The sequence below is a fragment of the Trachurus trachurus genome (assembly GCF_905171665.1).
Source record: "Trachurus trachurus genome assembly, chromosome: 14".
Lineage (NCBI taxonomy): Eukaryota > Metazoa > Chordata > Actinopteri > Carangiformes > Carangidae > Trachurus > Trachurus trachurus.
In genome coordinates, this window is record NC_139903.1 from 10,056,683 (window position 1) to 10,181,888 (window position 125,206).

General features: G+C 42.6%; 5 protein-coding genes across 10 annotated transcripts; all 5 read left to right on the forward strand.

Annotated features, from left to right (window-relative positions):
- The first annotated feature begins 19 nt into the window (after positions 1 to 19).
- dhx33 (DEAH (Asp-Glu-Ala-His) box polypeptide 33) lies at positions 20 to 8,472 on the forward strand. Its single transcript, XM_083986182.1, has 12 exons — positions 20 to 355; positions 854 to 1,014; positions 1,907 to 2,134; positions 2,345 to 2,515; positions 2,793 to 2,978; positions 3,525 to 3,636; positions 4,028 to 4,187; positions 4,320 to 4,408; positions 4,498 to 4,625; positions 4,778 to 4,981; positions 5,066 to 5,152; positions 6,725 to 8,472. The coding sequence occupies exons 1-12, from the start codon at positions 145 to 147 to the stop codon at positions 7,031 to 7,033; spliced, it is 2,046 nt and encodes a 681-aa protein (XP_083842308.1). The 5' UTR covers positions 20 to 144; the 3' UTR covers positions 7,034 to 8,472.
- A 7,634-nt stretch (positions 8,473 to 16,106) lies between these two features.
- Positions 16,107 to 18,198, forward strand: c1qbp (complement component 1, q subcomponent binding protein). The gene is made up of 6 exons (XM_083986070.1): positions 16,107 to 16,477; positions 17,003 to 17,153; positions 17,240 to 17,333; positions 17,485 to 17,580; positions 17,675 to 17,800; positions 17,943 to 18,198. The coding sequence occupies exons 1-6, from the start codon at positions 16,225 to 16,227 to the stop codon at positions 18,090 to 18,092; spliced, it is 870 nt and encodes a 289-aa protein (XP_083842196.1). The 5' UTR covers positions 16,107 to 16,224; the 3' UTR covers positions 18,093 to 18,198.
- Positions 18,199 to 19,687: 1,489 nt separating this feature from the next.
- Positions 19,688 to 36,124, forward strand: mlxipl (MLX interacting protein like). 2 transcript variants are annotated; one of them, XM_083986868.1, is made up of 17 exons: positions 19,688 to 20,177; positions 21,651 to 21,757; positions 21,936 to 22,018; positions 22,171 to 22,260; positions 22,679 to 22,720; positions 25,588 to 25,762; positions 26,825 to 26,905; positions 29,648 to 29,799; positions 29,925 to 30,543; positions 30,647 to 30,720; positions 31,499 to 31,751; positions 32,775 to 32,890; positions 33,082 to 33,204; positions 33,395 to 33,522; positions 33,994 to 34,117; positions 35,369 to 35,498; positions 35,611 to 36,124. In XM_083986868.1, the coding sequence occupies exons 1-17, from the start codon at positions 19,822 to 19,824 to the stop codon at positions 35,778 to 35,780; spliced, it is 2,823 nt and encodes a 940-aa protein (XP_083842994.1). In that variant the 5' UTR covers positions 19,688 to 19,821; the 3' UTR covers positions 35,781 to 36,124. The 2 variants fall into 2 exon arrangements, with proteins under 2 accessions (XP_083842994.1, XP_083842995.1); XM_083986869.1 differs by having other exon boundaries at positions 25,594 to 25,762.
- Positions 36,125 to 37,536: 1,412 nt separating this feature from the next.
- On the forward strand, positions 37,537 to 108,471 carry srrm3 (serine/arginine repetitive matrix 3). 5 transcript variants are annotated; one of them, XR_014595918.1, is made up of 15 exons: positions 37,537 to 37,721; positions 75,060 to 75,385; positions 85,019 to 85,120; positions 91,748 to 91,849; positions 92,395 to 92,475; positions 93,004 to 93,072; positions 96,018 to 96,053; positions 96,316 to 96,366; positions 96,965 to 97,072; positions 97,908 to 98,070; positions 105,083 to 105,387; positions 105,525 to 105,776; positions 105,884 to 106,009; positions 106,969 to 107,096; positions 107,869 to 107,927. XR_014595918.1 is itself a non-coding variant. In XM_083986380.1 (14 exons), exons 2-14 carry the CDS (start codon positions 75,072 to 75,074, stop codon positions 108,116 to 108,118), a joined length of 1,959 nt encoding a protein of 652 aa, XP_083842506.1. In that variant the 5' UTR covers positions 37,537 to 37,721; positions 75,060 to 75,071; the 3' UTR covers positions 108,119 to 108,471. The 5 variants fall into 5 exon arrangements, 4 of the variants coding, with proteins under 4 accessions (XP_083842506.1, XP_083842504.1, XP_083842503.1 ...); XM_083986380.1 differs by lacking the exon at positions 106,969 to 107,096 and having other exon boundaries at positions 107,869 to 108,471; XM_083986378.1 differs by having other exon boundaries at positions 106,969 to 108,000.
- A 5,620-nt stretch (positions 108,472 to 114,091) lies between these two features.
- Positions 114,092 to 117,562, forward strand: hspb1 (heat shock protein, alpha-crystallin-related, 1). The gene is made up of 3 exons (XM_083986872.1): positions 114,092 to 114,682; positions 116,258 to 116,321; positions 116,907 to 117,562. Exons 1-3 carry the CDS (start codon positions 114,250 to 114,252, stop codon positions 117,061 to 117,063), a joined length of 654 nt encoding a protein of 217 aa, XP_083842998.1. The 5' UTR covers positions 114,092 to 114,249; the 3' UTR covers positions 117,064 to 117,562.
- The last annotated feature ends 7,644 nt before the right edge of the window (positions 117,563 to 125,206 follow it).

The following is a 125,206-nucleotide window of genomic DNA, read 5'->3' on the forward strand; positions in this document are numbered from 1 at the left end:
GCAGAGAGAGCAAAACATCCGCAGTGACGCTTGCGTGTCTTGTCAGTGAGCACGAAGAAAACTTTTTTCTTTCTTTTCGTCTTTAAACGGACTGTGCAGAAAGAGTCGCGGCGGTTTTGCTATCACGGCCACTTTTTCTAGAACATGCCCCACGACCCCGACCCTCCTCCGGCTAAAAAATTCAAGCCGGGGTCAGTTTTTTTCCGTCTCGATAAGAATAAACCTGGAATGCTGCTGCCTAGAAAGGGAAATGCAACCACACCGATAGAAGTCCAGAGGAAACAGCTTCCCATCTACCAGGCCAAACCCCAGCTGCTGAACCAACTGAGACAGCTGCACAATGCCATTCTGATAGGTAAAGTGTCCACAGCTACTGGTAGCCACTGCTGCTACATCGTTAGCCGCTGCTATGCAACTCAAGTTAAAGGGAAGATCCGCTAAAAAACTTCATTTATTTTGTCAGTGCTAGTATTGCCACATCCATTTCCGTTTATAATTTTAAATAATGTAATAATTCACTCTGATAAACACCTGTATACCAAAATTAAGTTCATGTGTTCCACTTTTACATTTCTGCAGCTGTCAGACTCCACAACAAGAGCTGTTCTCAGCAAAAAACAAAAATTAAATCCAATATGTTCTTATATATTTTTTCATTTTAATCATAATCTATTACAAATACTTTTTACTGCTATAGTTATGTGCTATTTATTATCATTCTGTGCTGTACATTTGCATGCCGCAACCCTGTAAATGTCCCCATTGTGGGACAATTAAAGGATCATCTTACCTTATCTTATTTCATGGCGTTGCTTTATGTCTAACTTGGCCCATTCTCTCTGTGATGCACCAGGTGAGACTGGCTCTGGGAAGACCACTCAGATCCCACAGTATCTGTATGAGGCCGGCATCGGACGACAGGGCATCATCGCCATCACTCAGCCCCGCAGGGTCGCTGCCATCTCACTGGCAGGGAGGGTGGCAGAGGAGAAGAGGACTCAGCTTGGCAAGCTGGTGAGGACAGGAGATACATTTCCTATATGACTGCTTAGTCTGTGCCTTTTAAACACTGGCTCAATAAACAGCACAGTAAATTGTGCTCTCTGAGTAATCTTTAAGACCAGAGCAGCACTATATGTAAGTATTATAGTGCTTTCTTGTCTCAGAGACCACTTATGCCACCTCACAGTTCTTCACACACACATAACCCCCCATACACACATTTATACACTGATGGAACAGCCATCAGAGGCAATCAAGGGTTTGGTAACATAACAGAGACATTTTGACATATAATAATAATAATAACTTTAAAATCACAAGTTTACAAAGTGCTTCACAAAACAATATAGAAGAGTCACAAAGTCACAAATACCATAAAACCATAAGAGGTGGGCCGCCCAAGTGATACAGCAACACACTGACCTACTATGACCCACTCTACCTTGGTTAAAAAAAAAAAATAGATAGATTATTATATAAGATTGACTTATAGTTATTACATTTACACATTAATTTTTACCTACATATTCATTGTGCATTTCTGTCTCCATAATGTATCTGTCATACACACATTCAAACACTGATGTTAACAGTTATGGGTTCAGTATTCTGCCCAAGGATGCTTCAACATGTGGACTGGAGGAGCCAGGGATTGAACCACTAAACAATCTGCTCCACTCTCTGAACAGCCACTACATAATATATCCATAACAACATAACCATTACCATATGTATGCTGTTTAATGTTGTAATTACTTCTTTACTACAGCACATAATAATTAACAATAACATTTCCTGGTTGCTTTCATCAGCCTGTTACATGCGTCGATGGATGTATATGTGAATGTAAGTATATCAGTCTCACTGAGCTGTAGATAGTAATTAACTGAAACTTCCTACACAGGTCGGTTACACAGTGCGTTTCGAGGATGTCACCTCCCCTGAGACAAAGCTGAAGTTCATGACAGACGGCATGCTGCTGCGCGAGGCCATCGGAGATCCGTTACTGCTGCGCTACACCGTGGTGGTGCTGGACGAGGCTCATGAGCGCACCGTGCACACCGATGTCTTGTTCGGTGTGGTTAAAACCGCTCAACGCAGGCGCCGAGAACTTAATAAGATTCCACTGAAGGTAGGAGGACAGTTGCGGCTGCTCTGGCTTCAATAAGGTATTAAACACTCATAGTAAACACTGAGCTAATCCTTTCACTGCCTGTAAGATGAAAAAGCTTGCTCTACATTCATTCCTGTAAGCTCATTTTCTGTGTCTACTGTGTTGATCTGCTCAAACATGAGTTTTTATGAGTTTTTTTCTTGTTTGTTTGTTTTTGTAACCCTGCAGATCATAGTGATGTCAGCCACGATGGATGTAGATTTGTTCTCTGAATACTTCAACAAGTCACCTGTACTGTACCTGGAGGGGAGGCAGCATCCCATTCAGATCTACTACACCAAGCAGCCCCAGTCAGACTACCTGCAGGCTGCACTCGTGTCCATCTTCCAGATCCACCAGGTAGTCTTCAATATTTACTTTGATTTCAGCAAAACAGCAACATTTGTTGTAGCTGGTTGGTGACGTCTTACTTCTGCTAATATAATGTATCTTTATGATTGAATTAATATCATATTTGATCCTTTAATCACTCATAAATTGTACTTTCAAAACAATTTCATTGAATATTATAAGGAAGACGAACCTATGAGTAATCGGCTTCGAGGGTGCATGCTCATTGACTGTGATGATTCTTTGTGACACCAGAGTACAGCAGTGTTTTGTTGTGTGCACGTAGGAGGCACCTCCGTCCCATGATATCTTAGTCTTCATGACGGGTCAGGAGGAAATCGAGGCTCTGGCGAGGACGTGTCGGGACATCGCCAAGCATTTGCCTGACGGCTGTAGTCCCATGGTAGTTATCCCTTTGTACGCGTCGCTGCCCCCAGCACAGCAGCTCAGGGTCTTCCAGCCGACTCCGAAGGTAAATGCACACATGACACAACAGTGACACATGAAAAATACAGACCGGGCAGAAAGAAAGGGCAAGGCAAGTTTATTTGTATAGGGCTTTACATGGCATCATAACAACATCCTCTGCCCTTAGACCCTCACAACTAATGAGGAATGAGGAAAACAGGCAGATGTGCAATAGATGTTGTGTACGGACAAGAAAACGGTTTACAACATATATGGGAAAACATGGAAACAGAGTTGTTCAGTCAACAAGAGCTGGTAAAGGCAGCTTATGGTGGGCAGACTGGGCCATATATAGGGAGAGCAGGCCAGCTTAATGGGAATACTGGTTGGCAGACTGGTTCATAAGCAGGGAGGGCAGGCCGGCTTAGAAGCAGAGGGGATGGAGGTGATGCAGTCGGCGGCTGGTGCAGAGGGGATGGAGCTCCGGATAGAGATATGTGGAAACTTTAAAGCTCCTTTAATAAGCCACATACATGTCTTTCTTGTCATTGCAAAGCTCTATTATATTTCACACTCACTCACAATATCTGTCCTCTGTGTCTTTGTGTAGGGCAGTAGGAAGGTTATCCTGTCAACCAACATTGCTGAGACATCAGTGACAATCTCTGGGATCAAATATGTCATAGACACAGGGATGGTGAAGGCCAAACGTTTCAATCCTGGTAAGAAGATTCAGTCTAAACACACACACACACACACACACACACACACACACACACACACACACACACACACACACACACACACACACACACACACAAATCAATATTATCAGGTCAATATTTAGAAGTAGTAAATAGATTAATTTGTGTTACTTTACCACATTACATGGTGGTTAAATATAGTCTTCTTGTACCTCACTGTTCCCATTTATTTGACTTAACACTATTTGTGACCTAGTGTTGAGAAATTGATCCCCTTCTTACTCTAACAAAGTAAAAGTAAACAATCACATTCACCAAACTATAACAGCAACAACAAGCTGATAACAACACAAATAGTATGTTTTTTGTTTTTTTTTCCCCCTTAAATTTTGCGTTGTGTGACTTTCAGACAGCGGTTTGGAGGTGCTGGCGGTGCAGCGGGTTTCTAAAGCGCAGGCGTGGCAGCGAGCGGGCCGGGCCGGCAGGGAGGATTCTGGATCCTGCTACCGTCTGTACACCGAGCAGGAGTTTGACAACTTCATCCCCATGACTGTGCCTGAGATCCAGAGGTAGGAGGCCGGGTTTTAAACATCTCAGTACAGTGTTTGCTGCTGTACAATGTTCTTTCCTGCACGTTGATATATTTAGGTCAGTGTGATTGATTGGCCTGTTTGTCTATTGCTTTTGTGTGTGCACTGCAGGTGTAACTTGGCGGGCGTGATGCTACAGTTAATGGCTCTAGGGATTCCAGATGTTATGAATTTTGATTTCATGTCCAAGCCCTCTCCAGGTAAGACGCTCCCGATCATGAATCACTGTGCTCCTCTGGTGATCCAGGAGGGTCGGTAGGTCATCGTCAGCTGTTTTTGTTTATCCCAGAGGCCGTTCGCTCCGCTGTGGAGCATTTAGAGCTGCTGGGAGCCGTGGAGAAGAAGGAGGGGCTGGTTTCCCTCACCGCTCTGGGAAAGAAGATGGCGAGCTTCCCTCTGGAGCCAAGATACGCCAAGGTGAAGAGCGCTCTGCTCAGATATTCTTGTATATGAGTTAAAGACGATGGGAAGTGACATCCTGTAGCCTGCAGCTCCACATAGGTCACATGCTTATAACCCAGACAGAATTTGGTTTTAACACCTTCCGCCTTGTGTACTACATCTCGCAGACGATCCTGTTGTCCCCGGATTACTCCTGTTCTGAGGAGATTCTGACCATCGTGTCTCTGCTGTCGGTGGACACCGTGCTGTACAACCCTCCGGCCCGGCGCGACGAGGTGCTCGCAGCACGCAAGAAATTCTCCTCCAGTGAAGGAGACCACATGACGCTTCTTAACATCTACAGAGCGTTCAAGAAAGTCAGTGGTAATAAGGTGAGTGTATCTGGGTGAGCAGCCAACGAAGGAACACGCGATTGCTGAGCTGCTGTATGAACCTGTGTGTGTCTGCTGTTACAGGAGTGGTGTCGAGAAAACTTTGTCAACAGCAGGAACATGGGTCTGGTCAAAGATGTCCTAGCACAACTCAAAGAAATCTGCCTTAAGGTAGACATCCGTACATCTCCACCACATCTTACCGTTTTGTGTGTATGTGAATGTTCTGTATAGGGCTGAGTGATGTCACCTGACACTAATTATCACATCGCGACTGCATATTATGGCCGTGTATTGACAAGAATTAGGCAATATGATACATATCTTGAAGAAGGGAGGCGATATATTATATTGCAATATATTGGGAAACTGTAAACAGGATGATATGTTGCTTTTTTCCCATTTATTTTTAGTGAAAGTCTGTAAGGACAGGGTTAGAGTTACTTACAAATGTTGTAAGCACAAACGAATACAGTTTATTTTTATGCATTCAGTGAAATGATCCAAATCATCAAAGTGAATTGTTGGAGCTCTGACAAGGAAGAATGTGATAGTGGTGATTATCTCTGGTTCTGCTGCATTGATTTTCATACTTTTACCTTGAAAAAATACATCATGAGTCCAAAAGTGCAAAAGGAGTGTGATGCTGAATCAGTGGAATCTATAGGCTGGTGTAGTTAATTAGTTACATTTATTTGTCCCATAGGAAATTTGTCTTGGACATACAGTACATGCAGGCTGCTACATAGTATATACGTACAATGGTGCATGGACAAGATATTATTGCATGTACAGTTAAAGTGCATCATAATACAGTGTCTACGAATGTTAATACAAAAACCACAATCAATACAATCACAGTACACTATACCCAGCGTCGATACTGCTTTGAGTTCAGGAGACCCACCGAAAGTTGGATGAAGGAGTTCCTGTATATATATTGAGGTAGCGTTTTTTATTCTTAACCGGAACTCTATAGCGTCCTCTGGATGGGAGCAGCTCGTATTCACTGTGTAGGACATGCGAGGGGTCGGTGGTGATTTTCTTAGCCTGTCTGATAATGATTTTATCAAAAAGCATCTGGAGGGTGGGGTATTCTTTCACCCCCATTACCAATTCATTGCAAAATGAACCAGTCTGCTTATTTGAGATCTTAACTTAACTGATAAATTACCAAACCAAGCAGAAATTCCATAACGTAACATGTTCTCTGTAACAGCACGGTAGAATACCATCAATCCCAGGAACACCGTCACTTGACTCAGCTGCCATTCACATTAGTTTCCTCACAGGCTGTACGTGACATATTCATGTTTTACTGCTTAAGTGTTACTCGAGTGCAGCCACACTGTCTCTCTCTCTCACACACACACACACAGACACACCTCTGGACTGACCACCAATCCCTAAAACGATGTGGCCGCTGTTTCCTGACAGTATTTACATACAGCTTAGTTTCTTCCCTATACCATGTTGACTGAGGCTAAAGTGTGTCGACATGACCTGACATGACGTCTTCTCTCCGTGTATCAGCTCTTTGTCATCTGCACCCCGATGTTTGAGTTGGACGAGACACACAGTCGTTAATGACGTCACTGAGATCCAACAGTGCTGGCCTGACCAATAAAATGAATCCTCAGCAAACACTAACGGCTCACTGTTTGTGTACTTTGGTCTAAAGTGGCAGCAGTAGAGACATCAGCCCAGTGGAGATTATTAATATCCCGTTTCTTTTGTCACCAGCTGAATTTGAAGCTGGAGTCATGTGGGGCAGAGACGGGGAACGTTCGCCGCTGCCTCGCCCACGGGATGTTCGTCAACGCTGCGGAGCTCCAACCCGACGGCAGCTACTTAGCTCTGGACACACACCAGCCCGTTGCCATCCACCCCTCCTCTGTCCTTTTCCAGGGCAAGCCGGCGTACGTGATCTTCAACGAGCTGCTGCACACCTCCCGCTGCTACATGAGAGACCTCTGTCTGGTGGATGCCGACTGGCTGCTGGATGCAGCTCCAGAGTACTTTGGCCGCAAACTCCACCTTACCAAGAGCTAACGGACAGAGACACGGGACGCCTTCCTCCGCTCACACACTGACAATAATACTGGAATCATGGATTCTCTTTGCAAAGCCGGATTTGGATAAAGACACTTGATGCAAATCAGAAGAAAACATTTTCTTTGCAGTTAACTCCTCTGGAATTTACTACCTCTCAGATGACAAGCATCTGGCACGTGTCACTGCAGCAGAAATCTGCATTCTGAGGCCTCACAACATTGACCTCCTCCAGACTGGAATTTTAGATTTTATAAACTGTTTCTTCAGCCTGATATTTCATCTTGTCATTTGGGCCACATGTGTAACACCTAAAAAGGAGATTTTCTCTTCTTCAGTTCTGTCAATGTTTGCATGCATTTTAACAGCCTCACTGCAGCACCGTGCTTTAAAGAAGCCGTGTCCTGGTCTGATATGATTTATCTGTTCCTTTTGCCTTGAAAATCAAATTCATTTCACAAACTATTGAACTTAACGGTAATTATTGCCATGAAGTTAATTGAGAAAGCTCATCTAGAGGGATAAAGTAAGAAGTACTTTATTAATCCCTTAGAGGGGAAATTGAATGGCACCTTCACACAAAGACAGCCAACATATTAGTTGTTCTTTTCAGTGTTATTTTGAATAACACAGAATTACAAAATGTTAGCTTCTCAGAGGCTAAGAAAATATTTTCTTCTAAAACTTTCCCAAGATGTAGTTTCGGGTTTATACAAACTATTCCAAGAGGGTTTTTATACATGAGGCCAGTAGCTTTGTCTTAATTTATGAGGTTATGTAATAATAAGAAAAAATGAAAAAATACCAAAGTTAGAGTTAAAATAAGAGATTTTCATGTGTCACAGTGAAATGGTTTTACTACATGCAGCACTTGTCTTGCTAGTGAGTGCATGACCTTTTTTCCCCACATTTACTGTTTCACCACTTTTCCAAATACATGCACGTCAGGAGAAGCAGCATGCCTTATTCTCCAGGTTCTACTTTGTTGTTGTTGTTGTGTTGCACAGATCCTCAATCAGACCCTGCACAGATGAACCACAGGTGTATGATGACAACAAATGTATGCAATGCATGGAGATTACAGTTAACGATCTGATCACTCAGGTCATTCAAACTTTGCAGAATGTAAATCCCAGCAGGTGAGGGATAGGATGGATGCTCCTCTTGTCTTTTTTTTTATATACTGGACTCAGGATTGTATAATAAATACCGTAATCTGAAAATAAATGACATTAACTATTTATAGTTTAACAAACTGTCAAACACCAAATCTAGTTTTCCTGTAGAGAATCATCAGACAATCATACAGGTTGTATGTTCAGTGATTGAATCTCTTACAGGTCATACCGCCCATGAGGTTTATGATTAATTTTACATTCACAGAGGTAAAGGACACTGTTTAAGACCTGCATGTTCTGTTATGAACTTCATGAGATCAAATGCACGCCTGTGATAAGTTTATGATGATCATATTGTACATGATTTCTTTTAGTCTTACATAACCACCGTTGTTACTATTTCTAATAAAAAAGATATCAACTCACTGTCATAAATCTACATGTGGGGAGTAAATATTCAAAGACACGTGGGATGTTTCCATCACTTGGTTGTGACAGTAATAATCCCAAAGATGTGATAATGTCTGTCCAAGAGCTGGAAGTCTTTATAAGTCTTAAATAGTTATATCTTCCGACAGCAATCACTTACATAGAGTGTTTGGACCGAAACACGGGTCTGTCAGTCACTCTGCTCTGCTCTGAGCCGAGGAGAAAAGTTTTCTTGTATCCTACAATTTTTATCCAATGAGGAGAGAGAACGGCATGAAGGGCTGTGTGTGCAGCCAAGGGATGAGCGTGAATGTGGTGACGTAGGGACGAGGACCAATAGATCCATGACAAGGGCGGGGGCTGCTAACTCCATCGGCTGACAAGAAGTTATACCAGTTCGATCTGGTGCAAGTTCACGGGTCGGAAGTTACGAGTGGCCGTTATAGTGACTTTCACAGGCAACAGGTCGGAGAAACGCGAGTTGCGGGTTGCCTGGAACTCTACAAAGTCGTAAGTCGTGACTTGAAGCTGTAACTTACGGTTTCAAAAGCCTGCCTGGAACGCAGCATTAGCCAAAACGACCGGATCGCTTACTTCTGCTTTAACTCAAACATCTATCTGGACATTTGTGTCTTGCTATTGTATTCACACTTATCAAAAGCCTGAAATAATGACAAGATTTACAGATAGGTGATGAATGTTTTATTTCTTGTTTTGTTGTTTCATGTAGTGATATAAACCGGCTCTTAGTGCAGTAGATCAGGGGATTCATGTGGTGTTGCTTGAATGTGTTATACTGTCTGTGCTAGTAACAAAAACAAAATACTGTTCTGTAAAGTTGTGTGCCACGTATTTGCAGCTTTTCACTTTGAAGTAAGTGAAAATAGGGGAGGAAATGTTTATCTAGAAAGTGCCTTAGTCATTACTCAAGACAGCAGATAGGTGGTGCATAGATTTAAAGAAAAACACACACACAAAAAAAAAAACTAATTCCAGGCTCTGATTTGGACAGGGTACAATACAAACACAAAGGAAATACAATGATTATCTATTTTATGCTAAATTCTGTATATGTGAAGCTTTTTTAAGAGAAGTTTAACTTGATTTAAAGGTTTAATATCCATCTACGGTTGTTATGACTCTCGATGAAATGGCTGTCGACCACCAGGTATTTAGCATTTCCTTTTTTTTAATTGTCATTTGTAGATTTCCTTTTTTTCAAGTCCAATAAATATTGTTTTATTTTATGATATTGTATTTGTTATTTATATGGGAATTAAATATATTATTATATTATTATAATTATAATATTATAATATATTATTATATTATTATATATTGCCATGGCTTATCATTTTAATTTACTAGGCTACTTACTACCTTCAATTCCGTGAGAAGTTTCATCACAGAATGCTGCATGAGCAGGGCTTACTAAAATTCCTGCTCATTTTCTAATTAATTCATAGTCAAAGCAGCTGGTGGGGGATGCTTGGAGGTGGTAATGTTCTGGAGCAGGTGTGAATGTTCAGGAGTGGGTGTGGTTTTTAGGATGATAAGAGTAGGCTATAATAGGTTAGCCAGACAGTATTGTGTGACTGGTGAAATGTGTGAATGTGTGAAGTTCACACATTCACACATTTCACCAGTCACACAATACTGACAATACTAGGGAAATTCCTAAAATATAAAGTGTTCACACTGTGAACACTTTATATTTTAGGAATTTCCCTACCACTCCGAATTCCTGCAGGTAATCTACAAGCTAATATGATTTAAATTATAGCCTAGATAATACTTTGTTTCACATTAATTTTTTCCATTTCAAAAGGACAGATCCTTGATAGGAGTGTGCTGGATGTGTTTTCATCCAAAAAAATGGATAATGTGATGTGGAAAAGCTCTTTTTCCTTTTTTTTTCTTTCTTTCTTTTTTCTTTCTTTTTTTTTTTTTTTTGCTTCTCCAGCTCTGAGTTCTTCATAGTTGCTCTTCAGCGGGGGCGGGGTCGTCATATCACGTCGTCTCTCTCAAGTTTGACCATCTTCCAGTGACGACGCTCTGGCCAATCAGTGGAAGGCAGTCTGGAACCAAGGCTGAGGCGTTACCCTCAGAGCGATAGATATATCTATCGCTCTGGTTACCCTATGGGCGTTACCTGGGCGTTACCAAAGAAGTAGCAGGTCGGCTACCGGTAGGAGGGGCTGGAGGAAAAGAGGATAAAACCGGGTAGAGCCGTGCTGTACCGCACTGAGCTAGTGGAAACGCACCATGAGGAGATCCCCAGGACCAGGATGAAGGAGGAGAACCAGGATCCGGATTTGTTTGGGCAGACTGGGACTACAGGGGAGGAGCAGGACGCGGTCCACCAGGACAACGAGCCCTCCGGTCCGTCCGGTTCCGGTCCACAGGTCTGTGTTTCTGTTTTTAGCGGGAGCGAGTCAAGAGATTAAGCTAACAGCGGTTAGCTGTTGTATATTTTGTGGTTCACCAAAAAGTCTACAACCCAACCTGCCTACTTTATTTCCTGCTGTAGCGCTGTTACATCACTTTATTAAGTTTTAATATTTTTTCATGCGAGAAAGTAAGCTAACTGTTAAACTTCTTGAGTCAAGTAACTTCTTGAGTCAAGTAAGTTAACGGTAACAGAGTTATAACGGGGGAAACGGTAACTTTTTGAGCCCTAATTCCCATCACTTACTATATCAACTCAAAGACTGACATGTTTTGCTTCAAGTATACTGGAATAATTCTGCCTGTAAGATTTGTATTCATGAAGAATTTAAAAAGGAAAACAAAACAGCAGCATCAACAAGCTGTGTGATGACGATTATGACGATACTATGTCCATAGACCAGAGCGTAATTTAGGGGCAGCGCCCGGCATTTCGTGTTTGATGGAGCGTAGACTAACTAACAATCAATTTTAATGTTTTATTTTTTGTTTCTTTTGTAGCACTATATCTCATAATTATTTTGACACCCTCCTTGAAACCGACTGTTCACGCTATCTTGAAAAAATTACAATTAATGAATCTACCGGTATGCTCCTTTAGTGTTGTCTGTAAATAGCCTGTTAATAGCCAACTTTTTGTTAGTTAGTTTGTTAAGCCAGTTAGGCTGAACTTTTCAATGGAGGGATCCCGGGCGCTGCCCCTAAATTACCCAGAATGCCTCAGTCATTCTCAGATGCCGCTCTGGTCTATCCATCCATCATTGATTGATTGACTCTCTCTCTGTTCCTGTCTGTTGCCATAAAACAGGATCACACCAAGGAAAAACCACACAGCTGTAATGGGCATCTGATTGCTCACCGCCGGCGCCGCCAATGTGGACAGACGCCATACAGGTGCGAGCAGTGCGACACATCGTGCACTGACTTGTCTGGACTGAAAATTCACCAGCGGATCCACACCAGAGAGAAGCCATACAGCTGCGAGCAGTGTGGGAAGGCGTTCAGTAACTCCGGACACTTAAAGGTCCACCGGCGCATCCACACCGGAGAGAGGCCGTACAGCTGCGAGCAGTGTGGGAAGGCGTTCACTACCTCTGGAAATTTAACGGCCCACCGGCGCATCCACACCAGAGAGAAGCCGCACAGCTGTGAGCAGTGTGGGAAGGCGTTCGCTACCTCCAAAGGGTTAACGGTCCACCAACGCGTCCACACCTGAGAGAAACCGTGTGTGGGCAGTGTGGGAAGGCCATCAGCCATTCCAACAACCTGAAGAAACACGGGACGGTCCGGTCCTACACCTGAGCAACTTACGATTATTTTTAGAGAGGGTCCGATCAGGTTTTTTGGGCCCGATACTGATCACCGATTTTTTTTTAAACTCTTTTTTTCCCCCATTAATTCATCCACTCATGCAAAAATACTCTGGTAAAAGTAGAAGTACTGATTCAACTCCTTTACTCAAGTAGTAAGAAAGTACAGGCTCTTTAATGTAAAAGGGGGCTTCTTTGCTCTGGGCCCCCCAGACTCTAGGACCGGCCCTGCTACCCATAACGTTTTTTTCAGTCAGGAGTCTTCATATTCCTGCTCTGTCTGCATATTGTTGGACTTTCCTTCAGTAGAGGATTTTGATGAGCAGACACTCAGTACAGCATCTTACTGGGAGTGACACTGAGTCACACACCTAAGGGAAAAAAGATTGTTTTCTATCGCTTATTTGCGCATCTATATGTCAATAAGGTTGAAACTAGGCTATTTTGTTTAATTTTGGAATCCAGCCATGGGATTCGGTCCGTGGTCCGTCGGTTCTCTCTACTCACGCACAAAATAGACCAGACGCCGAAACAATTGCGTCTATGTGTCTCACACATACACACACACATACACCGTTGTTGTGACGGAGAACTTTAATCCCAGCAAGCTATTGGGCTTCATCGTGATGCAGCTGTCTATGCTGCCAGTCACACACGCAGAGTGAGAGAGCATGCTTTACATGACTATATACACATGCAATTGTGATACACGTGGAAGCGGCAGGGAAACCCTGCTGTACAAGTTTCCAAATGTCATCTATGATCAAAACCGGCTTACGTTTTTGACGTTCGGAAAAAGGTGGATAATGCGATCGGATCTGTGATTTTAACCTTTGATTGAATTTCCCGATCGATCGTTTTTTATCATATCGGCCCGATCCGATCAGTTGCCGATCGATCGGCACCATCTCTAATTATTTTTTCATCATCTAAATGATTAATCGATTAGTTGTTTAGTCAATAAAATGTAAAAAATGTTGAAAAATGTCAATCAGTGTTTCTCAAACCACCAGATGTCCTCAAATGTCTTGTTTTGTCCACAAACCAAAGAGAGACTCCGTTTATTGTCATAAAGGAACAAAGAAACCAGAAATATTCACATTTAAGAAGCTGAAATCAGAGAATTTTGACTTTTTTTCTCTATGAACTCTTAAAACTGATTATTGATTAAAAGCTTAGAATGAGTTGTTTACAAATACATTGGTGGCGGTGCACCCACCAGAGCGGACAAACTTGGCTCAAACTTTCACCTACATTTCAACATCTCCCTCTGTCAAAGCTCAGTGCAGAGGTGATTCAAAGAGTCCATTATCATCCCGGTTCCCAAGACCAGGAACAGCTCTTGTCTCAATGATGACAGACCCATTGCCTCGACATCTGCAGCCATGAAATCTGTACGAGCCATTCTTTGTTTTGTGTTTTGTGCAAGTACTTTACTTTGACCACAAGGGTGCAGTATACCTTTTCATTGTATTTGCTTAACACCCAGCAGCTGCCCAGCTGCCTGAAATGAAGGGTGATTAGTTTGAGTTGGGTGGGTTCACACAGTTCTTACCGACAGCCGGAGGAAAGCCAGTGATCTTTGTTTTTATCCACAACTAATGTTTTGTTAATAACCTTTCTTGTTACAATAAATGGGAACATCACCCAATGAGACCAACTTTGCAGAACTGTATTTTTTTCTTCTGGAATCGAGTACCGTACTTTAAATTACACGTTCTACACATTCTAGCCCATGTCCTTATGTTTTGTTACAAATATTGTTTTGTTTTATGATATTGTATTTATTATTTATATGGGAATTAAATATATTGCCATGGCTTATCATTTTAATTTACTACGTACTACCTTCAATTCCGTGAGAAGTTTCATCACAGAATGCTGCATGAGCAAGGCTTTCTAAAGAATTTCCTGCTCATTTTCTAATTAATTCATAGTCAAAGCAGCTGGTGGGGGATGCTTGGAGGTGGTAATGTTCTGGAGCAGGTGTGAATGTTCAGAGTGTAGGGTGTGGTGGTAAATTGGGGGCTGGATGCATACCTTTTAGGATGATAATCACAGAGTATAATAGGTTAGCCCAGGGATGCAAACAGCGCGCCGAAAAGCGAAACTCGCTTTTTTCATGACCAATTAGGTGACTTGTGTGAATCGTTCAGATCCGAAGAGTTTTTGTTTTTGGGAGGGGGGGGGGTCTCAGCTGGGGTCAGTAAAATGTTTTTCTAACAGGCTGACGGTGACAATCACGTGAAACTGAGGCGAACTCATTCATGGTCTCTGATTATACTGATAACAGCCTACCTCCAATGTAGACGCGCAACATGCGCGCTCATTAAAGCGGCGCGTAGCCGCGTGCAGTCGGTGCGAGGCGACGCCGTTTTTTCCCCGTGCATGTCCGTGGAGCTGTGCACCGCAGACATGCACGGTTCCCTACGTTGCTGTGTCAGACAGATGTTTCCACGGGTTTCAGAGGTGCAGGAAGCCCTAAGTGGAAAGACGTCGCCTCCGCGATGTAGAATGTGTTCAATTCAAAAAGTGAAACTAACACATATAGACCTATATGTCCATTACACACTGAATGAAATATCACATGTCTTCATTTATTCAGTTTGTTTTAATAGTAATAATTATGACTAACATTCAGTGAAGACCTAAAAATCAGCATCTCCAAAATGGAAATATTGCAAAGGAATTCCCCCCCCCCCCCCCCCCCCCCCCCCCGGGAAATTCCTCTCTTTTTTGGTCCTGACCCGTTTGCATCCCTGTTAAAATGTAGTACTGAAATATTTGGGATGTTACTCAAAACATGAGGCAGAGTTCAAGTCAGTTTTACCCATAGACTGTAAAAAAAAAAAAAAGGTTTTACCCAAATGCGAAAATACAATGCTTGGAATTGTTTTCTGTGTATGAGATGAAAATCTCATGATTGTAGGTTCTAGTTTCAAATTAAAATTTGTATAAATTACATATTGGACAACATGTCCACGAGCATCTGACTCTGAGCATGTAGCAAGGTCAACCATACAGTAGATGCAATGATGTACAGTGATGACTTACATGATGGAGAACAGCTCCATCTTCTGGCCGCAGGACGATGGTACCTAAATGATGCAACTGACTCCCCTTGTACAGACTCCCGACAAGTTTCCCCAGGGATGTAACCCTCCACCCTCAATGTACAGTTCAGTCCAGACATGATATTATGTCCTGGATGTGATGGTGCAGCAGATTTTCGATAGCAGGTCGTTGTTTTAATGGGACTAATCTAATTTAGTCCTCCATATCCATCCATTCATCTCTTTTGTACAGATGCTGTATTCACTCACACACATGTAGGGATTTTGAAGTTGTTTTTTCATGGGCAAACACACAAGCTTTAACGTTATTGTGTATTCAATCATACACTCACTCACTCATTCACTCACACACACGTAGGGATTTTGGAGTTGTTTTTTCATGGGCAAACACACAAGCTTTAACCTTGCAGACAGTACTGAGGTCAAAGCACAATTTCGCTTATTGAACTCCTGAAACAAGCCGCAGGGGGGCGCTACCGGTCAATCCAGAACATAAAATATATAATGTAAAAATAAATATATTTCTTTGTATTTATAATATAATATTCACAAAACGTTTAAATCATATGTTTCTTAAGAATTCTATTACATTAAAACAATGTAATCTATTAAAACAATATTCATATTTTCCTTTTTTCACTGTTGAAGTACCATTTCCGGTGCAGAGGTCGTAGTTACGTAGGTCAATGTGTCCTTCCACACGTGTGTTTCTGTGATCTTCCAGCAGCAGGAGGAACAGGGAGCCAGCCGGTGTTTGTGAACGGTCAAGATAACTTAGGTCTATCGTCACACGTCTTAATATTATTTTCACTATGCTAAAGTCTGTGGTCCGTGCGGTGGGAGCCGCTGTCCGTATTTCCTCAGCCACCACCTCCACAGCCCGAGCCCTGCCGCTCAGCTGCCCGACTCTGCGCTCACCATGTTCGGCCACGACCCGGCCCTTCACCCGGTCTCTGTGGATGCTGAACAGCAACGGAGCCTCGTCGGGATACAGGCCCAAGCTGTTCAGCTCGAAGGTGCTGCAGCCCACGGTGTCTTGTGGATGTGGAGGACTGCACACAGAAGGTAAAGTTTGATTGAGGAGACGAGAGACTGCCTTATTTAAGCTTAGCCACCTAGCTAGCTACTTAGCATGAGGCAAGATTGCATGGCACAAGCTGGAGAGCTTTAAGAAACAACCTTACCCTGAAATTAAACATTAAGTTACTGAACATAACCACTGTTTGACCTTAAGCTACATTTTACCATTAAATCCAATTTAACTGTGCCTATTTTAAGGTAAGCTAGTAATGTTAGCATCTTGTAACATGTAACAGTAAACATTCACCTTGACAGTCATTGGCCATAACATGTGGTGTAGGAAAACCAGTTAATCATCATCCTGTGTGCAAGATGCAGGTCGGTTTCAGACTCAGACAGCTTTATTAATCTCACCAGGGGCAATTGGTTTCAGCAGCTTGCATACTGGCACAGTACAAAAACACAGTACACACAATAAATAGATAGGGAATAAGGTAGAGTAAATAAAATCTGCACGTCAATGAGAGCTCAGCAGCCTCATATGTACTCTGTGTGTTATACTTTAAACAGGTGACAAAGCGTTTGGTGATTTTCTGAATGATGAAATCAAAGAAGAGAAGAAGATCCAGAAAACTAAAACCCTTCCTAAGATGTCAGGAGGATGGGAGCTGGAGATGAACGGCACAGAGGCGAAACTCTCAAGAACTGTTGCTGGGGAAAAGTAAGTGTTGTTGTAACACCATTGTCTAATGATTGCTAGAAAAAATAGTAAATTAATAAGCTTGTGGTGTGTCCTCTTTTGTACAGAATCTCTGTCACATTCAACGTCAACAACAGCGTCCCTCCTAACTTTGAAGAAGAGGCAGAACAGAGCCAACAGAAGCCAGCAGCAGAGGAAGAGGTGAGCCACAACACACCTGTTAGAAACCTGACTGTTTAAGACATGTATGTGTAGAGATTAACTGACGTATATTCACCGAATTCACAGTCATGTTAAATTTAACATTCAGGTTTGAATGGTAAAATAACTATATTTCTGTTTCTGTGTACAGCCAGAAATTGTGTCAACGCCCAACTTTGTTGTTGAAGTAACGAAACAGGCTTCAAAACATTCCCTGGTGTTTGACTGCCATTTCCCAGAGGATGAGGTAAAGTTTTGACTAAATCCATTCAAACATAAACGGATGGGTGACGGGTCTGATGTTCTGAAGTTTTTAATAAAAGCTGGATTTGCATTTGTAGATGAGTCACGGTGAAGGAGAAGATGAGAGCGACATTTTTGCCATCCGTGAGGTCAGTTTCCAGCCTGAGGGAGACACGGACTGGAAGGAGACCAGCTACACACTCAACACAGACTCTCTGGACTGGGTATGAAAAATAACCAACAAGTCGTGTCAAGTCAATTTTATTTCTAGGGCACATTTAAAAACAACATGTGTTGACCAAAGTGCTAAAATCCTTTCATTAGGGATAATCACTGATTACTAAATCATTGCCATGTTGTGTTCAGGCCCTGTATGACCACTTGATGGACTTCCTGGCTGACCGTGGGGTCGACAACACCTTCGCTGATGAACTGATGGAGCTGAGCACTGCCATTGAGCATCAAGAGTACATCAAATTCCTGGAAGACCTCCAAGGCTTTGTCAAATGTAACTAATGTTAGATAGTACACATCCTGACACGGCTGGAGATGTGATGATACAGTAAGAGTAAAGCAAACGAAAGCACTGAACGATCGATTTGTTCGGCGCTCTAAAGAGACTGATGGTGGTGTCTGTGACGGTGAGCCTGGTTGCCAGCAACTGTCAACAAGACTTGGCTGCAAATGTGTTTCCTTTGGTAAAATGTGACTTTATTTTTCTGTAACTTAAACAAAATAGTTTAAATTAAATATGTAAAGGCCATAAATAATGTAGATCATGATAATGTTCAGAATGCTCATTATAAAAACAATATGGTCCAGTCAATATTTGTCAATGTTAAGTTTCCCTCAAACCAATAATAGGGTAAATTGATGGAGATATGGATTCAAAACAAAACGGTTTACAAAATCACTCCTCACTTAAATGACAGCTTCTGGCCATCCTGCTCTGAGTTTGACGTCTAGTCTTGTTGAGGGAGCTCATGTTGACCAATATTCAGTTGACTGACCACAACACATGAAGTCTGTATTTGAATGGCATATATCGGTGTATGTTCAGAGAATGGAAGTTCTATGTCCATTAAAACAGTTTGATATAAATGAATGAATATGTTTTGTTAAAAGTAAATCAGATCATGTTTTACTAAGCTGTTTTGTAGAGTTGGGAAAATTTCGAGAAACGGCTCACCTATGGATTTTTACACATTTTGAACTCTGGTATTCAAGTATAGAGATCTTTAATTTACTAAAATCAAATTTTAAAAGTACATTTAGCTCACCTGTGAAAGCTCTCAAGCAGTGTGTCTCTCGTCTCTCTTCATGTGTCTTAGGCAGGCCTGTTCAGGACTATTTTATGCAGTATCAGGCACTATGCCCTGAAAATAATGCCATCAATATTTTGTTTAATATTTGATTCATCTATAATTTCCTGCTAAATGTAATGAACAGCCAACCTTTTGCCTTTAAAACAATTCCAATCCTCTTCAGGACTGTTTCAGGTACTTTGCAGGTAGGTTGTATGAGGCGTCCAGGAGAAGTTGCCACAGTTCTTTTATTAATGCAGGTTGTCAATTGATGTGATCCCAGACTGACTCCATGATGGTGACAACAAGGCTCTGTTGGGCCGGTCCATCTGTTGCTGAAGCCCTTGTTCTTGTTTTAAGTCCCAGATACTTATGCACAGTACTTTAGGCTATGTCTTTTTAAAGTATACTGTATATCCTAATATTCTATGCACACACGTTTAAACTGGTTTTTTTGTGAGCTAAATCTATTCAAAAAAGTAACTTCAGTTCTGAAATGAATATGGTGGACTATATTGACCCATAATATTGTAAGTCTGAAGTGTTTCAGTACTTAGGGAAAATGTAATTACTTTGCTAAACTATCAATTAGAATATTTAATTGGAAATTCAACTAACTTATCTTGATGGAATAGTTTGGATAAAAGTCCATGTGCATTGTTTTCATATCATATTTTTCCTACTAGGATTGGTCTATTAATAATTAGCGTCCTCAGCCAGTTGACATAATGATAGTAGCTATTACACAACAGTGCGCACCACATATTGTGTTGAGTGTGGAGGAGGCAGTGTGTCTCAGCAGCTGCCAGATGTGAGCAGACAGCGGCTTGGCTGAAGAAACACTGGACCATCTGAAGAAAGCAGGGGAGGAGTCATCCGAGGAGAGAGTTCACCGTGTGCCGCTGCTGGAGGATAAAGTCAATACTGAATGAAAACGCAGCATGGCGGGGAAAGGGGGAGTTTGTCCAGCGGGGCAGAGCCGGCTCCACCAGGACTCCTCGGACTCGGACTCTGAACCGGAGGCAGAGCCCGCTCGGACGGCCTGCGGCGCCGAACCGTTCGCCGGCTGTTTCCCCGGCAAACAGGTGATCCACAGCGGACACTTCATGGTGTCGTCGCCCCACAGCGACTCGGTGCAGCGCAGGAGGAAAAGCGGCGGCTCTCTGAGGAGATATGACTTTGACACGGTGAACAGGACCTGGTGCCAGACTTACCGGTACGGGCCGTTCAGCTCCGGAAGCCTGAGCATCGACCCCACTCTGACCCGCCTGTTTGAGTGTATGTCCCTGGCCTACAGGTGGGTCCTGTCACACACAGTTTAAAAACCACCTCTGCTCACTTTAGCTGCTTTTTAATGTGACTTCTGGTTACTCCTTTCACTTGTAGGAATGAACCTGCACATTGGGTGAAACTCACAGCAACAAACTAATTTAACAAACCAGCCTGAAACCTATAATTGATAAGATGTAGCCTACTTTCCCCTGCTGTGATCCTCCCCTGTACACTACACACGCAGTTACACGTGTTTTTTGAGAGCCACACAAGTGTTTACTCAGAGAGCTCCATGTTAAACTATCAGGCAATCTTTCAGCAGATTTCCCTTTTAAAAGTATTGAGGTGAAGTTAAGGTTTGGTGAATGAGCGGATGGGTTGAAAGGAGTGTTTTTGCAGAGTCTTGTGCAACAGCTTGGAAAGTCTTCACTGAAAACTGGACTTTGATTCCAGTTGGCTGCACTGGACAGATTACAGTGTAACTCAGGTAGAGGAGAGAGGATCCTGAGATGATGCCCCAGATTTTTATGAAAAAAGTTAAGATTTTAACCTCTGTTATAATCTATTATTACACATTGTAAGTGGAAATATACAACATCTCAATTTACATTTACTTTTATTGTTTTTAAATTGGTGTTTGACATTAGAATAGTCCCAGTTTCTTTTATCTTTTTGACACATTTCTGGAGCAAACCCTGCAAAGGAAGAAAAATATCAGTTCTGCTTTACCAACTTGTTTGTCATCAACCTTTGCCCTGACTGATATTTTCCCGACATGGCTCTCTGTGCCAATTTTTTTGTTATTTTACTTTTTATAGTTTTGTGATAGTTGCGCAATAAATCCCGAGGCAAGGATGTTTACCAGTGAAGTCAGACCTCCACATTCTACATTAAGGACATAACAACATTAAATTTATAGATTTTATCTGAATCATGTGAAAATAACTTAAAAAAAATAATAATTTAAAAGCTTTACATGCACGACATAAACACTTTTATGTAGACCAGGTAGAAAATATTTGTGCAAACAGCGATTTGTGATTAACCAGACATGCGTTAATTAGTTTGTCTCCTGACAAGGTTTTGTCAATGATATGCTGTCGCTGCTGTTTTTGAGTGTGTGACATGCAGCAACATCACTCCATTAAAACCATGTTGAAAGTGATTCCCTCTGGCTTCCTAGCAACTCCCCAAACACTTCACATTGTGAGGCCTCTTCTCAGCACTCAGCACGCCCAGGGACACTGGAAAAAAGCGCAAACAGGCCGTCAAAGTATAAGCTGATTGGGCACAATCATTCAAAATCAGGACAGGTTTCCAGCAAAGGTGGCAGTCAGGCCACTAATTGTTTTTTCCACTGTGTCTTTTTTTTCTTCTTGAGAGTATCTTGTCACTTCTGCATGCCTGTCCCTTTATTTAAAGTCACACATTGTCCATAAAGAAATCAAATATATGTAGATTTCTCTACAAAACCATGCCTGCCTTTTCTGTTTTGCAGTGGTAAGATAGTCTCACCAAAGTGGAAGTCTTTTAAGGGTCTACGGCTGCTGTGGAGGGATAAGATCCGTCTGAACAATGCAATCTGGAGAGCATGGTTCATTCAGTGTGAGTCTCCGCTCTACATCTGCTCCTACTCACATCTCTCCACTCATGATGAAAAAAGACATGAGTGGATAATGCAGCAGCAGCAACTGGAAAAACATAACAGACAAATCATAACTGCATTCATAAAGACATGCAGCAAGCATAAAGCTTTGTTTCGCTCTGTGTCTCCTGTGTTTAGATGTGGAGAAGAGGAAGAGCTCAGTGTGCGGGTTCGTCACCCCGCTGGAGGGCTCGGAGGCTGATGCGCATCGAAAGCCTGAAGTGAGTCATTTGTGCTGTAGGAGAATTAATTTTTAATCAAAGCGGTGCACATTTATTCAAATTTACCTGACACATTATTGTTTATGTTGCTGAGTTCAAGCAGATGTGTGCGATTTGTCTCATGCTTGTTATTTTCTGCTTGGTGTAAACAGGCGATTGTATTAGAGGGCAGCTACTGGAAGAGAAGAATTGAGGTTGTGATCAAGGAGTATCACAAGTGGAGGATTTACTACAAGAAGAGGGTGAGAACTCAGATTTTACACAATGCAAAATGTCATTTTTTTGGTATATTTTTCACCTTTGCCAGATGATATATCCTAATGACTTTGGAGTATAATGTCTCAGCAACTGTTTTCGGTTGGTTGCTGTAAAATGTGGCCCAGATTGGGTCCGAACATTCTTGTGCTCCTGAGGATAAACCGTAAAATCACTGTGCTGATTTCCACCATCATCATAAGATTCTGAATCTATAATCATTATAACAATTAGTTTATGTTAAAAAACCAGCAACACCATCATCCACAGTTGAATGTTGTGTTTCATACTACAGTAGTTATCAAATGATAGCATGAACATGGTTAACAGCACTGCTGCTATTATGACTCGTAGTCGTGTTGATTTTCAGATGAATTTCACATTTTCTTTTCTTTTTCTTTCCAGCTTCAGAAAAAGAAAGATGATATTCTATCAATGCTACAAGAGGTAAGAAAAAGACAAGTCCCTCTTTAACAGCCTTAACGGTGTCTATCTTTCTATATATGAATTGAAAACACACTAATGAAGACAAGTATTGATTTTGACTTTTGGAGCCTGGAGTTGACTGACTGACCCAGCCTTCAGTGTATGTGTGTGTGTGTGTGCGTGTTGGTGACCTGCTAGCATTGTTTACTCCTGAATGCATTTCAATATCATCATTGTTTTCCAAGTGACTATTTTTAGTGCCTTGATTTAGCCTCCCCTGGTTAACGAGAGAGGGACAGAGAGGAAACAACTTGGTCTGACATTTTTCGGCAACTGACGCATTTTGGTTGCCAGTGGCGACATCACCTCTAACTCCTCTCCAGGCTTTATCTTTATTCAAGTGAAATAGCTGCAGAATTTAATGTCATTTAATCAAATCTGACCTACTTTGTGCGTCGAGCGTGACGTCACGGAGGCAGAAACAAACAAAAGATCAGGAGCAAAAGAGGAGAAAGGCAGAAAGAGAAGGTGGGACTCTGGGGAAGCACCTCATTCATGATAGTATTCACAGAATGTGAAATGTGGCCTTGCAAGTCAGGGCCAGCCTACTATTCCTCATGCCACCTCTGTCATCAGCTTTAACCTGTTTTTATTCAGCTTTTCTGTGTCACTGCAAGCCCTCGTTTTCACAGGTCAAAATGAAGACCACCGGAATGATAAGACTGTGTCCGATTGGCCGTCTGTTGCTCAGGTTGTTTATTGTATTGTGCGGCACTTGAAAGGGCACATATCAGCACATAGCTGACAGGTCAAAGATCACTAAACCAGCTTTTTATGCTCAATGTTCCTAAAGTCTTATCTCGCCTCTGACTTAACAGTTTATTGTGGCTGAGGAAAAAAACACCTCACTACCAGGTTGTTATTGTACTGTTTGTTTATGTCATATAACGGTTTCCAGCTCTCAAGGCCTCATTTAGAATTTAACTGGCTTTATTATTTGAGCATTTTCCCTTATTTTCAAGAAATATTTAACAGTCTGATTAGGGCAGCTTCATCAACTTACTCCAGGCATCAAATTTTCACAAGTGTGTTTGTGTGCAAATCTATCACATACTGTCAGCCCTCGTAAAACCCAGGAGTGAAACTAAGTTGCCAGGCTCCTGATCAAGTCATAAATAAAGGCCTGAGCAGGAAACTGTGCTCCAGCAGGGGGGTGTGGACTGAGCAACCAATGAGCACAGTAGCCAGGCCACCAGTGGCCTGTCGGTTGATTGGTCGATTGATCCAGACTGAAATATCCCAACAACAACTGTTGGAGATGTTGTCAAGGTGTTTCGTGTAGAAATTCATGGTTCCCAGGGGATGAACACTGGTGGTTCCCTGAGTTTTCATCTGGTACCATCAGCCAGTCAGTAATTATATTCACACACAAACACAGAGGCCACTGTATAAGGTGCAGCTGTGCGATCATTTGCAATTGATTATAAAAGCTGCAGCATAAATTGGGCTCTTGGGTCTTCAGTCTTCAGTTTTTTGTGATATTGGGTGAAATGTGTGAAGTGGCCAGTGCTTTAAAGACAAACAGTATAATCTTTATTGGTGTTAGTTCCCAATTCCCATATGTTTCTTTTAGGTCTAGGTGTTATATTAACACAGTGCAATGGTCAACAGAAAAATGCTCTTCTGTATTAACAGTAATTAAAAGTCAACCAATCAGAAGAGAGACTCAGAGACTCCTCTCGTAGCTCGAGACACTACATAGAGATGCTTGTTGGTATTTTAAACTATGAATAAATTGTTTTGAGGATCAGAACACAACATAAAATTTAATTATTTAAGAATGAAAAAGTTCAAATATGGGACCTTTAATTTCATCTTGTCACTATCATCTCATCTCATCTTATCTCACATTGCAACACTGAAGCATTCAAGGTTAAATTTAATGCAGTGTGCCATCTAGTTGCAGGAAAGCCCTCAAAAAATGTAAATGATGCCTATCGGAAATGAGAAATTTGTAGGCACTCGTGGTTGTTTTGGTTGGTTGGTCGGTTGCTCTGGGTTGTCAGTGGCCCCAGGTCTTTCTGTTTCCCTGCACGTGAATGTGACTGCCAGAATTAGGTCAGGGACAAAAGGCTGCTGCTCTTATTGAAATGATGAGACATCAAAATAACGAAGTGAACAAAGCCGACATAATGATAACCTGTAAGGGGCTAGTGTTTTTGAACAATATGTCAAAGTGCTTTTTCATCATGCACTCTAACCACACACAAACACATACACACATATGCATATGCACACAACAATCTTACCTCATTTTACTTGTACTCACTTATATTCTCCGTCAAAAAAAAAACAAATCAAGAGGTAAATAAATAAATTACAAAGGGGCATGTCGTGAGCTTAGACGTAATCAAAACAGTTTCCGGCGCGGTCTGGGCTTCCCTATAAATGTGGCTTCACACTTAGAAGTGGAGGAGCAAAGAAAGAAGATCAGGGTGAAGTAAAGCATCTCAGACGGAGAGAAAGGACCAAGGCTAGAGCTTCATTTTCTGTGTTCTGAGTTTTTTTCCCCCCTTTCAAGGTTTCAAGGAGGAAAGGACACTTGGAAAACTTTGGCATTGTGTTGAGTTGTATTTTCATTTTGCTCAAGACTAAGAAGTTATTGAGTATCTTAGCGTGTCATGCAGCATTTAGTTGCTACAGACCTAAGTTCTGGATGTATACATGTAGGGAAACCAGCTGCCATCCATGCATCACTTTCCATCCAGGCCTCTTCAGCGCTGTTTGTAGGGAGCCCTCTAATGGATACATCAAGGATTGACTCAGTTTGTTGTTTTTAGAGAAGTTGGTCCTGTGAAGTGTTTTGATCTGTGGCTGCTTCGCTCAAGGGTCAGTCGTGCCAGGCCAAGCTGGAGAAATGGTCCAATCAGATGTACCAGCAGCCTGAAGCTGCACCGGTGGAGGCCCACATGTTTGACCTGGACTGCCTTCTGTCTGACATCTCTGACACTCTGTTCACCATGACTCAGAAGCCATGTCCCTGGGCCAGTGACCGGCACAACAGTGAGTAGTCTGCACTTTGAAGTCTGCAGATTGACTTTCAGATGCACAGCTCAAAATCAACTGAGCAAAAAAAAAAAAAATACAGGTCAAAAAGGCAAAAGGTGGTTGAGAGTAAGGATAAACAATTGGTCGTCTGTGGGCTTCATGATATGATTAGGGCATGTCTTAATTTATTATGTGGATGCATCATTTGGCTGAAGCTTAATCCCTATCTCCATACTCTATCTATAATCCCATTTTTATACTATGATTAGATATGCGTCTGATCTGATACAGCATAAGACAGATGAGTCTTATATCTATGGATTTGATGTATAATCTAGTATAATGAGATGTAAAATCCAGTGTTTGGATATATGTCATATTCAATGTTTTAAAGCTCCTGAAAACCAGTTTTACAAATTTCATTGTCACACCATAAACTTTTGAATTAAGTTTTTTCATCTCTGTATTTTGAGTTTCTCTTAAATCAAGTCTCATCAAATCGAACCCAAACAGTTTTAAAGATCTAACACAAATGCATTTTATTTTCATAGCAATGACTTTGACGTTTTTGCCTAAATTGTGACTATGAATCAAGAAATGGTTCATGTGGAATATACCTCCATAATACCAGAGGTTTACACAGTTGTTTGTATATAATTCATGGTAAACTATGCTAACCAGCTCTTAGCTGCCTGTAAACATACAATGGCACGAAAAGTTAAGTGGAATCACCTGCATTTATGTATAAATCTATCTGAGCAAACTTAATTTACAGTCACTGAACAAGCAGTGGACCTTTTTGTCTAACTCCCAGCAAGAAACAGAATCATCATACGTGTATATTGTAAAATGTTGAAATATTCCTTTAATCTCATAGTGAAAGTCTTTTTTCACTGCCACATTTTCATCACTTGGTGTAACTGGTGGTCACATGGGTTGGACAGTCAGCCAAAGGAACCTAGCCTACAAATAAGGAAATTCCCAAGGACGAAAGGCACACACACACACTCACACACACACTGACAAATGCACTCACGTTTTTCTTTATTGTGCACTCTTCCTTCTTTTCCTCCTCAGCGTACACTAGCAACGCTGATATAATCCAGCCAGGCCTGACTCCACTGCAGCCCAACCTCGATGATTTCATGGATATACCAGGTACTCTCTTCTTGTCTGTCTGTCTGTCTTCTACACATATTGTCAGAATGGCAGCAGATCAATATTTCCTATTGGTTTTGTTGCTTTTTCATCTGGTATCAGCTAATCTTTGTTTGCCATAGTTAATTATTCAATAACACTGTGATACGCGTGTGCTTGGGTCAGTGTAGAAATTATGGCAGATAGAAAATGTCTGAACTCAAGGACGTCTCAAGGTTTGTGCCTTGGTGTAAAATTCACAATTCTTGGCACTTATCCTCACAGACTCTCTTCCCGCTCAGACACAGCAACAAATATTAAAAGAAAGAATAATGATAAAATAAATTACACTTCATTACTATACTATACACTGTATGTGTTCCTGATGGGTATTGCATCAAACAAGGCACTCCTAGATCTAGTGCTGTGTTTGCAATTTATTATTTGGTCCTCAGAGGTTAGAGGGGGGTCAAAGGCAGGTTTGAGCTGGGAGAAAAGGGAAGTGGAAGAGGATGTGTTTAAACATGAGCCCTGGCTCTGAAACCAGTGGATAAAACAAAATGATGGGCTGGGAGATGGTAGAATTTCCTTCTTCAACACTAACTCTGGAGGCTCTCTGCTTGAGTCCTGAAACATGTGGACTTTTCAAGTGAGGATTATTAATTCAAGCGGCTGTAATCAGGTTTTTTACCATGATGCATGAAATGACGATATGAAATATGAAAGTGGTCGCTTACAGTGACAGCGACAGTGACTGAATTCAGGGTTCATTTAATGTTTCGGTGAAGAACAGTTAATCTAATCGAGTCCTAAAGACCCACTCGGAAAAAGTTTTATTTTGGCGCAGCATAATTCACTGTGACTCCTGAATCCTCATAAAAGATAATACTCGTTGATACATCCTTTGGAGTGTGAGAGGCAGTGGAATATTTTTCTGCCTCAGGCTGCTCATCTCGAGTGCAAACAGCTAGCCCGCAGCCAGACACAGACAGCAGACAAGCCTCGCACTGGAGGGAGCAAGCAGGTTGGAGTTTAGTTCCTCGCTCAGGGGCATAATGACTGTGGTTGTTTTGGCCTGTGTGTTACTTTCAGTGAAGCAATCCAGCAGCCCTCTGGCTACAAGTCAGCCTTTGTAACACACAAACAACCTGCTGCCCACTGTTGTAATATGTGTGTGCGTGTGTAGCTCCAGGACACAGCATTGGCAGTGTCCTGAGGGATCAGCTGTCTGCCTCTCGTTTGGTCACAAGGTCCGGGGAGCTGGTGTGTGTCTGTCAGAGTCACACTGCCATGCATCAAATGTATTCAGAGTCTTCCTCAGCGCTCCAGATCACAGATCACTCGTCTGAGGCAGCGCGCCGTGCCGTGCTGTGCCAGTAGTTTCTCCTTACTGAGATGAAAACACATACACGACCCTGGTATGTATTCGCAAGTTGTGCAACACATTGTGCTGTGTTGTTTATGTAACGCTTGTCTCGTGCCGGATTCTGAATACGTGTTAATGATTGGTGCTCGGCTCCACAAAGATCAAAACCTGGTTCGAACTGAGTAACGTCAGATGTAGAGAAACTGTTTTGAATCACAGTCGGCAGCCGGCCACAGACACATTTCATTGTCACACCATAAACTTTTGAGTTATGTTTTTTCATCTCTGTATTTTTTTTGTGTCTTAAATCAAGTCTCATCAAATCAAACCCAAACTGTTTGAAGATCTAAAACAAATGCATTTTATTTTCATAGCAATGACTTTAATTCTTGCCTATTAAGTCGTGACTATTCATCAAGAAATGGTTCATGTGGAAAAAGAGTTATTTCTTTTCTTGCCTAGATAATCAGTGCTACTCTAGTTGTCTATTAAATATGAGATTACAGGCAGGAGAGGATATCACGAATAAAATTCCCACAATACCAGAGGTTTACATAGTCCAGCTGTTTGTATATAATTCATGGTAAGCTACGCTAACCAGCTGTTAGCTGTAAACATACAATGGCACAAAAAGTGGAATCACCTGCATTTATGTATACATTTTTTGAGCAAACCTAATTCATTTTAATACAGTCAACACTGAACAAATATTAAAGCAGTGAACCTTTTCGTCTAAGTTTTAGCAAGAAACTCTTATTATTTTTGCTGTATGTTGCTAAGTTGTTTAGCTGTTTAGTGCTTTGAATTTCTAAAATGACGTCATGAGTGTGAGATCGAACTGCAGACCGACTGTAATGATTACAGAACATAAACAGCTATAGTTTCTGTACAGTTTCATTATATATAGTATATACTATATTATATACATTTCATTACAGTGAAAATAGGTTGTTCTCATTTTTGCTGGGAATCCCCTCAAGGACCTCAGAGAGCCCCAGGCCCCTCTTTGAGAACCACTGCAATAAATTACATGATGTCAGAGCCCAGTAAAAATAGCCTCAGTAAATGAGCAATGTGTTTATATTATGATTTAATCACAGTTTCAAAACTGTTTTTTGTTTTTGTTTGAAGATTTAAGTTTATACTAATAGAGTGATATGAAAATATAAACTGGTTACATGAATGAATGTATGAATGAATGATGTAGATTTTCCAGTATTTTTGTGGACTGAGATGATGTCACTTCTATAGATAGGAACATTACACATCAGGATTCCTCCTTTACAGACCCTGATGGAGTTTGAGACTTTTAATCATCTCTTTCCTTCCAGCTGCGTCAGTGCTGTGAGTTCCTTTATAACTGACACTTTGATTAACAGCACGTGTGCTTTTCTCAGATGTCTTTATGAACTACAGGGCCCAGCCCTCTGAGCAGACTGGTTTCGCTGACTGTGGCTATTTTGAGAGCTCATCCAGCACAGCGTTCGCTCCAGCTCCCTCCCCCGTCATAACGGCTCCTCAGCTCCTGATCGACAGCCAGCTGGCTCAGGTACTGCTGCTGTTAACAGCTCCTCCTGCTCGCGAGACGCATCGCTGCGGAAGAATTTCATTAGCGACTAATTGCACAGATTTTTAATCAGTGGCCTAAAAATAGACTGAAACTTTCTTTTCCAGCCTAATCTGTCGTCTGACAGTTTACCCCAGCCCTCCTCATCCAACGCCCAGCCTGACCCGACCAGGCCCGGTGAGGACTGCAGCGAATACCACACAACCAGCATCATATCAGGAGCCATGCCGTACGGACATCAGTCGTTCCCAGATCCACCTGTTTCCTTGGCGTTCACCACCAGCATCGAGCAGCCGCCCTCCGCAAGTGTTCCTTTCCTGTACCCGCTGCCGTGCCACAAGTTTGGCTACTACACAACCACCAATGTGACCTCGTCTGTCATCACCCACACCGCCTCCACCGCAGGGGCCCAGGGCTCTGCTGCGCACCAAGCCTCCCACGCCTTCCCTCACACAGGGGACACATACTCCCAGATTCCCTTCCACTCTCTCAGTTACCCAGCCGCCGTGTCCGACCCGGTTCAGGCAGCGCTGCCCTCTGTCACCGCGTCTCACTGCTTCTCAGTCCCGGAGCAGGTGGCTGTCACAGGAGTCAGAGGGAAGCACAAGCAAAAGACAGGAGGGGTGAGGACAGTTAGTGCCTCTGTAGCTCTGCCTGGCCCCCACTCACCTGCCCCCACACCCACTAGCTGCCTCGCTAAGCTGCTCTCCTCCGGCGCTCGGGAACGTGAGTTCTCCCCTTGTTCTGTCTTTTAACATCAGTTACTAATCAGAGATGAGTGGAGTCGTGCTTCTGTCAGAATACGACTATTTGTTTTCTGTGGTTTCAGGGAAGCCGGCGCTGGGATTTGATACCACTCTAGGGACCGCCAAAGGTCAGAGGTCAACATCGCCCAGCTCTGCGGTGAGTCCGTCCGTTAGTATCACAACAAGTTCTGAAACAGTGACTGGCTCAGCGCAGCATCTAAACCCAACCCATTGGCATTTGCATCATACAGTATCGTCTTCTCTGTGTCGCACTCACTCTTACTATTGAAATCTATTGCTATTGAAATTTTAGGCAATTAAATGATGAAAAAGTGATGAACCTGCTGAGACACATTTGTTATTCAGTGTTTTTTAAACTTCAACAGTCACAATTGAAATTGAGGCACAAGTGTCAGATTCAGTTCCCCTGGCAACACCTGGGTGGGGTGGTGTAGATATGGATTTACAGCAAATTTCTCAATTCGCTGTATCTAACAGGGATGTACATCATCGTGAGGTTTGAATAAGGTCAGAAGACAAAAAAAAAAGATTTAAATGGGGGAAAATGATTTTGCAGCATTTTTCATTTTAAGTTTGCAGTAGGACCTGTGGGATCCTTGGTTAAGACCATCTAAATTAAAGACCAGGTTTAAAAAACTTTGGTTCACTGTAATTTCAGCTTTACTGTAATTGCTAAAGATAATCATAAAAGCTTGTTTACTAAAGCTGAAAACTTGATTTTCTGTGCTCCAGTGGCCTCTGCTGTTCAACTAACCTGACTTGAAGTAAAGAAATTAACAGTGATGAAGTGTTCTCAAGGTTTTCTGACAGTTCTGTTAGACTCACTTATTGAATTTAATGATTTTCCAAGGAAAAGAGTTAAAACCAAACTAAAAATGTCTAAATGCTTTTTGTTGCTGTGTTTTGTTAAACAGTCAGGGAGCAGTGCACATGTTGGAGGAGCTTCATCACAACAGCAGCAGCAGCAGCATGGAGCTGGCTGGCCTGCAGGGATCCCAGTGTTGACACCTCTGCACAGCGGACCCCACGCCAGCACCTCCAGAGGTTTGGCGGTGTCGACCATACTCGCCCATGGCTCCACACCCACCGGCACAACTCTCCTCATTCCAAAGACTGAGAAACTATCTCCCGTGCAGCTCTATGGCACAGACAGGAGCACCCTAACTGGTAATGATAATCGTTTTATATGTAACTGGTTGTGCTACACACTTTTGCAAATGCATCTAATCAAGAAATACACTGGAGGACATTTCAGGGATGTTGGCAAGTTAAAAATGTTTCATGTATGTAGTGCACCATGCTGATACTGCAGCATACACTCTGTTGAGCCTCAGAGGGCATCTTCTAGTCGCTATATGTAAATTAATAGTTCAGCAAAAACTGACAACACCAACAAGAGAAGTGAACAAGTGTTTAATAGTCACACTCATAAAAAATAAAATATATTTGTGCAACACAACCTCAACAGTTAAGTTATTATTCATTTTAAAGTTTATTAGTCTACAGGCATAACATAGAAACTAGTAATTAGGACCAAGCTTGTGGTTTGTTATTATCTACTGCATTTGGAAGACTGAAATGGCAAGTTATCAGAGAAGTCAAAAATAAAATAATACAGTAATTCATTCAAATGTAGTGAAGTGTAGAGGAGAGATAGGTAACACATGCAGATCAATAACTGACTGTTGCTGTCGCTGAGACCAAAATAAAATTGGAAAATTTATGGTCAATAGAAAAATAAAAAGCTTTTTTTCCCTGCTCTTACCGACTGATTGCAGGTTTAAAGAACATTAAATAGCTGTTTGTTTCTCTTTGGCTTGTCTTATTATTTTCTACTTTTTGTGACTTCCGAAGCTCCATACTTATCAAACAGCACACAGCCACACAGCATGGTGTCTGAGTGAAAATGGGAACATCATTCAACACATAGGGGGGTTGGATTTTATTTTGTTTTTTTATTCTCATCAGTTCTGTCTGGATCTAACGAAAAAAAAAAAAAAAAAAAAGGAAAAACTTAAGGTATTCAAAACCATAGTAAACAGACATGGCTGATGACGTTATTCAAATCACATCCTGGAGAGATTTTGAAGTACATGTAAATTATTTGTGTATAAAGATGTGAAGATCTGGATGCCATGTAGTTTACCTGGAAATGTTTTAAGTAAATGTTATTATCTTTGTTTGTCTCAGTGAATTTTCCAGAACATCCTGGTCGAACGTCACCACCCAACCCTTTAGACAAAATCTCCAACCCCGAGTCCCCACAGTCGGGCTTCTCAGGACATGGAAAAATAGAATCAAGTAAGGTAGGACATACTGTCTCATTCAGTCTGGTGAAACAGAACAATGTGGCACTTTTCTTTTTATAAATATACATACAGTATATCAAGTTTGAGTTGTTGAGAGCTGGATATGTGAAAAGTCTAGAAAAGTCAATGTTGGCCCATCGGGTCACTCTCAGTGCGATGAACACATTACTGAGCCGTGTTATCTGCAGCAAACAGAGACCAGGAGGATAACTCACATCTCAGCCGAGCAGAAGAGACGTTTCAACATCAAACTGGGATTTGACACTTTACATAACCTTGTGACAACACTCAGCTCTCAGCCAAGCATAAAGGTACTGTGACAAGATGTGCAGCTGCTTCACTGATAGATGTGACAGAAGGTTGAGGCAGTTTAACTGGAAGTACAGAGGAAAAAAAACCTTTAATAATTATTGTTATTATTATTGTTTTTATTATAATAGAAATGTATATAATAGTTGTGGTGTGGGGCTGATGTTGTGATTCCTCTGTCTGCTGGCACAGATCAGCAAAGCCACCACACTGCAGAAGACGGCTGAGTACATCAGTAAGATGCAGCAGGAGAGAGCTCAGCTCCACGAGGAGGCTCAGAGACTCAGAGAGGAAATCCAGGTCCTCAACTCTGCCATCAAGTGAGACCTTGAGCCAGTGTGTGTGTGTGTGTGTGTGTGTGTGTGTGTGTGTGTGTGTGTTGGTGAACACTGTGTATTCAATACAGAGAAATGTTTTCACCAGAGGATAAATACGTTATCTGCAGTGTGCATCAAGTTGTCTACAATTACCCGTTAACAGTTTGTAGTTGTTAAATATTGCAGACAGCTGCATGCATAAGCATTTTATTATGCATTATAAATTGGTGAAATCCTTATTACTGATCACAAAATGTGATTATGAAATTCAAAAGATGTCCTCTATTTTCCATCAGTGGTGAATCTGTCACCATACGCACAGATCCGTGTTGGTGGTAATAACTTTTCATCTGATTGCAGTTTGTAAACCGAAGTACAGCGGTGCTACAGTCTGTCTAATAATTGATTGTAATGTGTATGCTGTCAGTTCTAGTAGTGGGCACTGTTGTTGACTCAGTGTGTCTGTCCATGCAGTGCGTGCCAGCAGCAGCTACCGGCCACCGGCGTGCCCATCACGCGGCAACGCTTCGACCACATGAGGCAGAAGTTCAGAGAGTACGTTCAGGCTCAAACTCTGCAGAACTGGAAATTCTGGATCGTATCCTTATGAATGTAGATCTGCCAGAGGTTAATTAGAACATCACACTGCCACAGACATGACTTTAGAAAACTTACTTTATATTTAAAAAAAAGAAGCCTGGATTATAATTAAGTGTTGTGCACTAAATGTACCCATCTATTCATGTGTGGGCTTCTCATGTGTCATTACAGTATTTGGCTCCAGTGTCATTTGGCTTCTTCAGACTTTGGAGGAATTTCAAATTATGTTTCATTCCCAAAACCTTTCTCTTTGAATCCAAATGAGCTAATTACGCCAAGCATTATGCCAGTCTGGACAGATAGTGATAAGGATAATGTTTTTAAAGTGTAGCAGGAAAAACATCCTCTGAAATTCAGTCTTTGGTCCAGCACATATGGTAAATGGCCAAACAGGGGTTTTGTAAAGCTTTAAGTTTAACACTGGAGTTTTAATTCAGAAGAAGTACATAATCAATCTCTGGCCTGTCAGTGTAAGCAGACAGAGAAAACAAATGTCTGTGTGTTGTATTGAAAAAAATGTGTATGCAAATTTATCACATAACTCTTCCATTGATGATCACCTAATCTGCTGTCCTTATTTTGCAGGCGAGATAAGAAGATTAACGATTTTTATCATACTTGTGTGTTGCACAAAAAACACCTCCAGGGTGTTCCATCTCCATGAATGTTGAGGTATTTTCAGTGGTTGCTCTAGAGACTGCACTTTTATCTTTATCTGCTCTGATAGTATTCCAAATTAAAACACAGGTTTCCCATGAGGATATTTTCTCTTTACATAGATTGAAGACAGCAGTGTTTACTGGGTGTGTCCTCTAATACTTCTTATTGTGCTGTTACTGTCAAGAAATAAAACAACAAAACCAAAACAGACACTATATTTATTCCAATAACAAGCACAGCGTGTGCATCCAGAGCCCCATCTTTCATAATTCCCATGTGCCATAGAGCTCTATTGTCAAATACACATTAGCTGGCCACATTCTTGCATCTGTTCCTTTATTGCCATGAATATGGGATTGTTGTTGACATGCATTTGGTCTGAATTACTGAGCTGTTTTTAATAGGTTTTAAGAATTAATGTGTGCAGTAGGAGCCAATGAATTCTATCTGGGTGTGAAGTCCAAAATTATTGATATATAGACTTATATTTATCTTTTAAACACTATAAAACACTTTGCTGGAGAAAATTCAGGAACTCATGTGCTATTATTTTCAATGAGTCAGATGTCTTTCCTTAACTCAGTGTCAGTTCAGTATCATCATCGAGCCGCTGTTTGAGTCCTATAATGGGATGGTGTCCACTGCCAGTGTGGAGGACCTGTGTCGATCCACTCTGTCCTGGCTGGACCAGCACTGCTCCCTGCCTGCCCTTAGACCTAGTGAGTCCCATGTATTTTTTTTTTTTTTTACAGGGAAGTATCCACAGTTTGACTATCATGCCATATATGTGATTATCTGTAACTTCGGTTTGTCTTTTCTTTGTCCCCTCAGTGGTTCTGCGTTCACTCCGTCTCCTCAGTACCACCACAGCCATTCTGACTGACCCCAGTCTGCTGCCGGAGCAGGCCACCCTCGCAGTCACGCAGGGCGACCACCACGCTGCTGCCGCCCTGGACAACTCCTTACAGCCTGTCACCCGGGACAATATGCACCCCATGTGACCCTGAAGAACTCAAGACTCAAAGGGACTGAACTGAAACCCAACACAATGCGCAGGAGAGCACAAGTCATAGGGAGCCCAGAGTGATTAAAACCTTTTCAAGACTCAACACTAAGCCAGAAGACTGTTAATAATCATATTCCAATAAAACTCACCAGCTGCGAAGAGAATGTATCCCAGTACACCCCAAAATGACTTCTAATTAAGTTTTAACACAGCTAAAATATACATTTGTGATTGTTTCTCAGACTCTGATTTTTTTTTTTTTTTTTTTGGCACAACAGTGGTTCAGATGGGTGTAAGGAGATGTAAGTTACTGTGACTGTGATAAATGGCTTCATTTTGTTGAAATAATTTGTTAACATCAGTCGACAGCTGCATTTATTCTCAATTACGTTGACATCTCAGGTTATCTTTTCTGTGTAGCACTGCTCTCCATTATTGACCTTTACTCAGAGTTTATATGCCCTCCTCCTACAACTCCATTCATCCTCAGCTCTATGGGATGCCACACACCACTGCAAGTATTAAGGGAGAATAAGAAATATGATTATTGTATTATTTTAAGAACATTAAATTCAAGGGTTCTCATAGTGGACTCTGTAGACCACCACAGGCTCATTATACTGATACCACCCACTGATTGCATGAGAATTAAGGATGGCAGCTTAGAGCCATGTGCCATTTTGTTCCAGGAATGTAATCAAGAAGCATTTTATTTGATTCCTCAGGACCATAAGTTCACCAAACCTAGAATTATGTGAACATTTACAATTCAATGGACTGAATATAAAAACCCACATGAAAGCACAGCTTAGCACAGTTTAAAGAACATTACTCCTCAGCGAACTGGTATAAAGCAGACATTTTGACTTGATGTTTTACCAATAGCTTTGTGTAACACACCCAGACCCTAAAACTGAAGCAGCTGATGGACCTAATCATTAGTCAGCTAAATTGTTTACACCTGTGCTTCTCTTACAGGCAATGCATTTTTGAGGATAGAAATAATTGCATTTTGTATTATTATAGTGCCAAATTTGCAACATAAGTTATCTAATTTTACAGAGTAGGTCTACCCTCTCTTTAAGAGTATTTACAGACCCAACAGCTTCCACCAAGAGCAAGCAAACATGGAAACAACAGTGGCGAGGAAACACTTCCTTTTTAAGGCACAAACCTCAGGCAGAACCAGTCATAGGGAGCTTAAACCGGTGCGGTTGGCAAGGCAAGGCAATTTTATTTGTATAGCTCTTTTTTTTTTTACAGACAGTATGTCTCAAAGGGATTTACATAGCATCATAACAACATCCTCTGCCCTTTAGACCCTATTATCGAGTGAGGGAAAAACTCCCAAGAAAACCCTTTCAACAGGGAAATTGGACAAACCTCAGGTTGGAGAAGAAAAGAGAGGAAGAGATGTAGTCTTTAATAGAGAGAGATAAGAAAGTGAACTGACCTATTGTAGCCTACACACACACACACACACACACTCAAGCAACGCTACCACACTAGGTGGCGCTCCTCCTGTGTGATCCATCGTGACTCCCCCTCTCACTGCTGCAGCTCTGTGCCGCGGCGGTGGCTCCTCCGCCCCGGCAGGAGGCGCTGTGCCGCGGGCGGCGCCGGAGAAGCGCAGTGTGTGTGAGGGTTTTTTTTTTGTTCCCAGAGCTGAGCTGAGCTGCTCGGTGCGCTGTCCACTTCAGCACCACAAGCCGAGCAGACAGAGGCAGAGAGCAGCAGCAGCAGCAGCAGCAGCAGCAGATACAGCAGCAGCAGGGTTTAAGCTAACACCGAAGAGACGCAGCTCAACATCAGCACCAACCAGCAGCAGCAGCAGCAGCATCGACACCAGACCAGAAACCCAAACACCAGAAAACACCGAGCACTAACCTGGCCTGAAACGCCCCACACCGACGGAGCAGAGGACCACACGATAAAGGTAAGAGTTCCCGAAGAAGCTCAAATAGGATCAAGTTGGCGGATGATAATAATATCGGGCATCACGGGAGAGAAACCAGCTCCACTTCCCTTCCTGGTTCATAAATATTGCATGGCTGCGTTAAGTCGGTGTTTACCTCTTGTTTGTCATAAAGAGAGGACAGTTGAGCCGGCGGGGGACGGGGATGGGGATGTGTGTTTTTTTTTTTTGCTGGGCAGCCAGATCCGCTCGCTTTGCAGATGGTGGGGCTTTTATAAGTCGTGCGTGTCCGTGTCCGTGGCTGCTGTCTGTATATACCCGCGACCAGCTGCTGCTCTTTCTTTATTTATTTGCCCCCTCACCTTCTCCCTCCCTCCCTCCCTGCCTCCCTCCCTCGTGTTATAGCTATAGCCGTGCTACTAGGGGCATTTAACAGCACCACCGACACCGTGTGGACGACGTTGGTGTTTTTGTGAACTGGAGGAAGAAGGGCGTATCATCGTGTTGTTAAACCACCGCCTCCACCCAGTTTACACACCGAGGTCATTTGCGGAATAAACCCGGTGTTTGGTGCTGAAACACGGGGCAGTGGGCAACACGAGAGGCTGCATGAGTCTGGTTAGAAGTGTAGGCTACAACACTTTATTATGAGTTATTGTAAACAAACAAAGACTGGAGAGTTGTGTGCTCCTCCTGTACTGTTGTGTGTTATTGTGAAGTCGATCCTAAAATTGCATTATAGCTGTTTTTATTGACTTTACAAGACACTTTATCTGTGGGGAAGTCGATCCCAGTGTTGTTTATAGCAGAGGCAGCTGATGACTGACTGACTGACTGACTGACTTGTGCATCCTCTCCTCCAAGTGCTGGTCCAGATCTGATCAGTCTTGACTTGTTCACTGATGAACAAAACTGAGCACGGAGGAAATGAGGCTGAGTCAGCTTGCCCATTATTTGAGTTTCTGATTTATTTATTTATTTATTTTTAGGGATTGCAGCAATCAAGTGGATTAATAGGGTTAGACAAGCAGATGTTTTTTTTGTATTGTTTGCTTGCTTGTTTTCTTTTGTCATTTGAAGATATTTTATAGATAAAACATAATTTGCTCATCAATTAATAATTCAAATATCTGTCATTTGCAGCCCTAGATTAATTTGTTTGTTAAAAACGAAGTCATAAAGATGTTGATCACATTTTAATGATTCACAGTAAGCTCTGTTTTCTCGCCCTCTATTGTGTTTTCAGGTTGTGCAAAATTCAACACAAAGCATCAGCAAAATATAATGTTGTATTTGAATCTCACAGAAATAATAATGCAGAGGGAGTACAAATTAAACACACTAGATATTATTGTACACATTATTCCCTATAGATAAATAGTTGTAGTGCTTAATTGACTCTCAATGCACTGAATGTTTTGTCGATTCACAACACTGTAAACAAAATATAATTGAATTTGGACAGAAAGATCTTACTGGACATCTGCCTTTTCTGTGATGATTTATAAATTAAATGATTCACCGACTAACAGATAAGATAAACAGCAGATTAATTGAGAGTGGGAATGTTTGGCCTCAGCTCTAGTTTATGACAAAAACCTCTCACCGTGCTGCTTCAGATTATTCGATGACAGGCAGGCAGCTGTGTGACAAAATTCAGATGTTCATTGAAATGCCTGCTGCAGTCCACACGCATGCCGACAAAGCAAATGACTGCTTGGCTCCGTTCTTATGAACTCCCTTGCATGCGAATCAGTAATCAGAGCTCAGTTTGTGACAAGCCGCTCGGGTTAAAAAGGAAAACGTCAGCAGCAGGAGCAGCAAGAGCTGGGTGAGTGACAGGGACGGTGACGGTGCAGCTGACCAGAGACTCAGCTTCATCCACCAGGGACCCACAGGCACAGGCACAGGCACAGTGGCTGTCTGGCCAAAAAAACTCAAATACTGAGTGTATCTTGGGAGAGCAGTCTTCCATTTTGTCTGGTTGCGCCGCCGTTGGCGAGATAGGCCCAGGTGAGGTAAGAGGCTGATAGAGGGATTAGCTTGTATTAGGATGTGGCTGCTCATAGAGGTGTGAGAGAAACGTCAGTCACTCTCTCCCTATCTTCCTCTGCCGTCTGTCTCTCTCCACAAAGCATCTGTCTCCTGCCTCTTTCTACATTCACATTGTTCCAAGATGAGCAGTGATACCCCCCCCCCCCCCTCCACCCCTCCTCCCGCCCCTCCACTCTGCCGCATCTCAGTGGTTCTCCTCGCCGTCCCTCCTCGCCACATGCAGCCACCATCAGTGCATGCCTCCCTGCGCTCTCCTCTCATTCTGCTGCTGGCAGACACGCACCGCTCCTCCTCCTGTCCTACTTCCTCCTTCCTCTGCTTCTTCTTCTTCGGCTCTCCTGAAGGGGCGAAGCTGCTGTTGGCCCAGAGACAGGATGGGATGGGGTGGGGGTATGGAGAGGGCGGTTGAATGGGTGGCACGGGGAGGATGGAAAAGGTCAGAGTTCTTATCAGGCTCAAGTATTTCAGGCAAGTACCATGTGTTAAAATAAACACACAAATTGCGGCAGTGTGTTGGAGCGCAGCAGGAAGCTTCTCTGCTGCTCATTCAAAGAAATCCAAACCAAATAGACTTGGATTCTCAAGAAACATGAAAATCAGGCTGGTACTCTCTGATTCTCCTTGAAGCTGCTCTTCTGCTGGCAGGGTGAGGGCCACGGTGGAGCTGCTGGGCTGTACGGTATCTCTGCAAGGGGTAATTACATTATACCTTATTTACAGAGCCTGGCAGTCTGTCTTCCTGTCTCACGTCCAAATGCACTATGGGAGTATTTCCAGCTCGGGAGTGACGTTTTCCTGCTGTGTCATTTTAGTGAGGTGACAGAGAAGCATCCAGAAGTTGGGTTTTATTTTGAAAGCGAACTCATCAGGGGGGTTTAAAGCTCTTTGAGACATTTCAATGCTAATAAGAAGTTTAAATGTGTTAAATTCTGTTTTATTCCCATCACCGCAATTTCTTAGCTGTCTGTCTATATTTCTCATTATTTAGTCACAGTGTGCTCATGATGGAAATTATCTCTTACAGATGGGCAAACAAAGCTGATAGTGTGTTTATCACAATGAGAATTCTTCTGCTATGATCCTTCCTTAGTTGAACAAAGACAACATGAACAAATAGAGATGTACTGTAGTAGAAAATCTAATGAAACTGACTACATGCAGGAAGTCATGTAGTCAAGCTGTAAAAATCTGTGGATTCTGAGATTATTAAATTTATTCCAACCACAAGTAGATCCACAGTTTAATGGATATTTTTTATAAATCTTTTATTTTATTGCCTCTAGCTTAGATTCACTGTGTTTTAAGTGCCAGAACAATAGTCAGGTGGCTATAAATAATTTAAACAGGTTTTGGCTGCTGTGTCATTCTTCCTGTTCATATGAGCCTTAAAAAGACACCTTCAAATCTGTGTAAAATGAATTTAAATGTTCATCCAAAGGCTGAGTTAGATAAATCATGTGGTGTTATGGTTTTATTTGAAAAAAGAAAAGAAAAGACAGAAAAAAACAGTTATTATAATGGAGTTGAAATAATCTAAGTGGTTTATGAGGGTTCATCTGCAGTTTCTGCTCCTCTCCTATATGACCCTGCTGGAGATTTCCTGTTCCTATAACCTCCAGCCATCTTGTACTTGAAGAATTATTAGCAGCTGCTGTGAGACCCTGGTCTGATACAGATCAATACTCCACCGGCTGCGGTCCTTGAGAAGCTGTTATGAGCTCTGTGCTGCTGCTATTGTTGCTGTTGTTGTGGTGTGGTGTGTTGTGTGTCCTGCAGTGGCCTGCTCCCCGGCACAACGCAGAACCATCCCATCTTCCATTAAGGTTACCTGAGATGAATTCTCCCCGTAAATGCATCCACAACAAATATTGGAGCGGGCCCGTGCCACTGTAGAGTATGAGTCATTTTGATAACCAAATCACACTGAATTTCCTTTATGGGGATAAAGATGCTAAGATTAGCATAAGAATGTATTTCTAGAGCCAGCCCTCCTCTCACATCCCGCTCGAAAATATACTCGACATTCAGAGGTGATTAAGTTTTTCTTTTCGATAGTTTGGATTTGAAATCTATACGTACGTAATGTAACTTTACATTCAAGGTCAGCCTCCCATCGTGGAAGGTATTTAAGCAACTTGGAAGATCAAGAGGATGCCTGCTTCATCTCCGGATCAAAGGGAGCTTAGCCCCAGATTCATCCTCATCAAGAGGCAGAAAAACATTAGATAAAATTTTGATCAAGCAGTAAGAACTGAATAATTCAATCTCACTTTTCTTTTCTTTTTTTCCCCCATCGTTTGGGGGATGTTTCTAATGAACTTTGTCCTTTAGACGCTGATAACAGTTAAATAACAGAATGTTTTATTCATTAGTTTCTTCAGATCTATTATTGCCAAATAAAATATTTGCCTTATTATCCATTAATATCAGCACATTCTTCTCTGCCAGACAGACGACGGTGCTTTCTATCAGACCCATGCATGTGAGCGTTGCTGCTGCATGTGTGTGAGATGTGTGATATAACAGCCATATGAGACTGCATTATTGAAGTCAATACAGTCATGAGAAACGGCCAAGCTCTTTTTGAGTCAGGCCGTTTGAAGCCGTCACCCAGTTACTGCTCAAAGGGCACGGTTTGACTGCTTGTTAGCCATCTTTGGGCTCAGTGTGTGTGTGTGTGTGTGTGTGTGTGTGTGTGTGTGTGTGTGGTACTGTCCCCCTAGGGATCCCCTTCCTCTATCCCACTGACTTCAGAGCTGCTTTGAAGTTCCTCCTCAGGAGAGGAGAGGTGAAGGCGAGGGGAGGGGGGAGAGAGGAGAGAGAGAAGGGGGGGGGGGGGGGGGGGAGACAAAGGGAGGAGGTGGGGGAGGGAGGGAGAGCAGTGAAAATGCTTCATTTTTATTCCTGCACTCTCTCCGCTCATCGCTGAGCTTTCTTCCCCTCGTAATTTGAGAATGATGTCATAGTCTGCATAATGCTTTTTGTATGACAAACTGTGGCTGTGTCGTCGAGGTGAGCAGGAAGTCACAGGACGGAGAGAGAGAGAGAGAGAGAGAGAGAGAGAGAGAGAGAGAGAGAGAGAGAGAGAGAGTGGTCGAGCGCTGTGTTAGGAATTTATAGCATATTAGGGTGGTCATGTCGCTGCTCTCGGTCAGCTGATGAATAATGGAGGGGATCAGTGTCTAGTTCCATCAGGTGATCCTGGTGTAGTTTTCAGGAGGGCTCTGTGTGTTTACGGGTGTGTGTGTTTGTGTGTGTGTGTGTGTGTGTGTGGGTGGGTGGATGTGAGGGTGAGAAGAATGGAGAAAGGCGCAGTGAGAGCAGCTGCTGCACCCAACACACCCTCAACACAAAACCATCTGCCGTGCTGACTCCAGAGAAATAACACACACACATCCTCCCTTGCTTTCTCTTTAGCAAACACACACAACATATACAGACAGAGAAGAAAACACTACTACATCATCTATTTGTCTTATTTTTTTTAATTTGTCTATCCTCAGTTATTACAATGCATCTTTTAGTTAAGTTTACATTTATTATCAACATCATTAAAGTACATAATGGTGCAGTGTGGAAAGAATCTGAAATGCAATTATTTCTTCTTCTTCCTTCTTTTTCAGATTTTGACAGAAAATAATGTATGAAACATTTATTTTACATTTATTATCAATATCATTATATTACATATATAGTGCAAAATGAATGTTTCATACATTATTTTCTGTCAAAATTTGAAAAAAGAAGGAAGTAGAAGAAGAAATGATTGCATTTCAGATTCTTTCCACTGCAGTACAATGTGAGAACAACAGCTCATATATTAAAAACAAAAGTATTGTGGCAAAGGAAAGAAGAAATATGAGCAAATAACCTCCAAGGTGTGAAAGCCATAGAAACAAATGACTGGATGTTTACACAGGTAGATGAACCTGCTCAGCATTTCTGTCTGACATACGTTGTACGTTGCCTTATTTGCAGCAGCTGCAGGTTTGTCGGCCAGGAGTCTTGCTTTTTAATCATGCGTTGTCTTTTCCAACCAACCGATGTCCATTGGTTAGGTGAATGCCCTCCACCTATAGCTTGTAAAGGAAACTGATGGCTGCTGTTCCCTCTGCCAGTGGAAGTGGAGCATCATCTCTGTGGTGATGATGGTCTTGTGGGAACTTCAGTAGGCGTTTCAAGGTCAGCTCCACTCACCTCTGGGTGATGGGACAGGCCACTGCTTCGCCTCGTGCTGTTGCTCTGAGCCTCACCCCTGGTACCTGACATAACAGAGCCGGCTGCTGTGATGTCACCTGGCTGCTGGCCCTGTTTGCTTCCAGCCTGCAGGATTTCAGCTATAGCTCACACACATGACCCGCCTGTGGCTCCGCTGCCGCCACCACCACCACCTGTACCGCTGTTCCCTACCTCACTGCTGCTTCTCAGCCAGAGAGGATGTGCTGCAAAGCTCCAGGTTCTGGTCGTCATAGAGTTGGCTCCTCTGCAGCAGCGGTGCAGGTTCCAGGGAGCGGGAAGAGTATTGAACGTGTCCCAGATAAAGGAAGCTCAGCCTCGCTCGGGGCATCCTGCGCATATCACTAACATACGACTTACTGTGCTGCTGTTGGGTTGCAGCTCAGATTTTCTTGCTCTCCCATGATCTCCAGATCATCTGAGATAATAAGGTCTTTCGATCTTTGTGGCTTTGGACCTGCTGTTACCTATTCAAATCATGTCCTGCCTGGCCTGGCTGCAATAATCCATCAGTCTCTCTGTGTTTCAGTCGACTGATGGCCTCGGTGTTTTGGACAGACAGGTCAGCTGAGTCTCTCAGCTTGAACATTCGACTTGTAGCCCGGGTTAATGGATTTCAAAGGAAGATCCGATGTGTTTTCGTTCCCAAACAGTGTAGTGATGGAATGTTTTTCATTAGCCGAACTTGAGCTCCCCTTCATGGAGAGATTTAAACACTTAGCATAGACTTTATTGATGATGGTGTGTTATTGCGCGTCGCCACGCAGCGAAGACAGGTGTTTGTTGCACAGGAAATGATTGTTGGTGTTTCTTAGCACTTCTCAGAAAGCCTACTAAATCACACTGCGGCGACAGATACTGTAGATAAAGCAGAAGAATGAGTGGGATAAATGATCCTCTCAGCAGCCCATCCACAGCTGTCATAATCCTGAGTGGGTGAGGTGGTGGAGAGGATCAGGCAAAGATAAGACGGTGACTCAGGGAGTAGCTCTCACATGAAGAAATAAGACACAAACTCGCTAACGACTCGTTTGGTGAATTACTCGCCGCCGGTCTTTCGGCCATTAAAAACCATGTTTACGAGGGTAAACCAATATAATCCCCTGCTAGCCCCAGCTTGCACTTTTCATGGTCTGTGTAAGTCATGCTGAATATTTGTGACATTTATTTGGATCACACACGGCCTTTTAAATAAACACAATTTTAATTGCTTCGGATAACTGCTTTATCACTGTTTGCGTGAAATAAGTGACAACCGTTCACAGCGAGTGGAACCAGCAGATGACTAAATGTCATCAGTGCTGAGCTGCACTGCGTGGCAGAATCCCATCTATTTACCCCAGGGAGATGGGAAAAAGGCCAAGGACGCAGAGGCATAAAAGCAGGAAAAGGTGATGCTGCGAGCAAAAACTGTGCTGAGAAGATGAATGCTGGCTCTGACCTTTTCCATCTTTTCTTTGCAGACCATGCTGGGAATTCATATCAGCTCTGCCTGCTGCAGTCCTCGCAACGTCTTCTGCTATTTAGAGCAGGCCGGAGCTGAAATAACAGTTTGTTCTCTTTATAGGAAGCTTTGGAGCTCATGTACTGGTGCATTGACCGAAGTGTAAAATCTATACCTGTGCTTTGGTTTTGAATTATGCCGTTATTTCAGTCTTTGTGTCGTACAATGAGACTGATGTGTGTTGAGATCAGCCCATTGGCTCGCTGCTCCCTGTCAGAGGGACTCATACAGCTGTTATGGGGGAGGGGTGAATCAATCATTCTCTTTCTCCCTCTGATTATGTAAAAGTGTGTCAGTGCATGTGGTAGCTGATGAATGTCTCTCTCTCTCAGGCTCTGTGTAGTCAGACTTATGAGTAAATGGCTCCTGTAAATAATAAATAACCAGTTTAATAGAAAGAGCAGAGAAGGAGTGTGTGTATTATTCAAAGCTACTTCTCCAGCAGCTTGAGTTTTACTTTGCCCGTTAATTGCTGTCGTAACTCGGCCACTTGACACCACCTGGACACTATTTTTTTTTTTTTTTTACACAAACAGGCTTTTAGGAAGAACAGATGATGCTCAGAGTCAGTCGAACTGAAACACATACACACACACACACACACACAGCAGGGTGTGAATTTGTTCTGTATCTGCCCAACTGTTCACTTCACAAAAAAAACACACACGTTGTTTTATTTTTTATTTCCATCAAGGAATTCTTAATATATCCTCTAAGAATTAACCAGAATTAACAATGTAACAAAACAAAAAAAGTTCATTACAATAGATCGAGCCTCAGGAAATAACAGGAATAGGAAACACAAAGAAAAACAAACCAGAGCAGGAGAGAAATTCTGGTGCTGACACATGAGCTATAGCAGAAATCCAGTAGCACCATGACAGGTGCAGACAGTGAAGATGTGCAGAAAAATGACTGCAAGCTAAATCAGTGCCAAATTTTTCATGTTGTTTACACCCAGAAAAAAGTATATATATAAAACAGCATCCTAACAAACATTTTAAATCAAATGCAAATAGTATGCAAAGACTGTCCCAGTCCTGCCTCAGATTATTCATGATGACCGATGATATTTTTCACAGTTGCTCCAAAACACACGTCAATCTCGTTCCAAAAATTTAGAAGAAATTAATTTATTCAAAAGTCTTGAGAACAGGAATGAAAGGTTTATTTTCCTAATTATTATCTGATGAAAAAATCAGTGCTTGCAAATTTCTTTCCTACATTTTAACAAAGTGCTCTATGTGGCTGCACATAACTGTAACCAATAAAGGCCGATGTATCAGCACCAGATCTTTAATGTGTTAAAATCTGTACCTGTGGCTGTGGCCTCTACAAGTTGGATGCTGTACTGTAGCTGATAACGATATCTTGGGTGGAAAAGAGGAGTACAGTCAGTGAACATCTAGTCACTATCATTGCAATATTGTGTGACTTTCCAAATGTGTCCCTGGTGTTTTTCCAAATGCGCCAGACAGATCCTTTAAATACTCAGATGTCCTGCTGTGTGTGGATATTCATGTAATGTGCCAAATTATTTCTACCAACTTTCTTACAAATACTAAACTGGCAGCAGGCATGAGTTACATAGAAAAAAAAAATAAGCCGGTGATAATAAAGAGAAGACAGGACAAAGGGAACACCCAATATGTCAAATCACATCCACAGCATGGGCCCCGACACCGAGAGAGCCGAACATGGCTGTAGTCCTCCAACAGCAGAGCAGTCTGTATGGATCTATGGTAACTACCTTCTTCTAAGAGAGAACGTACAGTAATGGACATGGATAGTGGGTTGTGAATTATTTAGGAGCTCCATCAGACAGCGTCTGCCAGGCACAGCCCCAGACTGTGAATTCAAACCTGGTACTGGACTGATATGCAAGTAGGGAGTCCTCTATCTGCAGCTCGACAGATCCTCTCAGTGGAAAATCAACAACCCATCTCTGAGCATAAGCAGTACAAACAGGCCCGGTGTGAGGCTGGCTGCACTGCTTTTATTCTAAACGCCGTACATAAGTAATCACACAAAAGCATTTGCTGTAAATTGCAGCCTGGTTAATAAATAATACACTGTGATGTTTAAACGCTTTTATTCCAGGAAGCTTTCACCGGAATGAATGCAGCGCACGAATGTCTGGTTGGGATTAAAGCTCTGACTTCAATGTCTGCACTCTGTCATGGAGGTTAGATGTGAAATTAGTGCGAGTTTGAATTCCGGTGCAGCCTGGTTGGTTAAAGCTAATGATGTCAGATGCGCTGTAGGTATTCTGCAGTACATGTGTGAGCATCTTTTCTGCTGAGTGGCACATTAGGCATGGTGAAGTAACACATTACCGCTGTCAATTCAAGACATCCTCACAACATCTAACACTGTCACCTCCTTTTATGTCTCCAAACCTCTGTCAACGCTTTAATTAAGCAACTGCAAGCAATTACTCAGACTAATTGTATCCAATATACAGAATGAAAGCTCTGGCGGGATGGGAGGTTCCATCATCAGTATCTGTGAAAGGAGATTTTAGCCGTCCTGCCATTATACATGGTTGCTTATTACTTTAAAGACTACCATACATAGAAAGCCTGCGATAGTCTAAAAATTACAACACATTGTCAAAGGAATAGTTCAACATTTTGGCAAATTGGCCCATTGCCACAATCCCAATAGTCATAGCAGTAGGTTTGTTACCTTTAATTGTCGGTGCAAGCTATTTTTAGAACGGTGGAGCAGAGCCACGAGCTGCTCAGAGCTACGGAGGCTGATGGGATTTCTTGGTTTCCCTCATCAAACTCATCAAATACACAATCCAACAACTCCAACTCTGGTGGACAAGTTGTGACCTGCACATTCACCACAAGTTGTTTTTGAGGTAAATTCATGCAAAACCGCTGATGTCGGGGGCAGTTTTTCTGGCAGTTTTTCGGCAAGCAGTCTGCATTTGCCTCAAATACAAATGTCTCGTAACGTTCTGTTATTATCTCATAGTGTGGTGAATGTGCAGGTCACAACTTGTCCACCAGAGCGTTTTGGAGTTGTTGGATTGTGTATTTGATGAGTTTGATGAGGGAAACCAAGAAGCCTCCGTAGCTCTGAGCAGCTCACGGCTCTGCTCCGCCGTTCTAAAGATATCTTACACTGACAATTAAAGGTAACAAACCTACTCCTAAAACTACAGGGATTATGGCAATGGACCAATTTGCCAAAATGTTGAAGTATCCCTTTAAGCATTAAACCAGTGGTGGCCCAGAAGCAATGTCTGGGGCCTTTTGATCGTGTTTCAGATGTCGATGAGTTATCAAGGAAATATTACCCCTCTAAACATCGTGTTATTTGATTTAAATAACTATTGGCAGCCCAAAGAAGTCTGATCTTCCTATTTTTCAAAATTAATGTAAAGCGTAGAGAGAAGTGAAATAAATATTCTTGTTGCAAAACCTCTGAAAATCTAAAATGTTTTCCAGTTTATAAATACACTCTTCCTCTCCCACACACAGCCGTACCGTAGCAGCTGCTTTTTAATGAATTTTTGTTCCACGCCTCTATCAAAGTTTCCCAACTTAAACTTCTGCAATCAGTGGAATTTACACTTCACTCATAAGTATAATTATGGCATTTCAGTGCCGTATGCTAATAAGGCTGATTAAAGTCGACGAAATCAGTTTCCAGTTAACGGCTGCAGTCACAGCAGAAATCTGTATTGTTGAGCAGAACGCACGTTATCTGCATACACGCTAACATTAGGCTCAAGAGAGTACAATGCAAAAAGAAAAAGAGTAGTCATAATGAGCTGGGCGACTAGAGATGATAATACAAAGAGAGACTGCAGTTCACATAAAGAGGACGTGAAACAGAGCTGTTCTGGGAGCTGAGCAAGGCCAAACACCAGCAGCAGGCTGCAGCAATTCACACAGCAGAGAGCCAATGAACATTTATGGACCCTCGCTGCCAATTTCTTTTTTGGGAGAATGTTTGGCTTCATTGCTCCCCGCGGACCTTTGCTGGAAGAATTAGAGGCGGCTGTGTTCTCGGAGGCAGGCGCTGAGGTTTGAGGTGAGTGGATGCTGAGGCTCTGCTCTCCTCCGAGGCTGCAGCTTCACCCTCATTAAGTCACACGGGCGGCGATAACAGGCAGGCGCTTCACTGAGAAGATGGAGATAAAGTGGGACATTTTACTGTTGCTATTTTCCTTGAGTCAGAGCATTTTTTGCTGGTAATATAACGCTGCTATTTACTACAGGGACCCACTTATATTAACCAATCTGATAAAAGAGACACAGCGAGACACACGCAATTCTATCTCTGAGGCTCCCAGTATAGCCATAAAAGAGCTTTTGTTAACATACATTTTGAATGGGAGTTAGTGTGAATGCCAGGTAGTTACAGGCTTTATCGCTTTCTTACATCAGCAGTAAACCTTCCGGTCCTGTAATCCTGCAGCGCTGTTATTGGTTGATAATTGTTTTGTAGCCGGGAGGATGTGTGGCCAGAAGACACTGAGCCGAAGGAAGATTAGAAAGAAATATTGAAGTGTCTCTTACTGAAGCACATTTTTAATCTATCAATAATCTTTTTTCTAGTTGGATAGATTTCTGTTGGTTTTATGTCAGGAGTTGCCTCTGATTGGCAGAAAGGGTTTGGTGGAAAGAGTGGCAGCCGAACATCTTTTAACCCTGTTGTCCTTCTGGGTCAAATTGACCCAATCTGTTCCCTTCCTCCATCCTTCCTTTTTCCCTTCCTTCCTTCCTTCCTTCCTTCCTTCCTTCCTTCCTTCCTTCCTTCCTTCCTTCCTTCCTTCCTTCCTTCCTTCCTTCCTTCCCTTCGTCCTTACTTCTTCTTCCTTCCTCTTTTGATCCAATTGACCCTCCATCTTTCTTTCCTTCCTTTCCCCTTCCTTCTTTCCCTTTTCCCGTCCTTCCTTCCTTCCTTCCTTCCCTCCCTTTGTCCTTCCTTCTTCTTCCTTCCTCTTTTGATCCAATTGACCCTCCATCTTTCTTTCCTTCCTTTTTCCCTTCTTCCTTCCTTGAACAAATATGTTCCCTCCCTCCATCTTTCTTTCCTTCCTTCTTTCCACAATCCTTTTTCCCTCCCTCCCTCCCTTCCTTCTTCCTTCCTTTTTGACCCAATCTGTTCCCTCCCTCCATCTATCTTTCCTTCCCTTTTCCCTTCTCTCTTTCCTTCCTTCTTTCCCTTCATCCTTCCTGCCTTCCTTCCTTCCTTGACCCAGGTGGACAACAGGAGGGTTAAAACATGAAGTCGCCCTGACAGCAGGAAATACTGCACTGCACTTTAACTCCTCTCAAAAGTAAAAAAAAAAGAAAAGAAATCCAACATGTTTTTTTTTTCTTTAAAAACAAATGCAGCCAAGCACAGTATGTTCCACATGATATTCTACAGTCCATGTAATATTTCAGTGTTTCTCCTCCAGAGCTGCGCTACAGGAAAAGTGTCTGACCTTTTCTTCCTTGTGAGGGCAAGTGGCCCCTGGGTGCCGGGCTGGGGCCAAGTGAATGCCAGCACCACACTGTCCAGCCAGTTTCTTCCAAGTGAGTTTCTTTCCTGTTCCACTGAAGGAGACATCTATTTTAGGGCTTAGAGATTTAACACGGACATGTGAAATCCCAAAGCTCAAGATGAGGTACACAGCTTGAAATCTTATTCTCAGAGCTTTCATAGCCTTTTTTTTTTTTTTGATAATGTGTCCTTTCTCTTCTCTACATCCTCTCTTATCTGTATTCTGTTCTCAGCTCTCCCTCCTCATCGATTAACCCCAAAGTGTAGAGCAGATCTTCTGCTGGGCTTAAAGGAGTCAGCTGTCCGGGGAAATTTCATGCCCAATGCCTTTTCCATTAGGGAGAAACAGGAGATTCTACCTCCTTGGGGGCATGCATCTAAAGTGATGGACCATGAACCCTATAGACTCCTTTAAAGCTGACATTATGAATTAGAAAGCGAGTGAGGTCATGCACCTCACTAGAGACCGATGAAAAGCAAACAAGAGCTCTTTATTCACCCCATCTGCAGCCCAGTGTTGAATATATATATATATATATGTACAGTTTAAGGTGTATACAAAGCAGCGGAGCGTAGCCTTCGAGCTCTGGCAGCTGCACGGTTGTTAAAAGGGAGGGGTCTGTCAGGATGTTAGGCATTTATTCAGTGGCATCAAATGTGATTACCAACAGAAAGAGGAAAATGTGAGAGATGGACAGGATTAGAGTGAGTGAGTGAAGCAAGAAATGGATCTGTGATCGAGTTATCAGCAGGGTAAATGTGTTAGAATCTGACTCTGGATTTCTGTTCGTGCTGCAGCTTCTTGCATCACTGCAGGCTGCGGTTAGGCTCCATCCAGCTGTCACTAACTTTGAGGAATTGGTTGACAGTTTAGGAAACTATATTGGCTTATTGGCTTTTTAGAATCGGATGAGCGGATCGATACCGCTGTCATATCTGCACGATAAATATGAAGGTGTAACCAGCTGTGAGTTTAGAGACAGGACACAGCAGGGAAGAGCTAACCTGCCTCTGTTCAAATGTAACAAAACCCACTCATCAATACCTCTAAAGCTCACAAATTAATGTCGTCTGGTTTGTTAAATGTGTCCAAAAACCAAAATGTAATTATGACCATTTGCCGTTTTTTGGGGGGTTTATGTGCCAGACTATTTCTTGGCGCAGAGATGTTGCCAGGCAACGAGAGGAGATTCCAAGAAGTTCCCGCTCTGAGCCAAGAAGTAGTCTGGCATATAATCCCCGTAAAACAGCAAATTATCATTTTTACACTTTTAGTACAGATTAAAATAAGCGTTAAAGGTGCCGGTAGGTGGATATTGTTGCTATCTGACAGAGCTGGGCCATGCTCACAGCGTAAGAGTTGTTATCAGTGTCCTCATCTCACTCCCAAAGATAAAAGCTCAACGCCTCTGCAGCCTTTCGATTGTCGGTTTTGGTTTTGGTTTTTTTCCTCAAATGCACTCCTATCCCAAAACACAAGTCAGACGGATCATTTACTGAAATTCACTTCACTGCAGACGGATGCTGAGGAATATGCTCTGTGTAGAGAGATGAGAAGATCTGCAGTGTGCATCGAGCTTCTCATTCAGGCAGCTAAAATAACCACAGCAGAGCAGACCCCCCCTGACATGCTGGATTAGAAATGGGAGGAGGGAGAAGAGGATTTGGATTGGATAATAACAATACACAAGCAAACTACATGCCATTTTTCCATTAAAAACTATTTTTTCCCATACAGACTAATACATTGAATCCATTTTTTGCAGAAAGAATTATGAGCAGTAGCTTATATTGACAGCAGCGTGTAAGCAGCCATGACAGGAGTTTGGCTCCCTTTGCATGAAGAACAATGAAAAATAGTCAGGTTTTCAATTTTTCTATTGAAAAAAGTTCAATATCCATAAGTCTTGATAACTGTTAAAATGAATCAAATCAAAACTCAATCATCTCACCCTGATCTGACAAACAAAAATTGAATTCAAGTGTTTACTTTTCTATATTCTATGAGAAAACAAACTGATTTAGAAGATTTACACAGAAACCTGTAGCTTTTATTGACTCAGAAAGGGAGTTACTGCTTTTACATTGTTGAATGATATAGCGTTTTTATATTCTAACCTGAAGACGATGCATTTAGAGACTCTGGTTAGCGTCTGAAATGTCATAACGACTGACCGGGGCAATTCTTTCCGTGTGAGAGGAGCAGGAGAGACGGAGGCTCAGAGGGGACTTAAGCCAGAGAGCTGGGCAGGAAACAGATGGCACCGGTGGAGGGAGTGGGGGCGGGCGGTTGCACAGTGAGACACAGCGCCTGGCCAGAGGATATTACAGCAAGCCTGGACACACTCATCCTCTGTCCCCCTGCCTCCTAGGGGATTAATAAGCCCATCATAGCTGCTGCACATATGGGGAGCTGCAGAGGGGATGTGACACTGAGGGGGTGGGCGGTGAGACACTAACTGGTTAGCCATTTTGTCCCACTTTGATTCTCTAATGTTTGGGGACCATGCTACTGTTGCAGCTGTAACCATTCAAGTAATGGAGCCATGGAGGGGGAAAAGGAAGAGAGTGAGACAGAAGTGAAGGCTTTGGTTTGGTCCACTGAGAAGTCTCCAGGTGCTCATCAGGCCATGCGCATGAATGACACAAAAGCACAGAGGAAAGACTAGTTTTATTCCTAAGGTTGCCTCCATGCAAGGACATTGTCCCTCTCTAAAAAAAAAAGAAGGAAAAAAAAGCCCTAGCATTGTGTGGTGCTGCTGCTGTGTCAGTATTGACTTTGTTTGGAGCTGTGTTGGTGACATTTCTTGTATTCATCACCTCTGGTGAAGCCGAAGGTCTGTCTAACCTTTGAGGCGCCAAGTGGTAGCCCACTGGAAGAGCAGCATCCAGCTCCACTGACCTTTATGAGTGCTTTCACAGCAACCACCCCTACTACCCCCACCCCCATCCCCACCCTGCAACCCCAACCACTCACTGCAGCCATCCCTCAGTCTGCTGGCTCCTCTCGACGCCGGTGTCTAGTGCTGACGAGCTGGATCCGCTGCCGTCCTCGGCTCCCCAGAGAAGCGGCTGGCCCCCGCTAGCCTGTCTCCAGGTATAGACTTGCAAACAGGGATGGCAAAGGGGAGCAGACAGTGCAGCTTGACTTTCACACAGTGAAGATAGATAGTTTGAGTGCAAATAAGCCAGGCAACACTCTCTGTTGGGCTGTCACGCTGTGTGTGAATGTGTGTGTGTCTGTGCATGAGACCAACCTCTCAAACCCAAAGGAAACAGGTGTGATCCGGTCGTTTTGGCTAACTTCCTGTCAGCCGATGGAGTTGGCAGTCCCCGCCCTCGTCCCTACGTCACCACATTCACGCGCATCCCTTGGCTGCACACACAGAGAGGACCGCCCCTTTATGCCGTTCTCTCTCCTCATTGGATAAAGGTTGTAGGATACAAGGGAAGTTTTCTCCTCGGCTTACAGCAGAGCAGAGTGACTGACAGACCCGTGTTTCGGACCAAACACTCTATATAAGTGATTGCTGTCGGAAGATATAACTATTTAAGACTTATATTAACACAAACATTCCGCTTACTTCTGCTTTAAATGTCTTTTTCATTTTGTTAAAATTACTACAGGTGTGTAGTTAATGCTTTTATTATTGAGCTGAAATGTCAAACCAAGCCTAGATGAAGGTGACCTCCAGTCACAGGCGACACTGCAGGTTCCTGGGAGGAATGAAATGAAAAGCCACAGTAATAATAACAGCCGTGCAGCTTGTTAGATGAATGCACTCCTCGCAAGGGTCAACATTTAACAACTCCGAGATGGAAAAGTGAGGAAATTAGCCGCTTAGAGGCTGTCACTGATTGCCCAATTACAATACATGATGGTTTCCTGGTAACAGTCAATTTTTAACCTCACTACACTTAAAGAATATACAAAAAAAAACAATGGTGCTAAATGTTATTCAGATAACTTTGAAATAACTTCTGCTATAGCAACAGATTCAACAGAAGTTTTTTAAGTTTTCCCTGCTCATCAGCTCAGTTCATGCACAGAAGTGATCTGCAGCTGCTTCCACTTCCCTATCTATCTATATATGAATATACAAAGTGTTGTTTGTACAGAGGCTGAGGATTATAGCAGGATGCCTCCTCTGAAAGGTGCCTTAATCCTGCTCCCGGCTCGCAGATTAGAAGCCTATGCTTTTTGAAGATTTTACTCAATATCAGTTCCTTCCTCCGGCATGTAAACACATTCCAGCGCTGATTACCCCACAAACACTGCTATGGAGCCCCCCCCCCATAAAAAAATAAATAAAAAATACAGCCTTCCTAAAATGCAGAAGGCTTAAACTGCATTCATACATGCATGCGTCATCTCCAGGGGCAGTGTGGTGTGCGTTAATGCTTGAATATCTGCCGCTTGGCAGCCCACTAGCACGCAGTCCTTTCTGACAGATGACCAGAGGAGATGTGAAATCTGAGCAGGCAGGGGGAGAGGTGGGATGTCCATTGTAGCATCACGGTTTGTCTCATGTTATCTCCCTTTTTTTTTGCTACAACACAGGCGCTTTATGCACCGGCCGCTGATATGGGAGCAGATTAAGATATAAAAGCACAGGTGGGGAAGGAGGAGTGACCGATCTCACCTTGACAGTTAACGAAAAGCTGCTAAAATGTTTTTTTTTTTATTTTTTTTTTATCTCATCGCTCTTCCGCTACAGGGTTGACGGGTGTGTACGTGTACGCACGCACGCATGCACCCGTGTGTGTGCGCGCCTCTGCAGGGCAGTGAGGTGTGTGAGGAGCTGATGACAGATGGTCATCATCACTGTCACTGACATGTCCGTCAGCGTGTGCTCGTCTCCACCTCTCTCATCCTGTTTTTTTTTTTTTTCTCTCTGTGAATTTGTTTGTCCCTTGATGGGCTTGAAGTCACAGAGATCAGAGATGATCACACCCTCAGCCCCTCATCAATCACTCAATCAATCAGTTTCTCTTTCACCTCCCCCCTCCCATCTGACATCCTCTCAGTTTTCCTCCGTTTCTTCTTTGAGTCAATATCGGTGCCAGATTAATTTCGTCCTCATCCGAGCTTGACTTCAGCTGCTCCTTGGTCTGATGTGTTTGTCGACACAAGCAAGTCCAATTTTAAGCTTTGCATTCGTCAGCGGGAGCCATTACAGAAAAACCCTGTCAAAATAAGGCTTTCTGCGGGTTGACCTTGATTCGGCTGAAGCTATCTGTCCTCTAGCGCCAGTTAATCACCGTGTGTCTCCTTGCTATGAAGAGAATGCTTCCTTATCGTGACAGCCAGTGGACCTGTCAGTGAGTTGGGGAGAGGTTGGGGGGGGGGGGGGGGGACTCGGTGTCCAAAAATATCAGGAAAAATGACAAAACCTTCCCTAATCACTCTCCTGTGGCGCAGCATCAGACGGTGCTCCCGATCTGTCAGCAATCTGCGGTGCAGTCCCAGTTGACACACACAGGAGATTGCGTGCCATCCCCGTCTCTGCACATAGAGCACAAATAGCAATATATGCACTAACTATGGATGCAGAGAGCCGAGGCAGCGCAGCGTACAATCCTAAATGAACTGTGAGATCAGGAGGCGGTAGTGGAAAGGTATATTTATGTGTGTGTTCATGTGTGTGTGTGTGTTTCTTATCTCGGTGAGGAGACGGGCAGTGTATGACAGGCGACACACAGTGTACTCCCTCTGGAAAGCTTCCACCAGTGACACTTGTCCTCCATATATCTGTGTCTGGTCTATTATTGTCGCGCCGGCCAGAAGCAGGGTCTGAATTTAGATATCACCAGCCAACATCTCTAATTGGAGCATGCATGCAGATTACAGCCCTGCTGATTCTCATAGACAATTACATCTACAAGCAGCCAGCTGTGAAATGGAAACCTTCATGCTACAAGGTCGAGCTTGTCATCTACGGAGAATTTCAATGGACGCGGGAGGATACACCACTAGTTTATTTCAAGTGTTTGACCAAAGCACAGCGAGACTCTACTTATCATCCCGAAGAAAACAGAAAACATAACCGCCGCATTCTCACCGCAATCATCAAACAACCACAATGAATCAAATGACGGTTTGCACAGCGACATTCAAACAACCTCCTGATGATTTCAAGAGGCTGTAATAGGCTGACACTCTGCCCCGTGTCTTTCTTCCCCTCGCAGATGGAATGAAGCCTCCGCCGTGTGCTCGATTTATAAAAGCTCTGCTGTCCAAATTAATTTGAAATGGACTGTCAGGGGGTTGCCTTGGAGACACAGTGAAGCAGAGGCCTGCCATTGTAACTCACCTGAGATGTCACAGGAACGGCGAACTCGGCGTTTTAAGAAATGAAATAGTCATTTCATTGTGGCGTTGCGGTGAAGAGGCTGAAAAATGAAGGGAAATTGTTTGGGGACTTGTCACTGCCATTGATTTGTCAAGGCCTGCATGTGTGTTTACAGCTCACGCTCTATTTTACAAGCAATTCCGTCTCTTAAAAAAAATCATGTTTCCATTCAAGTAAGCAGCAACAAGAAATAGGTTTTTGTAGGGAATGTAAGCTCTGGATGGATTATATTCTCTACAATGCATCAAAATCACAAAAGCCTATGGCTAAGTGCAATATCCAGTTTGCCATATTATGTGATAAAATATGTCACATTGTTGGGCATTGTGACCTATTTATTTCAAAGTATGTGTATTTTCTATATATAGGTTACCAATTTGCAAAACATTTGAGTGGTATTCACAGGGATCCTCAATTTCTATTAATTTTCATATGACATGAAAATCCATTAGAATCTTAACACTCGTTGGAGTTGGGTAATGGATTACATTTACAGAAAACAAAGCGCCTTGATTTATCCTGCTGAAATGATCGGAAACCAATGGGAGGGAAAATTGGCTTGAAAGCAAACAATTTATTTTAAAATCAGGGTCAGTAAAATGTTGTGTTCACAAAAATTGTAGTCAAAGATCAGTTTGCAAACAGTTGCTTTTTAGGAAGGTAAAGGAATTAATTTTGGCTGCACTTGCCCAATGTGCTGATCAAAGACTTCTTAATGAATCATGTAGCTCTCATGAGCTAATGAGCTTATTGTTGCCGTCTTCTTTCTTATACTTTATCACACCACTCTCTCAGGCATTCCTGCTAAAAGAAAAAAGGGAAAAATAAAAGAACATGTTTCTTCCAATTAATAGAAAATGCAAGTTCAGTTTGTTAGATATAAACACCAGTACAGACTTTCTACAGTTGTGTGCTGATGTTGCAGATGTCGCAAGGTGGTTGAAGTCTTTCACTGACTTGCTGAGCATCCTGTGTAGCTGTCACCAGCTCCGTGTGTTGTATCACTAACGAATGGAGCTATTAAGGCAACGCAAACTGGCTCTCCACATGTTCGCTTTAACTGTGACGGCTGTTCATTTAAAAAGCCACTTCCACTCACGTCAGTACAATTTTAACAACAGCAAAGAGCAATAAATCTTGCGCCCTGAAGGTTTTATTGGATAAGAAAGTCCTTATTGTGCCTTTAAGTCACTGACAATGTCTTTTTTCCCTTTACCCATTAAGTAGTTACATCGTCTGTAACCCTTGAAAACCCATCTCATCTTATCGTTCTTCTCTCCCATGTGTGGTTTTGTCTCGTTTCGCGCATACAACTAGATCCTTTCCCGTTGTCCTCTCTTTCCTTCATGTGGAGCAGCATATTTAAAAAAACATAATACATTAATGTCCTGCTAATTGAACTTTGTGTCTACAGCCAGTAGGTTTATAGATCCCCGGCCAACCTGTCTCTAATCCTCCAAATAGCCACTTTTATTTGCATCTTGCTGCCTCTTTGTGTCTCTACATGAGAGCTGAGGAAAAAAAGAAAACTGCGTCTGATTTGTCTGCAGCCTCATGGCTCAAGAGCCCTTGGGCCGACAGTTATGAATGCCAGGTCTCAGACAACAAGCCAACAGCTCTTTCCTCTTCTGATTCAACTACCGAGCAGGGCGGTGGCGGCGGCGGCCATCAAGAGATCTGTGTGTGTGCCTGTAATGAAATGACATTTCAATAATTACTGGATTGCAGGATTAAATCCAACCTCATAGAGGCTGATTTGAGCTTGATAGATCCATTGTATTGATTAAATAAAGGACTGTTACATTAATGCAGCTTGACACTAACAAAAGCAAAAAAAAATCTTACACCCACTCTCCCCTACCTACCTACTCGACGCAAGTTTGTTTTTCAAGTGTTTCAGTGAGTTTCTTCCAAAGACTATATCCTGATGGCCGTGGGGGAAAGGTTTTTGAAGCCTCCTCCAAACGCGAAATAGAGAAAATGTTTGAAAAGAAAATCATTTGATTTGTCTTTGTAGTGCTTGGATGACAATACATCTTACAATGCATTCATTTTTATTACCATAGCAACCAGTGCACAGATTTAATTCCTAAGCATCAGGAAAAACCCACACTGTAGAAATAAATAGCCAGCTTCACACACAAAGTGTAATTATGTCTATTATTGTAACATTTAATAATAGTAATAAACAGTGTAGACACTGTCATGAGATATTATATTTACCTTTGTTCACTCCCTCTGTTTAATCAAGTCAGTGCTGCAGTCTTCTACAGCTCCTGATTGTCTTTTTTCTGACATAAATGGAGACATACAGTAGTCTCTCCTCTTTTAAACCATTCACAATAGTGGTAAGGCACTTCCTCAACTCCTTCACTGACCGTCTCTTGATAAATGGTGTGTAGTTGACCTTGTCTGACCTGAAATCCACTGCTGATTTTTCTTTCTTCTCCCTCCGACTATTTGAAGCTCAAGCTGTGGTGCATTGTCCACTTTAGCGGACGGACTTATTGTTCTACATTATAGTCTGTGTGACCTGACGGGGCTGACTGACAGTGGGGAATTCAATAGGACTTAAGTATAAAAAGGCTCTGATTGCTCTAATGGGGCTTGATAAGAGTTTGGTCGTCTTTGAAAAGGGACAAAGGTTGATTTTACTGTCATGATCCCAGGCTTAGGTTGTATCATTAAAGGGATAGTTCAACATTTTGGCAAACTGGTCCATTGCCATAATCCCTATAGTTTCAGGAGTAGGTTCGTTAGCTTTAATTGCCAGTGCAAGCTATTTCTAGAACGGCGGAGCAGAGCCATGAGCTGCTCAGAGCTACACTACAGAGGCTAATAGGATTTCTTGGTTTCCCTCATCAAACTCATCAAATACACAATCCAACTACTCCAAAACGCTCTTGTGGACAAGTTGTGACCTGCACATTCACCACACTATGAGATAATAATGGAACGTTATGAGACAGAGTTGTTTTAGAGGCAAATGCAGAGACTGCTTGCCAAAAAACTGCCCCCGACGGGAACGCGCATCAGCTGTTTTGCATGAATTTACCTCGAAAACAACTCTGTCTTGTTACGTTCCTTTATTATCTCATAGCGTGGTGAATGTGCAGGTCACAACTTGTCCACGAGAGCGTTTTGGAGTTGTTGGACTGTGAATTTGAGTTTGATGAGGGAAACCAAGAAATCCCATTAGCCTCCGTAGCGTAGCTCTATCCATGTTGGCATTTATGGATTAGTCATTATACTGGTATTTAAACTATATATTGGTATATAATGGCTTATTACTGCTTATATTTACATTTTACTGTAAGATGACCTCTAGCAGCTGCACTAATTATAACTGGAGCAGAGGAAGTCAGATATAGTCGCTGGCTAGATGATTGTGATTAGGTTTCAAACAGCATAATGTATTTTTGTGCACTGTGTTTTCATTAATTTTGCTCCCACCAGCTTTAAATCTGCTGAATACCAGGCGGAAGATGTCAAGAGAATTACTGGATATTTTTGTATATATGTTGATGGTGGACCGAACAATACACTAGAAAAGACAAAAAAAAAAGAAAAACCCACACGCATTCAGGGGATATTAACACAGCTTGTAAACATGTCACAGGGGCAAGAAACCATCTAATTATCCAGTGTAAGAGACCGTGGATACATATGGACATGCCACTTAGACTCTAGCTATAAATAAGAACGCGGCATCTCAGTCAACATGCCAGATTTAATAAGGACTGAAATGCATTGTTGGCTCAGCTCCATTCACAGTCGTATGCTGTTCTCCAGCAGCAGATGTGAGTATTACAGTCTAACTAGTCTGCTAGGAAATGGAAGAGGATGCGCCTGCTGTCAACTGGGAGCAGCACGCAAGAGGCAGGGGGCCCCGATCTGAATGTTTAAAACCGTTAGTGATGAATGGATATCAGTTTACCTCCAGCTTTCATCTGCGCATCAGACACAGAGCGGCCTCAGCAAGATCTAACACAGCGATGTTTTGGCTACACTAACAATGGCTGGGACGGTTACTGTCACTTACTGCAGGTCCAAACTGAAATATATAAACAAGTGCTAAATGGATTATCAGGATATATGGTGGTAGAGATCCATGGTTACCAGAGGAGTTTTTTTTCTTGGCAAATTGAATCGTAGGCAACTGGACTTGTATTTGTCTGGGAAGACGTTTCGCCTCTTATCCAAGTTGGACTAGTCCAACTAGTGCGGACTAGTGAGACTTGTTGCGTACGAACTGATGAAGCCCCTTGGATAAGAGGCGAAACGTCTTCCCAGACAAATACAAGTCCAGTTGCCTCCGATTCAATTTGCCCAGAAAAGAACGATGACCTGGATGAATGAGAATATCCATAGACATGTTACCAGAGGAGGAATCAGGGCGACAACACCTGTGTGTGCTAATTGGCAAGAAGCAGGCTAACGAACAAAGGTGAACATTATATCTGCAGTGTGTTAATGTTAATAATTAATATTCCTTTGAAAAAAATCATATTTTTCTATCAGTTTGAGCAGTGCCACAACAAAGAGCTGTGACTCCTCTTGTCTTGTTGAACACTGTGGATGTTCAAGTAAGTGTAAATTGTAAAAAGCTTTAAAAATGAATAAATAAAATAAGCACAACTATCAGATATGTTACATACAGTATAGACTGCAGGAATCCAAAGCTGATTCAGTATTAAAGGAAGATGAATGGACTTGATGCTGCCGGAGCATTTCACCACAGCTTTAAATTAACTATAATTGCAGCTCATATCCACAAAGTGTCTATAATGGATCTGTTTACATGGTCTGATGCTTTCCCAGTGATAACACTCTGCATTTTGACTTGGTGTAAGAAAGAGATGTGTAAAAACTGCTCAGTCTAAACAGAGATAATATAACATAAAGCAGCGCCGAGAGTCAACAAATCAGCCTGGATTGTCACTTTACACGTCTGCTGTTTGAGGTTTTTAGTTGTCAAAGTGCTTTGAAGCAAAACCAATAAACACAGCTAGCTGTCTCTTGGCACGGTGCCTCCTCTGTCCTTGCCTCTCCTATTTCAGTGCGAGTGTGCGGGGTGTTATTATACATCCAGCTTCACTAAATTCACTACAAGGATGCTCAGTAATTTGAAGCACTCATGCTAAGTAATTATATTTACCACTATAAAAGTAACACTGAGCTCATTGTTAAAAATGAAAACAGACTGAAAATAAGCTGAACCCTGTAATTATATAATTTTTACCTAATAAAATATTTTTTTATTGTAAAGGCAAGAAAATACCTGACGATGACGATGATGATGATGGTGGGGTCATTATGCAAATCAGCTGCTAAATTTTCACTGATTAATTGAGAAATGTCAGGGATTTCTTTTTTGGTTTCTTCAGCTTTTACTAATCAGTCAGAAACATGCGAAATAAAACAAACAAAATTGGGATGTTAGCTGGTTGGGAACTAATAACAAAATCATTTGCTTCATTGGCCCGAAGCTAAGTGACAGAGAGCCCGAGTCCCCAGTGTAATTAAGCTGAGGTTCGAGCTTGTGACTCATCAGCCTGCATGATTTCTGCTCTGCATAAAGCTGTGTGGCAGTCCAGAGCCGCCGGCTACCGGTGATTACAATCCTGGAAAAGGTGTAGGCAGAAACCCTGTATTTAAAATCAGCCCTGTGGCTGCATGCGACGAACAAAACAATACCTCTGTAAACTCCAGAGAGTTTTATTCAGGTTGGAAATGAAAAGAGGGGCATTGTCTGAAAGTTTTTGAGAGATTTGTTTTTTCTCTTGTTGTTTTGCTATCACCGGTAGAAGGTGGTTGTTATGTGGGATGAAAGTGGCTGCAACACAGGCAGAAGTGGAAGGTGCTTTTGTGCAGAAGCTTGCGAGCAGCACGATGATGTTCCCGTTGTCCAGGGGGTGATTGCGGTCGGGGGAATGAGCGTCTGCCTGCCGCTAACTGACAGGCATCACTTTGTATCAGGAAGCTGATCGCTCTGCGCTCCAGAGGACTGTGTGTCAATTAAAGAGCGGCACGGCAGCACAGGCAGGTTGGAAAAGAGGACGGCCTCATTTCTGTGCTGCAGCAGTCTGGAGATTGGCTTTCAGATTGCTTTGGGCACCGACTGTATTCAGCCCAAGTCTCTCTTTGACTGGTTCAATCACCCAGACGCAGCAGGCAGCCGGACAGGAGGAAGATTTCATCCATATCGAGACCATGTTTTCTGAGGTCTTTAAAGCACACGGTGTTGGAACATGGAGGAGCTGCACCGTGTGGAGTAATGTGTCTGAATTCTGCACTGCATGAAAATGCATGTGTGTCTTTTCAACCTAAAGCGTTATGTTCCTCTAATGATACTGTGGGCAGCGCAGCGCGGTGGGGGGTAACAGCACCGTTACACCCTGGGCATTATTTTAAAGCGCCCACAGGTTGTTTTAATGTAGCAAAAATTGTGCATCATGCACAGCTGGAGGCCGGTTTCAGAGCTGTCCATAAAACATTCTGATCCTCCACTGGTGTCAACTAGGGATGGGAGAAAAAATCGATTCACATAAATATCGCGATATCCTTTTTGACGATTTTTAAATCGATTGTTTTTTTTCTTCCAAAAATCTATTTGATTTTTTGAATTTCTTTCTTTCTTTTTTTTTTAATTTTTCGAAATATTGTGCAATGTGCATTTGTTAGCCTTTTTTTTTTACATAAAGAGAGTACAGGTTTTAAAAAGGGTTAACTTTATAATGGAGTATGTTAATTTATAGGCTTCTACAGTATTTGTGTGCAGATAAATTAAAAATGCACTATTGTACTAAAAATCGAGAGAATCTGCAATATCGTGGAATCCTAATTTAAATCGAATCGCCATCCAAAAAATCGTAGAAGAATCGAATCGGGAGAAAAGCATATCGTCCCAGCCCTAGTGTCAACACATCACATATCATTCTGCTGTTTGCACTGCAGCCACCGGAAGACAATCATTTCCTAGCCGATATTTACTGTCAGTGAACATTAGGCAAAACCATATCCCGAGGAAGCATGAGTCACTCTGAGTCTGAACATGTATGAATATGAATCGTGTCCGTGTGCTTACATTTGACAGAAGTCAGAAGTTCAATCTTTGACACAAATTGCTGCACTAAATTGCCTCCTTTCACCTCACTCGTATTTTGAAGTGTGGAAATCTTTGCTCTGGGCTGTAAACTCCACTGCTCATTCTGAACCCCGGTGACTCCCCAGTGACCTTTTTTTTTTGAAAAACACACACACACACCCAGTGCGTTCTGGTCCTGCTAACTTTTTTTAAAATTAAATTTCTCCTTTGAAGCCGTCTGTGGAAGTGATCGCCCTTTCCTCCCTTCTATACCGAAGCTTTCTGGATCTGTCAGGCGAGAAGCTGCGGTTAATTTGGATCATTATCACACAGGATGATGATAATTCGCTGGAATATTTATGGGCGAATAATTGTAGCTGATGGGATGTTGAAGTTGTGAGTTGATCCACTGGGAATTATTTGAGCTCAGGAAGGGAAAAAAATACTAATAATGATTTAAGGGGAATCACACATCAGCCACTGACAGCACTGGCTGGCCTGGCGATGAGCTAATTTAGACCTGGCATGTCTGCTGGACGTTTGATAAACTCTATAGTGGACGTTTTGGTTTGGACGGAGAGTGCAGGGGGCTAGCTTATCTCCAGATGACTCTCTGACACTCAGCTAGAGGAAGAGAGACGGAGCAGGAGGACACAGTTTAGGAAACTGCTCTTATCTCTATCCTTGGATAAGAGAAGGTGATTTTTTTAATAATAAATTCCACTGTTGGAGCCCCGCTGCCCTCTGAGTAAGATGAGTCACATGGAGAAGTTCTACTGAAGTTTTTCTAACGTCATTTCGTTCCTCCTGAGATTGAGTTGCACTTCAGAAAGAAAGAGAGCAATTTACTGCCTCAGTTCTTTCTGCCGCTCATTCACAAAATGCAATAAGACTCCAAGCTGGGTCTGGAAAGAGGTTTTCAAAACCATACAGTGTTACGTTCAATCTCAAAGTATCTGAGAAACTGCTTTGCTGGCTGAAACAACGTTGAGCCTCACAGCCGTGGAACAGAGGCCAAGGCAGATGATGAAAGCCGAAATGCAACTCAAGTTGTATCTGCTGAGTCAGCAAGGACACAAGATACTGTAGAGGCTGAATCCATTAATGCCCCCCATGTGGACCATACAGAACTGATATCTCAGAGAAAAGCTCGACCTTTTTCTTTTATTGAAGTTCTGTCACGTGGCTCTGAGAGGAAATGTCACACCGCACTTTTAATGAGACGCTTGTTTTGATGTAAATTGAACTCCGTGGAGAAGAGGGTTAAACAAGTGTTGGTTGTGCACAAGTGCACAAGTGTTGGTTTGAATATGCAGTACGGCTCTCCATGCCTTCCATATGGCTGCTTTATGTTATTGGACTTTTGAGTTTTGCCAGTTGTTAGCTTCATTAGCCATCTCTGGTTTTTGATATGGGTATTTCTTGTACACATTTTCTACCTGTTCGGTGCCTGTTCGGTGTCTTATAGGTATTAGAGAGGATGGAGACATGAAGAAGCTTAATAATGCTCAGAGTTCAATCAGGAGAGACTAATACGAAGAACGAAGGAAAAACTGAATAAAATTGAATTTTTTGTGAACAGAAGATATAGACATTGGTGCTTAGTGGACAGGAAGTGGACAGGAAGTGGATCATCATGGGGTACGGTGCTTCCTATGAAGATGGAGACTTCTCCTAGAGCCAAAACCCTTATGGTGCAGGTGGTGATGAGGAATGGACATCCTAAGAGGACAACTGATGAGGGTTAGGGATCCCTGTAACCTAAAACTGTAATGGCAGCAGTGAGAGATACTGTAACTTTTTAAAGTTTGATGTCTTCTCAGCGATTGGTTAAAGGCCACGGTGTCACGTTGTGATTGAATGAAGACAATTGAGCAGATGGCAGGAAATGTATTTGTGATTTAGAGGGCGAGACATTTCATTACCGCTGACTGAAATGACCACAGCCTCATGCCTTGAAAGCATCTTAAAGGTTAATCTGATAAATGATCGTATAATTCTATGTGTTTCCCAAAAGCGTCGTCACTGAAGACTCCTAGAAATGATTATAAATTAGTGCGTGTCCCTTTTTAAGTTTTTGCCTTCATTAGAAACACAGAAACTCTTTGTTATGGGATGTTTGATATAAAATGCAATTACCTTGCACAGATGACTGTGTGGTTTCTGTCATCATCATCCTGCTTTAACTCTCCTTGTCTAATATATTCATCTCCTCGGGCTCAAAGACGCGTCATATTCTCTCTTCTCTCTTCTTACCCAACACAGGTCCAATGTAGAAACGATGACAGGACGACATTCACAATAGATGACGTCCATTATTCCTGAAACGTATAGGAACTGCCACTGCTTCATTCGTTTTGCGATGAAATTCATTTTTATTCAGAACAATAAAACCATTCTGTCTCGTTTACAACATGCACACTTGTAACCTACAGTTCAACCTGCAGACAGTTAAATATTCAACATTTTGAAAGTGCATTAAGCATCATCCTCAGGAAGTCTGTATTGTTGGACATCCTGATGAATGGTTAAGATACATTACCGCTCTTACCTTGCTTCCTGTCCACCTCTAGTCTGTCTCATGCTCATGTACTGAAGACAAAACTGTCCAACAACATAATATTTTGAAATCTGAGAGAGTTTAATTTAGTTTATTATTATGGATCCCCATTAGTCACTGCCTCGACCATTCTTCCTGGGGTCCTACGTTACAATATTACATTTAAAAATATATATATGCTCAATCTGAAAACATGTATACACATACGTATACAAATATTACATACATGTTAAAATATTTAAGACAATTCTCCAGACCTATCCTGTAGCAAACAACAACTACAAATAATGCATCAAGCTCAACTGGGAAGAAAATAAGAAAAAAAGATAAAGATGAATAAAATAAATGAGAGTTGAAAAAAGAAAAATAAAGAAAATAAATGAGGCAGATGTATAGAGAGACCCAAGAGTCTGTATCAACTTAGACCAAGGGTGCGTAGGTGTGAGTTGTGTGTGAGTTGTGATAGTGAATAAAAAATGTGTAATTTAGTTAAAAATATGTTGATATAAAGATACAACGCAGAGATACAAGCGCTGGTTGTGAGAGGGTTGCTGACATACATTATGTTACGTTATGTAAAGCAGGAAGGTGTAAGGGGCAGCAGCTTCAGCCCACATCGTATTGGTCAGCGCGGTTGTGTTTTATTTGCCCTTCTCTAAAGTTAAACTTCTGTGTTTGAAGTGAGGTGATGTGTTGTGCCGTGCCGTGTCCTGACAGGCCGGGGGAGTGACTCAGGCTCCCCGACCTGAGCCCATCTCTTCCCCCGCCGGTGACCCCGCTAATCGCATCAGAAGCAGTCCTGTGCTAATCATTTCTCCCCTGGGACGCTGCTGCACATGGCAACACGGAGCAGTTTGAGTTTCAGCAGCAGAATGTGGTTGTGCGTTAAGCCAGCTGCGGCAGACGCACACACATACACACACACCAGCTGAGGGAGAGATTCAAAAAAAAAAAAATGTTTGATCTCCGATGAGCGAAGGCCTTTTTTAGCTGAAGCTGAGCGTCAACCCTCAGTTGAACCGTGAGCCAGGACGGGCCCAGATGTCACCAAACAGAGAGCTTCCCCGTCTTCCTCTGCGGTGACATGCAGAAATCTGTCTGTTGGGAAAAAAAAAAAAAAAAAATGGGACGTGGGTGGTTTATTTATGTCACACTCTCGTCTCTGGGGGTTGTTTCTCCACCAAAGTCCAAACCTCTCTTCTGCCGACGTCGTGCTTCATCTGACTCTTGCTTCTCATACTGCTCATTAGTTCGTGTTTATAGTTGTTTTTATTTTGCTTGCGTTGTCTGCTCGGCTCCAAATGATGCGCAAGAACGGCTCTTACACATCTGAGAGAGGAGCGTTTGTGATTTCTAAAATGCTGTTGGAGCTCGTCAGCCTCCTCGGTGTCAGCTCTCTGATGGGGGGGGGGGAGACGTCTCTGAACCACAGTCGAACGAAGACGCGTTCTTATGTCACTCTGCGCTGCAGCTCCCGGAGCACAAACGGAAAACTGAATGAAACACTCATTCTCAGTCGAACCCGGTGTCTCTTTAATAAAAAACCAGATAAATGGTGGGTGGTGCTGTCTGCGCCTTGGCACGATTTCAACAAATTTAGAGAAGATGTTAACGTCTCAAATCAAGTCGATCTATCCGCTCTCATTGTGACTCGTGTTAAAATTCACAACAGGAGTGAGAAAAAGAAATTACACATGTCAAAACTTTTGATCCACCATTTAAATGTCAAACAGATTCACTGTGCTGCTTGACTGTCTCTCCGGCTTTTCTCTCTCCATCCCTGAGACCTCTGCAGCTCGTTCTGTATGCACCTTCCATCCAACTACGATTAAAAAATGAGAGAGGGAGAAAGAGAGAGAGAGAGAAAAAAAACTTCAGTGTGCTTGTTTCCCAGCACCCAACAGCAATCTAACGTGCCTGGAATGAAGACAGCTGACCTTGGGAAAGCTAAACACATCCTCTGGGTGCCAACGTGCTGAAAACAAAACACAAGCTTCCAGCCAAGGGGCAAATTATTTTGGTGGAGAGGTGCGATAGAAAGCAGGAGATAGGAGACACACGGAGAGAGGAATACAGTCCGCGCACTGTGCACACACACAAAGTACATCCAGCACACCTACCTCGACTCGGAATATTTCTCTCATTTCACATGGGAGAGAAGAAGTTTGAGTGAAAGCCACCCTGGATGTTTTTTCAGCCTCTCTCTGCCAGTCTCAGTTTAGGTCAGGCCCCCTATTACCGCCACCCTGCAATCATGGATGAGGTGCAGCCACCGCTGAGTGAGATCCAATCATCGAAGCCTTTGTGCACAACACGGAGTGACCTGCCGTGCTATGAGAGAGGTGGCGAAGGGTTAGAAAGGGAGAAGGAGTTGGCTTTTAGTGAGGATCATGGCCTCAAGCGGACCATTCCCACCCCCATGCTTTATTCTCTGGAGTGTGGCAGGTGAAACACACTCCACTTAAACAAGGGGCCTATGCTGCATGCTGTTGTCTTTTAATGATTTTCCACTCTAATGGTGAAGTCAGCTCCATTTACCTGTAATAGAATTAAATTAGGCATCAAAATAAAAGCCAGAAGAAACAATAAGACAATAAGCAGAAGCTGGATTTGTTATTGTACTTAGGAGACATTTCTGCCCTCCGTATTGATTTTACGTCAGTGATATGGATGGAAAACAAATCAATGCCTGATGAATTTCCCTGTTTAAATGTAGAATGCAGCCTACAATCCCCCATTCATTTATAACTGCTACTGGAGGAGTATCTATTAAAATGAAAAATCCAGATACTTACTGTGTAGCCGCTGCTCTGTATCTCTCTCCTAGTATAGCTTTACATTCAGAGCAGTGTCTGCAGTGTTTACATTATAAGGCCAATTAACATTAAACACACAGATGGCCATACATATGCTCTATATACTGAAAGTAAAAAAAACAAACCAGAAAAACCAAACATGCTGTATAAAGAAAGAGAAGAGCTGAATATTTTCCACCAGCTTTGATGGAGCTAATCATCATGTATGGAAAAATTATGGAAAAAGACAGTGTGACATTGCTAAACTCCCTTATACCCAAAACCATTGACGGTGATTGTAAGTGTAGACTATATGTGTGTTTTGATGCCCACTTGCAAAGGTTTATCCAGTTGGTTTATAAATGATGTTTTCACTTCATTCAATTGAGAACAAGACCAAGGTTAGCAGCTCTGTGGTTGTTTGCTTGCTTCCAGCTGAATGCATCACGCCAACATACTTTCATTGACGCTGCTCGCATGCTGCAGTATAGCAGCAGATGTCATGTTTACCGTGCATTTTTTGGTTTGGTTTGTAAGTATACCATTATTTAGCAGTTAGTACTGAACAGAAAGCACATTGAGGCTGGTTGTTCGTCTTGTCTTTGAAGAAGACGTACATGTGCTTCATGTACATGTATGTCATGATTTCTCCCTGAGGTCTGTTTACCTTGCTCGTTTATCTATGTAATTAGATTTTGAAGTATTTTGGGGGAATATTTTGACTTTTTCAAAGACTTTTTTTTTTAATGCTAATTGGAAATGCTCATGAAAGTGGATGGAAATGTCAAGGAGAAAATTTAAGTGTGAGTAAACTGGTAATTTATCCATCCAAATAAACAAACAGGAGAAGTAATGAAATATCCCAACACATTCTGCTCACAGGGGCTGCAGACTGTTAAAAGAAAAAAAGTGATGTCATTTGCTTTTTGATAATGATATATTTAGTTAAAATCCCCTGTGGGAAAAAAATAATCACTATAATCACATGGTGGTTCAAGTCCAGGCGGTTTCCTCTCTAATGTCCCATTAGCCTAATGCAACATTATGTCGCTAATGAGACCAAGATTTTTTCAGTGCGTGGCCACTGACAATGTTATTCTTATTAATTGATCTTTAAGCATGTGATCCGTCTCCTGTATGTTTTCACCCTCCATGGGCAACCACTGACTCTGTAATTGAGAGATCAGCCTTTGATGGAAATTACAGGAATCCTCGAGCAGATGACAATGTTGCGCGTCCACTATGACTGACTGTTTCTTGGCATCGGAGGCTCGTTTTGTCGTCTAAAAGTTGTGATAGCAGCAGAAGAAGACGAGCTGCGGAGCCAACACAGCAGACGCTCGGGCCGTGGCGGCGTCCAATCAAGCAGACAAGCACAGGAAACCACGGGCAGAGGTGAAGAGCAGACAATAGAAGCAATCCTCTCTCTCTCGCAGTGGAGGGAGGGTGTGAGCTAACGGCTGTTTAATTTCCATCCACAATCAGAGTCATTGCCCCAGACTGGAATATTGAATCGGTCAAGACGCATTATATCTCTGTGATTTGAAATAACTGATGGTGACACCCCGCGAATGTGACTAAACAACTTCACTTAGCATAATGACTAATTACACAGTGTTTGTCGGGATGTGACAGTCTTACACGCCCTCACAATAATAGCAGACGAGGCCGATGCCACCATTAATACAGTAGCTGCAGATAACCTTCAGTCCCTGTAGAGGACTCGCACAAATTAACTGTGTGCTCTGTTTCCTTATCGGCTCGCTTACAACTCTCCCTTTATGCTCTGAGTCTTTTCTTTTTTATTACACATGTCAATGATTTAGTTGTTTTAACTAGAAAGAGAACAGATTTGTGCTCGCCCCGCCCCCCTCATGGGAACAGAGTGGGATGACTGTGGAATGATGCATTAGTCTAATGAGATGGCTGGATATCGCATCGCAGTCGTTTAACACAGACCAGCGACATGGCCCGCAGCTTCTGACTCCACACATCTGGCGTGGCGGAGAATCTCATTTGTGATGGGAGGTTCCTCTTTCTGGAGATTTCTGCCATGATATCTCCATCTTCATTTTCATCTAGTTACAGCTGGATATCAAACAGCTTCTCGTTGCATATGGATAACATTGTTGTTGGGCAACCCACCGGCCAAAACACGATGTCCAGCACAAATTGGGATTAACTGTGGTGTTCCCCCCCTCTAGACCTGAACAGACCTGTTCAAGGCTTCACGGCCTCTGAGCACCTGCTCTAATTAAAATGAATTGAAACAAACTGGAGCGCGGTGGTGGTGGTGGTTTGCTCCGGTGCAGAGTGTTCTGCATGGGTCTGACTGCTGCTTGGAGCCTTTCAGCGTGTTAGCATGTCCTCTTCGTGTTTGTTCCCCCTGGTGCTCCCACAGGACATGTGCATGTACCTCAGGTTATTTGTTGACTCTAAATTGCCTGTCAGTGTTTTCTGGTGTCAGTCTATAAGTTGTGGCGACCTGTCCAGGCTGCACCTCGCCCTTGTCCAATGTCAGCTGGGATTGAACATGACTGTGTGAGGATAAGCAGTATATGGCCAATGAAGACATGATTGTATGAACAATTTGGGGGTTAGGGTCCCATCTAAATACTTAGATTCTTTCCAAAACTGTATCACTGTTGGAGTGAACTTTTAAAACTGAATTTCTCATTAACAGCTTCTTTATTTTGGTTTTATATAAAAAGCGAATGGTGCAGAGTTTAGTCTTATGCAGGAATGAGATACATGCTTTTGTCAAACCTCTGAAATGTATGTGAGGTAATTGGATTTACGTTGAGCGCGTTTGTTTTGTTCTATTGGACTTTTTGTTTGTTCAGTTTCTGTCTTTTTACCGGTGAAGTTGAAGACTCACGGCGCTGTTGGGTTTTGTCATAACAATAAGGTAAAATATGAAAAAAAAAGAAAAAGAAAGAGACTTCTTCTTCTGAGCTCGTACAGAGATTGCGCCTGTCTTACTGGATTTCTTTTTAAAGTCCCTTTTGATAGATGAGAGCTTTTTCTCCCAAGAAATGTCTGCAGAAGATGTGCGCAGATGAGAGATCGCTGTCATGGAATATCAAGTGCTGATTTACTGTATAATAGATTCAGAGATAATACCTCCTGCTGTCCTGCCACCTGTTCTGTCAGCCGAGAGCCGTGTCACCGCACACAGATCCACGGCTCGTTTACCAGCTCGCAGCACTTCAAAAACAAGCACATCCCTATTAACCAGTCAAAGACTTTCAGAATCAGCTCAAACGGAGGGAGCCGCCTGCCTGCAGCCTGCATGCTCTCACAATGGGATGGGATGGGATTGGGGGGGGGGGGGTGAGTCGATAGAAGATGCTAATGTAGTGGTGAAGCTTCGTCCATCTCAGCCTCGGTATCATTCTGTCTCGGCGCCTGACAGTGATGAAGTGCCTCAGCTGGGCTTCTTTGGCTCGTCTCTGAAAAATGAAACCATTAGTCGCACGAAGAGAGGAGGCGAGGCGCTGAGGCGGCCAGGGCTCGTGGCCACGTGAAGGCCTTTCCCGCTCTTCCCGCTCTTGTTCTACGCCGGCCCTAACAGGACGATCCATCTTAATCAGAGCGCAGTCCATGCAGCACTTGTACCAGACGACTTTTTATTCACCAAAATGACAAGCTCATCATTTCACGAGTAAACGAGCCAGAAACAGAAAGGTTGCAAAAGTCAAGCATAAAGAGTGCATTCACGGTCGATACGATGAAATCAATCAGGTTATATCAAGGATGAATCGATACTTTACATGTTCCTCAGAGTCACACGTGTCGTTGCTACTCACAGTCCCTTGTCTGCTTGCACCAAAAAATGAAATTCAGTCATTATTGACTCACCGTCATGCTGATGAATACTCCGGAGTAGTTTTTTTATTCCTCAAAGTGCATCTGGAGACCCGGGAGGCCGGTTCGTAGTCCAACGACAACTTTATATTAGAATAATAGCGCCCGACACAAAAACGTCCATAAAACTACACAAACACCTTGTAATATTCCTCCACACTGCTCGTCCACTGCAATCCAAGTGTCCTGAAGGGATATAGTCCAGAGTTTACTTGAAACAACGTCATTTAGGAATTTTTTACAGCCTAAACAGTCCTTTATTGAATTTGCCTGGGGCACGCTAGCGCAATACAGGACTGTTTAGGCTGTAAAAATTACGTTGTTTTGAGTAAACTCTGGACTATATCCCTTCAGGACACTTGGATTGCACCAACCGAGCAGTAAGGAGGAATATTACAAGGTTTTTGTATAGTTGGACTATGGACTATTTGTCTCGGGACCTATTGACTGAGGATTTCGTTGGACTACGAACCGGCCTCCCGGGTCTCCAGATGCACTTTGAGGAGTAAAAAACTGCTCAGTTTTCATCAGCATGAGGGTGAGTCAATAATGACTGAATTTCATTTTTTGGTGAACTATTCCTTTAAGACTGCTACTCCTCTCCTGCCTAAAGTACAGTGTGTGTGTGTGGTCCATGTCCTTGTTGTACAGCTTCAGTCGGGTCCAGGAGATCACAGAGTTTTTAAGAGGAATTCATCTCCCCTCCTCCTCTTCCCACCATCCCGCCTCAAGGCACTATGGGTTGTTGACTCATGGAGCAGAAGTTGCTGTCAGTGCTGTCGCTGACAATGCATGTCTACATGTACTCAAGATCCAGTGTGTGTGTGTGTGTGTGTGTGTATGTGTAAGAGAACGGTATGCTGATGTGTGTGACTATTTCCAAAGTGCGCTACTCAGTTCAGGCAGAAACGCTGCATCCTGTCCGCATGTGTTTCCATCAAACCACAAACAGCTCACCTTTCAACAAAAGCGTTTGTAGCTTATTGTTTCGTCGCTGTCGTACAAGTTTTGGGTGTGTGTGTACGTGAGAAGTGATTTGCAATCAATTGTCTGCTTCGTAACTGCCAAACAGGCTTGTGGGGACAATAATGTTTCCGTCTCGGAGCTGTATGCTGCAAAATGACGAATATTCTTCACTCACATTCTGTGTTATTAAATATGCACCATGTGTATAAGAATTACTCACTCTCACCACCATGCAGTGCAGTAATAAATCAGCAACAATGAAAATCCTCCCAAATGGGGGTTCTTGGGAAGATTGGACATTAAATCATTTATCTGAAATGAAACTAAGATTTCTAAATCCGCTGCAATACCTAATGTTGCTCTGACAATTTGTCTTCTCCTCCTTTACCTGATCTGTTTTCTCTCCATCCTTCGTGTCTCCACAGAGCTCAGTAATCATGTACGATGCAGCGAGGGTGCCATCTCCTAAAGATGGTGCTAATGGGATGGCCCAGCCAGTGGTCCCCGGAGCAGGAGCAGGAGCAGCCACAGGATCGGGAGCGCCCACGCCGACCGCAGTCCTACAGGCTAAAGCTGAGGACGGACAGCCAGGTGTGGGCGAGGAGGAGGAGGAGGAGGAAGAGGAGGATGAGGAACCCAAAGCAGAGCCAATCCTGGTGAAGAAGCCACACAGAGAGATCCTGGACCACGAGAGGAAGAGGAGGGTAGAGCTGAAATGTATGGAGCTCCAGGAGATGATGGAGGAGCAGGGGTAAGTGGAAAGGATACGCAACCGATAACAATAACCCCTAAAGCTGTTGATATTAGTATTGCTACAATAACATTTAACTGATAATGTAAAAGACGGTGATCATGATGAACCCACAGAGACTCTGCAGCTTCACTGAGCTCCGTGAGTTTCAGCTCATTGTAAAACTGTTCAGCCCTCAACCTATCATTCTGACTCTCTGTTCTCTCATTTGCTCTCATTTTTTCCCACTTTCGGCTGCCACAGGCAACGGAGAAAAAGTTAACTTTAAATGCAGTCACTGTAGCTACGTTCAGAATTCAGAAGGAAATAGACCTCACTCATAAAAATACACCTGACACCATTAACAGCTGCATAGTGTGGGTGAAACATCAGCTGTTACACGGCCTGTGTAGACAGCTGGATTGATGCTCTGTCAGAGGTTCGTGAGACTGACGACTGAAAATTATGGCTGAAATGTTTCCTGTTTAGAAGCCGCAAATAAAACTCCTGAATGATCCAGGTCAGTCACATGGCTCGTGCACAAATACTAAAAGATACTAGATGGAAAAACTGTTTGACTTCCTAGATGATAAAGCCTTAATCTGAATGACGCTGTTGTTTAGATATGAAGTAATCTGACTTCACGTCAAACCATTTCACAGTAATTCTCTCGTAGAACCGTGCTGCTCTGTTGACATGTCGTCTACATCTCTATTGATATTCTGCAACTGTTATGATTCCTATAATACAACAGTGCTGAATCTCTTGTTTTTGACATTTTAATCTCAGGTGACACTTTTGTGAAGGTAATTTAGCCACAGAGGCCTTTAAGAGCAACCCCTACTTATACAGTATGCAGCGTGCCGTGCAATTTACCACAATCACTAGAGTTTTAGGGAAAAGACTTCAGAATTGTTTTGTTTTTTTCATGATGCCAACTTTGTATTGACCAAACACACATTTAAGCTGCACTGAATAAATGTTGTTTCAACATGAAACTGAGCTCTCTAGTTGTAGTGGGTATTTAATGTCAAGTGACATAAACTGTTTCCACTGAAACAGTTGTTGTTTATCTTTTCTTTACGATCCACTTGCCGGCTGGAGCGCACGCCGATGAAAACATTGTATGTGCTTTAGAGAGCTTGACATTGACAGGTATGTACCTGTAGGGCTGCCGAGTTCACAAGCTGCACCAAAACATTACATTTTAAAATCTGTTACCTGCCAAAAGTCATTTTCATCGCGGCACAGGGAAGAAGAAAAAACAAACCCCCGCAGAGGAGGAGAGTAAACACAAGACATTGTGTTTTGTTGCTAAATGGTGCAGAGAGGTTGTGTGTTGGTGACATGGCTATTTTTAGCACCATGTTATGGAAATATAATATAATTTAGTGTCTGTGATCTCACCAATAGACTTTTTTTTTATTCCTGTTTTATAGCAGTGCATGCTGGGATGCTCTGATAGGTTTGCCATGCATTCAACTAAATGTCTTTATGTGGGAGGCTGCTCTGGTGCTATGATAACTGTCTGTTTCCCAGCACAGGAAACTAATTCGTACAAAGCGAGGGACTCTCCAGGCAGTCAGCAGAGACCTGCTCACATCCTCCTCGGCCACCTGCTCCATATAATATAATTGACAGTGTTCACAATTAGCGACCCAGTAAAACATCATGTCCTTCTCACTGGACTGGTGGCAACGGGCGTCTGCGGAGAAGCAGCGAGGTGATGAAGGTTTTCAGTGTCAGCCAGAGAGAAGAGCTGTATGTGCGTCAGGGATCTCTACACTGCACCCAAACCAATAGTGGGAGTTAGTTATGGCAGGAATTACTGTACCAGAGCACGGAGCAATGGGAAATCAACCTTTGAAATTAAAAACAGAAATATCTAATAGTAAAAAAAAAGGGAGTTATTGAATTCAAGTGGTTGAGTGCAGCTTGGTAAAACCATGAAAATAATGATGATTCAGTAGGTGGGAACAACAAATCCTGGTAATCCCTTGAACCATTCTTTCATTATAAGGATCCATGAAGCTTCACCCGTCATCCGACTGCAGCCATTGGGCTTCACAGTCTCTCGGTTATGTCTCAGATGCAGCATTACTCATCCCTGAAGTTTCTGCGTGTTTGCAGCCAACACTTGAACTCTGAATAATGGCCTTGTCCTCCAGTAATAGTTATTAGTGAGGTTGCCATAGAGGCACTGTGATAAGAATGCAGGCCGACCCCGGCGTCGTCTGTTTCATTAGCATGATATCTGTCCTCCAGCGCAAAGTTATGAGAGCTCGGTTTGCGTTAAAGCGCGTCCATGGAAATTATAGTGACTGCGGTCGCTCCTAATCCACAATCTGAGGTTTTTCTCCCCGGCCGAAAACACACAAACACACACGTACATACCCAGTGCTGCTTGAATAACTACAGCTTGCAGGCAACCTTCAGGCTTACTGAGACTGTAATTAATGACAAGCTCTGGGATCTTGTGTTGATACAGTGGAAACTCACTTCCCCCACTGATACCTGGTGACATTTTATCCACATCACATTTGTCATAACAGAAGGCCAGTTAATCCTTGATAGATTAGGGAGCCTTAATTGAAAAAAGGGCAAGCTAATTAATGAGGGTTTTTTTTAAAGGCAGGATATGAGCCTTAGGTGGTGATGGGCACCAACTTGAATGTCAGGATGAGGGATCTGCGTTGTTTATATTTTGAAAGGTTAGCCCTGTTTTCCCTGTGTTCACTTCAGAAGCAGTAATTGAGAAAACTACATGCACCTCTTGCTGCTGATCGCTCCGTTGTAGTTTGGAGAGGTTTAAGGAAGGGGGGTTGAGAAGATGGAGATGGATGGATGAACCTTTCATTGTCTGCCCACTCATTTACTCTAACCCTCCTTCCCTGAGCATGACTGGGCTTGTCAGGCAGTTGGGGCTCATTAAGACTGCAGGGTAATGGTTGAGGCTATGGCAAACTGGAGCAGCTGAAAAGGAGGGGGGGGTTGGGTGGGTGCGTCCGCGTGGAGAGGGGATGTTCACAGTTGCCATCTGTCAGTGTCCACTCATCTGCTGGGCTGAAGTGGACCTAGTTGCCCCTGGTTTGACAGCGATGTAAAAGAGCCATGGAGTCTAGTGGAGCAGCGTAGTAGCAGGCAGCAGCAGCTTGGCTAATGATGACAGGATACAAGCAGACCAGAGGCCCAGAGTGAGCAACTCCACACACTCCTCAGACTGCACCGGCTCGCCTGGCAGACGGTCGCACTTGAAGGACGGCAACCACTCAGCTGAGTGTTAAAACTCTGGACAGACTCAACTCATCTTGTTAAGCTATAATAAAAGGAGAATCTCATTTGCCAGCTTGGCTCAGCACAGCTCACCCTGCCTCTCCAATTTCTAATGTGCCTCTTTAAATGAGAGTGTGTGTGTGCATGTGTGCGGGATTAAGGGATAGAGTGGGGGGATGAAACGCAAGGGTAGAGAGGGAGAGCAATGCCAGGCATTAGACACAATTAAGTTGGTGGCAGGAGTCTGTTTTCATTTATTGTGGATTTGAGACAGAGGGCACAGCCGCTACGTCACCCATGAGCCCCCGTCCTGACTGAGGCCTCGTGGAGGATTAGGCTGGGGGGCGAGTTGGCCGTCTGCCTCTCTCTGTAGTCCTGCCAGCAGGGCGGACACCCCCCTCCTTTCTTTGACACACAACGACCCCCCCCCCCCCCCCCCCCCAATCCTGCCCTGCTCTCTTTCCAGAGATAAGACCAGGATAAATAGCCCGTCATGAGTGATGGCCTCACTCTGGGAGCCAATTAGACAAGCTCAGCCATTAAAGGAGTCTGTTCATTTAGCTATCCAAGACCAGGCAGCATCTCCTGTTCACTGGCACATTAAATGCTCCACCGCTGCAGGGAACACTGGCTTTTTGTGTATATTAGCCGGGCTGGAGGTCACAAACATGAGGTCATTTATACATGACATCTGTCTGGAGGAGCGTGAGGCATGAGCTGTGGGCACAGCTCGTTAAGGAGATGGAGAAAAAAAAAAGCTAAATGTGTACTGTACTGCTAAAGGGATAGTTCAACATTTTGGCAAATTGGCCCATTGCCATAATCCTTATAGTTTTAGGAGTAGGTTCGTTACATTTAATTGTCGGTGCAAGATGTTTATAGAACAGTGGAGCAGAGCTGCGAGCTGCTCAGAGCTACGCTACAGAGGCTAATGGGATTTCTTGGTTTCCCTCATCAAACTCATCAAATACACAATCCAACAGCTCCAAAGCGCTCTCGTGGACAAGTTGTGACCTGCACATTCACCACACTATGAGATAATAACAGAACGTTGTGAGACGGAGTTGTTTTTGAGGCAAATGCAGAGACTGCTTGCCCTCGACAGGAACGCGCATCAGCGGTTTTGCATGAATTTGCCTCTAAAACAACTCTGTCTCGTAACGTTCCGTTATTATCTCATAGTGTGGTGAATGTGCAGGTCACAACTTGTCCACGAGAGCATTTTGAAGTTGTTGGATTGTGTATTTAATGAGTTTGATGAGGGAAACCAAGAAATCCTATGAGCCTCCATAGCGTAGCTCTGAGCAGCTCGCGGCTCTGCTCCGCCGTTCTAAAAATAGCTTGCACCGACAATTAAAGGTAACAAACCTACTCCTAAAACTATAGGGATTATGGTAATGGCCCAATTTGCCAAAATGTTGAACTATCCCTTTAAACAAATCTGGCTACCCAACGATAACATAACTCACTGACTTATATTAGGCTCAAGGTCTACTCTGCCTTTTCCGCATATACAAGGGTGCAGACTCTATTTCATGGACACTTTTCCATGCTAATTGAGCCATAATGATTGTGCATGATTCAAACTCCTGTGGCGTCGGAGCCTTTTTCCCGCTCTTTAATGAGCTCTCTACACAGGGCCTCCTCGCTCACTCTCTCACACACACCAATCGGTAGGCTACCTTTAAACACACACACACCGAATATGCATCTCCACAATGCATGCACTCATTAAACAGAGTGTGTGCCTGTCTCATGCATACATAAAATGGTGTGTATGAGCAGTGTAAATAAACAGGAAGAGAGAAAATATTGTTGTTCCCGCTTCGCAGAGCATAAAAATTAGATGCTCAAGTTTGCATTAAAGACTAAATATCTATAGCTGAGTGGAGAGGTGTAACCTGGCACAAGTATAAAAAGACACAGTGACGTCTCAATGAATTTATACATTTACACAGGGGGGAAAAGAGGAGCCACAGTTTAAATTCATTCATGGCCTGGGAGCTGTGATGCTGCACTGTGGCCACTATAGTGCCACTGTATTGCTTTAGTGACATCTGCAGTGACACAAGAGATATGAGTAGCCATAGGATCTTATTAAGAGAGCTGCTCCCGGAGCCTCTAAGACCACAGCCACATAACGATCTCTGCACTGATGGAGCTTTTTCTGCAAGCCAAAGCCTGCGTCATAAGACGATAAGCCTGTGACCTATAAGACTGAAAATTGGAGGAGAAAGCATCTCAGGAACAATGACCCATTTTACACTGTGGGGCTCCCAAGCCTACAGTACAGAGGGGTCTGTGCGAAGATGAGCAATCAGAAGGCATGCGGTGGATTGTGGTGTCGTGAACACACACTGATCTGCTTGCACTGTGAAGGAGGTGAAGAGGGCAGCTTTATGTAGCGAGAGAGAGGTGGACTCTTTCTTTGCTTCTCTTTGCCTGGTCTGTACGTTATCTAACCAGAAAATCTGAATCCAGTGAGCATCAATTGAAAATCCTCTCCACATGAGAGCTAAACCACAGTGGCAGCGTCACTGTGGCACTCGGTAAGTCTTTTTAATTCTGCCCCTGAAATAGAAATGTGGGGGTGTTCGGGCTTGCCTTCCCGTGTTCCCAGCACCATTCAATCTTACTAACTACATTGGCGTCACTTTGCCTCTCTGTGCTCTCTGCAGCAGGATTGATGGCTGCAGAGTTTCATAGGTGTACAGCAGCGCCTGGGGACAACTTGTGGAAAAAGGCTCTTCGGGTACCAAATGCAACGACATCACTGGCAGACGGGAGGAGCACAAACACACACAAACACACACGAACGATCCCCTGCACATAGACATGTCCTCACCAAAATCAATGACTATCAGTGCATGGGTGGTCTCTGGGCCGCAGATATTCATTTTCCAGCATCACGAGTTAATGGGCGAAATCTGTGGGTGCTCGGAGCTGTCTAATTACTCCAATCAACTTCTTTAATCATGGTGATTTTTCATGCCTGGGTGGTGGGGAACCCCCCCTCGCTCTGATCGATGTGCCCTGTCTCTCTCTGTCCAAATCACTGGGACTTTGCATGCTGTAAGCAATGGGGCAGGGCTAAATGACTTTCATTTGGCTCCACTTGGCCAGTGCTGGACCTCTGATTTCCCCCCCTGACACACACACACACACACACACACACACACACACACACACACACACATGCAAATGAAAATATACAAGTGCACTGCACAGTTTAACATTCATCGTAATTTGAATTCGGTGTTACCCAGGCTATTCCTGAGAGCAGCCACTCCAGTCATTCCCTCCTCTGCGTGGTGTCAGGGCAGAACAGATGGCGCGTTAGGCAGAGAGCCGCTACCTTTACAGCTGCAAGAAGTGCTAATTAAAATGTGCAGAAGAGAGATGTGTTGTTTTTTTAGCCTACTTCTGCTAATAGCTTCTGACAAATGTCCAATATGTGGCCATTTACACAGATTGATTCGGAGCTCATTATGGATTTTTCTTTCCTCACTTATTTTAAGTGCAACTCAAAAGTTCAGCCATCATGGGAAAAAAAAAAAAAGCTTTCAGTCTCACATCAACACGGGCTTCTTTTTGTCCCTACATGTTAATCTCCGTGGGTGATCCTTCCAACCATTCGCCAGGTTCCTGCAGGTGCTCTGAGGGGGTGGGGGGCCTCTATATTTGCAGCAGCATCTCTGACTTTGTTTTGGAAGTTCAACCGATCAAAAAGAAACAAACTTTGCGCTGCTTCATGCTGTGACGCTGTGCTGTGCTTCAGAGTCGATCGGTTCACAGGGAAGAGGAGGAGCAGATTCTGAAGGCCACGAGTCAACAGACCCCTGAGCCCCACAAGTTGTGACCCCCTTCCTTTTTTCTTGCTTTGACTGCAGTGTCAACAGAGGAAGCTGCTGGGGCTAACATTCTTACTGTCATCAGCACAATGTGAAGGAAAAAGCCCAACAGTCATGGAGCATGTTTGGCCAGAACGCATTCGTTTTCACAGCCGGTATCCTCTCTGAGCCTCCTCACTCCTTTTATCTATTGTACAGCCTCCTTTGATCCACAACAGACAGCTGAACGCATGCAGGGACTGCCGCAGAGTTGTCAGAAAGCAGCCATAGGAAGCAGCTAACGTATGGTGATGGCTCCTCCGCCGTGCACGGAAAAGCCCCGGATATAAAGTGTGTGTTTGTGGCCTCCATTGTGCAGAGCTGACAGCCGCTGGGCTGAGAGATTGCCATACAGCGGGACCTGGTGGTGCTGTCACACCGGCTGGCTCCGTCTCTGTTGGGCCATCTTCCAGCTATTACAGCCCTCCATCACGCTTCTCCTAATCTCATTTTTTGCACCGTCAATGCGCTCATAGCACCCAGCTCAAGTCAAGATACATATAGTACGGGGCTGCTATATTTAATCTGAGAAAAGTAAACACTCCTCAGACTAATGCAATTTCCACGCTGAAATGAGCCACTGGTTCATTTACAATCCAGTTTATGGAACCGGTCCTGCAATGAGCTGCAGGAGAAAGAATCTGTAGTCATGTAGTCTAAATCTAGGTTTTAGCACTGAGCAACGAGCAGCTCCACTATAACAGTCAGATATGTTTATTCTTACTTAATAGGAGCTGTAATTGCACTTCTAAAAGTTATTTGTGCACTTGTGGGTCAAGACTGGGTCAAAACAGGTGTTTATTCAGGTGCAGATGATGGAAACATACTGGCGACAGAGATAATCCTATCAATAATGTCCTCAGGAAGTCACACCAGATCTTAAGATGGATGTGTATAATATATGTGTGTTCAGATTTGACTGAGGACTAATTTTAATAGTAAATTGCATCAGGTGGATAAATTGCCTCCGTGTGTCACGTCCTCTACTGCTGAACGTGTTGATAAGACAACACGCCCAGAGGAGGCTGTTGATTTAATGTCCTCACAAGGGAGTGAAATGTTCAGTAATTATATGCAGCTGTCCTTACACATATGTTAAACATTGGCTAATGTGTAGTGGAGATAGATGGTTACATATATCACTGCTTTAAAGCCTTTATAATATTCAGTGTATGGAAAATGTATTTCTTAACTGTCTTTAAAGATTGATACCACTCTTTCTATTCTCTAAATATGAAGCTACAACTCTTTTTGTTGGACTTGATATGAATACCACAGTATATTATTAATGGCGGAGGCCTCCAGTCAGTCTAACTCTGTTATGTCTGGCTCTTGGCCACACACTCACAGCTTTATTAATTCTCTGCCTTTTCCCCTCCCTCCTCAGTCCTCCCCTCTCCCTTCATGTTCCCGTGTCTCTCTAGCTCATTACAGCTCATTACCAGGGCCAGAGCAGAATGTGGTGATAGTGTAAAATGGTATGAATAGCCTCCGCCAGGCTCAGCTTGGAGGACGGTGCACTGAAAGGGGCCGTGTACTGTCACAAAGTTGCAGCGATCCTCTGAGTATTTGTTGTATAGAAAAGGGCAGAACCAACTTCACTCCCTCTGCTGTGCGTGTTCAGACCGGCTGCTTGAATTATAGCTCTGTCCCTGCAGAGCTGTCAGTGTGTTTCCAGTGGCAGACGTATGGTCAGAGGTGGTTGTGTTGCTCACAAACAGGGAAGATGTAGCCCAAACAATTTAAAGATTCATTTACCATGCTTTTCACTGAGTATAATCATCATTTATTAAAGTATAATTGCTCATTGTGATGCTCCTGCTGCATCCACAATAAACCCAAGAGAAAAAAAAGAAGAAAAACAATTTTCTTCCGTTTGAAAATATGGATATGAATCTATAATGTGACACCGACAGTAATTTCTCGTGTGCCACTGCGGCGGTCGGCAGTATTCTGTCTGTGTCAGCTCGCTGAAAGCTCCTCACTCTGCCCCCCAGGTCCTCTCAGCTCAGCCAGTTATACAGCACTTGCCTGCAGAATAAAACATGACATGCAGTCCAAGCCCGAACAAGTAACCAGCCCGGGTCAGGAGAGGCTGACAGTGAGTCATCAGAACATCATGCATACATCATTCGGCTGAGTGTAATGTTTGGTCGGGACACGGTCAGGAGACAGTCTTTGACATTTTGCTCAGACTCTGTGTGAGAGCAGAGAATGACACGGCTCCTACTGTACATGAGCGACTGGCAGTTATGACGGATGACAATTAGCTCGGCCGGTGCCTCCCGCTGCATTCAGGCCCGTCATTAAAAACCGCTGCTTTAATTTGCAGGAGCTTCACAGGTCGTCACACCGTCTCTGGTTAACGCTGAGAAAAATTCACTTCGCCCTTGTCAGGGCTCCACTGAAGCTGCAGATGATCGCTGTCGGTGAGTGTCTGTCTGTGTTCCTTCACTAACCGTTGTGTCCTTCATGTCCTTCATGTCCTCAGGTACACAGAAGAAGAGATCCGACAGAAAGTGAGCACATTCAGACAAATGCTGATGGACAAAGAGGGCGTGATCACCAGAGAAGGCTCACACACACAACCAGTGTAAGTCTCCACATATCAGGTTTAATGTCATGTGTGCATTAGGAATTATCTGATTATGTGTAGTAATATATTTGTATCTGTACTAGTGCAGTGGTGGAGGAAATACTCAAATGTTTTATGAAGTAAAAGTAGCAATATTGCACTGCAGATACATTCAGTTCTCAGAGTAGTATTTTCCAGTAAATTTCCGGTAAATTTCCAGAAACTTTCCATGGGAAGTTACAGTAAGATGGGGAATTTGGGAAATATTCCAAATTGGAAACTTTCCATGGGAATTATCGGGAATTTATGGGAATTAACTGGAAATTGGGGGTAATTTAAACAAACTGTATCATGTCCAAACATAAATGTAAATATTTTGTTTTGTCATAAGCAGACATCCATGCCAAATAATTGGGTTAACAATTAAAAAACATGACATTTCAACAGATTTATTTGTGAGTAGAACTATCAAGTTTTAATTCTTGTATGAACAATCAATTCTTTCACTGAACAACAACAATCAAAAAGTAAAATAAAATTTTCCCCAACTATACAGTATTTAAGTTCCCAACCTTCAATTTTGTAAATTTCGGATTTATTCCCATATATTCCCGTTAATTCCTGTTAATTCCCATATATTCCCGTTAACTCCCATGGAAAGTTTCCAACTTTGAAAATTCCCGGAATTTTGCAACCCTAATTATACTGTATTATATTTTTTGTTGAGTTATTTGTCTGCAAAGTGATGGGAAATGTTCTTCCTACTGTATCTTCCTACTCACATGTTCTCTGTATATCTATATATACAGCTACTGCCAAAATCATAACCATGTATCTGGATCAGTCAAAAAATTAAACATAGTTTGTCTCAGTCCCTCCTAAGTCAGAAGGGAGTCTAATTAAAGCCTGTGTGAGTGTGAAAAGTGAAGGTGGAAACAGCAGCAGCAGCAGCTCGGTGGAAAAAGTCAGAAATTATTGGAGGAGGACCAGATGAAAGCAGAGTGTGTTTGAAGTGTCAGTGCAGTGCAGAGAAGGTCCCTGACTCCAGCTTGTCAGTTTCCAGTCTGCCGTCAAGGAGCCAGAGTTTAATGGGATCTCGAGGTAGAAAATAACACAGCTGAAACATCCCTCACGCTTCATCCACTGCACAACTAATGGAAAAGACTGGTTATTAAGGGAAAAAAAGGAGATGAATTTCATATCTGTCCAGAGCATGTTATCTGTGCAAATCCAAATAATGTATTTATATTATTTTTATACCCCCAATGTGCATGTAGGGTTATTCACCCTGCCTCCCTCTGGTTATTTGCCACATTATTCTCATCTTATTTATGTAGGAACCCAAAGAGTTTGTATTGGATCTATTAATTGCAAAATGCTTACAAGAACTAAAACTAGAGATCAATGAATAACAAATGCAAACAGAAACTGATTCTTAGGGAATATAATGTCCAATAGTGTCCTAGTAAACTCAATTACAAAGAATATGGATCGTACAGTAATTGCAAAGGTGAAATACATTTTCATTTGAATCCTTGGCTTTCTGCTAGTAAGGCCTCTTTCTGAATACACAGGGAACTGTTAAACCCCAGTGCTTTTAGAACAAGCAGCAGCATTTTAAAGTTTATTTCAAACTCTGCTGGAGGCCAATGAGGTGAAGATTGGCGTGATAATTGTCAATTTGTGTAGCATTAAGCCACAGTGCAGCTTTGAGTACGAGGTGGGAGGGAGAACGCATCATCAGAGGGAAGCACAGATGGAATCAAAGTAATCACAATGAATGGATACATGTATAGTTGATCCCCGAAAGATGCACACACACACACACACACACACACACACAGGCCAGTGCATCAGTTCTGAAAAACATGAGAGATTGCAACAGCAGGATGTGGGTGTGGTGGCACTTCAGAGTCAGTCCTTCATACTCTATGTGTGAATGATTGAGCGAGGCCGTATGGTGGCGGCAACGTGACCCGCTGTCTGTGAACTAATGACTGGTAATGACGTTGATGCTTAATGTCTCACAGACAGGACTAATGATTCTCCCTCCTCTGCACCTCCACCTCTCAGCTGGTGTCTGACATTAAGCCAGACCAGTCTGAACCGAGCTGCAGAGGAAGGAGGAAGGTTATGTGTACATGTACTGTAGGAGGATGAATATAATAAACAATCATGGCCCAGACTTGCATAAAGACAGAGCAAGTTCTGTTTGTTTAGATTTTTTTTTTTTTTTTTTTTTTTTTTTACATGAGTTCACAGTGAAGGACACTTCTGAGTCAGGTCAATTTAGGATTTTCACAACTTGCCTCAAATTCTGCAACTTTTCCCTCAGCAGAAAGGCCTTGATGTGGAAAATTGAAGAAGGTTGTAATTTGCAGGCTTGTTATCCCTCCACTTCTCCACAGAGTCCCTTCTCAGACAGGCCAAACACACACACACACACACACACACACACACACACTGAATCTCACACCCTGTGAAATCCACAGTGTGTCCCACAGCTCAACATTGTGACTTTTTCAAGTGAACTTATAAAATGTCCAGCATGATTATATAAAGGATGTCCTTTGTCTCACTGGTTGGAACTGTAGAAAAAGACCCAGTGGACCTTGACTCCTCACTGGGCTCCCTCACATTAACACCAGGGGATCCTCATGTCAGTTAATGTGGCTTTATGAGGCCTGCAGTCACTGTAATTAACAGACGGCACTGAGCACGGACATACTGATTTAATATTAAAGGGATAGTTCAACATTTTGGCAAATTGGCCCAAATTGGCCCATAATCCCTATAAATTTAGGAGTAGGTTCATTACCTTTAATTGTCGGTGCAAACGGCGGAGCAGAGCTGCGAGCTGCTCAGAGCTACGCTACGGAGGCTAATGGGATTTATTGGTTTCCCTCATCAAACTCATCAAATACACAATCCAACAACTCCAAAACGCTCTGGTGGACAAGTTGTGACCTGCACATTCACCACGCTATGAGATAATAATGGAATGTTACGAGACGGAGTTGTTTTCAAGGTAAATTCATGCAAAACCGCTGATGCGAACCTACTGCTATGATTATAGGGATTATGGCAATGGGCCAATTTGCCAAAATGTTGAACTATCCCTTTAATAACTTGGCCCTCTCTCTGTTGTATTTCTTGCTATGCTATGCTAAAAAAAAAAGATGTACTGTACATCAAGGAAGGAACGGAGGCTTCATCCCAGTCTGACATGTACTGTTGCCTTCAGTGTGTTTGAGTTTGCTCAGCTGGGAGATTTCATTCAGATGCCATCTTGTCCACAGGGACTGGTACTATTGACAGACTAGGCCCCTCAGCTGGAGCTTAATACTCTTACACACCAGCAATAAACAGCCAGCAGTGAGCATGGATGTGCTAGCTCATAATTCTGTTTACCAAATGTCCCTCATTGATTTCCTGCAGAATGGATGGGAACATGAAGCGAGAGGAGGAATGCAGTGTGTGAAAGCCTCCCAGAGCTGTTCAGGATTACAGTACACACCAAGGCTCACCCATCAGAGTAGAATCAATGGGGAATCTGATGCCAGGCATTCACATGGTTGTTCAATATCTAATGAAAAGCCTGAGACTAAGTTTCTTCATTATGAAACAGAAATACGTATATCTCATTTCAATAGAAGGGTTAGTGTAATGTGTAATGCCTAATACAGCTAATCTAATCTAGGCGCATACAGATCATAGAATTGATCAGCTCAGCTCAAACCCAGCCCAGTCAAGCCTTCATCTTATTGTAACATGACCAGCATAAAGCAGCCAATAGATTCGCCCCACCCTCATCCTGAGGAGTAATCAATCCCACCTCCACATTCCTCCTCCCAGAATAACAAACCATGACTCTCTACAGCAATAGAAATACATCCCAGCCTTCCATGGCAGAGTGGCTGTCTGGGGGGGGGATACGAATGAGCTGCACTACTTTGCGCCGCAGCCCCGAGGACGGCCTTGGCTGTAGTCCATCACTGCCAGGTCCCACGGACAGTGGCTGAATTAGGGAGTCTCCTGCCCCACCAGGGCACCATTAAGTATTGGGACACTCACTCATCTGCCTAACGGGGGACGCTGTCTTGATCACGACCAGGCTGGACAGATGTCAACGGCATATTGATGCATAGCATCAATTAAGGGATTAGAGACAGGATGGGGAGTTAGTTGATTTATCATTAATGACTAAGCATGGAAACCACTAGATAGTTTCAATTGTTGTTAATTGCTCTTTTTGGCAGCCGGCTTCATTCCCGGCCTGCAGGGACACAAGTCTCAGGCAAAAAAAGGCTAAACAGCTGCAGAAATGAACCTTTTGGGGTTTTTTAAATGCCAAACTGAGATTGTAAACATAAATTCAATAAGTATTACAAATGCAAAGGTCAAAAATACATTTTAAAATATGTATTGAATGCAATCACTGACATTTTACACATTCAGTTTATCAGTGTAGAAAACAAATGAACAGCAGTCTAATGAAACACATTAGGAATGCAGTGTAAATGCTGCATTATTAACACACTCTACTTCATATCCCATGTTGCTCTTGTTGATAGAGACCTTTTCCTATGTGATAGATAAATATTGTCACTGTCCTTTACTGCCATATTTAATGTTTTATCGAGTTGGACGTTTTATTGGAAGAACTAAATGACTGAAAAATATATAATCGTTTATTCAAAACAGCTAGGTGCAGAGGATTTAAAAGTATTTTGTATAACCTTGAGTTGTATCTGCAGGCGAGCCTTTGTGCACGCTGAGAGGCAAAATCCAAAAGATAGAGTTTCAAGAGAATTAAGTGAGTAGCTGTTATTGAAAAAGAGAGAGGTGGGGGGTAGAAGATTTTCTACTGCAGAGCGCTGTGTGTGTCTCCCTCCCCTTAGAGCAATATTCACAAGTTTCAAATTTTCCTTTTTATAGTGAGAAAATTGGTTCCATCATCTTGCAGTGCATCCTTTATCTAAAATAACATCTAGTCAATATTCATTCGTTCGGCAGTTTTCTGACTTAATGTGTTTTTAACTTTCTGTCACACACCCACATGGCCGATAGTTGTTTCCCTCTGTCCTCCTCAGAGTTGTTTTTTGTTTTTTAAATGCAAGTTGTATTTATTAGACTGAGTTTTGCAGTGTGTGTGTGTATGAGTGTGTGTTTGTGTATTCATCCAAATAACTTTCGGTGCATGTGCTCAAAAAGGGCTGTCATTGGGAAGTGAGGTTATTTCTGCCGGTGCTTGGGATCCCTGCTGTGCCCACTGGTGCCGAGCCAATTAAAGACTCTCTGTTTCCTCGTCTCCTTCTAACAAACCATCAGGCCTGTTTCCTGCTCAAGGCCGCCCCACTTTGTCCTTCCAGACACTTTACACCGTTCATTTTGTCTTTTTTCAACATCACCCCTCCTCTCGATCCCGATCTGATGTTAAATTTTGCTCTGATAGTGTTTCCCCATGGGTTTTTATCTCCCAATTTCAGACGCACTATCTTTTGCTTTAACCTGCTTTTGTGCTGCACTTCAGCCCTCTTCATCTCATTACCCCTGCTTCTTTTATCTTAGTATAACTAATTGAGCCTGCATGGATAGTCATCAAGGACGGCCTCAGCCATTGTCACTTTAATCCAAATAACCTCCCTACCTGCACATAGACTTATATGTACTGGATACTTGTGTGAAAATTACCAGAAAGCTCAGTACTCGACCTGCTGAGATTATAACAAAACTGTCAAGGTCAGAGATGGGTCAGCAGGGGGGTAAAAAATAAAATCTGTGTTTCATGGGGGTTTTCAGCAAGGTTGGATTTAGTGGATCAGAGGGGGGGCACCTAAGAGCAGAACGGACAGTGGGGCAAGTAGGATTAGTTGGGATGCCACTGTTGCCTGTATATACAACACAGTATGTGTGAAAAACAATTTATGACTCCCGAAAGCTGAACTGTCAGAGTGTGAAAAATCCTGATCTTCTCATGGATGCGGTGACGGACGAAAAGGATGACACATTGCAGTCACACAAAAAAGTTTAGTGTGTGAGTAAAGAAACTAGTCAGACTTACTGTAGTTCTTCTTAAATGAATCACACATCAGAAGCAGGACAGAGTCTGCCTCAAGTGCCCCCCTCCCCTCCCCCACCAGCATCCTCCACCGACCTGCAGTGAGGACAAGGTCGTAGCTTCGTCTTTGCTCTGAATGACAAACTCCAGTTAGAAGAGTTCACAATGAGCATCTCAGAGACACTACAATCTCCTCAAGAGCACAATCTCACAACAGAGGTTAAAATTACCCCCGTGGGTTATGACTGAATTTAACTGTCCTGCTTTCAGCACCATTACAAGGTCAATCTTTTCATTTGTTCAACTAAAAACACACAAAAATAGCCACAACTATTCCTTGTATTTAGTACTAATTAGGAAATGTTAGCGTTAGAGCTAAACTGTTAAATCCACCCAGGCAGATATACACTAACCAATATATAATATACATATGTTTGTAATTGCATATGTGTTGTCATACATTGCATTGATACAGGTTGAACTTGACTTTAAAATGAGAACTGACCATGATTATGACGATGATGATGATGATAAAAACCTGGTTACATCATGATCTAATGATCCTCAACACATTTTGTTTACAGTGTTAACCACCTGCACTATCAGCCTGACCAGTATGAAGAAGACCCAGCGCTGGCTGGTTATGAAGATGGAGACTATGACCACGATTATCACAGTGACAACAGGTAAAACACATGTTAACACACACACACACACACACACACACACACACACACACACACACACACTGTTGACCAGCTCTCGTCCCTCAAGTGATGCAGTAAAACCATCTATTACCTCCTTCACATGGCCTCTGGGTGTTTCCTGTGATAATATCCATAAACATAAAACTGATATTGGGCCAAACTGCTCTTCAATCTCCCATCATAGCTGATGTTGCTGATGTTTGAAAACCATAATGCAGACGGTCATTTAGATTGCGCTTTCTGCCTGTGTCACTTTTCCAATAGGACTAAGTGTAATTTCCACGAGGCAATTTCCTGTTTCCATTGTGAGATGTATTGCATGAATATTGTGTGTGATGGCAGAATGAACTGAGGAAATGAGAAAGTATACACTTACACGTCTTGTTATTGACACAGCAGCAAATAACTATAATCAGAAATTTATTCCTTCTGAAAATGATTATTATAACAATCACTTGCAAATTATATCTGCCTGTCTTGCTCTCCATCTCAATCGCCCTCTCATTCTCTCTTTTACGCCGCAGAGTGAAGAGGAAATCAAGCAGCTCGCCATCCCCACGTCCGAAGAAAAGGAAGAAGAAGAAATCTGGCCGACGAAGGAGTCGGTGAGTGGAAACGGCTTCCTCTGATGAAGTTGTTCGATTTTTCTTTTTTTTTTTTCTTTTTTTTCTTTCCCCCAGCCTCGTTGACAAAGTAATTACACTGTGGTTTTCTGACACAGAATTTCAATTATTTTCCAGTGAATATTTGAAACAAGCCATCAGATACTGCCGTTGTGAAGAGGGGAATAATCTGTAGTGAGTGATTAGCAAAGCATAGTCTCGTCTTCCATTTTCTTTTAACAAGGTCAGCAAAAGGAGAGACTGAAGGAGAAAGTGTGAAAGAGGAAGTAGATTGCTGGTCAGAAAGAATAAAGAATAAAGAGCAGAAAGGCACGATCATGAATACAGCTCAGCACAAAGAGGCTCGGTAAGAGGAGTCAGCTGAGCTACTATAGGATGACACCTCTGTTCACCTCTGTACAAAGATGTGATTTAATGTAACACTTTGAACAAGTGAAAAGCCAGAATTTTGCAGCAATCTGAGGCTCATTTTACAGTCATGGCATGAAAAAGATGTCTCTCCATCAATAGGTTTGGCAGCTCCTCACCCACTCGCAGAGAGAAGAAGAAAAAGAGTGGGAAGAAACACAAGCGAGACAGGTGAGTGTGTAAATAACATGCGCAAGAGTCATCAGTGATTTGTCATCACAACAAAGACACTTTGACTTCTCAAGGGTTTGTCAACAGCTGCCATCATAGCGGTGGATGTTCAGAGGAGATAGAGTCACACGTTTGATGTTTCACTTACTGGAAAAGCAGAGTGAAGGAGCTAAAGGGAGGGATGTTGCCTCTCTTTTGTCATTATGTGAATGGCCCATATAACGTATTTGTGGAGCAAAAGGAAAGAAAGAAAGAAAGAAAGAAAGAAAGAAAGAAAGAAAGAAAGAAAGAAAGAAAGAAATAAATAAACAAGGAAGGAAGGAAGAAAGATATTCAATGAAGAAAGGCTGGTATAAAAAGAAAAAAGGAAGGTAAGGTGGAAAGAGAGAAATAAAACAGTAAGAATGAGAAAGAAAGAAAGAAAGAAAGAAAGAAAGAAAGAAAGAAAGAAAGAAAGAAAGAAAGAAAGAAAGAAAGAAAGAAAGAAAGAAATTGAATGAAGAAAGGCTGGTATAAAAAGGAAAATGGAAAAGGAAGGTAAGGTGGAAAGAGAGAAATGAAACTGTAAGAATAAGAAAGAAAGAAAGAAAGAAAAAAAGAAAGAAAGAAAGAAAGAAAGAAAGAAAGAAAGAAAGAAAGAAAGAAAGAAAGAAAGAAAGAAAGAAAGAAAGAAAGAAAGAAGAAAGGCTGGTATAAAAGGAAAAGGAAGCTAAGGTGGAAAGAGAAATAAAACAATAAGAATGAGAAAGAAAGAAAGAAAGAAAGAAAGAAAGAAAGAAAGAAAGAAAGAAAGAAAGAAAGAAAGAAAGAAAGAAAGAAAGAGAGACAGAAAAGAAGGTAAGAAAAATTGGAAGAAAGAGGAGGAGGAGGAGGAGGAGGAGGAGAAGGAGGAGGAGAAGGAGGAAAGGAAAAACAAATAGGATGTCTAAAGGATGAAAATAATGAAATAGTTCAAGAAAGAAGGGAGGACTGAAAAGACAATAAAGGGGAAAGATAGAAGAAGAGATAGGAAACGAACAAGAGCTCATCAGCAGATACCTGTGCAGCCTCAGGTTATTATAATACCAATTGGAGAGCGCCCCCCCCCCCCTCCCTCGGTTCCTCTGGCTCTCTGCTCCTCCTGACTCGGGGGGCGTTGCTCTAACAACCCAGCCTGTATGGGGGCACAACACAAGAAAAATGAGCCTCTCACCAAATTGCTGAGCATCACTGCACTGCCCCGCTCTTGTTTCCCACCTCTCATCCATCCACGCACATCCCAGTCCTCCCTCATGCCCCAAACCCACCCACCCACCCACACATACACACACACACACCCCAACATCTTCTCCACGCCTCCCTCCAAAGCTGCTCTGCATTGCAGGTACTGTTTTTATATGAATAATGTATAGATGAGGCAGGGGGTGAGCAGCATGCAGGGTTCCTCCCCCCCCAGAGACGGCCTCCTTTGATTCTCCTTTTTAAGGTGCACTTAAGTAGGTGGAGGAGAGAGTAGGAGGGGTGGGGGGGGCATTGCGATCCTGTCCTGCTTAAATTCATAATTCTGCCTGTTTGTAATATACAGCCCAGTGTAAAGTAATAGCTCCAGGTCGGGCCGCTGCCGCCTTTGATGCATATTCGTCTCTCATCTTCTACCAACCAACGTCCTTGTGTCTGAAGGAGCAGTGAGGGATTTTAGCCATGACCAGACTGTGTGTGTGTGTGAGAGAGGAGGAGAAGAATAATAAACCTTCAGAAATATCCCTTCATACTCAGTGGTCCCCAGACGACTCCCTCCAGTAGGGAAACAGGGGCTGCCTGCTACCGACCGGGGCCACAGCTCTCTGAGTCACACATCAGCCACATACATTACCGTGTGACAGCTTTATTACTCCCCTTTCAGTGAATCAACACACTTTGTGCTGCCGCTCCCTCCCACTCCATGCTGCATGCTGTAGGTGTGTAAAAACAGCAGAGGAGATGGAGGGCTCTTCAGGAAAAATAGCAACAACTCTCACAGACCCGGTCTGACTAATCACCATGGAAACTGCAACGAGGGTGAAAGTGATACGGAGGTGATGTGTCAGTTGCTGAGGACTGAGGAATGGCTGGCCTCCCCATCATTATGTTATAATACATGGTCAAAAAGAAGCCGCGCCACAGAAGCTCAGGGTTTCTTTTTCACTCCTGCCTTTTCGCAGGAAGCAGCAGCATCAGCCAAGAATAAAAAATAAAATAAGTGTGAAGTCCTGCACCTGTGGAATACAAATTGGAAAAAAAACCTGCTGTGAGACCCCCCTTGGTGACATCCCTGCACATAAAGATGTATGCATTAGATTCAGACTGTCTTGCACAGGGAGGGAGTGGGGGGTGTCACGTGCAGAACATTAAAACTGCAGAAACACATCCAGAAATATTTCCATTTCTAAGTTGGCACATAAATATGAATTATCTTTGGTATTTATTTACAGCGCCTTCAGCATGTTCATATTTTGTGAATAAATATTACGTGTTTGTTATATTTGTAGCACTGTTCACATGTAGAGGCGTATTTACACAAAAGTTGAAATGACCTTGTGCAAAATATGAACTATTGTACTATTGAAAGTGTTTCCTCGGTGTAAAAACACTGAAGGTCAGCTCACACAGCAGCTTCATGTAGTCTCAATATTCTTGGGGGGTGAATGTGAAAATATGACCCTGAAAATATGATGTGAAATAAAGGGGAAGTATAATCAAGGTGCTGCACAGATTGATGACAGCAGAGATTAGATTTTTGGGATCAGCCTCCAGCATTTGTTCAAAATACAACCTTGTCCTAGAAACTATTCCAAGAAGCAGGTTTAGTACTTTTCCCAGAACCACCATCAAAATCTGGAACATCCAACGTCCAGTGTAAATGCACCACTCGTATATCTGTCATGTTATCATCCTTATAATGATTGTGGTGTTTTTGTTTTTCGTAGATCTGCTTCTGGCTCCAGGAAAAAGAGGAGATACAGGTGTGTATGAGAGATGAGAACACACAACCACAGCGCTGTTAACAAACCCTGAGTGTGAAAGTGCGCAGCGAAGCAAACGCTGCAAATTAGTTTTCTCATGTAAGGTGTGTTATTGTCCTTTCTGCCTGATTCACTGTTCCCTTTTTGGGGCAAAAAATCCATACTGGCGAGCCGTACAGTGAGTTCTGCTCTTACAAAAAGGGAATCTTTACTGCTTTAAAGTGCAACAGCTTCATTATCTTACATATGACGTCTGTTTCAGATCGGGCAGCCCAAAGAACAAACACAAAGACAAGAATAAACAGAAAAAGAGGTGAGACTCGCAGAATCCCTCTAATACCATTTACATGTTAATGCTGAGCCGACAGACGCCGTCCTACAGTATATGTCTGCTTTTCCCCTGTGAAATGAAGCGTCACATTCATTATCTGATGTTCTGTACAGATATAGAAGGTGATGCGTAAAGAATAATTTCAGCACATTTTGTCCTCTGCACGTAGTAAAAACAAACAGAGAACAATCATCTCAGTCCTCACCGACGACCACTGAATCACATTCGGTCCCTCATAAATTTATATTGGTATTTTACACTCATTATCTCAGGCTCAGACGCACAGGGAACGGTAACAAGCGTAAAGCACCGGGCGCATCTCTCAGCTTTACAGCTTTACGTCAACACAGTAGCAGCGCCACACCTGTCTTAATTAGATATAGATTGAAATAGTTTGGCTGTGCATGAACTGTCTTACACATCAGTGGATCGACTGCTGAGCTCACTGCCGCATGCGTGTCTCCCTGTGATGTATGCATACATACACATGGTTTGTTTATGTATATGTATGCATGTGTGTGTGTGTGTGTGCGTGTGTGTGTGTGTGTGATGTGTTGGTCCGTTTGTTGTTATCCCTCAGGTCCCCCGGTGAGACCCCAGGTAGGAGTTCACAGCGTCAAGGCAGCTGCTGCAGCTCCCGCAGCGCCTCCCTGTCGTCCACCCGCAGCACCTCCAAATCTCCTGCCAGGTACTGTTCCCTCCTCAGCACACACACACACACACACACACACTCTCTCACACACAGACACACACGCATGCATGCTTCGTTTGGTCACACACCGGTGTTGCTCCGTTGACTGTCAAGTGTGTTGGACTGTCAGTCCCTCTCTCTCTCATTTCCTTTCAGCTCGAGGGAAAAGATTAGTTTACAAATGGGGCTCCACACAGCGTGTCTTATAATTCCCACCGCTCTGCTCCCTCTTAAATGAATGTGAAGTCTCATTCTGCACTTAGATAGAGTCTGATGGAAAAACAATCAACAGAAACACAGTCAATTCACGATATTTTTCGATTTAAAAAGCCGAACATACAGTATTGTTTAACAACTCAGATGTAATTTTCTGATTCACATTTTTCTTTCTCTATAAATGTTTTGAACCATCTTTAAGAGTCAAAAAATTGTGGAATATTATATCTGTAAGTAGACACACCAAGCTGAAACTAGCCATAACATTCAGCATGAACAAAGGTATTTCTCTTTTGAGTATGTTTTAGATTATTCTATGTTGTTTAAAGCTTAAAGTTAATGCTCTATACCAACTAAAATGACCTTCTAAAGGTATTGAGTTCTGAGGTCTGAATAGCTTTTTTTCTTTTAAGAATAAAAAGAAGAAGTGAATTATTGTAAGTTTAAGAGTAGGAGTAAAACTCAAGTTTCAAGTACACATTTTCACTTTAAGCACTTTGCCGACAACAAAGTCACAATGAACATCTTTTACAAAGTTGTTCCTCAGGAAGTGAGTGGGCTGGCTGACAGCGCTTTGCCTCATGTGTCGCCGTGTCTCTCTGCTCTGCTCTTCCAGGCTGAACTCCAAGCACAAGATGGACGGACAAAAGGCGTCCGGCACCTTGCTGTCCCCGGGCCCCAACAGTCCCGCCACGTGGCACAACGGGGACCCCGCCCAGCGGAGCCGCAACGGCAAAGCCAGCAGACTCAACCACGCCGAGGGCGAGAAAGGGCACGATGTATGTAATCTCCTCTATTTTGCTCCCACACCCCCACCCTCCCCCCTCACCCACTCCCAACGGTATCTTCCACAGTCTTGACTGATGAGTTTTATCTTGCTCTTTTGTGTTGGTTGACATGAATTCTCATCCTCTTTGATACTGAAAGATTTTTTTTGTTCTTTTATTAGTTCTTCCAGGACAGTCTTTATTATTAATATCATTATTTCTGACGTGTAAAAGACACTTCCTGTCCTGTGTGAAACTTGCCGCTCCTGCTGCTTTGTTTCTGGCTCTCTTTGACTCCTCTGCCATCTTGTTTTTTGTTTGTTCTTGTTGTTTCCCGGTAACGGAGGGAGGGAGCAAAGACAACCAAGGCTCTAGTGTTTCTGCTCAGCACACATCCTCTCAGTCTAGAGTGCAGCATTAGCATACCGCACCATGGATGGAAATATGAGCCACACTGGCACACAGTGTTTCCAAATGAATGAGCAAAAAGATTGTTGTTTCTTCCAAGCGGGTGCGTTCTACAGAATAAGACAAATACATTTTTTAAAAGTTGAACAAGGTGCAGGTACGTCTACTTCAAACATTCTCTCCCCCTCTCAGGTCCACGTCCACCAAGAAATATCAAAGAACTAGGAATAAAAACTTCATAAAGTCCGAATTAGCCTAAGTATGCAACACTTGTGGTAACATTTTACAGTTGCTTCTTGAACTGACTAATCCAAATTCTACTTGAAAAAATTAATTGTAACCAAAACACTTAATTCTGCTGTGATGTATGTTACATTTAAATACATGAACAAAAACAAAAACACAATGTGATATATATTTAAATAAGAATGGAAAAATGTGGTTTATCCTGCAGAGATATTGTGACATTTACAGTAATTGTCTCCTGCATTGAGGAGTTCAGGGAGGGGATGAAAATCAACAAATTGCAAAGGAGCTAATTAGATCTCATCATCCAGTTATTAAAGATGTTGTTTCACAGTTAAAAAAAAGATTTTGATATAAAATGAAAAGGAAAACAGAACTCAGATTTGTTTGCGACAACTAACTAGAAGTAAAGTGATGATCAACAGAGGATTAGGACTTTAAAATGTCTCCTAAATCAAATCACAAAACAGAAATCAAGATAACGAGGTTTACTGCATGTCAGTGTTGTTCAGGAAAGTGCAGCATAGACCTGTCAGTACTGAGTATAAACCACCATCGATAGTTCTCATGAGATGCATCATACATGCAAAAATAAGAAACAATCACAGCCGTTAAAGTGACGACTACTGACTACACTACAGAGAGGTCTCAATGTGTAAAGACCGTAAAAGCTAGACAACTGTGCTTTTACCTAATATTAGCATATCAAGTTTCACCTAATTTCTTTGATGTTTTGTTTTTTTTATTTCATTATTTGAAGTCTTTCATAGATTTAGTCGTGCCTTGAAAGCACCATTGTTAGTTTTCATGCCGAAATGAAAGCCAATCAACTGTCCTGTCACAGCTTGGGAGCAGAGCGGACCTTTTATACTGAAAGGGTTTCAACAAAAAATGAAAAAGAAAGCAGCGGTACATGATTCACAATATGCTCATGAAGCCATAAGTTTAATCAAATCATAGATGAACGGCTCCGTGTTTGTTTCTCAGCCTCTAAAAGACGCTCTGATGAGTTTACATGACTTTCTGCCTTAATGAAAACAACTTCCGTACTGTAAATAGTTGAAGAGCTGCTGCAGGATGACAGCCAATATGCTGGATTAAAACAAAAGACTTTGCCTCGGCAAAAGGGAACTGACTTCTTCTGATGAATAAACATCTAAACGGGCTGCAGACATCCTGTAAACACTCCCTCCAGAGAACTGATGTCTCCTATTTTCCACTCCAGCTTGCATGTGTCTATGAGGTCTCATCTGATCTCTCTCTCTCTCTCTCTCTCTCTTTCTCTCTTTTCTCTGTCATTACTGATTCTTTTTTTTTTCCTTCTCGATTTAAGTGGTATTTACCAATGAATAAATGCCCAAATCTTTCTGTCTCATTTATATAAAAAGCACTCAATTGCTTTGGAACTGGACCAAGTAGGTTAACAGGGTACGTGAAATAGTTTCTTTTTGTCAATACAGTTGTCTTTCTTCTCAAGCACATGCTCTGCTCAGTGATAGATCCTCTTCTCCTCCAGACGTCCAACAGCTCCTGCAAAAGCACCAGGGGTTAAAACACATGCTCCTCTTTTACTGCTTTACTTTACCATGTCGATGTGCATGTTGCCCCTAGGTGGCAGTATCTGTTCTGTTCCTGACGTTCTTGTTTCTAGTCTATATGTTCAGGCCAGTGGAGAATGCCGAGGGATCTCTGTTAGATCATGTGTTTTTTTTCAGCCATTCAGGTTGGGACATAGTGAAAGAGGAGCATTTAATTGGCTCGATTATTTTAAACAGCATCTTTGTACTGTAGCATAAGGTGATGCTGCGGCCCCCTCCCTCCCACGCTCTCGTTAATCTACACCAAAGACTAAAACATGTCATATTAATCCTCAGTCTTTGCACAGGAGGGTGGTCATGTGTGACAGATCCTGGATCTAACTGAAGTCTGATTTGACTGCAGCAGTTGTGTGGTTTAGCAAATGTTTTTTTGTATAGCAGCTCTGGTTCTTTATCTATCAGCTCAGTTTGTGTTCCTGTAGTCGTCCCCCCGGCCCCGTTCGGGACTGTGTCATCCACTACAGGGGGAGACGGTCCTGGATGCTCCCCATAGACGAGCTTAGGGAAGCAGCCTTGTCTTGTACTTGTCTAACCAAACCACTCAAGGCTGGATTACACCAGAGAAGTACGAGTTAGTGAGATGGATTGAAATCAAATGTTTAATACCTGCAAACTGCAAGAAAATACATGTTTTAAAAGTAAAAAAAAAAACTCCCAGTGAAGTTATCCACTTCCTGTGAGGCCGTATGACAAAGCTTCCAGTATGAGGACTGAGCTTGTCTATGGGAAGCATCTGAGGCCGTCTCCCACGCAGTTGTTGAGATAGCGCCAAATGGGGCCAGTCATCCTCATGCCCATTATTAAAAGATTTATTCAGACACTTGAAACACAAGCACACGGACTCTTGAAAAAAAAATAGCTACAGTACGACAACTCACACCTTTTGTTAGTGTGACTGTTATTTTAAAGGGACCCGAGCCATTTTGAATGTAAGCTCCTCTTCATTTTTTGTTAAAGAGTTTAAACAGCAGATTTGACAAAGCTCCTTAAGGCTCCCTCTCACCGTACCTGTGGTTTATGTCGATGTAACAAATGAAACAAAGAGGTGGTGGTGCTGCTGCTGCTGCTGCTGCTGAAGAAGACCCAGGCCAAAATGTGACTGGGGTCCCTTTCAAATGTGCTTTTACTCTTCTTTAGTTGTTCCATCTTAGCAGTGACTGCCCCCTCCAACACTTCTTCTTGCCCTCGTCTCCTCCTCTCCTACCTGTTCATCATCTGTGTCCTGTGTGACTCACGTCTCACTCTTGTTGTCCTGGCATTTTTCTTCCCACTTATCTTTCATATTATATCTGCCAGCTCTGCATGCCCCCTCCCTCCTCCTCCTCCTCCTCCTCCTCCCTTCAGCTACTCTACTCTACATGGATGTCCACTAATATGACAATTAACTCTATCCGCTTACCTTTACTCCCCCCACCCACTGACCCACCCACCCCCACCCCGTTTTGATACAAATATGGCTGCATTTGTACAAGCGAAAAAGACAAAGCAAATCATGTAGGTTTTCTTTTATTTTTAGTTTCATCCTTTGTTTCTAATTTTACTTTAATTTTAAATTCCATGTGGATTTTTTTTTATTTAGTTTTTTTTTTAGTTTTTCTCCCCCCTCTATTTTCTTTACACTTTTTGGTTTGTTTAGTTCTCCTTAGTCTCTGGACTAAATATGTAGCTTTGATACTAAAAGAGGTCATTGTCTTTTTCCCATTTCGCTGCGGAGAACATTCCTTTCTCCCTTTTTTCTTTTTTCTTTCTTTCCTTTTTTTGTTGATATTGCATACGTGTCACTGATTGAAATGGAAGGTAGGTAATGCTTTGCCTACGCACGTGATCTTTATGCAGATGAGAATGTGACAAGCACCCTAGCCTGAGTGACGTCAATGTTTCTCTCTCTCTTTCTCTTTCTCTCTCTCTTTCTGTTGTTTACCAATGGTCTTTAACCAAATTAATTTGACTTCATCAATTATGATTTGACTCTTGAAAGATTGGATTACATAGATCTCTGGTTTTTCTCTTTCCTCCTTAACTTCATTCTGAAGTCCAATATCCCGCTCTATTATCCAGGTCCATTTCTTTCCATTTTTTCCTTTTCTTTCTGTTTTGGTAGAATGCATTCCTGTTTGTCCAGCATCTCTCTGTTTGTTGGTGAATTGGTACATTCGTCTTATGATTTTCACCATATTGATTTCCACAACCTTTTCTAACAACTGTCATAAACACCAGTGGTTGTGTCTTTTCTTACAAAACCGCTTTAGTTGTCTTCTCCCAGGTGGAGAACGGCTCTTCTTTCTGCAACGATCAGTCGGCGCTTTTGCTGTATCGTAGATGACAGAGCAGTTCAGATAGACATGATAATGCATGTGGAAGAGCCAGCTGTGTTTGGTTTCATATAAAAGGCCTTTTGGACATTCACCCTCTCTTTTTCTGACCTGCTTGGAACGAGCAGTGTAGAACTGTGCATCATATTTCAGTCCCTAAACTCCTGCTTTATCACACAGCCAAGTTTTTCTTTTTTTTTTTGGTCGAATGCTTAAAATAGGGTCTGACCCTCTCTACCATACACAGTGTAAAGGATAAGGCTTACAATACTCTGTTTTCTAACTGTTAATAATTCCCTTGCAAAGACCTAAATCAACAATGTGTCAGTGCCCAGATGGAATATTTTAAAAGGCAAGTTTCATGTTTAAACAAGCATCAGCAGCCAGAGAGCTCTGTGGGACTGTAGTTATAATAGATACAGACATGCTGTGAGTTTAATGTTAATGTTACTTAGCATTCGGAAGTTTTGTTGTTAACCAGCTATAGCACGCTCATGTCTGCTAGCCAGAATTATAAAATACAACTGAGGCTGATGAGAGTGTGTTTCATTTTGCAGGAATTGAAGAAATTAGAATTCTGGTCTCATAAAGGTGCCGGAAAACCAAAGTTTGCAGATGTTATTCTGAGGCAGATATTGATGTGTGAGTTAAGTTTAACGATTGTCAGGACTGGCAAACTCACATCTCTTCCAACGTTCATGGCAATCCATAGTGGAGGAGAGATTTCAGTCTGGACCAAAGCAAGTCGACTGACTGACAGGCCGATGTTTCCATCCAGAACCATAATGCAGCATGTGCAGTACTAGGGGGCTGCTAATGGGGAACTGATACACATTTGGTGCTATAGTGAATTATTTACAGAACCAGAGTGTGCAGCACCTTTATAATTGAAAGAATGTGTCACAGTGTGAAAAGCATGTCTCACTTTTTTTGGAAACAATGGAGCTCTGTGTTAGTGAGGTGTATTGACTGTAAGGTATCTATTGTATCATCATCACAGTAGAATCAGTACATTGCTGATTTTGGTCTTTCGTGGGATTTATTGAGAACAAGAAAAACAGAATATTTCCAGCCTTGCTCATTTTCAAGCTTCAAGCTAATTGAGTCTATTCATGACACGTATATTTAAAAAAAAAAAAAAAAAGAAAGAAAAAGGATCCGATCACACTCTTATTAGTTTATAAGTTAAATGCAGTTTCACTGGGCTTTCAAGTGTTTCTGGGTGTTCTCTTATGTTAGTACTTTTCCCCCCAGAATAACCTCTGATGGCCATAAAATGTGGCTGAACCTGAGTCAGTCTCAGTAATAACCTCACACACTGTGCTGTTATGAAGCAGCAGCTCCCTGGAACTACATTACTGGAAACTAACTGTGATAACTGTAAGTGTCTGGTATCAAGAGTCCACGAGCACAAGCACTGATTGTAACCACTAAAGCAGAGGTAGTTATCCTGTAAACATGTCAGGGAGTAAAATAACACCTTCCCAGTTCTAGATACGACACGGAGAGAGAAAAAAAAAAGGTAAAGAAAATACCTTTTACTCTCACCAGCCAGTTGCTCTCTGATGTTTAGGAAGGCGACTGGGCCCAGAGGATTTACTCTCTGTGTGAGGGACGCCCTGCACATTGTGGTTTTCCTCTTTGCTTTTGAGTTCTTTTCCATTGATTTCCATGCATTGTCTCATGAGTCACTGGCAGGGAAGGGTTTTGTGTCTTTTTCTCTTGCATTTTGTGAATCTAATGATGCACTTATGTTGCCCCACTTTTCCCTTTTCTTCATACCTTACCTACTAAAGGAGGGAATACCACTTTATTGGTAAGTGGATGTTAACCAGAAGGGAGTTAAACAAGAGTAACCATTAAAAAAAAAAACAAAGAAAATGGGTCGCTGTTCACATCTCAGCAATTGTCTTCAGGAAAAAAAATCCAGAAAGAGAAAATTGAGTAGCAGACGATTTGTTTTCTGATTCGATTGATTCAATAATTGTGATCTTTATTTTGTTCCTTCCATTTCTGTGATGTTCTGTCAAGTTGTCTTCTCTTTCTGTTTTGTTTATTTTTTCAACCATTACTAAAATAACTGAAGAAGTCCTCTTTTTCTACTCTACAAAATCTGTAGCTCTGTACTCTCTGCCTCTGCTCTTTAACTTATTTGGTTCACAGTTTTGTTTTTACTTTTTCCCTCTCTTCCTCCTCTTCCTAGTTTTTTTTGTTTGTTTTTGCGATTATGATTTCTTCAACTCATTATGGTTTTGCATGCCAAGTATTGCATGCGCTGCACCATAGAGGACTATCTATAAGCCATATGGAGAAAACCTAGATCTTTTTCTTTTAGATGTTTACCTTCTTTTGGCAAGTACACCGTAGCACTCAATCACCAGCCTGAAAACACTCTAATGCTCTTTTTGTCCTTTTTCTTTTTTTTCTTTTTTTCCTTTGTTGGTCATCATTTCTCCACAGAAGCTCCATCTCCTGACCGCTAGTGCTGCAAGCCTCCAGCCCGCTCTGCTCCGAGAGCACAAGCTCCACAGCGCCCCCAGCAGGAGCCAAACGGGGCCGACGTGCGCGGCAGCAGCAGCAGCAGAGGCTGGGAGTGTGGACGGCAGGAGCGCGGCTGTCGGGAGCTCTGTGACCCAGACGCCCGGGAGGAGAGGGAGCCAGAGAGGCCAGAACAAGAGCTCCCACTCCCCTGCCCACAGCAGCGACTCGACCCACTCCCAGCACAACCACGCTCACAAAGGGAGGAACTCTCGGCACCAGAGAAAGTGAGTATTCTCCACGCAGCCGACATTTCTCAGGCTCTTATCACTGCTGGAAGGCTCAACCTCAGATCTGCCACTGAGAGAGAAAATTATTTGATTTCTTTTTTCTTTTTTCTTTTATACCGGCCAATTACCCCCAGGACAAAAGGAGGACACTCTTCCAAGCGCCACCACCGCTCCAGTCGAGGTCAGGCGCACCACCGGAGCCCGTCAGCGTCTCCTGGACGACACTCGCACACGTCAGGCAGGAAGAAAGAGGAGGCGCGGAGCAAACCCAACCTCCGACAGCGCAGCAGCTCCTGGAGCAGCGGGCGGTCGTCCTCACACTCTGCGTCCAGAGACAGAGGCCCCAGCAAGGCCAAGTCCCCACACAACAGACAGAACAACTCCAGGTGAAACTCCGGCGCTCTGCTCCCTGTCTGGTCCACTTCTCTGTCAGATTATATTTGTTCCATTTTTGTTCTGACTCCTGGTGGTTGTGTCTCTGTGTGCCGTGCAGAGAGAGGGACAGCCCAAACCGCTCTGACACCGACAGTCGAGCTCGCCGCCGCTCACGCAGCTACTCGCCCATTCGTAAGAGGAGAAGAGATTCACCCAGCTTCATGGAAGCTCGCAGGATCACCAGGTAACACAGTGGTCCAGACTGAGAAAACACCTCCTTGTAGATTTATACACAACAAGCTCCAGTGATTTGTATATGATGCGAAAATGAACTGCACTTACACATGACACACTTTCATATACAGTTTATTATTCTCTGTGGTTTAGATATTTCCCATAATTTAAAGGTAAGGAAAATATCACACTTTCATCCCGGAGTTAATCAAAAATAGAATTTTGCACAAAGTTCGGCCTAAATTGTCTGATAGATGAGTTATTACACTAATTGTATGACCCAGAGTGGAATCAAATTCAATTTTCTTTTCTGTACAGCTTTAACAGTACTCTCATGTTAGTGAAGAAGTTGTGTTTTTTTTTTTTACTCTTTTTAAATAACTAAAATGCCAAGCAAAATGAATCAAATGTGGGAAGAAGAAAAAAAAACACTTTCACATGTATTGAACTCCTTGTGTGAAGTTAGAATGAGGAACTGAAGGATGGATATGGTGATGATGCGGATGTCTGGTTGGCAGATTTGGTTTGATTGGCAGGGACACAGAGTAGATATATATTGGATAAGTGTATCTTTGTATATATACAGTATGTGTATGTGTGTTTGCATGTACAGTATATTTATTTTGTATAAATTCAACATACAAGTTTTTATAGGTACTGAAGTAATAAAAAGCTGCAAAACTGTTCATCCCAGTATTGGCCATAAGATCAAAGATAAGCAAGAATAATTCAAATGGTGAGGTCTCAGATGATGATGATTTATTTAATCTGTCTGGTTTTAGTGAATTGCTTCGTACTCATTCATAAATCTTCTCCATGTTGAGCGTATGTTTGTATTTTGTATTTTGTTTCTTCCTCTGCTGGTGACAACATGTTTGATCAAGCGTCTCCTCTGTACTTTCTCATGCAAGTGTAAATAGTCATGTGTGAAATGTGTGTACCTTGTCATCTTTTACTCCCCTCCTAAAGGTCCCGATGCCAAGACAACGGGAGGCTGCTGATCTGAGCTGTTGCAGGCTTGTTACCCTGGTAACAGTTGCCGTGCAGCAGGACCCCTCTATTCTGACCCCTGAAGCTCGGCTGAACAGCAAAAACCCGTCAGAGCTCCCCTGAGTAACCCTGTCGTCTCTCTCTCTCTCTCTCTCTGCTCCTTCATCTGCTTCCCCTGAAATTCACACAGAGAAACTCACACCAACTCTAATGCCGCACCCCACTGTGGTTATGCACTAATGTTGTAACACAGGGACACGGAGATTAAAACGCTATCAAGGTTTATTTAAGCGGATACCCCCTAGTGCACACAGGCTGTGGATTTCCCATGGCAGATACAGGAGACAAAAGCTGAGGCAGAGTTATCTTCCAGGCTGCTCAAATGACAAGGTGGAGCGCACCTTGTAGCAGCAGGGATACCTTGATAGCGTTTATCTCTCCCTGCACTGTTGACTGTTGATTTCTTCTGGGTGTTGTTGGCGTCCGCTGAGAAGAAGGAGGTTGTTTTGGGAGCTAACAGCTAATTATCTTACAGGAAGCACCTCCAGAGTGGCTATTAACAAGGCAATCTAAGCTTTAGCTTAAACTAACATCACGCTTTTCTTCTTCTATGTGTGCGTGCGTGTGTGCGTGCGTGCGTGCGTGCGTGTGTGTGTGTTTGGCTGAACAGCTTTTTTAATCCCTTATAGCTGCTCTCTTTCAGATCCTGTCATCTTAGGTCTACCAACCTTCTGATTTTCGCTCTCGTGTGATTCACATCCACATCCGATGCACATTTAACATCTGTTAAAAATCCCATCGACACTAACTCGTCAATCTGTCGTCTTTGTCTAACATTAACGCTCCCTCTTCCGCCTTTCTCTCTCCTCCTGCTTCCAGTGCTCGGAAGCGGCCGATCCCGTACTACCGGCCCAGCCCTTCCTCGTCCAGCTACGACAGCAGCCCGCCTCGGTCCAGCCGCAGCCGCAGCTACAGCAGCTACAGCCGCAGCCGGAGCCACAGCAGGAGCCACAGCCGGAGCTGGAGCCGGAGCCGCAGCCAGAGCCGGAGCTGGAGCCGCAGCAGGAGTCGCTCCCGCAGTCACCACAGTTACTACAGCCGCAGCAGCTACGACAGCCCCGGCTTCTGAATAGGGGGGGGGAACCGACACAAGCAAGATGAGAAGTCCTGTTTATTTGACTGTGCTCCAGTCCAGTTATCATGTTATCTTTAACGAGCTCTCGTCAGCGGCCACACACTGCTGTTACAGTTCGGGGGCTCAAACCCCCACGACCATTAACCCTCTCTAACACAGAGCCTGGATCAAAGATGAGAGACGTATTTCGATAGAGCACATTTGAATTTGGGTGTCACTGTTCATGTCTTCACATATCCAACATATTCGAGGAAATTGGTTACCACATGTCAGAAATTATTTGGTGGAGCCCAAAGAACAAATCTTGCTGTATGTTAGCACTTTCTTTCTCTTCTTCCACATTACAACCAAAAATGAAATCATGAGAAACTATACACTATATGAATATATACGTATATATACATACATATATATATATATATATATATATATATATATATATATATATATATATATGTAGACATCCTAGAAATAGGAGCTGAGTGGAAGACAAAAAGAGGACACATCATTTGCTTACTGTACATTTCAGAGACTTTTTTCCCCCTTATCATGTGCTCATCTCCCCAAAGACTTCCATTTCACTGAAGCACAGAGATCAACAGACGTGAGAACAAAAGAAAAAGAAAAGTCGGTGGATGAAAAAGGAAGCAAAAAAAAAAGAAAAGAAAAGGAAGAAGAAGAAGAAAAAAAAACAGGAACTTTTTTTTATGATGAAAATTGTATTGTATAGGTTTGTCTGTATAGATGTAAACTCCTTTAAGTTCTGGCTTTGTAAACTATGCACTGTATATTCCATATAGTTTGAGGAGGTTTGTTTGTTTATTAGCATGATGCATCAGGAGAGACTTGCTGCTCGTAGGAGAGAGAGTCGTCGCCGCCGTCGTCGTCATAGTGAAAGATGCCGGGCTGCATCTGTGCTCCCTCTGACCTCTGACCTGTACAGTATGTCAGACGCCTGTATACAGAGGAGAATGGGATGATGAGAAAACATTAATTATGTACTTTTACTCTTTTTCCCCGTTTAAATGATTATGTTGATTCTGCTAATACTTTGAGTGAGTGTATGGGTGCCTGTGTGAGTGCTTGCGTCCGTATGTATGTGTGTATGTATGTATGTATGTGTGTGTGTGTGTGTGTACCTCCTCTGCAATGACCAGTGAGGTAATAGTTCATGTGTATCCTCCGTAGCCTGGGTCTATGGCTACTGTATGGTACTGTACAGGAAAAACTGTCTGCAAAAAGCCTCCATGCACACATTTGTGTTGACCACAGCTATTTATGGATCTACTGTATTTATAAGTTTATTTATTGGGGTTATTTATTATTTAATTTATTTATGATCATGACCTGTAAAGCAGTTGACTCGTGCTCTGAAGATGAGATCGCTGCAGAAGATGTATTCCCATGTTTTACACGCAGTCGGATTGTTGTCGTGGCAAAGTTTTTACTTTAGCGAGCAGTGTGTAGACGTGCTGCTGTGTGTTTAAGAAGCTCTGATTTAAGCCAGTGGAACTGAGGCTTCTGCCATCATGGTATATGGTATATCCCCCCTCCCCCCACCTGCCTATAGCAATGGTTGAATTGAACGCACGCCATTGCATTGCAGCTCTGCCTGTACCGAGGAGCGAGGGAGTGGTCTGAAGCAGAACCAAAACATCTCCCTCAGTGAGGAGGATGGATGGTCCGTTATTATCTCTACTGTAATCTTTCCAGCTAACACTCTACTCTAACCCCTTGTACGATGGGTCGCACTGTGTTTCTATAGTTACAGGCTTCAGAAAGACCATTCGTGTAACTTCAGCATAGCAGAGACGGCGGCAGATCTGTGACGCCTCCTCTGTGTCCGGCTTCAGTAGAACAGTAAACAAACTGGCGAAACAATCAGGGATTACCCTAAGTCTTCCTTTACCATTCGTCCAGTCTCATGTCACTGACGCTGCAGTTTTGCATTCCCAGTGTGACCTATTAACCCAACTATGATACTCTGCAAACTTGTTAATTTACTCAAAGTATAGCATTGCCCCTTTGGTTCTACACGTCATTCTTTGTAATGTACAAGTTATTATACCTGACAATAAACTGAAACAAATGGAGAAATGATCCTATTTGTGTCCTTTTTTTCCCTCTGTTGTCATGTAGACGCTGTGCAGATTGTTGCCTACAGAGGGCAGTGATGGGACCCTATCAGTGTGTGTAAATGGAAACAGCAGGACAAACTGTAACTCCACTCTATTTTAGGGAATATCTCAACACCAACACCACATCCTTCGGTTGAGATGCTGTGATGATGAACGTCTGATAAGATAGTTTTTTGTTTTTTTATCTAAATAAGGAAAAACTGAGTTAGGTCTTTAAAGAACCCCCAAATCTCTAAATTAAAACAATCAGACATTTTCATGTTCATTTTTACTTTTTATTGCTTTCTTTCCCTGTGAAAAGGGAGGATAGACATTCCCCTGTAACACTTGCACATGACACTTTTGCATGTCTGTAAAGCTGAAAGCCCAATAAACTTTTTCACAGAAGACATTTTAACTTCAGTCACAGCAAGACAAAGCACCACAGGAGCTGGTTTCAATAACGACAGCTCACTTCCATCAGGCAGAGAGGGGACTACTGTAAGTCACATGTGCAAATCACAAGTCAAGTTGGGCCTATATGAAATTCTGGTGATCTACAACAGTTTCCACATATAACAGTGTTACTGACAGAAATTTAACCAGCCAACACTACTGAGTTAATTTTATACATATTCATTCATGATAATAAGTTCTGACAGTTGAAATTGAACTTTTGTGAACTTCTTTGTATTTAATTTATTCAGACAAATTCATGAAATAAGGCGCATATGACTTCACATTACTGAAAATGAGGAGCCAAAAGCTATGATTTACATTCAGATGTTATTTAATCATTTGTGTGAGCTTGATATAAATATAATATTCGGTAGACCCACTTTTAAAAGAGAAAGTCAATGGTCTCTATCTGACTACTTTAGAAAATCAGGATTTGTTTTTGTATACTTATTTGTTATAATGTCAACATCTAAATCAGACCACCCCCTAATCCAACCCATGTCAAATTATACGGTGATGTGAAAAAGTATTTGCCACCTTCCTAGATAACAAGAGTAAATACAAAATGCAGTTTTTAAATGATCTGGCTCTATGTGAAAAAGTAATTACCCCCCAAATCTAATAACTGGTTGTGCCAACTGCAATCAAGCATTTGTGATAACTGCCAATGAGCCTTTCACATCGCTGTGGAGGAATTTTGGAAAACTCTTTATTTGCAGAATTGTTTAATTCAGCCACATCGGGAACCCTAACCCATGTTTGGGAGCATGAGCGGCCTGTTCAAAGTCACGCCACAGCATCTCAATCAGATTTAAGTTTGTACTCAGTAACTTCAAAACCTTCATTTTGTTTTTTTAAGCCATTCATAGGTGGACTTGCTAGTATGTTTCCACCATCAGCCAGCCTGCGTGCCACCAGACTGCAGCTTAAGTTCCCGGAGTGCATAACACGAACGTCCTTGAGGCCAGATCTGGTATTGACATCTCCCCCCTCTGAGCAGGTCCTCTTACTGGAACTGACAGTCCCCTGGGTGGACCGCATGCAAGAGGCCAACGAGCGCAAGCAGCTCAAGTACCAAAGAGTGCCGGAGGAGGGTCTGGAAAGCTCGCTGTGAGCCAGTTGAGGTGGGGTGCAGAGGCTTTATTGCCCGCTCCTTGTGCAAGATCTATACCCTTCTCTGCAGCTGTGAAGAGGAGAGCCATCAAGTCCACCTCAAGAGGCTAGTGAGAGGGACTCCCGGTGGATTTGGATCAAGAGGTCTGATAAGTGGGCCGACGCTGCTGGGACTCAAGCCAGGGCCTGATCAACCCTGGCTGGGTCGCCTGAGGGAGGATGTCTGCTGCTGCAAGACCCGAAACACCCAATGATCTCACTGATGATGTATCCCAGCGCATCCACAGATTATATAGTATTTATACACTGTCCTGCTATATAACGTACTGTAAGTGCGTTTGACCTTGAGGTCATGAAGGATTTTCTGGTACAGAGCAGAATTCATGGTTCCATCCATTACCCCAGCAAAGCAGCCCAGACCATCACACTGCCACCATGACATAACTGTTTGTATGATGGTCTTTTTATGAAATGCTGTATTAGTTTTAAACCAGATGAAATGGGATGCACACCTTCCCAAAAGTTCAACTTTTAACTTTCCAGTCCACAGATTTTTTTCCCAGAAGTCTGGAGGACCATCAAGATGTTTTTTGGCAAGAGTGAGATGAGCCTTTGCAATCTTTTTTGTCAGCAGTGGTTTTCACCTGGTAAATCATGAACACTGACCTTAACTGAGGCAAGAAGTAAAGCCTTCTTTAGAAGTTGCTCTGGGTTCTTCTGTGACCTCCTGGATGAGTCATCAATACACTGTCTGAGTATTTTTGGTAGAGTGGCCCCTCATGGAAAGGTTTTCACCACTGTGCCAAGCTTTCTCCATTTGTGGGTAAGGGCTCTCACCATGGTTCACTAGAGTCCAAAAGCTTTAGAAATGGCTTTGTAACACTCTCCAGACTGAATTCTTTCATCTGTTATTGAATTTTCTAAGCACGATATGTTTCTTTTTGAGATCTCTTAGCCTATTCACTTTGTCAGACAGGTTCTATTGAAGTGATTTCTTGATTCAACAGGTCTGGCAGTGACCAGGCCTGGGGGTGGATAATGAAATTGAACTGAGCTTTCCAAAGTTTCAAAGTTGCATTATAGAATCTGAAATTAAAATTTAAACCATCAACAACTGGATTGTTTATATCAGAAATCCATTGCATTGGAAAATTAAAGCCCAACACACAAGAACGGCCAAAACAATGTCGTGTCTCTTGGAACTAATGTGATTGTGGATCTCTAATGTTCATTGTGAAGGAAAAATAATTGAATTAGACATTTCCAGTCTTTATATTACCATAAAAGTGACCACTTACATATTTTAAGAACCTTTAGATGTCTCAAATTTAGTTTTGACTGATACGATCAGATTTGTAGATGTCTTAAAATACAATTTTCACAAGTAGGAAACTGATTGTGGATATCTTTAATTACCCATCTGACTGTGAGAAATGCTATTATGGACATCTGAAAGTTAATTATAGATGGGAGTGAGGTTTAGTTTTAAAACAGCCTTTTTATAAATACAGTATCTCGGTGCCAGTGTGATGCTGGTGGGAGTAGTAGTGACTTACAATAGAGCCAGACACCGCTGCAATAAAAGCCTGACAGGCTGTCAGTAGCTCGGAGAAACCACAGCTTATTAATTCCCCCGTTTGTGACGTTAATAACATGAGGGTCCCTGAAAACATCACAACGCCGATCAGATAACATCCAGCTGTGAATAGTTTGTGTTGATGAGTACGGTGGACTACGTGTAGACAAAGTTGTGAGAGCGTCTCACCGGGGAACAAAACTGGAATCCTGACTTGAGGTTTTTTGGGATTTTAAACTCTTAATGATATTTTTATGTGTTTTCAAGAACGCCATTGGTGTCGTTCTACTATGTACTTAAAATAAGGCTGTTGACAGCGTTACATCGGTTGTGCTGTACATCACATCATAGCCTATAAGAGCTATGTTAGAAATAGCAGGATCATCTTATCTTACACACTCAGACTTACTCACTAAGTCTCTGTGTGTGTGTATGAGCTCATCAGGCCGAAGCCGACTTCCCATCAACCTCCCAGATTCTTCTAGGTCTATGGGACGTCTACAGAGGGGAGGGGGAGTTACACAAACCAGAGGGGAGGCAGGTTCAGCAGTGCACAGGGCAGCTGTCAGTGGGGAGGGCCTTCCTGTTGGATTCCATTTGAGTGCTATGTCGTCCACGAATAGATATTCTAGTAGTTTCCATCAGCATGTCGGGGGGCGTGAGCTGAGGGAGGGGGCTCTGGTCAAAAGGCAGCTCTCTGTGGGCAGGGGTGGTGTCGGTGAGTATAAAAGCTCTCAGCTGAGACACAGGCAGCAAGTAAGGATAACATTTTCAGAGAGGCCAAAGGGCTCTGCACCTGCAGCCAGCAACTCTCCACCACCACCACAACAACAACAACAACAACAACCTCCACAGCAGCCATGTCTGAGAGACGTATTCCTTTCACCCTGCTCCGCACCCCAAGCTGGGACCCATTCCGCGACTGGCCACAGAGCCACCGCATCTTCGACCAGTCCTTCGGCATGCCAGCCCTGCCCGAGGACTTTGGCACATTCCCCAGCACCCACTGGCCGGGGTACATGCGGCCCTCCGTCATGACCCCGGACATGAGCGCCATGATGCCTCACACCCCGGTGATGTACCCCGCCGCCGCCAACATGATGGCCCAGGCTCAGGCCCAGGTCCAGGCCCAGGCCCAGGCCCACCAGGCTCGTGCCCTGTCCCGCCAGATGAGCAGCGGCATGTCAGAGATCAAACAGACCCAGGACAGCTGGAAGGTGTGTCTGGATGTCAATCACTTCTCACCTGAGGAGCTGGTGGTGAAAACCAAGGACGGTGTGGTGGAAATCACTGGTGAGCCTTTTATTTATTGTCACTATTGTGTTTGTGTTGCATTGTCACCTCCTGCATGCTGATGAAAGGGCCACAGTGGTATTATGACCGTACAGTATAGATAGAAAAGCCTGTGTTGAAGGTAATTTCCAGGACAGTACAGAACAATATGAAAAGGAAGGAAAAACTTTTTGTCAGGCAGATGCATTGCTGCAGAGTTACATAATATCTTGAGACAATGCACTGAGCTCCAGCACACTGAAGGGTGGGGGCTTTGGGAAGCATGCCTGCTAGATGCAAAACAACACGCAACCCAGCGTGTGGGAGTCGACTCTTTTACAACAGCTCAGATTTCGTTGCCCGTTCAGAGTTGAGCTCCTCTTCCTCTGCCAGTCTTCAGCCTCTCTGTCTGTCATACCACAAAGCCTCACATACCTGAAGTAGGGGATTTAGCCGTGACGCACCCTGAGTGTCTGCTAGGCTACTTTAAAAGGAGTGCTGGATCCTATCCAAACACAGGGTCCAGAGCCTGGTCCAATCTCCCACTGGTGAGAGATTGGACAGAGACAGGGACAATAAAGACAAACAAAGCTCAGGATCAGTCCAAGTGGAATTTGCCACCTCATATATCTAATATGTCATCAGATCATATTAGAGCTCTGTATAAACATCAGAGTGAGCTACCTCTTAATGCAACAGCCCTCTGCTCATTTGCTGTCATGCACGCTCCAAACTAATGATCCCTCATGTTTAAGAAGTGCCCGCCTGGCCCAACCGGACACGCGCTCGCACTGGCAGTGTCTCCGTGTTGAAAAGAGGACAGGTCCCAGAGGAAAGCATCCTCTATGAGCCCGTTGTCACAACAAACACATGACTGTGGAGCCAGGATCACAGCCAGCCATCTGAGTGTCTGAGGCACTGGCAGGACATGTACATGATTAAGACTAGTGGGGATCTTCTGTGGCTGGTATTGCCACACAGGGGAGGAGGGGGATGTGCGAGATAAAAATACCACCACAAAGGGCTCCGCAAAGCTGCACCTTTATGCCGAGCTGAAGCAGATCCCCGCTTCATATTCTTTATAATTTGGACAATTTCTCGGCACAGATGCAGTAGTTTACTTGAATTGAGCCATGATTAAGGATTTTAATTACAAAAACAAAATGGAAAAACACTATTCAAACATCACCCAAATGTTGAGAATCCACACAATACTGAATCCACTTTAGTCTGACCATTAAAAACTGCAATCAAACCTATTTTTTAAGCAACTGGTAATGGTATAATGACAGTTATGAGGTGTAGTGGTTCACACGCCTACCTCATTTCAACGTGAGTGGTGTAAAATTATGGATGACAACGCTGATGTGAACTCTGCCTGGAACAGGTACTCAGAGCCGTTCCCTCTCCTTCTGCAGCTCTTTTCTTTCCCTAAAATATGCTTCTTCTTTTTTTTACAAACACACACAAGATGTCTTCATGCAGAATGGAGGGGAAAATAAAATATAACACTTCATCTGTAACTCCTGAAATGAGAGCGTGTCGTTCAGATTAGTGCCACATTTAGCTAACAGAATATGTTGTCTGTGTCCTTAGGCAAACATGAGGAGAGGAAGGATGAGCACGGATTTGTGTCCAGGACCTTCACCAGGAAATACACGTAAGTGGCTCATGTGTTTTAAACTTCAATAATTATAACCATAAGCTTGTAGACTTCAGTTTAACCCAGATTAGTTTTGCTTCTGCTGACAGTAATAGACGAAAAAGGCCGACAATATGTCAACTTCTAAACAGATTCTTATTAAAACTAGTTTTTGCTGTGGCTGTTTGATGGCGGCCTTTCTCAGCCCTGGTTCAGATTCCTGTCGTTCTCTTATCGTGGCTTTGCTGCAGAGAGTATCTCCAGCTCTGGGCTGGTTCGGCCTGTGGAGGGCTGGCTGCTGCTGATAGCTGAATTTCATGCTCTGAAAAACAGCAGCAGCAGCAGCCTCCACCTCCTCGCGTTCATCCCTCCTCTGTGTTTTCAGCTGCGTAGGGCTCTGCTGCCATCCAGGGGCCACAGCACACAATGAGGGGGACAAAGTAAACTGGTCTCATTTTCCCCCATAAAGGCTGTTTGAGGGCACTGATATTTCACTCTGTCACGCTTTAGTGATGCTTTTTTTTAATATAAATGCAAGAGGAGGACTTTTTTTAAGATGTTGCCGACACTTACAACCTAATTGTGTTGCCTTGTTCCCTCCAGTCTCCCCTCCACAACTAATGTTGAGAAGGTGACCTCCGCCCTGTCTCCTGAGGGGATCCTCACCATCGAGGCGCCTTTGATCAGACCGGCCCTCGAGTGCTCAGAGACCACGATACCTGTAAACGTGGAGAGCACAGGTGGTGTGGTGAAGAAGTAGACGGAAAAACAGAAGCAGCAGCAGCAGCACCCCCCAACACACAGTCACACGCACACACACACACTCGTTCGCGTCATTTCTGCAAAGTGGCTGGGAGGTTTTGAGGTGAGGAAGCAGCTTATCTCTCTCACTAAAGCAGGCTTGTTCTCACACCAGAGACAGAAGAACAAGGGATTGCCCTTGCTCTCCTGCCTCTCCTCTGTCTCTGATAATGAGCCAACCCCAGCTGAGTGCACTGTGTAAACACATCTGCACCAGTGCCATATGCCTCCTCTTTCTGCTGTAATTACACTCTTCATCTGAATGTAGGAAATCTCAGCTTAGCCCCACTCAGAGTTTTCTTTCCTTCTCTGCCTCACACACAAACACAAACACACACATACACCCACCTTTTTTGTTTTGTTGAGCAAATCCCCTTCATGGTGCCTCTCCACAGACACACTAAAGACGACAGCAAAGTGGACTGTAAGAACAGTGATCTTATAAATGAAGGAACCAAGGTCTCGGGAGAGCGTGCACGCCACCTCTCTTTGTGCAGAACAGCGCCTGTTAACGATCACACTGTGGTCTCACTGGACTGGAAACAGACTGATTTAATCTGCATCTTTAGAGAATAAAAAACAAACAACATATTGAGTCTCTTATTATTTTTCATACAAATTGTGGTTGTTTGTTTGCATGGTGGCGAAATGATATCTCAGCTGCTTCAATGTGTCAGTGAAGCAGCTGTATTTATCATCAGTCTGGAAACAGGAATATAGGGGAACGCTAAGCTTCTTAATGACGCGCTATCTTCAGCTAAATCATACATTTGATGGTCAACCATGCAAAAGAGAGCAAGTACAAACAGGCGAGTGAGTGAGATCCTAACACTGAGCCAAAATGGACAAGGCTTCATTAATATTGCAACAATGGTCTCCAAAGCACTGCTTTAACATTGTATCCTGACGTACAGCGCCCCCATAAGGCCAATCAGTATAGAATTAACACTGAGCAGGAGTTCATTTCATGTCATAACCATATTATTATCATCTAACATACATGCAGCAATGTTATATTCCGATATTCATAATTGAGTTTTTCATCAATTCTGTCAAGAGCAGTTGACGTATAAGATATGTAAAGTAAAAATGTGTATGTTTTTACCGTGCATCTGCACTGAAATGTGTAACAACTCCCAAAATTGCATAATACAGCATGTCTGCGGTGAATTATTCATGCACACATAGATACATAATTGATGGAGACTTGCTCTTTACTCTTGACTGAGCAAGGTCACTTAAAACAATTGCACCATGGATGCTAGTGGGGAGTGAGAATATTACAGAGGCAGTTAGAGCTAAACAGTGTGTGAGTAAAGGAGCAAATAATTATCATATATTAGGCTACTTATTAATCCATGGTTTATACTTATAAGCCACACCCACAACCTTGTTTGGCCCCTGACTTTCCCTCTAGCATAAAAATGAGTTTTGCATTTGTGGTTTTGTGAAATTTTTTGAATCCAGCATCGGTTCAGATTTCACATATTTAATTTTTTAACCAAACCAAACTAAAACTAATGTCCTTCCCATCAGTTAAAAATGAGTGTTTGCAGCTAAAAAATGCTAATTGACACTAGCAAGATGCTAAACATGGCAAACATTACCTGCTACACATAAGCATTTTACCATATGCATTTTACCACCGTAAAGTGAGCTCTCGTGTTAGCATTTACCTCAAAACTTGACTGTGTCCCGTAGAGCTGCTAGCATGGCCGTGTGTGAAGGCCCACTGTGGGGATTTATGGGTTTAATGTGGGCAGAGCAAAACCCATAGGCCTACAAATCCTATGTGGACCCCACACAGGTTTGCCCACATGCCATTTCCCCTTCTTAGGCCCTATGTTGGCTTTATGTGGGCAAGGCATGGGCCGCATGGGCATGTTTGCTGGTAATCATGTTGATTAGTTGTGTAATTAATATTTCACAAGTTAATAGACCAGGATGGTGTCACAAAATTAAACTCTTAAAACTGAATGGTAATATAATTGATAATGAAATGAGGCTGTAGAGGGTGAGAGTGACAGCCGTAGCCCCTTTTGCTTTATTCATTGCCTATCAAAGTTGTCAACAAACAAAAAATAAATATTCTATTAAATGTTAAATGCAATTGTGTTTATATTTATCAGATTTATGTAAATTCACAGACAATGTCAAGTTAGGACTTTCTCTATTAGTAGCATATAAACTTTTCTGCATACATGGTTTACAGCACATCCTGTATTATAATAAACCTGCTGCACAGCCTGATGATAAAGCTACAATATAAAGTATAATTATCTTTAATTCACAGGTCTAAAATGTGTTTGAGGACATTCTACATGGGCAAACCATTAAAATCCACACACATTGCCTTTGGGAAATTGTAACTGTTACGATACGAATACAAATTACTTTATTAATCCCTGAAGGGAAATTCATTTGTCTGTTACAGTTATGAATGTACAGTATGTGCAGATTTGTAGTTTCCCAGAGAGAGTTTGACCCCGTGTATGAGCTCTGTTCTTTATCACTGCCATGATGCCTGTACAAGAGTCACATAAATCTTATATCTCCTTTCATTAAATATTCCTGTGCATTCATCAGACAGCCGAGAGACAGATTTGGATTAGTGCGCCTATGTAATATAATGTCCCTGAATATTGTTAGCTCATTTAGAAAACTCTCAAGACTAAAAAAGTGTGTCCTGTGTGGAACTGTTTATATAATAATCATCATCCACATGAACTATAGACCAGGGGGCAGCATTTGAAAATTACATCAACAAACCATATGAGCTGAGGAATCAATCAATACACTGCTGAGCTGCATATTAAACCTGTTCTACGTGTAATTCTGTTAATCTCCCTCATCACTGCAGGAGGAAATGAAAGATGCAGCGACACAACTGGTGACGTACCGACTGCATGGCTGGTTGTTTTCATCACTTCTTTTTCTTCCCCCCTGTCAACTTGTAGTCATTCGTGGTGCATGCCAGCCCACTAATGCACATACTAACTCTACTCTTGACTCCAAAGCTGCAGGGGAGGTCTATTTATAGAGCGCTCTGCTATGCACTGAGCCTCCAGCATGTTGTATAGTTACACAGGGTAGATAGCGGACGTGGACTGGTGTTGTCCCCCCCCCCCCCCCCCCCCTCATGGTTCCAGACCTAGTGACTAACAGGAAGCTTATCAATTGGCTTTATCTGAGCCATTTTCTATAACACATAATATACATATTGTAAAATACACAATTGAAAAATGTATGATGTATCATATTCCTTCTTGCGTAAAGCCTGTGTGCTTACATTTGTATGTATACAGAACCACAGTGAGCTTAAAATGAGGCAGCAGCAGCGGCAGCAGCAGTCTCTAAACCACTTAGTATTTCAGCTTTTCCACTTCCATGAGTCACCATTTCCTTCCACTAAAATGCAGGTCTAAATTATTCATGCCAATCCCCATCAATCCAAGAGCTATTCAGGCCGTAAAACCAGGGAGCTGTCTCACGTGAAGCACGACCAGTGACCAGGCTGCTGATTGGACGTCTCTACATCTTCTCCTCCACCCAGGGACGAGTGCATACACAGATTATTCAAGAAAAAATTCCACTAGTGTGACAATAAATGATTTTATTTTAATACAATGAACACTGACTTTCACCACCAAGACAGAAAATGGTATGATGTAAAATAAATGAGTACTTCACTGTAGAGAAATGTGTATCTGAGGCTGCTTTGGTTTATTTACACTCAGCCAACATAAAAATTACTATTGGTTTATTAATCATTAGGCCACAATATTGTGTGTGTTTAGTTTCCTTATTTTAATAGACCTTTTCACGCAGACTTTTTGACTGTGGTCACAGGAAATGTAGAAGTGTTGGTAATAACATTAACAATGTGTCACAGTAAGTTGTAACAGTGAGTCAGCGTGTACAATACCAAGGCCCTGGAGCGCATGCAGCCAGCCACCATGAAAATATATTATTTACACCAGTGCTTCTCCTGCAGTTACATCTCAAAATGTCTCCAATGACAAAGAAGGATGGTGGTTAATGGCTCGTTTTGGGACTGATGTTACTAGTTACAACAATTTAGATGTTCTCATGTTTCATCCCGACACATGACTTGTGGTGGACCTGTTTTCTGGTCATTTTATAGCCAAAATAATGAGGAAAAAAATGTGAAAAAAAGAAATGTAGCCTAATGGATTAAAAAAAAAAATGTACACTTGACTATGGGGAAATTTGAAATTCACTGCAAAATTTGACAAATATCAGGAATCTTAAACAGGAACCACTATATGTGTTTCATACTGTACACAATATGGTTGTTACTCATATTCACACTGCAAGTCTTCTTTATTAGTCTTCTTCTTAAATTATCACATGTTCACAGATGAATATCTATATAAATTCATATTATGTGACAGCAAATCCTCATCACAAATCACTGCTCTACTACTTTTGCTGAATACTCCGGGTTCATTCATAAAATCAGCTTTTTCCCCTCAAAGATTTACAACATAAACACAATCACCACATGAACCACTCTGACCAGTTATTAATGTTCATTAGCTTTTTTTAGCTTTTTAATACAGCTGAACTGTGGTGGTTTTATCTGCTTTATGCAAAAGAAGCACACAGTTGAGTTTCTCTGGCAGTTGGGGATCCAGACTTTGTTTTAACTTGGTTATACACGGACTCAACTGAGCACAGGTCACATCAACAAACTGACAGGAGAATAATATTGTTTGGTTTAGCTCAACCCTGCACCCTGCAGTACAATCTGGACCTGATCTGAGACGACCACAGGCCACGTTTAAGCATGACTATGTTCAGATGTAAATGAAGCTGCTGTGAATCTGGTTCTGCAGCGTGACTCTACCGTATAATTGAGGTGCAAACCGTCTCTTTAATGACATTTAATCCTCCAAATCTAATAACTATGTCCTGAGCAAACTAAAAGCTGCATCAAAGTGCAACCACAGGCTCCTTAAATGTTAGCATATGATTTTAATAAATGATGGATTAGATGATTAGATTCACAGAAGCTCTCTCATCATTAGTGTGTGGACTGGGGACCTCTGGGCAGCGCGGATGAGAGCAGGTGGTGGGCTTTTTTTTCTCCTTAGCAACAGGCAACAATTGGCTGGTGAGAGTACCTTACAGCAGGAGTAGTCCAATCAGATGAGAGGGTGTTGATTAATTAGCTCTCCCTCTGTGTCTGAAGCCATTCCTGGTTCTTGAAATGTGTTCATGGTGCTCAAGGCATTTCCTCTTTTTAAGGCGACTTACCTGCATAGAAACTTAGAATGATGAGACCTTCACGTTGAGATGTTGATGTTTCTGTCCCAGTGTGACGGCCTGGACTCCTGACTCAGATGACAGCCACTTGTTTCCTCTGGAGTTGCATAGTAATCAAGGTCTTGAATACATTGAGATTATGATTAAACAAGTTGATTTGAAATGTCTCAGCAGCAGGGATGGGTTAGAGTTACAGAAATGCTGTAGACATTCATGGTCTACAGAGGTTAAATCTAGTGACTTTGGTGATCCTCTGACTTTTCTTCTGGCATCGATTAACATTTATGCTTTTGAGTTAAATATCTCAACAACTATTGGATCTTCTTGAAATATGATTCATGTAACTTTGGTGAAATTTACATTCACCTCTTAGAGATGATAGAAAAGGACAATGAGGACTGGATCTACATTATTGAATTTCTTTACTTTTGAATACCAACTATGTAGGGCTTTCTCCATTTTGTGATCCCACTTATGAAAAGTGCCATAATCTATCTGACATTAACTATTTTAATAATTCATTTATATAAATAATTCACTTCTATTTGTTGTAATGTTGTTTTCAAACTTCTTTAGATTATTTTTTATCAAAATGTTAAAAGTAACTGTTGTCATGTCAAAATATCAGACAATTCATTCTACAGTATAATCTGTATAAAAGACTTTAAGTCCAGGAAATGAAAAGAGGTAAAAACATTACTGATTGAAGCCCAAGTTTACTCAGATCACTTTTTCGTCTGTGCCAGAGAAGAGTGAAGAGCAGCTAGATAAGTGGTTCTTCAATTAATCTTTGCCAAGTCAGTGAATTGTAAATGTTCCCTCACACATTAAGTTGATCACCGGTAATTGAGGAAAGTATATTAGGTACCTTTACTTCCCTTGAGCATTTTCTGGAAATTGGATTTAATGAGCACACGGCTGCATGTTCCAGTAAGAAAGATGAGAAGGTTGAGTTGGCAGACAAACTGTAGCTACAGTAACAGATAGTGAGAGAAATCCCAAATAGAAGTAGAAATATCTGTGGTGGAGCAACGACCTTTGACCTGAACAGAAGCCAAAATCAAACAAAAATATCTCATTGTACAAAATCATCATTTTGTGAGCACAATCTTGTGCTCAAGACAAAAATAAAACATCTTTGGGAACATGAGGGATCTGACAGGAAGATGAACTGTTTCTGTTTTCTGTTCTTTTCTAGCACATTTCTTGCTGATACTTATACACTTTTTTGTCATTCTGTTACCTTCACTTGAATCTTTCCTCCACCCATTGTCCTCACTGAAACATGACATCTGTGCTGACTGAGAGGTGGATGTGTGAGTCTGTGCAGTGTTGGATGAGGAAGGTGCTAGACAGCACTTGGTGCACTGAAAACATTTCCTTCATGGCACAAAATAGACTTCATTTCACTTTATTGGGTTGTGTTTACTGTACACCAAATGTAGCCAGGTTATTTTTATCTTCTGTATTTTCATATCCTGATTTTCTTGTGACTAATTAGTTAATCAGAGAACATCTGAAACCCCCGCTGTCGAATATCACAAGCCGATATCTGTTCTCCACCCTATAGCCAAGAACTGCATGTCACCATAGCGATGTCCGTAACAGATCAATTTATTGTTAACAATCACTGTTTTGGTATAGCGTACTTCAGCAAATGGAGTAAAGAAAACACAGATTAAAATAAGCTAGCTAACAATCGCAATAAAAAGAAATAAATAGAAAATAATCTGATTAAGGTCTAGTAATTCCATGTTCATATGAATACATAACATCTACAGTATAAGTTAATAAATTGTAGCTACTGTATAAATACATCACCAGCATGCACAATATTGTATTATGGAGAATATTGGAGCAGTTATCATCTTACACTGAAGAAACAGTATAATAGGCAAGTGCATTTCTTGACCAAGAAGAAACTGAAGACAACGTAAATCCACAAACCTCAAATCTGCTTTTAGAGCTTCCACTTAACATTGCATGTGCTCTATCCACAAATTGTACTGAGTTCACTAATCAAGTCTGTGGCTCCGGGTGCCGTTTCACAGATCCTACTGCTCGTTATGAAGACAGCATAACTGGACAATAAGGGTGCACTCGCTTATTGTTTCATCATTTCCATCCGTTTTTAAAATTTTGCTATCTGGATTTCTTTGTGAATCAGATTGTTTTCTATACGCATAAGGACCCAATAGTACGTAGTTGTTATTGCAACAACAATACTGACAATAAGAATTAGGTGTCCAAAAACAGTTAATTTATTCAATAAAGCACATCAGCACATGAGAGGGACAAGCTGCACTAACTTTTTACTTTATGAATTTGTATTTTTAGTTACAGTATGACTGTGTGTGACTGAGCTGGACACATACCTGACACAAAGCAAACAAAAACATTTTTTATGTTATCTTCAATAACAGAGACAACCTGCTTCTCACTCAGAGATCGTAGTGTGGTGCAACTAAAGATGTCGGGTACGTTTTGAAGTTACGCGATGGAGTTCGACACCCCTAAAAGCCGTCTTCACCTCCCGTCTGTAACCTGTCTGTTCTCTCATTCATTCTCTCTCTCTCTCTCTCGTCTCTCTATCCCTCTGTCCGTCCGTCTGTCTGTCTGTCTTTCTCTCTCACGAAGCAAGGCCATGACATTCAAGGTTACTTTAATTTTCTTGTTGCTCAAGCATCGGAACTCAATTTCTGAATGCTCCTCCCTCACCAAATACAATAAGACAGCTCAGCTTCATTTGCGCGATAAGACCAGTCTCTGCCAGTGTGAAGGTATCGTTACCCAATAGTCACACTGTGATGAAT

Coding starts and splice junctions, on each gene's coding strand:
- dhx33 (XM_083986182.1), top strand. CDS start 145: ATGCCCCACGACCCCGACCCTCCTCCGGCTAAAAAATTCAAGCCGGGG. Junction 1,015..1,906: donor GGACTCAGCTTGGCAAGCTG/GTGAGGACAGGA, acceptor CTTCCTACACAG/GTCGGTTACACAGTGCGTTT. Junction 4,409..4,497: donor CATGTCCAAGCCCTCTCCAG/GTAAGACGCTCC, acceptor TGTTTATCCCAG/AGGCCGTTCGCTCCGCTGTG.
- c1qbp (XM_083986070.1), top strand. CDS start 16,225: ATGCTAAAGTCTGTGGTCCGTGCGGTGGGAGCCGCTGTCCGTATTTCC. Junction 16,478..17,002: donor TGGAGGACTGCACACAGAAG/GTAAAGTTTGAT, acceptor TACTTTAAACAG/GTGACAAAGCGTTTGGTGAT. Junction 17,801..17,942: donor ACACAGACTCTCTGGACTGG/GTATGAAAAATA, acceptor TGTTGTGTTCAG/GCCCTGTATGACCACTTGAT.
- mlxipl (XM_083986868.1), top strand. CDS start 19,822: ATGGCGGGGAAAGGGGGAGTTTGTCCAGCGGGGCAGAGCCGGCTCCAC. Junction 22,019..22,170: donor ATGCGCATCGAAAGCCTGAA/GTGAGTCATTTG, acceptor TGGTGTAAACAG/GCGATTGTATTAGAGGGCAG. Junction 29,800..29,924: donor TCGACAGCCAGCTGGCTCAG/GTACTGCTGCTG, acceptor TTTCTTTTCCAG/CCTAATCTGTCGTCTGACAG.
- hspb1 (XM_083986872.1), top strand. CDS start 114,250: ATGTCTGAGAGACGTATTCCTTTCACCCTGCTCCGCACCCCAAGCTGG. Junction 114,683..116,257: donor CGGTGTGGTGGAAATCACTG/GTGAGCCTTTTA, acceptor CTGTGTCCTTAG/GCAAACATGAGGAGAGGAAG. Junction 116,322..116,906: donor ACCTTCACCAGGAAATACAC/GTAAGTGGCTCA, acceptor TGTTCCCTCCAG/TCTCCCCTCCACAACTAATG.
- srrm3 (XM_083986380.1), top strand. CDS start 75,072: ATGTACGATGCAGCGAGGGTGCCATCTCCTAAAGATGGTGCTAATGGG. Junction 97,073..97,907: donor ACCTCCAAATCTCCTGCCAG/GTACTGTTCCCT, acceptor CTGCTCTTCCAG/GCTGAACTCCAAGCACAAGA. Junction 105,777..105,883: donor AACAGACAGAACAACTCCAG/GTGAAACTCCGG, acceptor TGTGCCGTGCAG/AGAGAGGGACAGCCCAAACC.